This window comes from Schistocerca americana, chromosome 3, assembly GCF_021461395.2.
Source record: "Schistocerca americana isolate TAMUIC-IGC-003095 chromosome 3, iqSchAmer2.1, whole genome shotgun sequence".
Lineage (NCBI taxonomy): Eukaryota > Metazoa > Arthropoda > Insecta > Orthoptera > Acrididae > Schistocerca > Schistocerca americana.
Genome location: NC_060121.1, coordinates 66,099,842 through 66,244,020, shown reverse-complemented (window position 1 = coordinate 66,244,020; position 144,179 = coordinate 66,099,842).

Genomic DNA, 144,179 nt, shown 5'->3' with positions numbered 1-144,179 from the left:
ACTAATATCAAATACCGGCCTTAATTTGAGAAGGAAATTTCTGAGGATGTACGTCTGGAGTACAGCATTGTATGGTAGTGAAACATGGACTGTGGGAAAACCGGAACAGAAGACAATCGAAGCATTTGAGATGTGGTGCTATAGACGAATGTTGAAAATTATGTGGACTGATAAGGTAAGGAATGAGGAGGTTCTACGCAGAATCGGAGAGGAAAGGAATATGTGGAAAACACTGATAAGGAGAAGGGACAGGATGATAGGACATCTGCTAAGACATGAGGGAATGACTTCCATGGTACTAGAGGGAGCTGTAGAGGGCAAAAACTGTAGAGGAAGACAGGGATTGGAATACGTCAAACAAATAATTGAGGACGTAGGTTGCAAGTGCTACTCTGAGATGAAGAGGTTAGCACAGGAAAGGAATTCGTGGCGGGCCGCATCACATCAAACCAGTCAGTACACTGATGACAAAAAAAAAAAAAAAGTTCGGAAACTAAACGTCGGCAATGTCAAATGCTTTGCTGAAGTCCGAGCAGCACGTGATAGTTGCCTCTTATGCATCCATGACTAGCTTCAGGTCATACTGTATGTTAACTTTATTAAGGCAGATATTGTGCTTCGATGTTTACGGATGCACGATTGTTATTCCTCTAGTAGGTTGACCGTAGTTAGGTAATTTGTTAGCTGGCCTCATAATGTTTATTCTAAGACCTTCGCGCCGCAAGAAGATTGCAAATAGGTCCGTAATCAGAGGGTACTGTTGCAGCGCCAATTTTAGGTAGTTCCTAAACTAGTCCATGTTTTCAGGCCTCAGTGAAGACACTTATGGTTAAGGAGTGGTGTTAGATACCTGCCCCTTCATCTAACCCATACTTCGCAAACCAACGTACTCTGCATGGCGGAAGGTATCTTGTCCACTACTTGTCCTCCTATTCCTGTCGCAAATAGAGCGAGAGGAAAACGACTGCCTAAAAGCCCCTGTATGAACTCTAATTTCTCGCATGTTATCTTCATGGTCCTTACGCGAAATGTACGTTGGCGGTAGTGGAATCGTTCTGCAGTCAGCCTCAAATGCCGGTTCTCTAAACTTGTGCAGTAGTATCTTGAGGAAAGAGCATCGTATCCCCTCCAGGGATTAACATTTCAGTTCACGAAGCATCCGCGTAATACTCATGTACCTATTGAAACTGTCGTTAACAACGCTAGCAGTCCGCCTCTATATTGCTTCGATGCCTTACTTTAATTTGTCCTCTGCTGGGATCCCAAAAATTCGAACAGTACACGAGAATGCGTCGCACTGGCGTTCTAAACGACGTCTCCTTCATGGATGAGTTACTCTTTCCCATACTTCTCCCAATAAATCGAAGTCGAGCATCAACCTTACGTATTACCGAAATGATGTTTTCATTACATTTCATACCGCTTTGCAACGTTATGCCTGGATATTCAATCGAAGCTTTACCCTAATAATGCTGTATTTGAAGGTTACAAGACTGTCTTTCTTATTCATCCGCTTTTATCTAAATCATCTGGCATGTTCCCATAGTGATTCAGCTAGGATACCTACCCGAACACCTCAGTGGCATCAGCAAACATCCGTAAGTTGCTGCTCACCCTGTTCGTTGGACCATTTATGTACATGGAGAATGAAAACGTTCCTATCACAGTTCCCAGGCACACTCCCGAAGATGCCCTGAACACACGCCGTTGAAAATTCTGTGCTGGGTTCTACTACTTAAAAAGCTTTCAAGCCACTTGCATATCTCGAAACCTAACACATGTGCTCGGATCTTTAACAGTCTGCCATTGGGCACCAAGTGAAATGCTTTCCGTTTCGTTGCCGTTCAATTGTGGTTGTTGTCAATGTGAAGTATCGGTTGAGTTCTTCAGCTGCGACAATGAAATCAGCTGCCGCTTTAACTTTCCATATACCAAGAGAACGCAAGTTTTTCCATAGGGCAGCTAGTTTGTTTCTGTTATCGGTCAATGTATGGGCATTCCTGAGTTTTCTCTTTCTCACGGCTTGACTGATTATTACTGTTCTGCTTGTAGGCAAGACGATTATCCGGCTTAGGGCATAGATTGTATCATCGATGTCCCGAATCTCTCAGACTCATGAGCTGTTTTATTTCTTCAATTGGACAACGTGCAGATTTCCTCCTTATTTTTTTGGTCGTAGGGGAGCACATTTTTTTTTATAAACGCTAATGGACACTTGCGGCACTGAGTAAGCAATGAGCAGACTATAACAGAATACGCGAAGGCGGGGCAGTGCAGGCTCTAGGAAGTGAAAGCGCTGGGTATCTTTAGGAACGAAGGAGGTCTTATGGCCAACGCCACAGAGATTAGCAGTAGTCGTTAAACAGCCGAGAGGCGACAAGAAAATAAAATCCCCATACAGAGCTAGAATAATCTGTTAACAACAGTACTGAAATCAAGATAATGGAATAAAAGTAGAATGTACAATACTATTACTGGCTCTAACGATGAGAAACAACAATAATACGGTAAAGAACTGTTCAATAAAAATGGGGCAAGACTAACAAGTCAACGTTCCCAAGTGTAAATAAACGATGTTGATGAAATCTGGGAGTATAGCTTTGTTTCTACCTAGTTCCACTATTAAGAAGTAGAGCGCAGCCCATAATGTAATCTAGATTTAGAGGGAATATCTTGTAAATTATGATATATTGTTTTTCGTATAAAAGTTGACTTGTAATTAACGTTCTTGAAAATTATATACAGCTATTGTAATAATCTGAAATTTTGCAGACTACTGCACCACAATTAATAATTTTGAAAAATTATAACTTTTGTTACAATATAATTTCGAGAAATTTTCAAACCACGTAGATCCAGGCGTAATGAAGCTGTGCGGCTAGGCGGGTTAAAAGTCGCGTTTGGTTGCGTAATTGTATGACCACTGTCTTTCGTCGTGCTGTGCTCTACAAAAAGTTCCACCTACCTCAGTGCGGCATCTGGTCACCAGCCCGTTTCTCTGAATACGTTGACACTGTGCAGACGATTTTAACAGCAGCGTTGAAGAAAAACATCAATACTTACGTTTGCAAAGTCCGCCTAAACTCTGGTAGCAAGTTATCCTGTAATATCTTACAACGTTTTTCGGGTGGAGGGCGATTGCTTCGTTCTTTTAGAAAAAGTGTCAAAATTCGGCAACAAGTTCTTTATTTCTTTAGGTTCAAAATTACAGAATCAGCCATCAGCCCGTATTTATTTAAACGACTAATATAAATTTCCTCAGCTCACAGTTCATACAACCCAGTATAAGAAATGTACTTAAGTCCTACCCGAAATATTACGTGATCTACGGTCGATGCTTTGCTACAATATATGAGTTTCACATTCGGTCTTTTTTTCAGTGGATTAGTAAAAAAAACTGCTCGCCAACTTTTCCATAGATGAATATGAAACATGAAACTTCCTGGCAGATTAAAACTGTGTGCCCGACCGAGACTCGAACTCGGGACCTTTGCCTTTCGCGGGCAAGTGCTCTACCATCTGAGCTACCGAAGCACGACTCACGCCCGGTACTCACAGCTTTACTTCTGCCAGTATAAGCCAATTGAAGTTTCATATCAGCGCACACTCCGCTGCAGAGTGAAAATTTCATTCTGGAAATATGAAACATGCCACGTGGAATTCTACAGAGGCCGAAAGTTCGAACGCGTTTCTCGTCCCAACTAAACACTTCAGAAAACTCAAATTTCCACAGTCTGTCTGTAAATGAAACTGCTTTCACGGCAATACCATCCGGACGCGAAATACCCCTAACTTCTTCATTTTACTCATAACATAGACGGACACGTCCTACGTGGCCTGTACGTCCAATAACTAGCCAACGACTGAATCCCTGCCGTTCCTTCCACGTCTTATAACTGCTTAATAGAGCACGGGAAATGCTTAACGCTGATTGGTTGTTCAAAATGACCAGCCTATCAAAACAATCCTTCGAGTTCTTTCTCGCGTCAAAACTGTCCAACGCCAATCAGTATTCACATATGCATTTACGTCACTTCATCATCCAAATCTTAATAAAATGTTTAACAAAACCAAACGAAAAGAAAACTAATCTTGAAGTGACTTTAGAAAATCATTACTGTGAAAATGGCTATTCTGGCTGCCTTCTTACAAAAGCAGGTACTCTTGGACATACGTCATCAGCAAGGTAGGGAAATTACAAGTTTCATTGCAACTGCTTGCTTCACACTTTCCCATGACATAGTTACGTAAAGTTTAACATCAGATAATATTCAATCTTTACGTATGTCCCACATATACACTCTTACTCACTCTCATTTATTCATACAACAAAAGAAATAGTTATTAAATAAATATTAACCCTTTCTGAATTCTATGTTACTAATATGAAAAATAGTGGACGTTTTTAATTATAAAACATCTAAATAAATTGTTCTGCCATTTAGTGAACTTCAGTAATAATTCCAAATGATGCCAAGAGACAAACTGCTGTGAATCCTAACTAACTTTAATCATATAAGTGTCGGTTTTTGGTGTTTTAGGTAATTGTGTCTGAATCTGAAAGTATCTCAGCTAGATAGCTGAGATTTTAACACAACCTTTCTTTCAATAACAAAGTGCTGTATATTGACTTTTAACAAAACTGAATAATATTTAATACTTAGGGACTTGAATAATCTGTCGCTCGAACTAACACAGGTTCCGCTTCCCACGGCTAGGCTAGCGACCGGTGCGAGTGAGTCACGCTAAGACACCAGCGGCCGTATGTTGCCACCGCCAATGGCTCCAAAGCTACGAGCCCGTACTTCAAAGTAGGTTACTGCAATAAAATGCTATTGCGTATTGACTCGCGACGTTACAGGTGGTTTCTAAAATCCCATTTTTGGAAGATAAGCTGTCACTATGCGCTGCCAGAATATTTAAATATTAAGTTTTAAATTGTTATTTTACATTTCACATTTATGTCCTTCTTTCCTCTAATTTTACCATTTCACATAGATATATTTTGTTAACTGATAACAATCAGTAACTGATTATTATGATGTAAAATCATTACCTTAGTGATAATCTGTGAACAAATTCTTAAAGCATAGCATTTTTTTACATCTAACACATAAAATGAACGAAATTTCTTCGCAAAATGTACACGACAAACACAATATAAATAAAGTTCAGCAGGATTTTAAGCTGTGAAGGTCACCCTCTAAATTTCGCGATAAGCCTTAGGAGCCAAAGGGAAAAACGTGAACAATTATAGCAGCATGATGGCACCCAAAATTCTGCGTGCGTTACCTGCAGATATTGCTCAACACTGGTTTATGTATGCTACAAGACAATAGAACGCAGAAAGGCACGTGAGGAAGCTAATGGAATTTTACGATTGTTAAGTGGTAGTAAGATTAACGAATGTAGCAACAAAACCAAAGTAGCCCGTTCGAGACGAAAGGAGTCCTTTATTCGAATCGTTGCAACGCAGGTAAACGTAGCACATCGTTACAATGAAAATTTTCTAAAAACGTTCAGTTTTGTGAGATGTGTCATTCCCAAACCAGCAGGGCGAAACGATCAGTACGTTGGATACTATAAATTATGTATACTACCTTCCTCATCAGGCTGTGAGGAAAGAATGACTGAAATTTACAAAACGTAGAATTATTTGATGCTTCAACTCGGAAAAACAGTTCACCATCACTCAATGACATTTTGGACACAGGCTCGAATCCGTTGTGTGAAATATTGTCATCATGAATTTGCTTCAGGATGTTCCAGACGACAATCATTGGAGATGGCACTCAGGTATATTTACAACTGACGTAGAACGAAAAGGATAGAGATACGAGATTCCCCTGGTTTCATGTCGAGAAAAAAGATGCAGTTTGGCAAACTATGATGACCTCATCATTCACAGGTTTAATACACGTTTACAGTTTGGCCTCACATACACCAAGGTTCTCCTTTCCGCAACTTTGCGTGATTTGGCTACAGGACTTAGGGGCACATATCCTACTGCAGCAGAACTTCTGCTTGAAAGTACTTTCGTGGACGACTTTGCCGCCTGTTGCGAGGGCGACAATAATCTGATATCCTTACAAAAGCAGCTGACAAGTCTGCTGAAACAGAAAATACTTCCAATGACAAAATGGGATGGTACTTATAATATACTAGAGGTCATATGGAAAACGGATCAGCGAAGAGTTGAAGAACACACAGCAGAGTTAGGCATTGATTGGGACACACAAGTTTTCTATGATTACCGTCCCGTAACCGATAAACTGCAGTATGTACCTGCTAATTAAAGGAAAGTTACTACACGTGACTGCGAAATTCTATGATTTTCTTGGTATCTTGTCATCAACATCCGCTGTAGAAAAAATTATTTTTTAGGGTATGTGATGCCTTGGGGAGGGTTCATGGAGCAGTGCTGTACATCAGAATCTCCCAGACTAAAAACACATTTGTTATTTTCATTTTAAGTAAAAGCAGTGTACCTTTATTAAAATGGTGACACTTCCGCGCCTTGACTAAGTATACGCCTTCCTGAGTTCGCGACTTCTGAGATTTTTTCACCAGTTCTCAGTAATTGACATCGCAAACGCCAGAATGTGGAGCGATCCTATGGTGACTCTGGACTAGATACGGAGACACCGAAATTGCCAGAATACGATTGTCCGTAGAGTAATTGATACCTAAGAGAGTTTGACGCCATTGCAGTGGTGACATTGTCCCATCACATATGATCCTGCAGATCTGGTATTACGTGGAACATCAATGGCCATATACCGGTCTTCTGTACTATGATGGAATGGACCTCCGTGTTAAAGTCAGCCACTTCACATGTGGTCTCTGGAAAAAATCTCTGACGATTCCCTTCCAGAGATGCGAAAGATATCGAACATTCTTTCATTATTAATGCTTTGGTGTGTTCCATTGAGACGTCAAAATATAGAGGATACTGGAAACATTACACATAACGCCATGGATTATTGCCTTTGATCTATAATGTTCGACGCTCAGAAAATGTTAAGAGCAAATTCACTTTCCAAGAGTTAGAATCAGAAAAACGCAGTTGGGTGCGGATGGTCCAGCATCATAGCTTCCCTGACAAATACCCAGCTTCCAACGGAATATGAAATTTAATGTTATAACAAGCTCCTTCGTAACGAACTTGTACGACTTGGAAGGCGAGTTCACTTTGCAGAGTCTAAGATACAAGAAAAGCACCCACTACTCATAGAGTATACCCACCCATTCACAAAACTACTCATTCGACAGAGGGATGTACATTTACACCACCTATGAACTGCTATAGCGCAGTCTGAAATACGTAACGACTTTTGAATCTTGAAGGTAAGAGAAACGGTAAAAATGATCATACGTACGTGTCTCCTTGGAAACTAAACAGAAGTGTCCGCGTATCCGAGGTAGAAGGTCCTCTACCATCTGACTGTATTGAAATCACCAAGCTGTTTTCTGTAACAGGCGTAGATTTCGTAGGTCCACTTTTCGTCAAGCTCGATAACTTGTTTCGTTGCTACAACCTTCTTTTTAGATTTGCTATAACAACAACTCTTCAATTTGAACTAATGTTAAATATGAAAACAAGCAAATGTATGGTGCCTTTCCCATGTTTCCGGCGAGAAGGGGACTGCCAGGGACTATATTTTATGTCGCGCACAGAACTAAAATACCTCACTCACCTCTTCGAGAACACGAAGACCTATCAGAACTTGACTCACAAAGGTGTTTCTTTGAAGTTTATTGTACTACTTGCGCCTTGGTGGTGAGCGTACGGTACGAACTGAGAAACACTATCTGAGAAGGATTTTGGAAAACGATAGTAGAGGAAGAAACTTTTAGGACTTTATTGGTAGAAATACACTGAAGATCCAAAGAAACTGGTACACCTGTCTTTTAGTGTAGAGCCACCGCGAGCACGCAGAAGTGCCGCAACACGACGTGGTAGGAACTCGACTAGTGTCTGAACTATTGCTGGAGGGAACTGACACCATCAATCCTGTAGGGAAGTCCATAAATCCTCAAGAGTACGATGGGATGGAGATCTCTTCTACACAGTGCGTTACAAGGCATACCAGATATTCTCAATAATGTTCATGTCTGGGGAGTTTGGTGGCCAGCGGAAGTGTTTAAACTCAGAAGAGTGTTCCTGGTGCCACTCTGTAGCAGCTCTGGACGAGTGGGTTGTCGTATTGTCCTGTTGGAATTGCCCAAGTCCGTCGGAAAGCACAGTGGATATGAATGGATGCAGGTGATCAGACAGTGTGCTTACGTACGTGTCACCTGTCAGAGTCATATCTAGACGTATCAAGAGTCCGATACCACTCCAACTGCGATCACCCACCATATTGAACAGTCCCCTGCTGACATGCAGGGTCCAAGGATTCATGAGGTTTTCTCCACACCAATGAACGTCCATCCGCTCGATACAATTTGAAACGAGTGTCGTCCAACCAGGCAACATATATCCAGTCATCAACAATCGCCTATTATTGTTAGTTTTCATCGTTAGAGCCAATAATAGTATTGTACATTCTACTTTTATTCCATTTATCTTGATTTCAATACTGATGTCGATGTTGATGGGCCCAGGCGAGACGTAAAACTTTGTGCCGTGTAGTCATCAAGGGTACACGAGTATGCCTTTGGCTCCACAGGCCCGTATCGATGATGTTTTGTTGAATGGTTCGCACACTGACACTTGTTGATAGCCCAGCATTGAAATCTGCAGCAATTTGCGGAAGGATTGCACTCCTGTCAGTTTGAACGATTCTCTTCAGTCGTTATTAGTCCTGTTCTTGCAGGATCTTTCTCTGGCCGGACCGCTGCCAGAGATTTGATATTTTACTCGATTCCTGATATTCACGGTACACTCATGAAATGGTCGCACACGAAAATTCACATTTCATCGCTACCTCTGAGATGCTGTGTCCCACCACTTGTGCACCGACTGTAGCACCACGTTCAAACTGACTTAAGTCTTATAACGTGCCATTGCAGCAGCAATAACCGATGTAACAACTGTGCCAGACACGTTTTGCCCTATACAGGCGTTGGCGACCATATGGCCGTATTCTGCCTATTAACGTATCTCTGTATTTGAATACGCATGCCTACACCAGTTTCTTTGGCGCTTCAGTGTAGATGTCGCCATCAGCTCGCGATCGACCACACGGTGCGACTGGGAAATACTGACACGAAGCCATTTCTGCACTGGAGAACGGTTGACTTCATTAACCTCTGCTCTTGAATCTCGTATACTCAATAATCTTGGATAAGATGCGAACCTAATAGAAAAACTGCAAAATAACTTCATGAAGAGATGGAAGAAACATTATCTCCTCGAGTTGAGGAAAGTTTATGAATACCACCGTCCTCACAGCAAAACTGAGAAATACAGATCTGGCGATATTGTACTCTTTAGCTGACAGTTGAAGCATATGTGGAAGAGAACCCGCACTATTGAAAGAAGTCCAACGAAATGTGGAATAGGGCGGACCTTAATCCTTCAAACTTTGGTCGGCCGGTGCAGACGGTCACCCAACTTGAGAGTGACTAGGTTGGGGAGGCTGTTGATGACTGAATAAGTTCTCTGTTTGTTATTTATCTCTGTATTATAAATATCTCTGAATGGATACGAAAATAAATCAGTAAGCACTACACGTGGTCTCAAGGATTGTCTGTTTTATTTTCTGTAAAGTTGTCGCACTCAGATCATTCTTGGGGCCAAGAGTTGGCTGAAACCTGAAGTAGAAGCCTCTGAGATATTTAGCGAATAATGATACATATATCGAAAAGTGGATTAGACGCCATAGGAGGGGGAGTATTTAATGCAGTTCACGAAAATACTGTCTCTACTGAGGTCAAAATTGGGTGTGACAGTAACGTTATCTGGTCGCGTATTAGAGGTCGAGGTGAAACCATGTTATTTATTATATGTTTCACCGGCCATCGAATTCTTCTGAGACAGTTCTAGAGTCATTCAAAGACAGTCTACGGCCAGTTGCACGTAAATACCCAGATCACGCAATAACAGTAGGAGGCGACTTTGACCTATCGAGTGCAGATTGAAACGTCTATAGGTTCATTGCGTGGGGTACAGACAGACAGTCTTGCGAAGTACTTTTGATCACGTATGCTGAAATCATTCTTGAGCAGTTAATCTGATAGCCCACACGCAGTTGAAATTTATTAGACATCGTAGCTACAACTAGGCCGGACCTCAACGGAAGCGTCAATATAGAGGTAGAAATTAATAAGCAAGATGTCATTATAGCAGCTATGGTTACAAAAATTAATAAATTAGTCAAGAAAGTTAGGAGAATGTTTCTTCTAGAAAGAGCAGATAAGAAGTTGTCAGTATCTCACTTAGACAGTGAACTGGAATCACTTAGTTCTAGTGAGACAGACGTAGAAAAATTATCCCCGAAGCTTAAACAGTTTGTAAACCGTAGTCTGGAGAATTATGGTCCTAGTAAGTGGAATAAGGACAGAAAAGAGCAACCGTGGTTTAACAACGAAATTCAGAAAATGCTAAGACAACTAAGGCTGTTGCTTCTAATTGTGTCAACAAGAAGTTGCAGTTTTTAAGCAATTTTTTAATTCCATGATAAAATTAAAAAATTGCTTAAAAACTGCAACTTCTTATTGACACCATTAGAAGCAAAGCACTGTATAGTGATGAACCCATCAGCACTAAAACTGAGAGCACAGCCTAAGATCCACAAACCAGAATGTCCTATACGTCCCATTGTGAACTCCATCAATAGTCCAAGCTACAAAATCACCAAGAAACTTAATGATATTATCCGTAAGACGTATTTGAAAATAACTTCTCCATCAAAAACAGTTATGAGCTCATCAATAGTATAAAAGATATCCCCATCCCTGTCACAGCTAAATTTGCATCTCTTGACATAGTCAACCTATATACAAACATACCTGTGAAAGAAACAATTAGTTTAGTAAGAAATAACTTACTCAAACATGGGACAATGGGTAGAGATGAAATCTATGAACTCTTAGAGATCCTGGAGCTTATATTATATCACAACTACTTCCTGTTCAACTACAAGTTTTACATTCAGGAAGATGGATTGGCAATGGGCAGTAGTCTTGCAGGCTTGATAGCAAACATATATATCAATAACCTTGAAAACAACTTTTTTAGATCCCAAACCCAACTAAAAGATAAGGTGCTTTATTACAAACGCTATGTTGATGACACTATCATTCTGTTCAATGGAACAACAGAAGAAATAGATAATCTAGCCAAAGAACTTAACAAAATACACAATAAAATTCAATTCACAGTAGAACATGAAACACCAGAAGGCATTTACTATCTTGATCTAACAATCTCAAATAAAAATCAAAAGCATAAATTTCAAATTTTCAGAAAACCAACAACGACCAATGTTATCATACACAAATCCTCTTGCCATCCACACCAAAATAAAAAAGCGTTCTTCAGAACAATGGTTAATCGCATGCTTAAAATCTCAATGGACACTAATGAAAGACAAAAAGAAACAGAAATTATTAAATAAATTGCCTCAATTTTGCCAACAAAGGCACAATACTTGACCTTCAAACTGAACTGAGGAACAAATTTTTCCTTCAGAACTTTGAAGATCTACTAGTTCAAAACAAGTAACCACTCAACGAACCCTACACTGCCTCTCCAACCCCACCCCCTCCAACCACCTCCCCCTCCCCCTCCTCACATCCTAACTAGACCGGTGCCAATGTAATATCCTACCACAGAATAAAACCTGTACTATATTTCTAAATGTTAAAGCCCTCTACTGCTAACATAAACCAGTACTTTTATACATGTTACTTCTAGCTGGAACAAACAGAAGCTGCCTTTACCAAAATATTCCAGATCACTTTAATGTTAGAATAAAAATAAGTCAACAGTTAAAGAACTTTTGTTCATAGTTTTTAAATATAAAGTGTACAGCCATACAAACAATTTTAGTCCATTACAATCACTGTAACATTTATACATATACCTTTAGCTAAAATAAACAGAATCTACTCTTGCTAATACCACAGATCATGTTAACATAACAACAGAAATAAGTCAACAGTTCATCTGAAGGTTAGTCATCAATTTAAATTAAAATATAAAGGTCGTAGTCTAACAGACAGCTGCATCTCACTGCCGATACAATAACTCTGTAGCATTGATTCATGGACATTCATGTTAAGGCCAATCACATAATGAAATAAAAATAAAAAATAAACCAAGAAATATAAACGCTATAAACTGCCTGTATAGTACATAATATACAAATAGAAATAAAATATCAGATCACCTGAAGTTTGTTCTTGTTGTCTTCTTTCTTCTTCTTCGCAGATGGATCACTTAGGACCACGCGTAATCAACATTTGTTGGCCTTCCTTTTCTCCCAGCATTCCTTCATAAACAACGAATGGGCTAGCTTTCGTTGCGTAGACCATGTATGTCGGTTAGATTTTCTCTCTTCTTCCTCAAAACTCCGTATGTTTGTGATTTTTCTGATTTCATTTCTATCACGTAGATTTGGAGACTCTAATTCTCTCAGGTCTTTTTCCGTCTGTTTGTACCAGTTCGGTCTTGTAGTTTTGTTCTTTAAAAATGTATGGATTTTGTGCGTTAACCTGTTTGAGTCCATTCTTTCTAAGTGCCCCATGAATTGGATTCTTCTCATGCGCATTGTGTCTGTTATTTTGGAGATATTTTTATTTATTTCTGCATTGGGTTTTGGATAATGTACCCCATCTTTAGTTCTTGGTCCTAGGATTTTCCTCATTATCTTACGTTCATTCACTTCTAATTCCTCTTTTACTGTTCTGTGTTGAAGGTTTAGTGTCTCAGATGCGTAGAGAGCTTCGAGTCTAATTACTGTTGTAGTGTCGTATTTTGCAGTTCCACGAGAGACTCTTTTTGTTGTAAATGTTTTTTGTTAACTGAAACGCCGTCTCCATTTTCTGGACTCTTGATCTGACAGATTTCTTTTCATTACAATATTCTGCTATCCATTCACCTAAATATTTAAATTCTTTTACTCGAGAGATGTAGTTATTACCAATTTTGAGATCAGAAGGTGCATCTTTGATGTCAGTCATAAATTTTGTTTTTCAAATGAAATTTTGTAATCCTATTTTAGCTGCCTGTTCTTGTAATAATTCTAGCTGTTTCTGTGCATCGGCAATGTCTTGTGCGATCAGTGCCATGTCATCAGCAAATGCTAAACAGTCTAATTCTTATGTCTTGGTCCCAGTCTTGTTCTTGTAGTAGTTTATTTATTTATTTTATTTTCTGCTCTCATGTTATCGCCAGTCTGATTAAAATATTTGCCCTTAAATGGACCTTAATACATATAAAGAAGAACAAATTACATCTCTGTGCAAAGTAGGCCTATGCCATATCTTTCTTTCAAGATCTTTGTTACAAGCAACAGTTGTAAAGCGCATGCTGGGTGCTGGAAAAGTCTCGCTGTCAGAGTGTAATTAATATAGTTTGTGTGCAATTGTGTGTAGTGATACAACAACTGGACATCAAAATGGAGGCAGACAGATGGACACTAACCGAGAAAAGCTGCCTATACTGTCGCAGTAAGTAAAAAACTAAATTTAAATCCGTATCGACAGATAAGTTATAGTCATGGCGATACATTAAAGTGAATTCCATCTTTTTGTCATAGATCCAGCACCCAGCATTATGCTAGCAATAATGATGTAACTTCTTGAAACCATCTGGAGATGAACCTGAAAAGGTTCGAAAACCGGTTCAAGGAATAAAACATAATTATTCCAAAAAGTGACTGGTTGCAGTTTTGTATAACTTATTTATAAAAAGATTTTCATTCTGACGCAAACTGAAAGTGTAGTGTTTTAATTGTATTGAACTGCTAGTTGACGTGTCCTGGCATGGTAAGCCAGTTCTAAGATAGAACTAGGTTTTATATCTTGTGACATAACTAATGCTCGCAGGGTAACCTAACTGGATGGTTACTGTTGTGGCGTAACAAGTTTGCTACGCCACACTGGGAAGGGAGCCGAAAGAAAGGCACGCGTACACACATGCCGACTGGCGTCAAGTCTGGAACAGGATATCTATTGAATGGTAGCAAGAAAAGTACGTAGCTGCTTTATACTTAACTTTTATTCTTTGATGAATACAGCGTTCATCTTGAGACATTTATACGATAACTCTCAAACTAGGTAAGGCTAATTGCGCCTTGCTAGGTCGTAGCCATGGACTTAGCAGAAGGCTATTCTAACTGTCTCTCGGCAAATGAGAGGAAGGCTTCGTCCGTATTGTCGCTAGCAATGTCGTCGTACAATTGGGGCGAGTGCAATATCGAATCTCGAGACCTGCCTTGTGGTGGCGCTAGATCTGCGATCACACAGTGGCGACACGCGGGTCCGACATGTACTAAATGGACCGCGGCCGATTTAAGCTACCACCTAGCAAGTGTGGTGTCTGGCGGTGACACCACAGTTACTAATCTGTAACTGTTGCAACAGTGCAGCATTGGAGTTTATTAACATTTTTAATTTGTTCCTTATAGGAATCACCCGTGTAATGTGGATGTGTCTGGAGTGTATACAGTATGAAACCTACATTAATATATTGAAAAGCAATTAAAAAGGGATACCCAAATAATTGCAAATTATAAGCATGTTAACTGAGCATGTAAAGGGACTCTATTTCGTTCTGTGGTCACTCGATCCACTGCACGTCGTCTTACATCCCGAGGTTCAAAATTACACGTGATTAAAATACTTACGTACGCAGCTACCAGTGCATGACATCTGGAATGGAATGTCCAATAAATTAGTATGATATGGAAAAATTAGAAATTTGTGGTAAGATCTTATGAGACGAAACTGCTGAGGCCATCGGTCCCTAAGCCTACACACTACTTAATCTAACTTAATCTAACTCACGCTAAGGACGACACACATCGACCATGCCCCAGGGAGGACTCGAACCTCCGACGGGGGGAGCCGCGCGGACCGTGGCAAGACGCGCTCAGACCGCGCGGATACTCGGCGCGTCATTATCATATGTGTGGCACACTCACACACTATATATGGTAAAGGGAAAAAATCACAACACCGAAAAGTAATTAAAGCAGAGAACTGAAAGTTATAGGGAATACATTTGTCATATGTAGACTGGCAATGGCAAGGAAAGCGTTTCTGAAGAAGAGAAATTTGTTAACATCCAGTATTGATTTAAGTGTCAGGAAGTCATTTCTGAAAGTATTCATATGGAGTGTAGCCATGTATGGAAGTGAAACATGGACGATAAATAGTTTGGACAAGAAGAGAATAGAAGCTTTCGAAATGTGGTGCTACAGAAGAATGCTGAAGATTAGATGGGTAGATCACATAACTAATGAGGAAGTATTGAATAAGATTGGGGAGAAGAGAAGTTTGTGGCACAACTTGACCAGAAGAAGGGATCGGTTGGTAGGACATGTTCTGAGGCATCAAGGGATCACCAATTTAGTATTGGAGGGCAGCGTGGAGGGTAAAAATCGTAGAGGGAGACCAAGAGATGAATACACTAAGCAGATTCAGAAGGAGAGTAGCATTGAGAGCTGCATCAAACCAGTCTCAGGACTGAAGACCACAACAACAACAACAACAACATGGCATGTAAGTGATTAACAACGCAAAACAACAAATTAATGTACGCATGAGATAAGCCACTGCAAAAGTGAAACGCTGGTACATTAATAACCGGTGTACCTTCCATAATATTGAATATAAGCATGAAAACGTACCTGCAGTGCGTTTTACAGGTGCCGATTGTTGGTTTGCGATGTTGAGATCCACGTCTGCTGCACTTGATCCGTAAATATAGGTACGGTTAACGCTGGTTGTGAATGACGCTGCAGTTGTCGTCAATTGGTGGACCACATGTGCTCGGCTGGAGACAGATCTGTCGATCGAGCAGGCCAAGGCAACGCGTCCACATTCCTTAGCGCGTGTTCGGTTACAACAACGGTGTGTGAGCGAGCGTTATCCTGTTGGAAAGCGTCTTTGCAATGCGCTCATGAGTGGCAGCACAACAGGTCGAATCACCACACGGACTTACAAATTTGCAGTCTTGGTGCGTGGGATAACCACGCGAGTGCTCCTGCTGTCGTTAGAAATCGCACTCCAGATCATAGCTCCAGGTGTAGATCCAGTCTCTCTAGCACAGAGACAGGGTGGTTGCACCGAGCCAGAACCAGCTTTCATCAGGAAACACACCTGACCTCCACCCTGTCCTCCAATGAGCTCCCGTTTAACGCAACTGAAGTCGCTGATGGAGGACGTTAGGGGTCAGTAAAATGCACGATACAGGCTGAGTGGCGCAGAGGCGTCTTTGAAGGAACATCTACATCTACATCTACATTTATACTCCGCAAGCCACCCAACGGTATGTGGCGGAGGGCACTTTACGTGCCACTGTCATTACCTCCCTTTCCTGTTCCAGTCGCGTATGGTTCGCGGGAAGCACGACTGTCTGAAATCCTCCGTGCGCGCTCTAATCTCTCTAATTTTACATTCGTGATCTCCTCTGGAGGTATAAGTAGGGGGAAGCAATATGTTCGATACCTCATCCAGAAACACACCCTCTCGAAACCTGGACAGCAAGCTACACCGCGATGCAGAGTCTACCACCTGAGTTTGCTAAACATCTCCGTAACGCTATCACGGTTACCAAATAACCCTGTGACGAAACGCGCCGCTCTTCTTTGGATATTCTATATCTCCTCCGTCAACCCGATCTGGTACAGATCCCACACTGATGAGCAATACTCAAGTATAGGTCGAACGAGTGTTTTGTAAGCCACCTCCTTTGTTGACGGACTACATTTTCTAAGCACTCTCCGAATGAATCTCAACCTGGTACCCGCCTTACCAACAATTAATTTTATATGATCATTCCACTTCAAATCGTTGGGCACGCATACGCCAAGATATTTTACAGAAGTAACTGCTACCAGTGTTTGTTCCGCTATCATATAATCATACAATAAAGGATCCTTCTTTCTATGTATTCGCAATACATTACATTTGTCTATGTTAAGGGACAGTTACCACCCCCTGCACCAAGTGCCTATCCGCTGCAGATCTTCCTGCATTTTGCTACAATTTTATAATGCTGCAACTTCTCTGTATACTACAGCATCATCCGCGAAAAACAGCATGGAACTTCCGACACTATCTACTAGGTCATTTATATATATATTGTGAAAAGCAATGGTCCCATAACACTCCCCTGTGGCACGCCAGAGGTTACCTTAACGTCTGTAGACGTCTCTCCATTGATAACAACATGCTGTGTTCTGTTTGCTAAAAACTGTTCAATCCAGCCACACAGCTGGTCTGATATTCCGTAGGCTCTTACTTTGTTTATCAGGCGACAGTGTGGAACTGTATCGAACGCCTTCCGGAAGTCAAGAAAAATAGCATCTTCCTGGGAGCCTGTATCTAATATTTTCTGGGTCTCATGAACAAATAAAGCAAGTTGGGTCTCACACGATCGCTGTTTCCGGAATACATGTTGATTCCTACATAGTAGATTCTGGGTTTCCAAAAACGACATGATACGCGAGCAAAAAACATGTTCTAAAATTCTACAACAGATCGACGTCAGAGATATAGGTCTATAGTTTTGCGCATCTGCTCGACGACCCTTCTTGAAGACTGGGACTACCTGTGCTCTTATCCAATCATTTGGAACCCCCCGTTCCTCTAGAGACTTGCGGTACACGGCTGTTAGAAGGGGGGCAAGTTCTTTCGCGTACTCTGTGTAGAATCGAATTGGTATCCCGTCAGGTCCAGTGGACTTTCCTCTGTTGAGTGATTCCAGTTGCTTTTCTATTCCTTGGACACTTATTTCGATGTCAACCATTTTTCCGTTTGTGCGAGGATTTAGAGAAGGAACTGCAGTGCGGTCTTCCTCTGTGAAACAGCTTTGGAGAAAGGTGTTTAGTATTTCAGCTTTACGCGTGTCATCCTCTGTTTCAATGCCATCATCATCCCGGAGTGTCTGGATATGCTATTTCGAGCCACTTACTGATTTAACGTAAGACCAGAACATCGTAGGATTTTCTGTCAAGTGGGTACATAGAATTTTACTTTCGAATTCACTGAACGCTTCACTCATAGCCCTCCTTACGCTAATTTTGACATCGTTTAGCTTCTGTTTGTCTGAGAGGTTTTGGCTGCGTTTAAACTTGGAGTGAAGCTCTCTTTGCTTTCGCAGTAGTTTCCTAACTTTGTTGTTGTACCACGGTGGGTTTTTCCCGTCCCTCACAGTATTACTCGGCACGTACCTGTCTAAAACGCATTTTACGATTGCCTTGAACTTACCTATAACGATTTCAGCTTCGGTGCTTTCTATCAGCGCTTGAAGTTCCGGTACTTTACCAACGCAGCTTCGACAGTTGACAATTACAATACCGATTGCTGCTTGGTCCCCGCATGTCCTGACTTTGCCCCGCACCCGTTGAGGCTGTTGCCCTTTCTGTACTTGTCCAAGGCCATCTAACCTAAAAAACCGCCCAGCCCACGCCACACAACCCCTGCTACCCGTGTAGCCGCTTGTTGCGTGTAGTGGACTCCTGACCTATCCAGCGGAACCTGAAACCCCACCACCCTATGGCGCAAGTCGAGGAATCTGCAGCCCACACGGTCGCAGAACCTTCTCAGCCTCTGATTCAGACCCTCCACTCGGCTGTGTACCTAAGGTCCGCAGTCAGTCCTGTCGACGATGCTGCAGATGGTGAGCTCTGCTTTCATCCCGCTAGCGAGACTGGCAGTCTTCACCAAATCAGACAACCGCCGGAAGCCAGAGAGGATTTCCTTCGATCCATAGCGACATACATCATTGGTGCCGACATGAGCGACCACCTGCAGATGGGTGCACCCTGTACCCTTCATGGCATCCGGAATGACCCTTTCCACATCTGGCATGACTCCCCCCGGTATGCACACGGAGTGCACATTGGTTTTCTTCCCCTCTCTTGCTGCCATTTCCCTAAGGGGCCCCATTACGCGCCTGACGTTGGAGCTCCCAACTACCAGTAAGCCCACCCTCTGCGACCGCCCGGATCTTGCAGACTGAGGGGCAACCTCTGGAACAGGACAAGCAGCCATGTCAGGCCGAAGATCAGTACCAGCCTGAGACAGAGCCTGAAACCGGTTCGTCAGACAAACTGGAGAGGCCTTCCGTTCAGCCCTCCGGAATGTCTTTTGCCCCCTGCCACACCTTGAGACGACCTCCCACTCTACCACAGGTAAGGGATCAGCCTCAATGCGGGCAGTATCCTGGGCAACCACAGTCGTAGTCCGATCGGGGGATGCGTGGGACGAGCTGGCCGTCCCCGACAAACCCCCATCCGGACCCCCACAGTGATGCTCATTGGCAACAGCCTCAAGCTGTGTGACCGAAGCCAACACTGCCTGAACCCGGGAGCGAAGGGATGCCAACTCAGCCTGCATCCGAACACAGCAGTCGCAGTCCCTATCCATGCTAAAAACTGTTGTGCAAAGATCGTCTGAACTAATCAACAGAGAGCGCAAACAAATCGACACAAAATTTAAACGGTTATTAAAATACAAGATTGCCTAGTAAATGCAGTAATGCTGCTACTTGCGCACTGCTGACACACTGCTCGGCGGCGGAAGGAGACTACGCGATTTTACACTATTCACGTACTAAAACGCGATGCTGCAACTCTCAAATACTATAATACGCCCGAAATTTTTGAATTAAACAATGGAAGTACCAAAAACACGCAAAGAAATTAAGAATTAAACTATGTAACAAATGAGTGAGCTAGGAGTATACGACTTGCTGCTGCAGCTGCTTATCCAACGGCGGCAGGGAGCACCGATAAGTAACAGTTCCTTGTGTCACCTTCGTGCCAACTGCTGCTGAAGTTGCTGCTGCAGATGTAGCATGGTGCGCCAGAGCCATAAGCCGAACACGGTTGTCTTCCCTCTCGACAACGCCACGCGGCCATCCAGCACCCGGTCTTCCCGTGACCACCGCAGTCAGCCATCATGTGCAGTGGCCACATTCTTGCCAAGTCTTCCTGAGCATCAGCGATGAACATTCAGCTTCTCCTAGCCCTATTTCACACCCTCGTTCAAAAACAAAGAAGTGATGACAATGGAATGTTAGTCGCCTTAAAGGCATCAATGATAAACATCGAATCAGCACGTCCAATCTCAATGGCAACTAACGCCCATGACCGTTACAGCGTGTATTCAAAGCAAACCTGAGCAAACCAAACGCAGTCCTGGACGAAACTTTAGGAACACAAGAGTTTCTGGGGCCACGACCCCACGTCCCGAAAGGTTTACCAGCAGCTAAAACTGATTTGCATCCTTACAGTGGCGTTAGTAGCGCCACTCCTAAGCGACTGGCGCGAAATTTAGAATAAATATCATCTTTCAGATGTAGAAACACGCCTTCTAACTTTCGTTTATGTCGCAAATTCCTTCTTGGTATTGCCATTTTTTCCGTTTTAATTTAACTTGAGAAAACTAAGTATCTTGGAAACGACCCATCGCACGAAAAACGTGTTCTAGGTTAAAAGTTTCTATTTGTAATGTTGACGTCTATCTCTGGTGCAATTGGCTTTCTCCTAATCGCTCTTCCTACGTGTGAGGGGTCAACTTCATATTTTCAAATGAGAAATCCCATTTTTTAACACATTCGGATTCTACGCCAAAAAATATGTACGGCTTACTGAAAGGATTGTTTACCATTCGTGGTAGATGGCGCCGTAATCGAAAAATATCATGTGTGCCTGTTTTTGCAGTTAGGAACCGATGCATTTGATTCAACATTTCGTTTACGATGTAAATGTAAACCTGTATGTTCTATTGGTTGACGTTTGTGTTCAATGTTACTTGAGAGTTGCATTTGTGATTGTACAGCACAAATAGTAAGGTTAGGCCTTGAAATTTCTGGCAGGTAAGCTACTTGTATGGTGACGTAGTTTTATGTTCCTGTAGGGTTGGTTTTGGTGAGTACCGATACCATGGGAATGATTGATTTGGGAGACCGCCTGCGAACCCCATCACCAGAGTGACTGATACCGGTGTGTTTCCATCCAATCCCCGTAACTCTCGCACTGCCAGCTGTGTTGCTATCGGTGGAATACGAACCACATCCTCTGAAATAACGTAAAATGTCCATGAAGTGAACTTGACAGGCTCATGTGCCGTGGATACTCAACGAAATGAGGCAACGCAATGGTAAGAGGCATGGGGATTCACCGAAATCAAACATTCCGATGGGAACAGAGAACTATTACATTCACTTCTTTGTTCCGCGATCATGCTAAACTTAGCTTCTAGGCAGACTTTGGAACGGCTAACCGTATTGAACTGCACAAACAAACATGGAACACATGAGTAAATTTCGAACATAAATACGAACTGTTAGAACACAAAGGTTTTCATTTACACCGTAAATGAAATGTATGACCAAGTAATAGCAAAACAGCACACTTCATATTTGTCGATTACAGCGCCGTCTACCACGTATGGGAAACAATGGCTTAAAAAAAACCGCAAGTATTTTTTTGGTTTACAATCCGAATAGGAAATAAAAAGGGGGGAGGGGGGGGGTTAATTGGAAATGTAAACTAGATTCCTCACAAACAAGAGAGGTGGTTAGAAGTGGCTAGTTTTAGCACAGACAAATGTCCCCTTTACTAATATTAACTTTTCACCTAGAAATTCTCTAACCAGGTCTTGGTGCTAAATGAATTGTGCTATGCGCAAAATTCTATCAGGCGGCTTCATCTTCCGTTCCTTTAGCCCAGTCCATATTCACCTACAAGTTTTCGTTCTCTTCCTTTTCCTGCTGCCGAATTCCAATGACAAAATTTTCGTTTCCCTAATCTATCTGAATAATTTCTTTTATCTCATCGTATATTTCTGCGATTTCTTCACCATCTGCGGAGCTAGTTGGCATATAAATTTGTACTACTGGGGTGGGTGTGGGCTTCGTGTCTATCTTGGTATCTTGCTTACAATAATGCGTTCACTGCACGGTTCATAGTTGCCTACCAGCATTCTTATTTTCTTATTTATTATTAAGCTGACTCCTGCATTACCCCTGCTTGATTTTGTACCTATAACCATGTATTCAATTGTCCGAAAGTCCTGTTCCACTTGCCAATAATCTTCAATTATTCTCACAATATCTAACTGTAGCCGCTCCATTTCCCTTTTCAGGTTTTCTAACCTACCTCCCCCCACTAAGGGATCTAACGTACCTCTCTCGATCCGTAGAACGCCAGTTTTGTATTTCCTGATGTCGTCATCCACTTGAATAGTCCTCTCCTCAGTATCCGAATGGGGGACTATTTTATTTACTGAATTTTCTACCCAAGGGGATGCCATCATCATTAAACAATACAGTAAAACTCCGTACCCTCGGGAAAAATTACGTATCTAGTTTCCCCTTGCTTTCAGCCTTTAGCAGTACGAGCACTGCAATATCGTTTTGGTTGATATTATAAAGCGAGATCCCTCAGTCATCCAGATTGTAGACTTATGAATTAAAAATCTACAAAACCCATCAAGTGAATTACAAAATAGACTAGCAATGGGGATATTAAGATGTAACAGCATACATTATTCATGAAACAGTAGTTTACGGGTTAAGAAAATACGTCTACCTATTATTCTTACATGTTGACTTTAGTTGCTTGCATCCGAGAGGGGCGACGTAAACATTATACAAGGACGATTGATGGAAGACTGGAAGACTGAACGATATGTTACATAACAATGCCAGAATGAAAAATGCTATCATAGTACAAAAAAGGCAAGGAAGGCCTGTGGAGACTTAAAGATGTAAAAGAAGGGAACTAGCTTTTCTACTTGTCTGACACATTCAGAGACATTTAAATCAAAATATCTTGACATACCTGCAATTTTTGCTTGTTAGTATTAGTACACATGCCATGTGCCATGTTAAGTCCAGTAACATCATACATGATATCATATAACATGAAACATGTCATCATGTCTACCAGAATGGCATTTGCCTTGTCGTGCGGTATGATACAACTGGTCATTGAAGTTTAGGATGCATGCATCCCCACTAGGGGATATATCCTATATACTCGTACAAGCAAACACTTATCTTGGATACTTCCTATTGTAGATACATCCCACTCCCTAGAAGCACACAAGTTTGTTCTTACTTCTCTTACCGTACAAGTAACAGGTGGTGGGCTTGGGGTGAAATTGTCCCTTTGAGGAAAAAAAATCAACACCCCCACCCCAAAAATAAGAATAAAATGTTTTTTCATCCCAAACAGTAGCAAATCCAACCCCAGAAATTTTGTCCCTGTAGAAAAACTTTCTCAGAAATTACACGTATGCTCTTCAGGGGTATGGGATTATATACTGTTTAGTATGGCTGACGAATATTCTGGATTTTGGCACAGGATGAGGAACTTTTCCAAGATCAGGTGTACCAACACCTTGCAGCTCAGATAGCTCACTGCCCTGAGGATGTAGGGATAACTCAAAAAAGAGTGAAAATGTCAAGACGTTTCCATTTAAATTTCTTTGAAGCTGGCTGATAATTTTCCTTCTTCTGGTGTTTAGTCTCGCTACGACAACCCTGTGTAAACTAATCCCTGTATCCGCTTTGATGATCGTTATTAGCGGAGGATTATTTGTTACTAAGAGGTCAACAATGTTTTCGCATCCGTTTACTATTGGCATGGGCTCATGAATTAACTGCTCGAAATAATTGTCAGCGAATGCGTTTATCACAGCTTCGGATGATATTTTACGCATGCCTCCGGATTTAAACACGTATTTTTGACAACATATCCATTGTACATTAAAGTCATCATCAACTATAACTGTATGAGTCAGGTACGTGTTCAAAATTAGACTGAAGTTTTCTTTGAACCTTTCAGCAATTGTATTAATTCAGTTGGGAGATCTATAAAACGATCCAGTTATTACTTTATTCCAGTTACTACGAATGACACCCACCCATACTAACTCGCAGGAACTACCTACTTAAATTTCGCTACGAGATGAACTACTTCTAACAGCAACAAACTAAACAACGCTCACTGTGTTTACCTTATCCTTTCGTAATACCGTTAGATTCTTTGCAAATATTACGGCTGAACTTATCTCCGACTTCAGCTAGCTTTCAGTGCCTATGACGATTTGAGCGTCAGTGTTATCTATTACCACTTGAAGCTCTGGTACTTTCCCAACACAGTTACAAGCAATTTACAACTGTTGAACCGATGATTCCTAGAACTACGTTCATCTTGCACATTTTGAGACAGAACCCCTTTTTGTCTTTCCCCGAGACTCTGTAACCCTAAAAACCGCCCAGACCACGCCACACAGCACCTACTACCCGGTAATGCCGCTGACCTATTCAGCGAAGCACCCTATGGCGCAAATCGAGGTATCTGCAGCCTACACTGTCACAGTACCGTTTGAGCCTCTGGTTTAGACCCTCCACTCGGTTCTCTACCAGAGGTCCGCCATCGGTCCTGTCGACTATGCTGCAAACGCTGCGCTCTCCTTTCACCTCGCCACCAGGACTAGCAGCTTTTGCCACTCTGTTAGCCGCTCGAAACCAGAGAGAATTTCTTTCGATCCAAAGCGACACACATCAATGCTACCGACTTGAGCCACCACCTGCAGTTCGCTTTAACCTCTCTCTTCACGGCATCCGGAAGGACCCGATTCATTTCTGGAATGACTCCGCCCAGTATGCATACAGAGTGCATACTGGCTTTCTTCCCCTCCTTGCCAGTCACGTCTCTAATAAGCCCCATAACACGTCTAAGATTGGAGGTCCCAATTACCAATAATCCGACACTCTGTGATTGCCAGGATCTTGCAATAATAACGAAAATTGAACGTTAAAAATCCATCGCCAGAAAATTTCACATAATTAATTTTGCCACGAAATGTTGCAACAACCACACCGAATTAGCAGTGAGTATGATTGGCTGAAATAAATAGACGAACAGCGAAATATCCTATGCACGACAAAATACTATCAACTTTTCAATCCTGTACGAAAAATGACGAAATTAAGCGTGTTGTGTCCGAAAATAAATTTTCTGTAAGACAGCACGTTAGTGTTTAAGAAAACACAGAAAAACCTTATCTACTGGTTAGAAGTAAGGTGACCTCTTTTCTGACACTTATTTTTGTACCAATTCGTAGGTTAGTTTAACTGTCTGAGGGGTCGTCGACAAAGCTTTAAATGCTCTAGCAAACAATATATCATTTTATACAGGGCTGGGCATAATTATGGTTTGTTACATGCTTTATTTTGATGTCCAAAGATTTTTCGAGAGTTATAAGCCACTGGTGAATAAAATGTAAACGCATTAACAAGGAAATGATAATCAACTGTAATAAAAGTTATTTTAATTATGTCCAAATGCACAGCCAAAAATGAAACGCATTTCTACGAAACACAATTTCGCGTAAAAGCACATGATTTTACGTAAGTGAAAGACGAATGATAAAAGATTTTGGCAAACGTTTCGTACATTTACAGTAAGTCTGAATTTATTATTATCGCCTTCAACGGTCTCAGCTTGTGCTATTCACATAAAACCGAATTTCACTTGCATTTGTGTGCAAACGTAGACCGCTATATCGTGTCAAGGGATAAAGCTTTCACAAAACAATAGGATAGCCGTTAATTACACGATTTTGTCTAACTTCTTACAACATTTGAACCGATTCGCGCAATTTGGGAACATAGAAGTGGCGTGGCGTGCTTAGAAAGGCTCACAGAAACGTGTATTTTGCACATAAAATCCCACTCTATCTAAATTTTTGAAAGCAAGTTTTCAATTTTACCGTAGTAAGGCGTTTTGTATTTGTTTGATTTACTTGAAACCGTTTACGCGCATTCGATTCAAGTAAGTACGAATTTTATGTACTACAATAACCTCGAATCTAAATCATCTTATCTCGATAACGGATCAACATTATTGGATTAAAACAAAATTGTTTTGACTCTATTTATCTACATTTGTGCAGTGTTTGAGCCGTTTTGTATCAGTTTAAAGTATAGAAGTGCCGCGGTTCAGAAACCTCACAGGAAAAGGTGTTTCTTGTACGTAAAATCCAAACGAAGCAAGATTGTTTCGAAACTGTTGAATCTTATCTTGGACGAAGGTCCGACACATGAGTGGACCAAATTTGAACCATCAGTCTCACTCCAGTCAGCAGTTATTTAAGGGCGACTGTTTTTCCTCATCAAATCCGAATGGTTCACATACAAATGGTATCATTAACTGAGCTTTAATTTCAGCCCAATTACAATCTTTTGCAAATGGAATTAATCGAGTCATCCATTTTTCCTGAGCGCCAGCTCCGGGTCGTCGATCAAACGCTGCTTATTATACTGTAAATAAGCCACAGCAAAACCGATGTCAGAACGTATATAAAAATGGCCGCAGGTCCGGGCGAACGAAAAATATTTCTACTCTATGTTCTTAGGTCAAATAGGAACCTAACACCAAGAGCCCACAAAAAAACAATTTCGTGCGTGGCCTTTTCAACGCAGTAACAATTCATCTCTATTGCTTGTTACTTTAAATGTTTTTACTGTCTATCATACTCCTTCATACCATTTTCGTGATACATTTATTTTCCTTTATTAATCCTCAATTCAATGTCTCTGTTGCGTATGTGCGATCTGTCCCAATTAATATTTTGTAATGATGAAATTTCGAATTTTTACTTTCTACACAATGTTTTCTTTTACACATTTTCACGACTTTGTTGCAGTTACATAGCTTTTGGGACATCTGTTTGTTATTGTTGTCAGTTTCTAGGCTTTAGTTAGCGCCTTTCTCTGAAATATCCCATCTTACAGGAGTCACAGTGCCCCATCTTCCTGGAGTGACAGTGCTGGGCAACTGCTGCGACGTTTGGAATGTGGGAGGGAGGTGCTGGCGGAAGTAAACCTTGGGAACCGGTAATCGAAACCGGGACCCCGTGATCCAGAGGCAGCAACGCTAGCCACTGGAATAGTAACTGAGGACATCATCAGAAGATGAAAAATCTGTTTTTCATTGTTGTGAGGCCAGAAATTCCATGAAAAGCAACAAACAATTGGCTTCTACCTGTCGCGAGACTGTTCCAAGGTATGTTCAACATGCTGCCCAACGTTTTCTGCACAAGTTGAGATTGAGAAAAAACATGTTCCACAACAGATCAGAATATGTCAGGGGTCACGTTGAGAATGCGTTGGGCAATTTGTGCCTTCAGTTGAGCTACACTCGTAATGGGAGCCCTGAACACAACATCTTTCACAGGCAGAGATTGCAATGAGACTGTGGGGGATGGATTTGAAGATGGGTTTAGGACAGAATACGAGCTAGGTACTAGGAATAACAGAGGAGAAAGACTAACGGAGTTTTGCAATAAATTTTTAGGTGCTAATAGCGAATATTGTCTTCAAAACTCACAAGAGGAGGAGGCATACCTGTAATAGGCCAGAAATAGAGGGCGAATTCAGCTGAATTACATTTTTATAAGTCATAAGTTCCGAAATCAGAAATCAGATACTGAATTGTAGGGCTTACCCAGGAGCAGATATAGATTCAAACCGCAATTTGGTATTGATGGAGAGTTGGCTGAAGATCAAGAAACCATTTAGAAAGACTCAGTGCGTACGATAGTGGGTTACGGAAGTACTAAGGAATGAAAAGATAGGCTTTGAGTTCTCTGAAGCTATAGATACTGCGAAAAATATATTAGTCAGTAGGCAGTTCAGATGAAGGAAATGGCAGTCATAAACGTTCGAAAGAAAAACGTAAATACACGAAAGGTAACTGCGAAAAAACCATGTCTAACAGGAAATACTTCAGCTGGCCGACGAAAGAAGGAACTACAAAAATGTTCAGGCATGTTCAGGAATATAGACGTGCAAAACACGTAGGAACTAAATGGGATATCCAGGGAAGCAAAGGCGAAATGACTACATGAAAAATATGAAGCAATCGGACAATAAATTACTGTCGAAAGGACTGACTCAGCATGTAGAAAAGTAAAACGAAGGCATTAACATTAAGAGTGCAATGGAAATTCCTCTACTAAATGAATACGGGAGAACGGATGCGTGGAAAGAGTACATTGAAGGCCTCTGTGAGGGGGAGGACTTGCCTGATGACATCATGGAATAAGTAAGTAACGGAAGTCGACAGGGAAGGGCATGGAGAAGCAGCATTAGAGTAAGAATTTAAGAGAGTTTTCGATGAGTTGCGGTCACGTAATGGAGAGGGGATGGATAACATTCAGTCAGAATTTCTAAAATTATTCGGGGGTGTGGCAACAAAACGACTAGTCACGTTGGTGTGTAGAATAAATGAGACTAGTGATTTACAGTGTGACTTCGGGAAAAATATCAGTCGGCAGAAATGGATGGGTTTGAGTGACTTACAGCGATGGACTAATGGGTTTGTTTAGGGTAGCTGGTGGGACTCTGAGGTGAGTTGCATGCTAAGAAAAGCCCGAGTACGTTCGCATGACACAATTTTTGGGAAAGTTTTTAAAGGCACTGAAAAAGGTAAACTGAGGGAGCTGGTAACGTGCTTTTCAGTCAGAGTCCTTTAAATAAACAGGAACTTATTCGAATTTTTTGTACTCCCATAGGAGCATTGTTCCACCGGTTGACAGATCCTTGGAATACTCGTAAAACGGTGTTCGTCTACAGAATGTTCCATGGTCGCTCATTGTACACTGCCATGCGAGTAACGAATCCTAGAGCAAACGTTTATCTAACTCCACGCGAGCATGAAGCAAGTCCTGAAAATGAGTAATTTTGCACGGATATGGATACATGATGTTTCGCAGAATTTTATGCACTGGTCTCACAGGCATGTCCAAAGTTCGGGTAATTCCCCGTGCACTCCATGTTTACACACCTCTGCTCGAGACCCCTGGCAATGCAGAATATTTCATCAGGAATATCGTTATCATTTACTCCAGACCCTTGGCAGACATCGGACCAACAATCTTTTCCATACCACTGAGTGTCCAGAACTTCTGCAGAGCTGCTGGCGCACAGTCACCGTTCTTGTAAAAGAGCTTTACAAGCAACTTGCGATCCTGCATTGAGATAGTTACTCTGAGTATATCAGACGCAAACTGAAAAACAGTCGTTTACCATGTGTCTTGTATTTTGCACATTTTCCCCTTTACTGCGACATCTGTTGGCAAACCTTTCGTATTTCTTTTCCTGTAGCGTTTCCGCCTTTTTCGATAAAAATCCGTTCAAGTTATAAACAGTTCTGAGAAGTGGTTAGCTGTTTACAGCGTTTTGAACTGGAACTAAAATTTTTATAACCCTATGATTCGATAACGTTATTTTCCTTTCTAACACCATTATTATAATGAACACCCGCAATCGAGTTAAACAGATTACGAAAATCAATTTTGAGTTATCATTAGTAGGGTCCTGATTTAAAGGTCTTATCCTTATTCACCCCATTACGATCTGAGCAATTGTCGTGTTGTTATCAGGAGGTCGAGCGGAGAGCGAGATTGAGTGATCCTGCAGAACGCCAAGGCGCTAACGAAACGTCATTAAATTAAAATCATTTCTCGGCGGGAATTTTGCAGTCACTCAGTCTTCCTCCCTGTGCTGTCTAGCAGCGAACGTGCCGAGTCCACGCTGATTGAAAGCGCGAGAGGTAGCGCGCCAGTGCCAGGCAAGGAGGAACTTGCCAAACACAGGTCCCGTGTTCCCCGTTGTCAGCGCTGCGGCTACGTCGCAGGAGACTGCGTCCCGCAGCCCGGCGTGGCCGTGGACGTCCTTCAGAGCCTCAGCGTCCTCGACGAGTGGAGCCGCACCGAGGCTCGGTCCCAGGAATCTGCTCGTGCCTGTTGTCGGTTGTCGAGGTGGTGTTTAGGCAGGAGACTCAGCAGCAACACACAGCCGGTAAGGCTGTACTTGTACTGCCCCAGTAGCGGTGACACGGGCACCCAGCCTAAGCTGAACAGCTCGGAGAGAGGTAGATCGGCTCTTCATCGACGAAAGACAGGCTCCCCCCCACCATTTCCAGTCAGTTACTGTTGTGGTCGGCAGGAAAGCGGATCGTGTATCAGAAGTCCCCTGTGAGGCAAGACGGCTGTAGATTTGCAGCAGTGGACTCCAAGTTACCGGAAGCTTGTAGATGGTAGTTGAATTCACCATAGCATCCTGTAAATTGGGGATGAAGTGGAACTATCACCCTCCCCCTCCCCCTCGCGCATACTGGTGACTGAGATGACTGAATATCCTCTCTTTCCAAGCCTGTAAGCGCTCTCGTCTGCTCTAGTGTTTAACTTCAGGGTTTCAGAGAGTTCCTTTATGTGAACTTTGCATCCCTAAAGGTATTCTTATGACAGTCTGATGAAATGCGCTCGTAGATTGTTTGTACTTTTGGCCTCCAACGTTGACATTCAGTTACAACACTGTTACGAAGCCGGTAGCAGCTGCGGCCCAGTTAGCCGTCTCTGTCGGTTCTTAACAAAATATTATCCGTGCACTACTTACTATTCCACTGTGCAACATACCTAAAAACGCTTAAATCTTTCTTAAAGGTCACAAAGGGAGCTAAATTGGACTTACACAGAAAAAGTGGGGACTAAAAGGACTTGTTGCTACAAAACATGATTTTTAAATAGAATTTCTGATCCAATACTATGGAAAAAATTCGCAAAAGAGCTTCTGTAAAGTTTGGGAGGTAGGATACGAGGTACTGGCAGAAGTAAAGCTGTGAGGACGGGGCGAGAGTCGTGCTTGGGTAGCTCAGTTGGTAGAGCACTTGCCCGCGAAAGGCAAAGGTCCCGAGTTCGAGTCTCGGTCCGGCACACAGTTTTAATCTGCCAGGAAGTTTCATACGGAGCTGCTGATTCATGATAACGCACGTCCCCACATTGAAAATGTCGTAATGTACAAGTCACGCCAAGGTAAGTGGGAGCCACTTGAACACCCGGCCTGTAGTACTGATCTCATCCCGATGGATTATCACGCCAGCGCTCTCTTAAAATAAGACCTTGACAAATCAGCTGCACCTGTCGGAGGATGTGTATCGGGTAGTTACGGACTTCGTCAACCAGCAGACTTGTTGTTTTAGCTAACAGTTATCTCCAGTCTGATGCGTCGGTGGGATGATTTCCTGAATGGCCACGGCGATTTTTCCTGATCGGCATACCGATTCTAGACTGTACGGCATTTGTGGCAAATAAGCTACTAATTAGTAGCTCATTTGCCACAAAGAACTAGAATGGCCCTGTCAAAAATATAATAACCGTTTCTATGTTAATATGGGAGTCCATTACACTTTCAATTGAAGGAGTCCAAAAACGCTAAAATCAGTCTTACAAAACCCAATAATGCGGGCGCTTGTCATCATCACCAATATTATTTCCAGGGCAGGCTCACAACAATGAGAAAATCGCGCGACGTGACTCTGCCGTTGCTTAGCACCTGTCTGCTTTGTGAGCTCAAGTCATCCGGGCGTGTGTCGGAGTTCTTCGAGAGGAATACAGTGATTACAGAGTTTGCTGTCGTTCTTAGCACTTAGAAGTTAAATAAGGTTTTGAAAGAAGGTTAACTGTTGAAGAGAAGCAGACTTGTGACGAAAAACAATGGAGGTAAGTGACCAATCCATATTCAACCATCATAACAAGTCCACGCTGAAATCTGATACTGTAGGCAACAATTTCAAAAGCTGCTGCTACTACTGAATGCTGTGTGTGCTAATGAGAGTAAGATACAGCGTGAATCCGAGCATTGTCAAAACCACTTCCAAAGTTTATACGCGTATTTCCTTAGTATTTTAGCTTGGGAGTCTCCTGTGAATCGTGCATCACTCAGCTTCGACACATATGCTCCGAAAACGCTTTACGGTGTGTGGCACAGAGTGTTTCAGCACTTCTGCCTTCCCTTTTGTATTCGCACATGGTACAGGGAAGGTCTCCTGTAAACAAACCATCGTAACGAATCCAGTTGTTCTGATTTCCCAGTATTTAGCATTTCGTGAGAATATGTTGCCCATCGTTCTTCGACATGTATGCTCTTGAAATTTCTGCAGTACCTTCTTCGTGATGTACAACATCTTGCGGCGTCTGCGACTAGAGTACGTATTTTGAGCATACCGTAACGTTCTCGCGACAACTCGAGAATCCTTCGACGAAACGTACCGACCTTAGTTGAATCTTCTCACTCACTTATATTACTCAAACCAGACAAAGGCTCCAGAGTGATCAGCAATTCTTAAAAATCTGTCGAACAAAATTTTTGTAAGCCACCTCTCTCGTGAATGAATTACAGTAATACTGGCCTGCAATTATGTGCATGTAGCCGACGACCCCTCTTGAATACGGTGATGCCTTGCACTTCTTTTCCAATCGCTTGATACGAGTAATCTGTGTAGAATGCGCACTGTCTCATGCATCAACAACGTGCTTCCTCTGATGAACGATTTCTGTTGATTTCCTATTTCGTGGTCGCTTGTTTCAAAACTAGCTCTTCGGAATTTTTGCGATGATTCAAAGGAGCAATAATTGTTAAGCTTCGTGGCGTAATATTTTGGGACAGTCAAATACAGCAATTCGACCTTTATTGTATTCTATTTTTGGGCCAGTAGGGCTAACGCAGCAACTAATTAGAAAACTTCGATCCTTTAACCGGACTTGCGATGAACACACACACATTCAGTGGATCTACACTTACGATGCTCTCAGCTTGAGCCTCATGAGACTGACAAAACGAGCAGCGGATACCTCTCCTCTAAACCACGTGAAACTAGCGTAGATGCAGTAATCGAGAGTGCACGCTGCTAAATTTTAACTCCAGTGCAGGTGTGTGCATGTTCCTACGAGCAGTAAATATACGGTCGAAGGAAACAGGTCTGTTAAACGGTTCATCTGCAACCCTCCGACCCTTCGCCATCTTAGATTAATTCTTCGGGATATATGCTAAGCAAAACAGATCGCCTTATATCCGTTGTCAATCGAATTAAGTTTCTTAGAGAATCAAGAGAGATCGATTTCGATTTGTTTTGCGTTCGTAGCGTGAATGTAAAACTGCAGTAGTAAAACAAGCATCCCAATTAAATAACGTGTTTTGTCACTACGTACGAACCTATTTGTCTGATTACCATTAAGTCCTTTATGCTCAGTACACATGAAGGTGGAAGTGAATTAAAATATGTGGTTAGATACATCTGAAAAGAATTTTAGGAATAAATAGTTAAAAAATAATCCCAGATACGGAATTATTTTCGCTATTGCCTCTCATTATCGCAATTTACTGTTCCACTACTTAGAACCATTCATTATGTGGTACGGAATTGAAGTGTTTCGTAGGACAGCGTTCATACTGAATGTCATTATCATCTTAGCATTAACTTTACCATTGAGGTTTATCTTAACATTTTATTGAAGTTTACATGTTCATTAAAGTATGTATTACATAAGTTTTCTTAAGCATTTGAAGGTAAAGACACTGCACCGTGCATGTCACCATGGGATGCACCTATTAATCTTCCTCCATTCCGCAGGATTTTGCATCTAAGTACGAGACATAAGATGACAATTTATATTTCAACAACTTGTTTGCGTGTTTCTGAAACTACTATCTTCAGCATTCTTATTCGGATACAACGATATATCAATGTGGTGTCACCGCCAGACACCACACTTGCTACGTGGTAGCCTTTAAATCGGCCGCGGTCCGTTAGTATACGTCGGACCCGCGTGTCGCCACTATCAGTGATTGCAGACCGAGCGCCGTCACACGACAGGTCTAGAGAAACTTCCTAGCACTCGCCCCAGTTGTACAGCCGACTTTGCTAGCGATGGTTCACTGATAAAATACATTCTCATTTGCCAAGACGATAGTTAGCATAGCCTTCAGCTACGTCATTTGCTACGACCTAGCAAGGCGCCATTATCAATTGCTATTTATCTTGTGATGCATGTACCGTCAGAGCGATGTTCACCAATTATGGATTAAAGTTAAGTATTCCAGCAGCTACGTACTTTTCTTGATGGTATAATTACTTTACCTGTTCCAGACCTCACGCCAGCCTGCGTGAGCTAAACGCGTGCCTTTCGACTTCCTCCAAACCCCGTGGATTGGCTCCTGCCAACCCACAACAGACAATGTTCCTCAGTCAGATGCAGTCGCTTGCCCTATTTCAAAGGAAACCTCTCGGCCTGCAAGATCCGGGCACTCACAAAGGGTTGGATCATTGGTAGCTGGGAGGTTCAATGTCAGGCGCGTTATGGAGACCCTTAGGGATATGGCTGCCAAGGAAGGGAAGAAAGCCCGTGTGCATACCCGGTGGGGCCAATCCTGATGTGGAACGGGTCCTTCCGGCTGCCATGAAGAGCACAGGGTGGAGCCAACTGCAGGTGGCTAATAGAAAGTACTGATGTTCTAATCGTTATAGGTACTTAAAATTATGCTTGGGCGACATTTTTTGCGAAGAACCTAACGGTGTTCAGAAAGGATAGGCTAAATACAGCTGGCAGTCGCGTGTTTGTTGCTGTTAGAAGCAGTTTATCTTGTACCGAAATGGAAGTAGATAGTTCCTGTGAGTTAGTATGGGTACATGTCATTCTTGACAACCGGATAAAATAATAACTGGATCATTTTACTGACCTCCCAGCTGAAATAATACACTTGCTGAAAGGTTGAAACAAAACTTCAGTCTAATTTCAAACACGTACCCGACTCATACTGTTATAGTTGGTGGTGACTTTAACTTGCCCTCGATATGTTGGTGAAAATACGTGTTTAAATCCGAAGGTATCCATGAAACATCATGCGAAATTGTGCTAAACGCATTCTCTGAAAATTATTTCAAGTAATTAGTTGACCAACCTATTAGAATCCTAAATGATTGTAAAAACACTGTTGATCTCATAGGAGCAAATTATCCTGAGCGAGTAACGAGCATCAAAACGGATACAGCAACACAGGGTTGTTGTAGCGAGCGTAAGTACCGTAACTCCAAAATCCACTAAAAATACTTCTATTCAAAAAACCAGATAAAAATTCGCTTCACTGTTTCCTGAGAGACAATTTCCATTCCTCCTTAATTAACTATGTAACCTGATATAGCTTGAATTCAAACAACTAGTATCGACAGCAATTTAAAGATTTATACCAAACAAATTAAAAAACGACTACACAAACCAGATCGTAACACCGCTGCAGAAAAAACGAAAAAGCATGCCAAACTTAAACGGACGCAAAACACCCAAAATTGCCGATCTTTTACAAAAGCTCGAAATTTAGTGCGGATATCAACATGAAATGCTTCTATTACTTACCATAAAGGACCTTTGTCTCGAAACCTGGTAGAAAATCCAAAGAGATTTTGCTCGTATGTTATATATGTAGCGAGAAGGCACAATCAGCGCTTTCTTGCGTGATAACAAAGGAAATAATATCGATGACAGTACTAGCAATGCAGATTTGCTAAACAAAGCTCTCCGAAATTCCTTCAACAAAGAAGACGTATCAAATATTTCATAATTTGAATCAAGAACAGCTGCCAACAAGAATAATTTTGCATTAAATGCCCTCGGAGTAGTGAAGCAACTCGAATCATTTAATAAAAGCAAGTTTTACGGTCCGGAATGTATGTGAATTAAGTTCCTATGAGAGTACGCTGATGCAATAGCTTCACAATTAACAATATAAACAGCAGCTCGCTCGTCGAAAGATCCGTACACAAGGACAGGAAAATTTCACAGGTCACACTAATACTCTAGAAAGGCAATAGGAGTAATCCACTAAATTACAGAACCCTAGCATTAACGTCTATATGCAGTCGGATTTTGGAACATATATTGTGATCAAACTTTTACCTCGAAGACTTAAAAAACATCGTTCTTATGAAACAGAAGTAGCTGTATACTCAAAGATGTGTTGAGTGGAATCTACAAAGGATTTCGTATTGATTCCGTTTTTCTAGATTTCCAGAATGTAACTGGGTGATGTCTTTTGATGCTAGTCAATTGTCAGGATGAGCATTACTGCAAAGGGCATTTGATTCCAAAACATTATGTCAGGGTGAAAAACACTAAATAAATTACTTTTCCTCTCTTAACAATACGTGGGCATGGTGGGTTCTTCCTTGGCTCGGGTATGAGGTATAATGAAACAGCATTTTACATAAGATAACTTTTATTGAAGATTTGTACAATGGTTTCCTTACTGGATTGTTCTGGCTGGGAGAGCGGCAGCTGTGTCGTTTGCGAAGCCTCTGCTGTGTGAGCGGCGGCGTCTGATTATGTCTGGCGGTGTGTATCTCGTGTCGCTGTTTCGCCCAGTTGACTGGAGACACGCATCGTGAGGTGACCCGTTTAATTATTGAGAACGAAGTCGTGAATTGGATGGCGATACCTCGGATGTGGCGTCCCAGTGTTCCTCTACTCTATGCGGCGGCGTGTGTCAGTGTTGTGCGAGGGCCAGCGTCCCGGACTCGAACAACAGACTCCAGCTTGCCAGTCTTCGGCTGTCAGATCTTCATCACCAGCTCACAGGTGACTGCTGATGTGAGGCCGTCTCCTTCCCGTCCTCACGAGTAATCCGGGTACGTAAAAATCAGTCTTCAAATACCTTCTGACTTTTGTCTTCTGGCGGCGAGGTTGCTGCTTGCTATTCCATTACAGCGGCGGACTTGGTGCTTCTGTGTACGATGTAGTCTCTTCCTGCATGACGGTCTTCAGCACCGACTGAACTGTACTGGAACTGAACTCGAACCGAAACTGAACTGCAAACTACTACTGTCTGGCTCACTGCGTCTCGCGTATTTATTCACTTCAGTTCACTGGAGGTGAATGACTTCACGGTCATTGCCTCTTCTTGAAAAGCTTCTCGAAGAATCTTCTTAACGTCGGTCATTGGCTCTTGGAATGTAGGCGAGGGCCTTTGATCACATGTGACAATTGAGAAACACGTGAGCCGGTCGGGTGATGCCCTGACGGCTGAATCTACAGCTTCCGCTTATGTGGAGAGGGCGATGGCTTCTCCTGAACGTGTCGACTTCATGGTCATTGCCTCTGCTGCACTGCGCGCTATTTGCCAGTGTGTAACTCTTCTAAACTAAACTAAGTTTTTCATTTATTTTCAAATTTCTACTTCACTTCACATTGATTTCACTAATTTATTTACCTATCTTAAGTACCACTCAACAAGAAGGCTTTTGACACCGTACTTCACAAGTGGCTTGTAATCAAATAGCGTGCTTACTTGATATGGCCTCACTTATGCAAGTGGATACGTGTTTTTCTGTCAGAGAAGTCACAGTTCGTAGTAGACCGAGCGAGACTGTGCAGTGGTTAGCACACTGGACTCACATTCGGGAGGACGACAGTTCAAACTCGCGTTCGGCCATCCATATTTAGATTTTCTGTAATTTCCCTCAATCGTTTCAGGCAAATGCCGGGATGATTCCTTTGAAAGGGCATGGATGATTTCGTTCCCCATCCTTCCCTATATAGGGGGCAGAGTTTCACGGACATGATGCGGGATTTGGGATGGGCATCATTAAATCACAAGCGTTTCTCGTTGCGGCGGGACCTTATCACGACATTTCAGTCACCAGTTTGCTCCTCCGAGTGAAAAAAATATTTTGTTGACGCCGGCATACATCGGGAGAAAAGATCATGTTTATAAAATAAGGAAAATTAGATTTCGTACGGAAAGGTATATCTGTTTGATTTTTCTGCGCATTGCTCCACAGTGGAATAACAGGGGATTATTGTAAAGGTGGTTCGATGAAGCCTCTGCAAGGGATTTAAGTGTGATTTGCAGAGTATCCATGAAGATGTAGATGTAGATGTATACAACGAAAGTTTGAAAGTGAGGGTCCTAATTTAGACCCTCACCCTCAAACGTTCCACGACGTTATCCCTACAGCAGCAGGTCAGCTCAGAAATCATAAGACACTGGAGCACCTATCTTTAACGACTTCATTGGTCCTGGTTTTCTCACCTGGTAAGCGCTTTCAGCTGCTCCGACACTGTTCTAAGGAGTTCCGGCCTCGGTTTTTAGAGACTGTGGGTGGCACATCCTGCAGTATGAGCATACTGAATGAGTGTCCTTGCATTCTGAATATCTCTTCTTGCTCGACAAGATGTGGGTACTTCTCCCTCTATGTCATAATTAGAACGCTGGATAAGTTTTGACAAGGGAAGGTGAGAAAGCTCTGTTCTCTCTGTTTCCGGCCTAGACACCGAGAAGAGCACGTGGTTCCAGTGTTTGCTAAAATTAAACATAACGTCAATTCTAGACTGATCAACAGAATTGACCATCGAGCGAGCTCAGCATTGGTCAGGGAGAGAGTACGTGACATATGTGACCGACTAAATGTGACGTCCAGAGTGTTGCTGTCTCTACACTATTTTATACCAAACCTTCTAACCAGACAAGTCTTGGACCGATTTGATGGCATCTTTTGATCACTAGCGGAGTACACAAGGAGGAAATCAGCGTCCTGTCAACTAGCCAACTTTGAACGTCTTAATAACAAGGCGCAGCCGAACGAGGACGCTCACACGGTCGTCAACCTGAGTGAGAAGGGATTCGACGCAACAACATTGAAAGTGCTCAGCAAGGGTCTTAATTTCTCAGTTACCCCCATAAATGTTCCTGCGGCGTCCTTCGTTAGTGCAATGGAGCAGGTGGCCCTGAAATTTAGTGCCAATGATGCTGAAGAAGTGCGAGGGGAGATTCGCAGAGCACTCACGAAACATCTCTGGAGATGTGATGTTTTCTCTTAAACAATTCAGGGAAGTGTCAGTGTCGTCGTAACTGCCGTCTGCTTCACGTCTGCCGTGCAGCGAGCTACCTTGATTTAAGTATTAACTGTATTTTTCTTACTTGTCACTTCTTCTTCCGTGTGATTTTGCTTTTAGGAAGCTTTAATTTTCGAGTGCTAGTAACAGTGTTCCATAGATTTCGTGTTTGTTTTGAATACATTCAGAGCGAGTCCCTTTAGTCAGCTGTAGTCTCAGTAGTGCTAGTGTCTTCAATACAGTCCAGAGACAGGTAGTGCTATTTTCATTGTTTTCTACAAGAAGTGGCTAGCAACCACAGTTTAGTCAACAATCAGCCGCTTTTAGTGAATTAGCAGTCTAGTTAAAAGTAGATTAACTCTCTACAGTAAACTGATTTCTTAGCATGGATAGGATATGTGACTGCTGTGTACGGACGCAGGTGGAGCTGGCCACTGTTCGCGAACAGCTGAACGTGTTGATGGCCGCGGTCAGCCGTCTTCAGACTGCTGCCTCGGAGTGTAGCGGCAGTGGGGAGTCTGGTGCGTCGCATGGTACACCCCAGGTGTTACATGCTTCACCAACTGTCCCTGCTGTCGAGACATCTTCGCGGGTACCGGGCGCGGTTGGGCCACCCTCTCCCCAAGGGGACTGGCGGGTTCAGCGGCGTTCGCGGCGCACGAAGCGGAGGGTCAATGTGGAGGCTGGCCGTGTGGCATCGCCTGCTCTGCCTGTGAGTGGACATGCGGCCGCTCCTTCAGCAAGATCCGAGCAGGCACACGGGGGGAGGGGTTTATTAGTTATTGGGAGCTCCAACGTTAGGCGGGTGATGGAGCCCCTTAGGGAAATAACGGAAAGGTCGAGGAAGAAGGCCAGTGTTCACTCTCTCTGCTTGCCGGGGGTTCTCATCCGAGATGCGGAGGCCCTGCCGGCGGCGATAGAGAGCACTGGGTGCACCCGACTGCAAATTGTTGCTCATGTCGGCACCAATGACTCCTGCCGTCTGGGTTCAGAGGTCATCCTCAGTTCGTACAGGCGGTTGGCGGAACTGGTGAAGGCGGAAAGCCTCGCTCGCGGGGTGGAATCAGAGCTAACTATTTGTTGTATCGTTCCTAGAACCGATCGCGGTCCTCTGGTTTGGAATCGAGTGGAAGGCTTAAACCAGAGGCTCAGACGATTCGGCGGAGATCTGGGATGCTAATTTCTCGACCTCCGCTATCGGATGGAGAAATGTAGGGTCCCCCTGAATAGGTCAGGTGTGCACTACACGGCGGAAGCGGCTGCAAGGGTAGCGGAGTACGTGTGGAGTGCACATGTGGGTTTTTTAGGTTAGAGAATTCCCTCCCTAGACCCGAAAAGACGCCTCCTGAGACGCGGTAAGGTAGGAATAGGCAAAATGCAACAGGGAATAACAATATTAATGTTCTAATAGTAAACTGCAGGAGCGTCTATAGAAAGGTCCCAGAACTGCTCTCATTAATAAACGGTCACAACGCCCATATAGTACTAGGGACAGAAAGTTGGCTGAAACCAGACGTAAACAGTAACGAAATCCTAAACTCAGATTGGAATGTATACCGCAGAGACAGGCTGGACAGTAAAGGGGGAGGCGTGTTTATAGCGATAAGAAGTGCAATAGTATCGAAGGAAATTGACGGAGATCCGAAATGTGAAATAATTTCGGTGAAGGTCACGGTTAAAGCAGGCTCAGACATGGTAATTGGATGTCTCTATAGGCCCCCTGGCTCAGCAGGTGTTGTGGCCGAGCACCTGAAGGATAATTTGGAAAATATTTCGAGTAGATTTCCCCACCATGTTATAGTTCTGGGTGGAGATTTCAATTTGCCGGATATAGACTGGGAGACTCAAACGTTCATGACGGGTGGCAGGGACAAAGAATCCAGTAAATTTTTTTAAAGTGCTTTATCTGAAAACTACCTTGAGCAGTTAAACAGAGAACCGTCTCGTGGCGATAACGTATCAGACCTTCTGGTGACAAACAGACCGAACTATTTGAAACAGTTGACGCAGAACAGGGAATCAGCGATCATAAAGCGGTAACTGCATCGATGATTTCAGCCGTAAATAGAAATATTAAAAAAGGTAGGAAGATTTTTCTGTTTAGCAAAAGGGACAAAAAGCAGATTACAGTGTACCTGACGGCTCAACACATAAATTTTGTTTCAAGTACAGATAGTGTTGAGGATCAGTGGACAAAGTTCAAAACCATCGTACAATATGCGTTAGATGAGTATGTGCCAAGCAAGATCGTGAGAGATGGAAAAGAGCCACCGTGGCACAACAACCGAGTTAGGAAACTGCTGCGGAAGCAAAGGGAACTCCACAGCAAACATAAACATAGCCAAAGCCTTGCAGACAAACAAAAACTACGCGAAGCGAAATATAGTGTGAGGAGGGCTATGTGAGAGGCGTTCAATGAATTCGAAAGTAAAATTCTGTGTACTGACTTGGCAGAAAATCCTAAGAAATTTTGGTCTTATGTCAAAGCGGTAGGTGGATCAAAACAAAATGTCCAGACACTCTGTGACCAAAATGGTACTGAAACAGAACATGACAGACTAAAGGCCGAAATACTACATGTCTTTTTCCAAAGCTGTTTCACAGAGGAAGACTGCACTTTAGTTCTTTCTCTAGATTGTCGCACAGATGACAAAATGGTAGATATCTAAATAGACGACAGAGGGATAGAGAAACACTTAAAATCGCTCAAAAGAGGAAAGGCCGCTGGACCTGATGGGATACCAGTTCGATTTTACACAGAGTACGCGAAGGAACTGGCCCCCTTCTTGCAGCGGTGTACCATAGGTCTCTAGAAGAGCGTAGCGTTCCAAAGGATTGGAAGAGGGCACAGGTCATACCCGTTTTCAAGAAGGGACGTCGAACAGATGTGCAGAACTATAGACCTATATCTCTAACGTCGATCAGTTGTAGAATTTTGGAACACGTATTATGTTCGAGTATAATGACTTTTATGGAGACTAGAAATCTACTCTGTAGGAATCAGTATGGGTTTCGAAAAAGACGGTCGTGTGAAACCCAGCTCGCGCTATTCGTCCACGAGACTCACAGGGCCATAGACACGGGTTCACAGGTAGATGCCGTGTTTCTTGACTTCCGCAAGGCGTTCGATACCGTTCCCCACAGTCGTTTAATGAACAAAGTAAGAGCATATGGACTATCAGATCAATTTTGTGATTGGATTGAAGAGTTCCTAGATAACAGAACGCAGCATGTCATTCTCAATGGAGAGAAGTCTTCCGAAGTAAGAGTGATTTCAGGTGTGCCGCAGGGGAGTCTCATAGGACCGTTGCTGTGCACAATATAAATAAATGACCTTGTGGATGACATCGGAAGTTCACTGAGGCTTTTTGCAGATGATGCTGTGGTGTATCGAGAGGTTGTAACAATGGAAATTTGTACTGAAATGCAGGAGGATCTGAGGCGAATTGACGCATGGTGCAGGGAATGGCAATTGAATCTCAATGTAGACAAGTGTAATGTGCTGCGAATACATAGAAAGATAGTTCCCTAATCATTTAGCTAAAAAATAGCATGTCATTAACTGGAAACAGTTAATTCCATAAATTATCTGGGAGTACGCATTAGGAGCGATTTAAAATGGAATGATCATATGAAGTTGATCGTCGGTAAAGCGGATGCCAGACTGAGATTCATTGGAAGAATCCTAAGGAAATTCAATCCGAAAACAAAGGAAGTAGGGGTTACAGTACGCTTGTTCGCCGACTGCTTGAATATTGCTCAGCAGTGTGGGATCCGTACCAGATAGGGTTGATGGAAGAGATAGAGCGTTACGGAGGTGATAGACAAACTCCAGTGGAAGACTCTGCAGGAGAGACGCTCAGTAGCTCGGTACGGGATTTTGTTAAAGTTTAGAGAACATACCTTCACCGAAGAGTCAAGCAGTATATTGCTCCCTCCTACGTATAGCTCGTGAAGAGACCATGAGGATAAAATCAGAGAGATTAGAGCCCACACAGAAGCATGCCGACAATCCTTCTTTCCACGAACAATACGAGACTGGAATAGAAGGGAGAACCGATAGAGGTACTCAGGGTACCCTCCGCCACACACCGTCAGGTGGCTTGCGGAGTATGGATGTAGATGTAGATGTAGATTTCGATGTAGAAGATGATAGAGTTGCGGTGATACCAGCAGATGAAGGGAAATGCTACCGTCGTCCTACAGAAGGCAGATTATGACAGTGAAGTGCGACAACTTTTGGACGACCCGGTATAAAGACCAGTGGACAGCGACTTCACAAGACAAGGTGGATAAGAAGATCTGGGCTCTTCTAAAGGAAATCTGCCTTCCAGAAAAGATCGTTAAGCAACTAAGAGCAAAAGCACCAGTGACGCCAAGACCTTATGGTCTGCCTAAGGTTTAAAAAACAGGCGTTCCTCTACGTCCAGTAGTCAGCAACACGGGCGCAGCCACCTACCCCACTGCTCAACACCTCCAGAGGATGCTCTCCCCATATGTGGGAAAGTGTGCCCGTCACATTCGTAACTCAGAGGATTTCCTATAACGGCTGAGGCAGTTACAGGTCAAGGTATCTGACATCACGGTCAGTTTCGACATGGTGCCCCTGTTCACCCGCGTAGCACTGAATGATTCACTTGATCTGATAGGGAAACGTTCAACGGTTCTCTGCTACACTTATTGAGACACACATTTACCTCGACTTACCTCCTATATGGGGCTCAATTGTACGTGCAAATGAAAGGGGTGGTAATGGGTAGCCTTCTCTCACCGATGATGGCCAATCTCCCTATGGAGAGATTTGAAGATGAGGCCCTTACATCGGCCCCAGATCAACTGCAATGCTTTTTCAGGTACATGGAAGACGCCTTTGTTATATGGCATCACGGGAGGGAAAATCTCCACGTTTTCTTGGACCTCTTAGGAGGTCACGCCATCCTAACATTAAATTTATCATGGAAATGGGGATGGATGGGCTATCCCATTCCTAGGTGTACTAGTCAAGAGGAAGGCAGATGGTATCTTCAGTCACAGAGCGTAGGCCTACCCCAAACACACTCCGACTTGTAACTGCACGCCAGCGGTTACCACTATCCGACATAGAAAAATAGTTTACTCAGAACTGGTTGAACAGACACGAATAATTTGACGACGGAGACAGAACAGTTGTAATCTGTGTTCTAGATATGTTCAAAAGGCACCGCGGTCTCTTTATCCATCAGAGGTTCGTTAAGAGGTAAAAGATGAAATGAAGAAAGTTGGATATTTGCCATATGTCGGGCCGATATCTGCAAAAATCAGTAGAATTCTCCTCGAACATAACACCAAGAGCGTATTCTATCCACCCACCAAGCTTAAGGCTGTTCCTGGGAGTGTTAAGGTTTACGTGGATGTGCAGAAACCAGGCTTTTACCACATACATTTTGAATGTGGGATGGAATATATCGGCCAGACGACTAGTGCCGTTGCCATAGGTGCAAAGAATATCAATGGCACACCATACTGACACAGGCAACCAGGATAGTGATTGTCGTGCACTGTTTAAAATTCAATCATTCTGTGAACTATAACGATGCCAAGATTCTAACATATACATCGAGATATTGGGGCAGCAATCTATTGAGATTAAGGTCACGGAGAGTATTATTAACCGCAAAACCTGTTTCCAGTTGAGTTCTGCCTCGAATTCGGGACTCGGTCTCATGAAGCCTCAGCGGGAACAACATGAGGACCCCATGGGACAGAAATATGAAGACGGAATTAGAGAAAACTGTTCGGTGCATGTAGCATAGGACGCACACGGAATGGTACCTCAGACAACAGATCAATACCTGAGGACGCTCTACCGGGTCTCGAGCGACAGTTTGAGCAACAGCGGCCTGAAAACAACACTGCAGCCGCCCCTGGTGGGCACGGACCTCGCACGGAACGCCTGACACGGCACGCAACGGTCACAGAACGTCCTACCAAGATCACAGGTGACGACAACCGGAAGATAAAATGTCTAGCACGACTTGGACGTCGTTCAGAACTGCAACAGCGAGATTGGCAACGGGTATTGACCACAGCGTTCGGGACTGCCGCGGCCAGAGGAGAGCACTACAGTCGCTGCTATTGGTCGGTGCATGACGCGGGGCGGGCCGCAGACGGAGCGCATGGCACAACACAGTCATAAATACCGGACTCGTTCCACACTGGAATCAGTATCAGGCAACACCTGAAGAAGACTGCGAGCCTCGCAGTTGAAATATCGGTACAAGAGAGCGGCGAACAACCGTCAGAAACCCGATAGTCTTGATTTCTTTTCTCTGCACATTATTTCCTACTGGAAAATTTTCTTTAGTTTTCTATTCTGCCTGCTCATTGTACATACTGAATAACATCGGGGATAAGCTACAACTCTGTCTTACCGCCTTCTCAGCCACTGCTTCCCATTTCCGCCCCTCGACTCTTATAACCGCGGTCTTGGCTTTTGTACAAGTTGTCAATACCCTTTCACTCCCTTTATTTTACTCCTGTTACCTTGAAATTTTCAAAGAGAGTGTTCCAGTCAGCTTTTTCGTAAGTTTTTCATACCTCTACAAATATTATAGGTTTGTCTTTCCATAATCTATCTTCTCAGAGTGGTCGTGGGGTCAGTATTGGGTTGCCTGTTATACCTTTCTAAGGAATCCTAACTAATCTTCCCAGAGGATGACTTCTGCAAGCATTTCCATTCTTCTGTATAGAATTCGCGTTAGTATTTTGCAACCATGTGTAATTAAACTGATAGTTCGGTATTGTTTGCATCCGTCAGCACTTGCTTCAGCGCGGATGCACAAACACGTTCGACTCCCAGCTGGAATCTCGAAGTCGCCAGCATGAAGGACATGGGAGGGGACTGCAGTTAGGTGGCGCCAGACAGGAATGTGGTACTGCTGGGGGCTACGTGGGGTTTCCTAACGTGGGGTTTCCTACAAGGGTGCAGCAGGTAGCGAAGCTGTCCAGAGCAACCGGTTCCCTAACGAGGTGTTTGGTATTTGAGCCTCCCCCACTGCTTCTCTACCCCAGTCTCTCACCCTCGGTGTAGGTGTTGTCACCGTTTCTCAGACAGTGTCGTCGTTGATCAGCATCAATAATTTCGCAAAGTTAACTTGCTGATTCTGGAGTTTCGTCATATACGTCATACGAAACTAACTATTTGTATTTGGCGGATCGCATTCACAAAAGTACGCTTTTATCGGTATTTTTAAAGTTCTAATACACAATCTGCTATTTATTGAATTTTTATCTCAACATAACTGAAATTTTACTTGGTAAATTTCTTACATAAAATGGTCACTCGTACTGTGAAGCTTCCAGAATTTTTGGTGTGGAAGGCAGAATGAGGACGCAGACAGCTGGTTGCCCACTTTTCTGCCAGAGACTTTTAAACACGATGATATTTGCCTTTATTGTGCTCCAACAGGAGCATTTTTCAGCTGATTATTATGCAGTTCATTTTATAAAGATGAAATTCCAACTAGAGTGACATTGGTGGAGTCATATATATATTAGGCAACTAAATTTTATCATCTGTAGACATCAAGAACAACACTCTAGTTATCGAGACTTAATGCGCCGCATTTAACCATAGGGAAATATTCTGTAATTTCTTTCAGATTAACACGCCCATTGTTGCGTAAATCTTTACCTAATTACTAACTGTAAACCGGGCGTTGCCCAGATATTTATTCATCCCAGTTTTATGTCAGTTCATCCCCTCTTCCCTTATCTCTCTTGTCCATTTAGTCCTATCTCGTCTCTCTATCCACCTCCATCCGTCTTCCCGTCTCTGTCCACCTCCTCGTCCGCTTTTTCTAATAAGACGTCAAATTCACAATAACACCCCTAATTTATGTATTTATTACAGTGTTCCATTAGCCATTCATCACCTACCCCCTTTCTCTGTTTACCTGCTGCTCCCTCTCTCTTTTAATCTGTTTCTCTCATTTCTCTGGATGCACCTGCTGCCCCCTCCCCACCCCCAACACGTTCTCCTCTCTCCGTAGATCTCGTCCTCCGCCTCCGTCATGCCATCTTCTCTTTCCCCGTCTATGAAAAAATACGTATATCTGCCAACTTTCATGCTGACTGACGAGACGACGTTGAATTTATTTAAAGGTAGACCAACCATCCGCCATACGCTGGTTTGTGTAAATGCCTTCACCACGAAAACATACATACATGAGCCAATTCCCAAGCTGATCAGTCAAATGGTGCGTAATTCTGTTGTAAGGCACCCTCCGCCATACACCGCATGAACTTTCACGTAGACAGTGAGGTTCCTCTTGTTTTTAAGATCAAATGTACAAAATTTCATCAAGGTCGGAGCGACACTGTGGCTTTTGTTGAAATCCGTAAGCAAAGTACACTCCACCATGCACTGAACGAAGTTTTATGTAGACAGTGACCTTCCTCTTGGTTTGGGAAATAGGAATTCATTTTTATACACCCCGCTCGCTCTATGTTTTCAGTGTTACGTAAAATAACGTTATACCTTGTAAATTATCACGACACAAAATGAAGATGATAAGCAATGTGGGACTTCCTTCCGTTTGCGTTTGAAACTCTCGGAGAAATCCTGTGAGGATGGTGGGAGAGAGCAGCAAGGGGAGCCTCGATTTGTTTTGCCGGCCCGGGCCTCTGACAGGTTTAGTGTGCCACTGCTCGTAGGAAACCACCCGGTAGGAAAGCCCACGGTAGGAAAGCCCACGACACACTGCTGGGAGAAGCGCCAAGATTGTCAGCGCGGGTCGGGGCAGCACAGTTGTTAACGTAACTGCCTAGCAAGCAGGAGATCCCGGTCTCGAATACCTGTCCGACACACATCTTCACTCGTCGTCGCTGACTCTGTATAAATTCCCGGATGCAGCTGACATCAATATTTCCTTCCCTTTCAGTCAGTTTCTCCGCCTTTTTTTCCCTATAGGATGGTGCCCCTCCACGCCCACACCGACGTGATGACCAACCAAAAAGTTCTACTGACACCACCATGTAACATGTTAGTTTTCGAATCAGGAGTCACAGGATGCGGGCTGTGATGTTGTTCATGCTTCTGGGTAGGATTACTCACTGACATGGTCCATCACGAGACAGGAAGATAACGAAAGCGATCGAAGGGTATCGGTTTGTAAGGGCAGAGGAGAAGAAAGTGCCAAGGCAAGCACCAAGAGAAAAAAACCTCTGCGACAGTAGGACTGGTAGTAAGAGCAGTAGCGGCTTGCTAACTGCGACAGAGCATACAAGGTGATGTTACGTTAGTGCGAGGCATCGTGCATTGTTACCTTTATCGTTGCGGGTACTCGTTGTAGGGCCTGCTGCAGCGGTTGCGTCCCTGTAACAGTTCGAGGTCGTCACACATTAGTGGGCGATCGGCCATAGATCAGCTCACACTGTTGGGGATGTGTGTGTGGCTGGTTTGCGTGTTGTGTACAGTACGGCTTCCCTGCGATTGCCTGTTTTTCGGCGGGTCGAGCATCTGGGGTTGCCAGTGGTAGCTATGTTGCAGGGGATCGCCAGTACTATTGTGTTAGCGTACTATTGCCCATAGATGTTTAGTTCCTCGCCAATAGTGTCTTTGTTTCCATCTATTGTTGCGGTCGTAGTTCCCCAGAGAAAGAATAAACGGGTTACGCGAGTGTCTCATGTTTCTGTAAAGTCGTGTGGAGAGTATTTGGAATACCTGCAAGACGGTATCTAGTCGAAATTCCCGGTGAAGATCCGCGGCGCGTGTGTAACGCGGTGCATTGCTTATGATTCTGAGTACTTTGTTTTGTATGAGCTGCAGACGGCGCAGTCCTGTGGGCGGAGCGTATCCCCAGATGGCGGCAGCATACGTCATCAGAGGTCTAATAAGTGTGATGTACATGGACCTGGACACCCTCCTGTTCAGAGTGCTACGTCTGTTAAGCACAGGATAGTTTGAGCCTCGCGTTTGCTTTGTTGGTCCCCCCAGAGTAGTTTCCGGTCCAGCTAGCCACCAAGGTATTTGACCTTTTCACGGAAACATTTTGGGATTGCATTTAGTGTTATTGGGTTGCAGCGTTGATGTTTTCGCAGTAGTTTCGGTCTTGTAGTGAACAGAACGGCTTCGCACTTGTCGAAGTTTATTCTAACACCCCATTCTACAAACCAAGGCTCTGCCTCTCTGAGTGCAGTCTGTAGTCGTGAGTTAATGTTGGACGGTTTCCAGTCTTGCTCGAGGATGGCAGTGTCATCCGCGTAGATTGCCACCATCGTGTTGCGTGTAGCTGGATGGTCATTAATGTAGAGGTTAGACAGTATGGGCCCTAGGATGCTTCCTTGGGGTACTCCAGCCTGGATACCGTGTCGTGTTGATTGTTTGCCCTCCACGTCGGTGTTGAAATTCCTGTCCGCGAGATATGAGTGTATGAGAAGTAAGAGCCCGTCGGGGAACCGTCCGTCGCTGAGTTTGCGTATGAGGCCGTTGTGCCACAGACGGTCAAAGGTCTTTTCGATGTCCAGGAACACTGCCCCAGTTGCTTTGTTTGTGTTGTATCCGTGTGTTATGTATTCGACGCGCAGAACCTTAAAGCTTCATACCCTAGAAGGAAGAAATATTAGTCGGCTGGTGCAACGTGTCATCCCACTTGATACTGACCAGGTGGTGAGGCTGTTGAGGATTAAATAAATTCTGTATTTGCGATTCATCTCTGTAATACTTATATGTTTGAAAGGAGACGAAAATAAAGCAGTAGATACGACATGTGGTGTCCTCTCAGTTAATACATGATATGAGAGTGAGAGTGTCAGTTTGTTGCCTTGGCCAACGCGTTCTCTAGATTGAAAACGTCTGGTAGTGCCTTCTTGAACGGCTAGCACGCTAGCACTTGCCAGTCACTACAGTGGTTGGACTGTGGCAGTGAGCTGAAGCAACTCTGGGTGCTGTGTCCGTATCTCCCCTCTAGGCTCAGTTCAGCACGATGGACGACCGAATTAAAATTAATATCCCTGAGTGAGGAGGCAGTTGTGTGTATGTCACACTCTGTACACCCCCAGATCACATGCAAATTTAAACGTGTATTCATGCTGCTCTTGCATATACACGCAATGAGTACAGCTTCGTTACTGGTTAATCTTCCTAGTGTTACGATTTTAATGGCCAGAAGTACACCTTTTTGGGTGGTTGATTTACCATTAAAAGGATACACTAAAGCAGGAATTAGAAAGGTAGCTCTAAACTCTGTAACCTCTAGATGAAAAGTGTTGGTTTTATCATTCGTGTTATGTGTTCTTAAGACTGTATCTTCTTATGTCAGAGGAACGCTTACCAATGGGCATTTAATTTCCCTTTTCTCGTAATACACTTGTCTCGTAATATACGTATAAATGTATCAGTATTTCTGCAACATTTCCTCATAGAAAAATTAAAGACCATATCTTCGGAGAAATATCACAAGCACGAATTGAACAATGTTGGTTAACGGAGTGAACTGTGAACCTCTTCAGTGGGCCCCGCCAGGCATTGACCTCAGTCGTTGTAAGGTACCAAACAGAGGAGCATAACGAGGGTGGTCGGACGAGTGTGTGAACCCTTGTTATCCTTTTCTTGAATAATGCTGACTTACAAGATCAACAGAAACACTCCAATTAATTAATTAATCATTCCGCACAAGTAGTAAGGTCTCGATAATTGCTAATCATCTTGCTGTTGCAATTCTAATGGCCAGCGAAGTTACGTTACTAGTCGCGATTGCGTCAGATGAGCTAGGCACAATGAGTCCGTGTCTCAACTTACGTACAATGCGTTACTGCCGGTTTTTCTTCAGTTCAGAAACCATTAATGGATCGCACGGAGTAAAGCATTTAATTCCCTGCTTCAAAGAATGCCTGTGAAAGTACGACATTGAGACATTACACGTGTCGACTCATTTTTCTAGCTGGCTACACAAAAGGCACACGAGTTTTGTAAATTAATGAGCTGTGTGGTGAGTCAAACGATCAGCAGAAGCGATCTATTCCTGACGTGTGGTATTAGCTAGCAACAGGTGGCTGCCAGGAGCCACTGTGCTGTTTCAAGGGTCGGCAGTGGCGATTTCCTCTGCGGAACTTCTTAGACCGTTCTATCCACGTCTCACAACGCACTCAACCTGTAAACTACCTGAAAGTAACTTGTACTCGCTCTCCCTTCAATATTCCAATGTCCTTTACATGTTAACCATTACATGTTAACCACTTCTAGATACCAGATCCCCTTTGTCGTTACAGCTAAATCTATAAACTGTCAGGTCTTCTCATTTTACCCGCGACATTCTACCGGCCCATGTTCATTCAAGCAGTTCATCCAGCTTTGATAGCTCCTATGCAGTATGAGGCATACATGTAGTGAATGGAGCTTACTTATTTATAAATATCATTTTTCTTCTAGTACACACAGTGAGATTATTATTCACTTTTATTGAATTGCTAGTTAAAATATCCGGGCATAGTCAGCCAACTGTAAGGCAGCATTAGATATTATGTTACGTGATATGATTAATGTTAGCAGGATAGGTCAACTGAAAGGTTACTGACATGGAAAAGAACAACGTTGCATCTGTGAATATTGGTCCTTATAGGAATCACATGTGCAGTGCATATGTGTCTGTAGTCTGTTTAGCATGCAGTCCAATATTAACATACTGAAGATCAAACAAAACGAGATACGCCAATGACAGCGAATTTTAATCATACAAACTGAACACCTCGAAATGCCTGGCTATGTATTTATTCTAGTGTTCTGTTAGACCACTCCTCCTCCACTTCTGCGTCCACTTTCTCTGCACCTATCTCCGTACATCTCAGATTCCTCCTCTCCCCCCTTTTTCTACGCATCTCCTCCTTCCCCCTCTTACTCCTCACATTATTCACCCCCTCACTCTCTCCGTTTCCTCCCGCTTCCCTTTTCACCCATCTCCCACGCCCTCAATCTCATCCTCTCCGTTTGTCTGCCCTTCTCGTCCTCTAACTATGTCCTTTTACTCCTTACCCCTGACTGTTTCTCCATCTCCTCTTTCTCCATCCTTCTCTCTCCGTGAGCACTCCTCAAAATAGTAGGTGATTCCTAGGCCCACAATATTTTTTCGAGATAATACATAAGTAACATGTGTACCAAGTTTGGTTGACATTGGATTTAGGAGCAGTTTTTACTTGCAGCTTGTGTCACATACATTTCAAATATATTTAACATATTTCATACAAACTGGTACCCGTATTTGACTTGTACCCCTAGTGAATTTCACCCCGCAGTTTCCTTTCCACGAAATTCAATGTTTTGACGTCTTATCTTCTGAACAATGAGTCGTACTATTATATAATGTTACAGATTCATTCAACGGTATTTGTGCGCACTGTCCGCAAAGTGTGTTGGGAGTAGAGTTGGTTCTATAGTAGCAATAAACTAAAACGTCATGCTTTTCACGCACGTCAGTTTATATGACATCATATTTCCAAACTATGTGCCGTACATTGGTATACAGGGTGATTCAAAAAGAATACCACAACTTTGGGAATTTAAAACTCTGCAACGACAAAAGGCAGAGCTAAGCACTATCTGTCGGCAAATTAAGGGAGCTATAAAGTTTCATTTAGTTGTACATTTGTTCGCTTGAGGCGCTGTTGATTAGGCGTCAGCGTCAGTTGATGCTAAGATGGCGACCGCTCAACAGAAAGCTTTTTGTGTTATTGAGTACGGCAGAAGTGAATCGACGACAGTTGTTCAGCGTGCATTTCGAACGAAGTATGGTGTTAAACCTCCTGATAGGTGGTGTATTAAACGTTGGTATAAACAGTTTACAGAGAATGGGTGTTTGTGCAAAGGGAAAAGTTCTGGACGGCCGAGAACGAGTGATGAAAATGTAGCACGCATCCAGCAAGCATTTGTTCGCAGCCCAGGAAAATCGACTCGCAGAGCTAGCAGAGAGCTGCAAATTCCACAATCAACTGTATGGAGAGTCCTACGAAAAAGGTTAGTTATGAAACCTTATCGTCTGAAATTGGTTCAAGCACTGTCTGCAGCTGATAAGATTAAAAGAATCGATTTCTGTGATTTTATCGTTGCTCAAATGGAAACAGATGAATCTTTCGTTTCAAAGATTGTGTTTAGTGATGAAGCATCTTTCCACACTAACGGGAAAGTCAACCGTCACAATGTCTGTATCTGGGGCACTGAGAATCCGCGGGAAACAACTCAGTATGAACGTGACTCGCCTAAGGTGAACGTTTTCTCTGCCATTTCAGCCAATAAAGTTTTTGGTCCCTTTTTCTTCGAAGGTGCTACTGTAACTGGACTACAGTATCTGGAGATGTTAGAGAATTGGCTGTTCCCTCAGCTCGAACAAGAAGCACAACAATTCATATTTCAGCAGGATGGAGCGCCACCACATTGGCATTTATCTGTCCGTAACTACCTGAACGTCAACTACCCAAGGCGATGGATCGGCCGCCAGGCAGCCCGTGACAGAGCACTTCATCACTGGCCTCCAAGAAGCCCTGATCTTACCCCCTGCGATTTTTTCTTATGGGGGTATGTTAAGGATATGGTGTTTCGGCCACCTCTCCCAGTCACCATTGATGATTTGAAACGAGAAATAACAGCAGCTATCCGAACTATTACGCCTGATATGCTACAGAGAGTGTGGAACGAGTTGGAATATCGGGTTGATATTGCTCGAGTGTCTGGATGGGGTCATATTGAACATCTCTGAAATTGTTTTTGAGTGAAAAAAAACCTTTTTAAATACTCTCTGTAATGATGTATAACAGAAGGTAATATTACGTTTCTTTCATTAAAAACACATTTTTAAAGTTGTGGTATTCTTTTTGAATCACCCTGTATTTTGCAAGTGCAGTCGATGATATGTGAATACTGTACGCGATATATGTGACGAATAGAGTTTCTATCAAAAAAAGCCATAAATTGAAATGTAATTCTTGATGCAGCTGTTTTACTGCACTACATGAAAATGCAGTAAGGGATAAACATTGAAATTACGTATAGAGTTTGTTCCAAGTGACTCAGTGCTCCCACTCTTAAATGTTGAATGAATAAATTCCAGATATTTGTCAGTCGTGGGCTACGCTACTTTTTCAACTGCACCCCCACCTCTTTGATAGGTGGGTGGTTCTTACACACCACAGCGCTTCTTTCCAGACAGTGCGAAGTTTGGGTCAAATCGAGCCAGTGGTTTAATAGCGGATGTGGAATATAGGCAACGATACAATTATCCGTTTTTATAAAATATATGGATTAATTCGGCACACAAGGACAGGTTATTTCATTCTGTACCAAGGAAATGTACTGTATGTGGTCACTGGGTACGCTGCTCGTCTAATTACACTGAGAACTTAAAATTACATGTGATTAAATTACTTAGCTTCACAGCAACTAGTGAATGACCTCTGGACAGAAATTTTCATTAAATTACTGTCATACGGATAGCAAACACACACACACACACACACACACACACACACACATCTGCATGCCCATAAGTGTGTGTACGTGTTTCTGTGTGTGTCGGTTTCCTTGCACCGAATAGTGTCTACTCTAAAATGCAAATGTCTAAACTTGACAACCAGCTCAGAACACTCGGAGTCACCTGGTGCCGAGTCATCAGATCGCCATGGAATACCGCAAGTGCTGACTCATTAACTACGATTTCATAATTTCCTCCTTTGTTCCACATTCGGCACCAACAGTTTAGAGGAAACCCCACTTCGTCAAAGCGTAGCCACATCTTCATTAACCCGTCCTATTGCCATTGATCTTAGATCAAATTTGGCACGGTGGTTTAAATCATCAACTTTTTTCGTTGGGTCTTGAGATAGCTGACCGTTGTTGAGTGTACGTACGTTCGTTCCTGCGTTGGCGCCACCCGAATGTCACGTCGAAGGAACTGATACCTTCTGAACCAGCCTAGTGTGGTTCACGTCATTTCATAGGGATTGTTGGTGGATCTTGTAGCGCTTCGTACATGGGAGAGCAGGTTTACCTTAGCTGCCTTCCTCCTTAGATATTTCGGAGCAATGTAGGATAGGACAGCTAATACGGAATGGAAGCAATAGGGTTATGGAAACATGTGGTAACTGGTGAGCGAAGGAAACGGGAATAAACCGCTGGGAAAGCTATTCACACTGGGTAGAGGGCAGTTTTAGTTTCTCTTTATTTGACCCGTAAAAGTTTACAAACAATGGGAAGACCGCCATTTGTATTTAGAAGGGAATACAGTGACTGATTATTTTTAGAGTAATATAATTATCTGGCACAATCGCATTTATTCCTAACGAAGTAACCGGTTTCGGTCGACATCGGCCTCCAGTGATACTAAAATATAGGCTGTGCTTCCGTTCCACGACTGCGGAAACCATGTTGTCAGTGGTGGGACGTAACCACGCACTGTATTTTATGACCTGAGCGTTGCTAATGTCAGCCGAAACAGGATATTTTATTAGATATAAATGTGATTGTGCAGATGATTTTATTATTCTAATTCTAAAACAAGTTTAGTTTGTATGGTAGACTGCATCCTGGTTCATATGAGTCGCCAATAAAGTGACTGAATTCATCACGTCTGAAAGAAACGTCGGAAGCAGACTGAAGTTTACGCAGACAATTTTAATATTAATATCTTCCCAACTTGCAAGGGCACCATGCGACCCCATCGATTAAAGCAGCATGTGGACTTGCCTAGACGTTCGTCCGGTCAGCTCCTAAATTTCACCGCAAGAGTTAAAAATCAGAAACTGCATATTTCAATCACGTTTCGGCCAAGGCCTGGTTTGCACCACACCAAAAACCCTGAAAAAGTTTTATGTAGCCCAGCCACAGGTCAGCTCAGAGAGAACTGTGTGAGTTCTGCCATTGATCGACACGTGCACACATCTCTGGTCATTTTATTGCTTATACGAACTCACGGTAATAAAGGAGTCCCAATAAAAGCAACTTTTCAGCAGTATTCAGTTTCTACTAGGTGGGCTTCTACACACTTCCAGCTCAACGTTTCTTCCGTCGTTTACAGCATTACTTACCACCTGACGTCTTTCCGCTAACTTCCACACAGACATGTTTGACCGCCTGTTCGCCATTTGATGGCTGTCTAAACGGAAAGACACGAAGCACATCTCATAGTTACTTCCATATTCAGATGTCGTACATGAATGTTACTCGAACATATTAAATTTCACACGCTTCTTTCGTTAGAGACGATCTGAGGACCATTTTTAGCAAATTAAATTTGCGTTACGCTTTCTTTCTTCTCTCCTGCTCTGCATTTTCTTAAATGTCTTTTTCGAACAGTTTTGTCTTAGAAATCTTGCCAACTTTCAGTTTCGCGTGAGTATGGTTTGTATAGACGTTTGGGTGGATTACGTGGAAGAGGTGTATGGTGTATAAGCTGATAACAGCAGATTGAATTTGGAAGATGAAGGGGAAGAAAATGAAAAAAAAACGAAGTCCTAACATATTGAAATGTGTTTTGGAGAAAATGAAACAGGAGCTCCGGGAAAAGAAACCATTGGGCCCTAGCAAAATACCATCTGAGACACTGAAAATCTTAGGTGTAAATTCGATATCCACATTGACTGTGGTAGTAAACAGAATTTATGACATCGGAATCTAGTATCAAGATTTACTTAAGACTATTCTACTACATTTACCAAAAAAGTACTATACAAAAGAATACAAAGAATATAAGACAGTTACTTTCATCTGTCCAGTAACAAAGGCTATAACGAGAGTCATCCTACAGAGACTCGAAAGGAAAATTGAGGAAAATAATGGGGACAACCAGGTTTGGTTCAACAAAGGTAAAAGAACAAGAGGTGCCATAGGTCGTATGAGGATGATAAGATAAAGAGTGACAGAAATGAACAAGGTGGTGTATATTTGCATTGTCGACTGGAAGAAGACTTCTGGTATTGTCAGCTGGAGTATACGGCTGATATTTTTAAAAGAAGTGGAAGGTGGAATGATGGAAGGTTAACATAGGAGACGTGTACAGAGCAAAAGGTGATAGTATAGGCAATCTGGTGACGGAATATACGTGCACTGAAAGAGTTGTAAGGCAAAGATGCTCACTGTCACCGAAGCTATTCAACATATGTGGAGAAAAACTGTTAGGTAGGGCCATAGAGGATACAAGAGTTATTGTAATTAGAAGAGAAAGGAGAATGACTATAAAATAAGCGGATGGGCCAGCAGTGCTGGCGGAATAAAAAGAGAAGCTACAGAAAATGTTGAAGAGTATTGCAGGAAGGAGCAAAGAGTATAGGATGAAGATAAATACTGGAAAGAGGAAGTGCTGAGAACAGGCATAAAGGAAGCTCCAGTAAACGTATTCTCAGAGAGAAAAAAGAGAGAACAAGTAAGAGTCTTTCTACACGTGAAAGTTTTTTATCATGGAATTGAAGTTATACGGACGAAATGAGGAGTAAAATATCCATAGGAAAGAGAGCGTTTGTAAAAGTGAAGCAGTTAGTAACATCTAGAGGAATTCCAACGCAGTTGAGGAAGGGATTTGCTCAATTTTGTATCTGGATTGTAGTGTATACAGCAGTGAATCATGGATGGTTAAAAAGGAAGAAAAAATATTAGGAAGTTTCGAAATGTAGCTATGGAGAAGAATTCTGAAACCGACTTTAGAATGAGGAAGTTTTGAAGAAAATAGGTGATGAAAGAAAATTTATCGAAGGAATCTGAAAAGAATGCATAGCAGTTGCCTGCAACAAAGAATTACATAGGGAAAAGTGGAAGGAATTAGAGGAAGAGGTAGGAAGAAAACAGGAATGACAGATGACGTTTGAAGATGACGGACGTAGAAACAGATGATGCTCAGAACAGTACAGATTTGAAATCTGAAACATCACAGGTACTCTAAAGAAATTGAATAAGAAGCAGCACACTAGCTTCCTGCACAAGAAGCTGATCCAGACTCTAATCGAAATCGCGCGGCAGAGTAACGACGTTGGGCTGGTACACGGATCAGCCTGACGGTGTGTTTTAGGTGGTTTCCACGCTCGTTTAGACGAATGATATGCTGTACCCAAATTCCGTATCACATGACGTAACACATAAGCTGTTCAAATACGATAACATACAGAACAAAGTTTAAGCGATTCACAGACAAATGGCGCACATTGCTTTCCTCCTTTATGTTACTGTGACAACTGTGGCATCAGGAAGAGCAGTCGTTCACAGAGATAAATAATTAAAAAAAATTACTAAGTCGTCGAATAGGGGACTTCGTAGCAGATGGCAATAAATGCTGGGGAAATAAGAGAAAGAAAGAAGCTGTTCAGTTGTTCTTATAAGCTTACTCTCTGTACGCACCCACAGAACGTTAGTCTTCTTTTCCTAATTTAGTCCGTAAGACTTAGTCCGTAAGAAAGAGTGTAACAAAAAGTAAAAAATAAATAATTCTGCATAATTGTATACTTTTGTATTACATGTTACTTTAAATGTTTTTACTTTTTGTAACACTCTTTCTTTCCATTTCCCTCATTTCTTTATTTTCCTTTATTGATTTTTAGCTCAGTGTTTCTGTTGCATATGGCATTATGGCCAACTCAATCTTTGGTAGTGGGGAGTTTTTGAACATTTGCCTTCTAGACAATTTTTTGTTATGAACGAGTGTTGTTAAGTAGATTGCTAAGTCCATCTTCGTTAATCGTATTCTGGTAGCATTCTTTCTCTTCCACTGGTCCGAATACCTTCTCCTATATATCAAAATTTGCTTGTTCTTCATGTACCCATATTAGGTGCTTAATTTTGATGATGCAATAGTGAATTTTATCATTGTGTTTCTCAAAGACATTTGTAGACAATCATACTGCTGATTTAATTACTCTTACTTATTTTAATTTTACCTCTACGATCGTGGAGGTATGTATGGTCTATGCAACTAAATGAAGGCAGTTTGTTTATTTCCATACGCATTTCGCTCCTATTATTTGGGAAGCATCATCAGTGGCAGGAAATACATTTTTTGTATACATACAATAAACATCCCCCCCATGAACCATGGACCTTGCCGTTGGTGGGGAGGCTTGCGTGCCTCAGCGATACAGATGGCCGTACCGTAGGTGCAACCACAACGGAGGGGTATCAGTTGAGAGGCCAGACAAACATGTGGTTCCTGAAGAGAGGCAGCAGCCTTTTCAGTAGTTGCAGGGGCAACAGTCTGGATGATTGACTGATCTGGCCTTGTAACATTAACCAAAACAGCCTTGCTGTGCTGGTACTGCGAACGGCTGAAAGCAAGGGGAAACTACCGCCGTAATTTTTCCCGAGGGCATGCAGCTCTACTGTATGGTTAATGATGATGGCGTCCTCTTGGGTAAAAAAATTCCGGAGGTAAAATAGTCCCCCATTCGGATCTCCGGACGGGGACTACTCAGGAGGACATCGTTATCAGGAGAAAGAAAACTGGCGTTCTACGGATCGGAGCGTGGAATGTCAGATCCCTTAATCGGGCAGGTAGGTTAGAAAATTTAAAAAGGGAAATGGATAGGTTAAAGTTAGATATAGTGGGAATTAGTGAAGTTCGGTAGCAGGAGGAACAAGACTTTTGGTCAGGCGAATACAGGATTATAAATACAAAGTCAAATATGAGTAATGCAGGAGTAGGTTTAATAATTATATAGGTTTAATAATGTATGATGAGATAAAAGAAATTATTCAGGTAGTGAAGGGAGACGAAAATTTAATAGTCATGGGTGACTGGAATTCGTCGATAGGAAAAGGGAGAGAAGGAAACATAGCAGGTGAATGTGGATTGAGGCTAATAAATGAAAGAGGAAGCCGCCTTGTAGAATATTGCACAGAGCATAACTTAATCATAGCTAACACTTGGTTCAAGAATCATGAAAGAAGGTTGTATACCTGGAAGAATCCTGGAGATACTAAAAGGTATCAGACAGATTACATAATGGTAAGACAGAGATTTAGGAACCAGGTTTCAAATTGTAAGACATTTCCAGGGGCAGATGTGGATTCTGACCACAACTTATTGGTTATGAATTGCAGATTGAAACTGAAGAAACTGCAAAAAGGCGGGAATTTAAGGAGATGGGACCTGGATAAACTGAAAGAACCAGAGGTTGTACAGAGTTTCAGGGAGAGCATAAGGGAACAATTGACAGGAATGGGGGAAAGAAATACAGTAGAAGAAGAATGGGTAGCTCTGAGGGATGAAGTAGTGAAGGCAGCAGAGGATCAAGTACGTAAAAAGACGAGGGCTAATAGAAATCCTTGGGTAACAGAAGAAATATTGAATTTAATTGATGAAAGGAGAAAATATAAAAATGCAGTAAATGAAGCAGGCAAAAAGGAATACAAACGTCCCAAAAATGAGATCGACAGGAAGTGCAAAATGGCTAAGCAGGGATGGCTAGAGGACAAATGTAAGGATGTAGAGGCTTGTCTCACTAGGGGTAAGACAGATACTGCCTACAGGAAAATTAAAGAGACCTTTGGAGAGATGAGAACCACTTGTATGAATATCAAGAGCTCAGATGGCAACCCAGTTCTAAGCAAAGATTGGAAGGCAGAAACGTGGAAGGAGTATATAGAGGGTTTATACAAGGGCGATGTACTTGAGGACAATATTATGGAAATGGAAGAGGATGTAGATGAAGGTGAAATGGGGGATAAGATACTGCGTGAAGAGTTTGACAGAGCACTGAAAGACCTGAGTCGAAACAAGGCCCCAGGAGTAGACAACATTCCATTAGAACTACTGATGGCCTTGGGAGAGCCAGTCATGACAGAACTCTACCATCTGGTGAGCAAGATGTATGACACAGGCGAAATACCCTCAGACTTCCAGAAGAATATAATAATTCCAATCCTAAAGAAAGCAGGTGTTGACAGATGTGAAAATTACCGAACTATCAGTTTAATAAGTCATAGCTGCAAAATACTAACGCGAGTTCTTTACAGACGAATGGAAAAACTGATAGAAGCGGACCTCGGGGAAGATCAGTTTAGATTCCGTAGAAATGTTGGAACACGTGAGGCAATACTAATCTTAAGACTTATCTTACAAGAAAGATTAAGAAAAGGCAAACCTACGTTTCTAGCATTTGTAGACTTAGAGAAAGCTTTTGACAACGTTAACTGGAATACTCTCTTTCAAATTCTGAAGGTGGCAAGGGTAAAATACAGGGAGCGAAAGGCTATTTACAATTTGTACAGAAACCAGATGGCAGTTGTAAGAGTCGAGGGGCATGAAAGGGAAGCAGTGGTTGGGAAAGGAGTGAGACAGGGTTGTAGCCTCTCCCCGATGTTATTCAATCTGTATATTGAGCAAGCAGTAAAGGAAACAAAAGAAAAATTCGGAGTAGGTATTAAAATCCATGGAGAAGAAGTAAAAACTTTGAGGTTCGCCGATGACATTGTAATTCTGTCAGAGACAGCAAAGGACTTGGAAGAGCAGTTGAACGGAATGGACAGTGTCTTGAAAGGAGGATATAAGATGAACATCAACAAAAGCAAAACGAGGATAATGGAATGTAGTCGAGTTAAGTCGGATGATGCTGAGGGTATTAGATTAGGAAATGAGACACTTAAAGTAGTAAAGGAGTTTTGCTATTTTGGGAGTAAAATAACTGATGATGGTCGAAGTAGAGAGGATATAAAATGTAGACTGGCAATGGCAAGGAAATCGTTTCTGAAGAAGAGAAATTTGATAACATCGAGTATAGATTTAAGTGTCAGGAAGTCGTTTCTGAAAGTATTTGTATGGAGTGTAGCCATGTATGGAAGTGAAACATGGACGATAAATAGATTGGACAAGAAGAGAATAGAAGCTTTTGAAATGTGGTGCTACAGAAGAATGCTGAAGATTAGATGGGTAGATCACGTAACTAATGAGGAGGTATTAAATAGGATTGGGGAGAAGAGAAGTTTGTGGCACAAATTGACTAGAAGAAGGGATCGGTTGGTAGGACATGTTTTGAGGCATCAAGGGATCACAAATTTAGCATTGGAGGGCAGCGTGGAGGTTAAAAACCGTAGAGGGAGACCAAGAGATCAATACACTAAGCAGATTCAGAAGGATGTAGGTTGCAGTAGGTACTGGGAGATGAAGAAGCTTGCACAGGATAGAGTAGCATGGAGAGCTGCATGAAACCAGTCTCAAGACTGAAGACCACAACAACAACAACAATGAACATATTATATGATGGATATAATATGCTGCTATATTACATTTTGTCTTGTTTTTCTCTTGATTTTTAGGCTAGAAATAACTTCTGTAGCATAAGATGCGTATTGTGAAAGTATCGTTCGGTGTTATTTACGATTTCCAGCTGTGTTAACACATGTGTGTGGTCCTGGAGATGTATTTGTCAGTTTCCGTACTCCAGCTGGCCGATTTCTGGCGTTCCACATTTGTCACATCGGATGTTTCACTTTCAATTTGCATTTGCAGATAAACATATGTGCGGTTTATGGTACGAGTATGTAGCCTTGCCAACTGTTGTTGTGTGTTTGTCCGTCTTTTGTTTGTGTTGTGTTTCATGTTTTCATTTGTTCTCTCTCTCTCTCTCTCTCTCTCTCTCTCTCTCTCTCTCTCTCTCTCTCTGTGAGTGTGTGTGTGTGTGTGTGTGTGTGTGTGTGAGCGCGCGCCCGGGGGATGGGGGGCGTGTGTGTGTATTCTGCTGTGTGTAAATGTAATTTTTTTAAATAGATACGAGATTACGTGTGTGTATCTATTTTTCTGTGTGTACTGTAATTTTTTATAGTAAATATATGTGTGTGTGTGGTTTGCTGTGTGTAAACGTATTATTATTATTTTTAATAAGTATGAGTTCATGTTTCTGTATGTGTGTGTGTGTGTGGGGGGGGGGGGTGGAGGTGAGGGGAAGGATATTCATTAATTATTTATCCTGAATACATTTCGGTTTGTTATTGTTTTGGTGGCTAGTATGATCATAGAGTTATGGTTTATATGGATTTGGTCGTTGAATACCTTCTCTTCCATTGCAATGGCTCATTGTATGTGACAGTTTTCTTGCAATGTCAGGAGCTTTCTGTTGTGATTATTCACTCTGATAACTGTCATGTCACAGTCCATGTTGTGTAAATGTATTATTATTATTCTTAATAAATATGAGTACATGTTTCTGTATGTGTGTGTGTGTGTGTGTGTGTGTGTGTGTGTGCGCGTGGGGTGGGGTGTGGGAGAGAGAGAGAGGGAGAGAGAGAGAGAGAGGTGAGGGAAGGATATTCATTAATAATGTACCCTGGTTACATCTCTGTTTGTTATAGTTTTGGTGGCTACCATGATGAGAGAGTTATGGTTTATATGGATTTGGTCGCTAAGTACCGTCTCTTCTATTGGAATGGCTCATTTTATGTGATAGTTTTCTTGCAATGTCAGGAGCTTTGCGTTGTAGATATTCACTCTCATAACTGTCATGTCACATTCCATGTTGGATGGTTGTTGTCCATGTTTTATAAGGTGTTTAGCGAAGGTAGAATGGCTATCTTCATGTTTTAAATTTCTTGTGTGTTCTTTATATCTAGCTTTGAGGTTCCTGCTTGTCATCCCTAGATGTATTGATTTACATTCTTGGCACTATAGCTGGTATATACCTGATCCTTGGTATTTATCTGGTTTGTCTGTTGTTTGTAAATGTTACTGGAGTGTGTTTCTTGTTCTGTAAGCTCTTTGTAATCCCTGTTTCCGTAGTATTTTTGCTATCCTGTGTGTTGATTTTTGTTATTAATGTCATAGGTGTCATTGTTTTGTTTTTCCATGTGTAATGTATTGTACGTGGGTTTCTGTGCTCTCTGCATGTCTTGATTTCTCTTTAGCTGTGTTTTAATTTTTTGATTGCGTTATTGTATTATATGGGTGCTGTAATCATTTTTTGTGGCTATGAATTGTACTGTTTGTAATTCTTTGTCGTAGTTCTCTTTGCTGAGTGGGATGTTATTTAGTCTGTCTAACATGTGTCGTAGGGCAGCTAATTTTTGATTCGGCGGGTTGCTGGATGAAGCAGGTATAATAATGTCTGTGGCTGTTGACTTTCTGAAGAAGTCAAATGTGTGTTTATTATTCTCTCTCTTTATTGTTATACCCAAATACATCTATTGCTACTACGCCTTGGTTGGCGATTGTTGTTTCGGATGGTATTTTTTGGCTGGTTGAACTCTGAAACGGATTCTTCAAAACTGTTGTATAATCACATAATATTAATTTTAGTTTCTATTATTTTATATCATTTGTCTGCTGCTTGAGTTTATGCAGAACGCCACTTACCTCTCTCTTTGCGAAGCTCTTCATAGCAGACGGGTACTTCCATGAAACGTCTTCCATTATCTGTCGTACATATTCCTTGCTCTGTCTTCCCCTACAGTTTTGAACCTCTATAGATCCGCCTAGTGTCAAGAAAACTATTTCCTGGTGTCTCAACACACGTTCTATCAATGTGTCTCTTCTTATGGCCTCTGTTTTCCACATATTCCTGTCCGGACGCCTTCTGCAGAGAAACTCTTCATCCCAGAATGAAAATTTCACTTTTCAGCGGAGTGTGCGCTTATATGAAACTTCCTGTCAGATTAAAACAGTGTGCCGGACCGAGATTCGAACTCGGGACCTTTGCCTTTCGCGGGAAGTTCTTACGATCTTTTTTTTAATTTCAGATTGACTTGGTATTTTCAGGAAAATGAGACAACCATAGTCTAATCATGATTTAATATCAGCTGCAAAAAGCAAATCAACAAATTAGTTCAAGCACAAACAATTATTAAATTCTAAAGGGGAAGACTAGCCCATTATCACACCCTTCTTGTCAGATTTTTATATACACGTGGAAGAAAAAAAGTGACAAAACAAAGTTACAAGGGAGGGGACTCAAGCTCAGGGGAGAAACAGGGATCACAGGGGAGCTTAACCAACACCCGGACGGTTAAACGCGAGAAAAAGCATATTCGCAAAAAGCGTTCGGAATCGCGGCAACTGCTGTTCTCAGATAATGGTGAAAAACGCGGGGATCTGGGTCATTCCCACCTTCAACGACATTGTGAACATAGTAATCCAAGAGCCAGACAATCATGTTTGTTTTCGTCTGAAGGAAAGGAAAAAAGGAAATGTCCGGATGTAGGAGAATGTCGTCTGGGAAAGCAGTTTCAGGCCCTCGAGTAAGGGAAAGCTAATTGACGGCGGAAGCAGAGCCAATGATCCCGTCTGCAAACAACAAACCTGTGAAGTAAGGCGTCAGTCTGATGACATTCCTCGCACTGATCAGTCGGACGAAGCCCAATACCAAAAAGACGATCACCAGTAAGGTATGAGACTGTGAATGGCCTTATACCACGTTGAAGCCATCTCCATCCGAAATACAGGAAGACTAAGATGAGAGGAGATGGTTTTCCAACACGTTAATGGGGAAGCAAGTAGAACAAAAGAAAGGGAAAATGGTGCACCCCAACAAAGTGACAGCATGCTCGTATTAATGTGCGTCATAGAAAGTATGTCAGCACCGATAATTAGACAATATTCACGAATGTTCCGTAATTTAGTATTAATCCGTCCAACATCAACAGGAGGGGTCAGACAGACTGGCCGGAGGCGGAAAAGTAAACGAGAGGTAACTGAATGCAGAGCCCCCCGCGTACAGGTTAAAACGTTGCGGCAGGCAAATAAGAGGGATGTCTTCATTTTGATATCGGAAAGAGCGAATCCTCCAAGCTTTCGAGGCCTGGCCACTACTTCGTACTGGACACGAAAGATATGGCGGCGCCACAGGAATCGACCAGACACCTGTTTCAGTCTGCGGACCATCATCGCGGGAAGCGGGAAGATCTGCGCAACTTAATACAGTTTACTGAAGACATAGGTTTCTAAAACCCGTACCTTGTGAAGGAGGCTAAGCGAACGGCATTCACGTTCAACGATCGCCCCATGAACACGACTCGCAACCTCACGCCAATTTAGTGTCGTCATTTTGATCGGATTGCGATCCACTAAGATCCCTAAGGTCTTGGCGATTGACGACTTTCGCCTAAGGAATGACGACATTATTGAATCCTCTCAACAGTAGGAACGTTCATTTACGATCATTATTGCGAGCACCAGCAAGACGACAAAATGAATCCAAGGTATCTTTAAGCCTCGGTATGTCCTGGACATGTCGTACTGAAACCATGACGTCATCGGCGTATGCACGGACCGAAAAAGTTCCCCCAATATAGTCCTGCCACGTAATTGCATGTTGAGGCGGCGAAGTAAGGGCTGTAAGAACAAGACAAAAAGGGACATGGATAAGGGGCTTCCCTGGGGTAAAGCCCGTCTGATCGATATCCGGGGGGGGGGGGGGGGGGGTAGGGTGACCATTCACAATCACCGAGACCCTGATACCGGTAAAAAGGCGAGTTAAGACATGTCGAGGATCATTATTAAAGCCGACAGTGAGCACTCTCGTTAGAAAAGCATGGCTGACACGATCAAGCGCTTTTTAGAAATTAAGAAAAAGCAAAGCTCATGGGATATTAGCGAGAGCGGCCACCGAAATTACATCGCGACATTCGAGAGCAGAAGTCAGTATCGTGCGTCCAGGCACACAGCTTTGGTGGGTGGCAATAATAGTATCGAGCAGCTTAGAGAAACGGATATTAATCGCTCGAGCGACGATTTTATAATTGGAGTTCAGGAGAGTAATAGGACGGAGGGAATCAAAATCTGTGGTTTTCGGAGGAGCACCAGTTTACCTTCCTGAAAAGGAGCAGGAAGTGAGACTCACCGCATCACTTCATTTACCATTAACGTTAAGGTGTCACCAATGAGTGGCCAAAATTGAACATAAAACTCCTTGGGAATACCACCTAATCCACTCTACTTGTGCGACTGAGATCCTGTAACAACATCATATACATCGCCCTTGTGAAAGGGACGCAGAAGCGTCATTTAATTGAGGAGTGACGACGCGATGCATCAAGGATGTAAAGTCGTCGAGAGAGTTTTCAGCCGGGACATGGGTCTGGTACAGATCAGTAAAATAGGTGTAAATAAAGTCGGAAATGTCACGGTGAGAGGTGAACATGCGGACGTCAGCGGTCGTGAGATAGGCAAGGCACACACGTTTCCGGCGCGCCAGTAAACGCACTAGATGGTATAGTGGCGTCAATTCGTCTTGTAAAAGGGGACGTGGTCGAGACCTCATCTGCAGTCCCTCCATTTCAATGCGTTTGAGCTGCAGCAATCTGGCTTTGATGCACTGTGTATCAGTAACCCGTAGAGGAGCATGCGTAGCACTATCGTACAGTTGACGTAAGACTGAGTAGTATAATTCTGGCGTTCGTCGATCGTCTGCCACCTTCGCAGCTCCAAAACGCACGAGAGCCCTACGGATTTGTGGTTTGACATGCAGTGTCCACCATGCCACAATAGACGAGTATCGGTCCATAGCGCGAGAACAACGAACCCATACGTCCTCCAGGACTACACCAAGAGAGGTATCCTGCAAATAGGCTATACTGAGCAACCAGTGAGGACGAAACAATTTAACCGGTTGCCGCTCGTAATTAAACGTGACGGCTACGGCTCAGTGATCAGTAAAACAGGCTGGTATCACAGTAACATCCAGAAGCTGCCCACACAAGGAGTCGAACAGGTAAAAGCGATCGAGGCGACTGCTAGACGTGGGAGTAAACCCATCTGAGGTACCCAAGCATGACACACGACCCGTCATCACAGCTTTAATTCCGCCAGTATCTCGTCTCCTACCTTCCAAACTTCGGTCATACTTGGGTAGCTCAGACGGTAGAGCACTTACCCGCGAAATGCAAAGGTCCCGAGTTAGAGTCTCGGTCCGGCACACAGGTATGATCCGCCAGGACGTTTCAACTCTTTATTACTTATCTCAACAGTCCAGGTAATTCTCAGCTAGACATAATAAGTAGGGCGGCATGTGATATTATCGTATCATAGTCATCCTTCTCTGTTAAGCACTCTCTCTTTCAAATACACCTGCCTCTGTCCGGATTGCGTTACGTGCATTGGTCACACGCTCCTGTTACGTTCGCACTTTGTCGATGGACTGGGCATACAGCGATGACCTTAAATGCCTCCGCAGCCAGAAATCCGGCACATTCGTCTCCGGTGAATGATGGGGACATGATACCGTACCTACTCGGCGAGGATATCGCCTAAGAAACGGTGCGGTATGGTGCCCCGCTGTGCACAGTTCTGCAATAGGACCGGTAATCGGTAATACAAAGCACTTGTTCACCTGTTTGGATAAGTGTCTCGCTCAGTGAGTCTGTCGCCTGCAACTGCTGTGCATTAACTGATGCTGAAGCAATCATGACCCCACAAAGCCACGTTTGCAGCAACCCTCACGACCGTACCGCCGTAATTTACTGTGCCATCACGTGAGAATGCCGCGTTATTTGTAAATATACGGAGACAGTGAACTGGGGATATTTAACGACCTATATCTCAAAATGTTCTTGTTTCCGAACACGTCATTATTTTCTTCTTTCAGTTTTGAATAATACTACATCCTGCAAGAATATCTGAAACTTTTTAAATAGCATGCATCAGTTAACGCCTACGTAATGAGAAAAATCCCGATGGTATATAATTACAGGTTGAGTCAGCTTCCGAACTATTTGTTAAGTCGGTCAAGATCTCTGTCTGCAGAAGACTCTTTTACAGATTTTCTTTGTGCTGAAAAGTCCAAATGAGTGAGCATAAAACTTGTTCCACAGATCTACAACAGACGGACGTTGTCAGTAGCGCCGTATTATCATGTGAATCTGCCCGACGACTTCTTCTAAAATCTGGATTGACCTACGCTTCTTTTCCCATCGCTTGGTACCGTCAGTTGCTCCAGATACCTAGTTACCCAGCGACCTATAATAAACTGGTAATCGAAGGGGTGCAACTTCTTTGAGTGACTCTGTAGAATGTTCCAGCCTTCTCATCCGACCTTGATGCGTTTCCTCTGGCAAGGGATTTCAGTTGATTTCCTATATCCTGAATACTTGTCTCGAAACTAACACTTCCACGTTTGTGCAATGACTGAAAGTAGCATCCGAATTACGATCTTTTGTGATTTTCGGAAAATCGAATTCAGCAATATGGTCTTCTCTTATCGTCTTGCATTTCTGTGCCAGTATGGCCAACGAAGTGACTGATAGATAATTCCGATTATTTAAGCGAATTTGCAATCAACTTACGCATCTTCAATGGAGTACAACTTGCAGACTCATGTCCTATGTCTTTTTTTTCTTTCTTTTTTTTTAAGGATCAGAACTAACCGATTTATGTCCAGTAATTATGGAATCCTTTTCAACGTAAATGTAAAACTGCAATAGCTAAACGAGCATCCAAATTAAATAAACAGTTTTCTCTGCATGTACGAACCAACTTGCCTCATTACCGTAAGTGATTGGGTTCATTCCAAAAGAAAGTGGAAGGGAATGCAAATACGTTGTCAGATGCATGTGAGAAGAATGCTAAGAAGAGGTAAATAAAAAAAACACAGTTGTTGTATCATCATCACTGTTCCCTGACAGTATCAGTAGTTTGTTTTCCACTACTTACGACCATACGTAGTGAGAGACAAAACTGAAATAGTCCGTAGTAAGAACGTTCATACTGGCTGTGATTCTTGGCTTAGCATTATCATTAACGTGAAGTATTTCGGAACGTGTTATAGTGGTTTACAGGTTCAGGAAAATATGTCACATATGTTTTTTTAGGCGTTGGAAGTCAATACCTTGCAACATGTGTAGCCAAACTACATCGTCGTCGGCTCTATGTGATGATCCTCCCGCCTTTCATAGCATTTTAGCACTAACACCCAAACCTCCAGATGTGAAGCAGATCAATACCAAACGTTGTGTGTCGATAGAATATCAACCTGCTATTCTCGGTGGTATTAATGAGAGAAAAGGAAAATAAATAAACTATGTTCGTTGCACCCCCTACGCTTTCCTTCGTTCCTGGAGTCTAATAACGGGATATGGTGGCCAGCAAAAATAACATTGCTACAGACTCCGAAACGTCCTGTTACATGCAAGGCATATATTATCCCTTATAACAATTTCACGCGTAAACTGTTTTAAAAATGTCGCCATCAGTGTGCTTCGAACTCGGGACGTTTAAGACGAGGAGCTAACGCCTTACCCACTCACCTATCGTAGCTCTCTGTGGCGTTTTATCACAGATACGCTTCTCCTATACTCCACTGTGCTGGTGTTACTTTTAATTATCGTTTATGAATGTTCAATTGGACGACAGCACCCAGCACGAACTAAATCGGCGTTTTGGTTGGTATTGACACACAACGTTTGGTACCGATCTGAGTGTCTGATATCGGAGGTTTGGGAGTAAGTATGAGTAATAACGACACAATTTAGATTTTCTAACTTGTATTTGCGTGTTGCCAAGTTTACAATCTTCAGTGTGCTAATTTGGATGCAGTGATATATCAATAACATGAAAGGCGCAATTGAAATATAGTTATGTAAACGTGCTTAAGTGTGATGTGCATATAAATTACATGATCTATGCCTACACAAAAAGTGCTGAAAGACCACAGAGCCGGCCAGAGTGGCTGCTGCTGAGTCCTGTTGAAAACTGATGCCAAGGTTGCAGGTCTTCGTAGTATACAGGTCTCTGACAGACTTCCCATTCTGATTACTCCGGGAAAGCCTAAAATTTCAAACAGGAGCTTTATTTATTCTCCTCGGTTCTGAGCTTTGGTTTTGCGAACGAAAATTTTGTATTGGTTGTCAATTAAATGTTCTGGGACCGAATGAGACTGAAATAACAAATTTTAAAAAATTATTATGAATCATAAAAGTATTAGGGCAAGTATACTCATATATGCTACATCATCATCAAACTCGTTTTACATCCTCATAATAACATATTTTCACGGATTATCTTTAGATATTTTATTTGTAATCTGACAACTGAAATAGATACACATTTTTACGTAAGTACCGCAAAATGTTAGTTAATTATTATGTCATAAAATACTATCAGAAAATTGTTCACTCCAGCGCCTTCAGAAAGAACGTTGCACGTTGTTATGTCACGCCAAGTACATTATATTGATTGCTGCATTAAACTTCAAACAAACACAGATACGTGACAATGTTTTGCAACACAGTCATCAAAGCTCTGTAAGCAAGACTCGAAATGTTTTAACAGTCGCTCACTTTTTTGACTATAGAAACCCGCTCCTGCCACGCAGCCATTGTAGAACAGCTGTGTAAATGTCTTCATCGTCGGAAAATTTGTGACTGGTGTGAACCAGTTCCTCGATACCTTCACATTGCCGTCTATGGTAGACGTACAAGTCGATGGCCTCCATTGGCAATCAGCATGACCCTCATCTGTCCGGCTTTGGTCAAACTGTTGGCAGAATTTCACTGTTGCTGAACGCGATATTGAATGTAGTCCATACAGCGTCAGAATTCACGGCTAACCTGTGTGTCAGACGTTATGCCCACAATGATCGTACTGTCCCGCGTAATTCAAACTTGGAGTACGTGTCCAGCTGTCTCGTGATTTCACTCTCACTTATTATCTGTATTACTGGAGAACTGTGTCTGCAAGATACCCAGAGTATGTACTGTCTTCTGACAATGCGTCACACTTGTTGCACAAGCATGGGCCGACATGTGTCACTTACTTTTGCAAGTCCCTATGTATATGGTCCTTTATACTGTTTCTTCTATTTGCTATCTCTCTCTCTCTCTCCATCCGAACAGGCTATGAAGGCCCAACGGTACCGACCGGCCGCCGTGTCATCCTAAGACCACAGGCGTTACTGGATGCGGATATGGAGGGGCATGGGGTCAGCACACCGCTCCCCCGGCCGTGTGTCAGTTTATAAGACCAAAGCCGCAACTTCTCAAACAAGTAGCTCTTCAGTTTGCCTCACAAGGGCTGAGTACATCTCGCTTGCCAACAGCGAACGGGAAACTGCATGGTGGCCCATCCAAGTGCTAGCCCAGCCCGACAGCGTTTGACTTCGGTGAACCGGTGTCTTCACTGCGACAAGGTCGTTGACTCTATTTGTTATGGAACTGGAAGAATAGTTCCTTGTTTCTCTTTCTCTGAAACGAAAACGTATTTTGCATTTATTGCACTACACAAATTACACAAATGTGATATGAAGAACATCATTACACCAGAGGTTAACACTCTCCAGTATGCAGATGATTTATGCCTTTTTCTACACTTATAGGCCAAGTCTCTATGCCTGACTTCAGACAGGTATCGTTAAAACCAGGCAAAACAATCAGAATCAACTTTTACAAGTTTTATTCGACATCTCAGGTAGATGTACTATATGAAACATGCTTAATGTTCCGTTGGCATGGGCTTTAATGTTCTGGTGCGTTACCTCATTGGAAATGCGTAATCTTTGTCGTCATATTCTGCCTTTTCTTCTTCGCTCTCTTCTACGTCTCGTATTCTCTACTGTGAATGTGCCGAATGGAGACATAGCGCTACACCTATAAACAGCATCGCTGTGTTGATTTGAGGAAATAAATGATCTCTTTCGCTATAGCGCAGGGTATATTAATATTTTGAAGCATTTTCTATAATCAATCCAGTCCAAAAGTACAGAAATTACCTGTATTTCTTAAAACCATGCTAACGCTGCGATAAACATGTTTCTTCAGTCGACCTACTGGGAGCTTGCAGAAACGAAAGTACGTGATGAACAGAAAGCACGTGGTGTGAAGTACAAGCCACAATCGAGGACAGCGAATTTACTTACTTTTCTGAGCTAGAAGAAAATAAAATTACTATGTAGTTTAAACGCATCAGAAGGAGTGGGGAAGATATTTGAGGATCTCTATGATATAACAAAACATGAGCACTTGTTGGAATGGGAATCATCAATTTCACAAGGTTTTACACTAAAGAGTTTTGATGTATTTCCAAGTACTTGTAGGTAAACAGATGGTAACTTGCGTCTCCTTCTTTCTTGTGTGTTCTGACACTCGTAGAAACGGATATCCCTGACATCTACCAAATGTAAGTGGTTAGGATGAACTTAATGGTTTATACGAATAAGTGCCAAGATAGTTTTCAGCTTCCTGCTAGGCTGAAAGTCTCGAAGACAGAAGAACCTTCTAATTACTGGCTGGATCGCAGTGTCGCCCACAGCTGGAAATCTGAGGATGGTAGAACGACGTTCATCGCACATCCAGAATCATTGGAATTCTTCGCCAGCTTTGAGACTAAGTCTCCTAAGCCAGCCATACATGATCTGGGGCCCATTGGAATGAAATTCTCATGCCTTTTCGTTTATTTCTCAATGCTTATAGTAAAATTTCAAATACCTGAATATTCATCTTACTGTTTCACTCTAGTCTGAATAGAATGGAACACGCTTTTTGATTCCTAGACTACAGCAGGTTCTGGAGCCTCACATAAATACCTAATGTCAGAGCCTTTCGAATCGCTGCCGCTTCTGCAGTAAAATATTAACAAGGTGGCGGCAGACGCAGTTCTTAGGAATACTTCAGCTGCGGGAGAAGTAATACGCATCTTTCTGCTGAAGACCCATGAAATTAAAAGCAATCAATATAAAAGTGAACAAAGTGCGTCAGTCAAGTTTAAAGTAGGCAATGAAACTGGAACTCATTGTGCCAAAGCAATTTTTCATCGTGCTGTAAATAGTGACTACCGAGATTTTACGTCTGATACCGGAATGGATTTCTAAGTTGGTCTATGGATTTATCTGTTTGAACCTAACTGTAGATACTGTGCACTGAACCTAGTGCTTTCACTAGCAGAGGGCAAACACTCCTCATTTCCAATGCAGACCTTGTGTGTGGAATACACCCTCATTTGTCGCAGGAGCATGATTAATCTGTATTGGGCTGCTGCCCTACTTGGCTATTAAAATATCTCTCCAAGTACTGACGTCGTCATGCAGCAGGGCTTCGACAACTTCTCCTAGGAAGACATTCTTGTAAGTTGATCGCAGTTCTCCAAGGCCCACAAGCCTGCACCCGAATTCTACAAACAAACTGATGAAGTGCACCTTTCGCAACGGTATGGTACAACGAACATTCTAATCGATGATGCAGCGGACGAAGACAGACTTACAGTGGTCAGACCGTCAAGTTCCAGCTGCAGGTCTCATTGCGTTAATGTTGCTTCTTTTCGTGGTTACATAGTGGGCTGATGACAACTGTAGAAAATTTCTTAGTCAAACTGTTAGGTCGTTGGCAGTCATACAGTCATTGAAGGTGTAAATGGCTCTGCTTGGCATTAGGTATAGAGATTTGGTGTTTAAGTGTAGAAGAAAAGCGATAAATCATTTGCATACTGGAGAGATTTAACATCTGGTGTAATGATGTCCTTCATATCTCGTGTGTGTATTAAAAACAGAGTAGCGCGCTGATCTGAGCGTTTAGGGAGTCCTCTTGAGTTTGTAGAGTAATTTTTTTTATTCTTACACACTTGGTACTGCGCTTTGGAAAGATATGAACACAAAACAAAATAAGTTTTTCAAGAGCTCTTTTAGTAAACGCCGACAAGCTGACAACGGGATATGTATGAAGGAAGTTGGACTTCCAGATACGAATTAGATTAGGGAACTGGAACCATTATTTGAACTGTTCAGGGAGGTAGCAGACTCTAACTCAGATGTCGATAAGGTTCGTAGAAAAGTCGTGAAGGGACGATTTGTCACGAGAGAGAGCAGAGGACAGTGAGCATAACACATTACAAGGACTGAATTCATAGAGGACTTCCGTATTAATTTATCTCATTCATCTGAAAGAGATGACCATTGACCTTGCCGTTGGTGGGGAGGCTTGCGTGCCTCAGCGATACAGATAGCCGTACCGTAGGTGCAACCACAACGGTGGGGTATCTGTTGAGAGGCCAGACAAACGCTTGGTTCCTGAAGAGGGGCAGCAGCCTTTTCAGTAGTTGCAGGGGCAACAGTCTGGATGATTGACTGATCTGGCCTTGTAACACTAACCAAAACAGCCTCGCTGTGCTGGTACTGCGAACGGTTGAAAGCAAGGGGAAAGTACAGCCGTAATTTTTCCCGAGGGCATGCAGCTCTACTGTATGGTTAATGATGATGGCGTCCTCTTGGGTAAAAAATTCCGGAGGTAAAATAGTCCCCCATTCGGATCTCCGGACGGGGACTACTCAGGAGGACGTCGTTATCAGGAGAAAGAAAACTGGCGTTCTACGGATCGGAGCGTGGAATGTCAGATCCCTTAATCGGGCAGGTAGGTTAGAAAATTTAAAAAGGGAAATGGATAGGTTAAAGTTAGATATAGTGGGAATTAGTGAAGTTCGGTAGCAGGAGGAACAAGACTTTTGGTCAGGCGAATACAGGATTATAAATACAAAGTCAAATATGAGTAATGCAGGAGTAGGTTTAATAATAGGAATGCGGGTAAGCTACTACAAACAGCATAGTGAACGCATTATTGTGGCCAAGATAGACACGAAGCCCACGCCTGCTACAGTAGTACACGTTTATATGGCAACTAGCTCTGCAGATGACGAAGAAATTGAAGAAATGTATGACGAAATAAAAGAAATTATTCAGATAGTGAAGGGAGACGAAAATTTAATAGTCATGGGTGACTCGAATTCGGTAGTAGGAAAAGGGAGAGAAGGAAACGTAGTAGGTGAATATGGATTGGGGCTAAGAAATGAAAGAGGAAGCCGCCTGGTAGAATTTTACACAGAGCAAAGCTTAATTATAGCTAACACTTGGTTCAAGAATCATAAAAGAATTTGTATACATGGAAGAAGCCTGGAGATACTGACAGATTTCAGATAGATTATATAATGGTAAGACAGAGATTTCGGAACCAGGTTTTAAATTGTAAGACATTTCCAGGGGCACATGTGGACTCTGACCACAATCTAGATTAAAACTGAAGAAACTGCAAAAAGGTGGGAATTTAAGGAGATGGGACCTGGACAAACTGACTAAACCAGAGGTTGTACAGAGTTTCAGGGAGAGCGTAAGGGAACAAATGGCAGGAATGGGGGAAAGAAATACAGTAGAAGAAGAATGGGTAGCTTTGTGGGATGAAGTAGTGAAGGCAGCAGAGGATCAAGTAGGTAAAAAGACGAGGGCTAGTAGAAATCCTTGGGTAACAGAAGAGATATTGAATTTAATTGATGAAAGCAGAAAATATAAAAATGCAGTAAATGAAGCAGGCAAAAATGAATACAAACGTCTCAAAAATGAGATCGACAGGAAGTGCAAAATGGCTAAGCAGGGATGGCTAGAGGATAAATGTAAGGATGTGGAGGCTTATATCACTAGGAGTAAGATAGATACTGCCTACAGGAAAATTAAAGAGACCTTCGGAGAAAAGAGAACCACTTGTATGAATATTAAGAGCTCAGATGGAAACCCAGTTCTATGCAAAGAAGGGAAAGCAGATAGGTGGAAGGAGTATATAGAGGATCTATACAAGGGCGACGTACTTGAGGACAATATTATGGAAATGGAAGAGGATGTAAATGAAGATTAAATGGGAGGTATGATAGTGCGTGAAGTCCTGACAAAACTCTACCATCTGGTCAGCAAGATGTATGAGACAGGCGAAATACCCTCAGACTTCAAGAAGAATATAATAATTCCAATCCCAAAGAAAGCAGGTGTTGACAGATGTGAAAATTGCCGAACTATCAGTTTAATAAGTCACGGCTGCAAAATACTAACGCGAATTCTTTACAGACGAATGGAAAAAGTAGTAGAAGCCGACCTAGGGGAAGATCAGTTTGGATTCCGTAGAAATATTGGAACACGTGAGGCAATACTGACCCTACGACTTATCTTAGAAGCTAGATTAAGGAAAGGCAAACCTACGTTTCTAGCATTTGTAGACTTAGAGAAAGCTTTTGACAATGTTGACTGGAATACTCTCTTTCAAATTCTGAAGGTGGCAGGGGTAAAACACAGGGAGAGAAAGGCTATTTACAATTTGTATAGAAACCAAATGGCAGTTATAAGAGTCGAGGGGCATGAAAGGGAAGCAGTGGTTGAGAAGGGAGTGAGACAGTGTTGTACCCTCTCCCCGATGTTATTCAATCTCTATATTGAGAAAGCAGTGAACGAAACAAAAGAAAAATTCGGAGTAGGTATTAAAATCCATGGAGAAGAAATAAAAACGTTGAGGTTCGCCGATGAGATTGTAATCCTGTCAGAGACAGCAAAGGACTTGGAAGAGCAGTTGAACGGAATGGATAGTGTCTTGAAAGGAGGATATAAGATGAACATCAACAAAAGCAAAACGAGGATAAGGAATGTAGTCGAATTAAGTCGGGTGATGCTGAGGGTATTAGATTAGGAAATGAAACACTTAATTTAGCAAAGGGCTTTTGCTATTTTGGGAGCAAAATAACTGATGATGGTCGAAGTCGAGAGGATATAAAATGTAGACTGGCAATGGCAAGGAAAGCGTTTCTGAAGAAGAGAAATTTGTTAACGTCGTGTATAGATTTAAGTGGCAGGAAGTCGTTTCTGAAAGTATTTGTATGGAGTGTAGCCATGTATGGAAGTGAAACATGGACGATAAAAAGTTAAGACAAGAAGAGAATAGAAGCTTTCGGAATGTGGTGCTACAGAAGAATGCTGAAGATTAGATGGGTAGATCACATAACTAATGAGGAAGTATTAAACAGAATTGGGGAGAAGAGAAGTTTGTGGTACAACTTGACTAGAAGAATGGATCGGTTGGTAGGACATGTTCTGAGGCATCAAGGGATCACCAATTTAGTATTGGAGGGTAGCGTAGAGGCTAAAAATGGTAGAGGGGGACCAAGAGATGAATACACCAAGCAGATTCAGAAGGATGTAGGTTGCAGTAGGTACTGGGAAATGAAGAAGCTTGCACAGGATAGAGTAGCATGGAGAGCTGCATGAAACCAGTCTCAGGACTGAAGACCACAACAACCACAACAACATCTGGAACGGGGGTCTTAGGAAATGATCATATGCGATGACTGCTGGGGAGAATTTATCCAGTTAAGAAGTTTTCACAATTTTTAAAACATGTTAGTTCGAGCATTTACATCCCAGTTTCACGGGTGATCTCCCATAGATGAGAAGAATTTACCCTTCTTACGTTCTAGACGACGTTCGACAGTCACTGCTGAGTACTCCGTATTCCACCGTACCACGGAGTTCTTAACATGTAAGTAAGTTATGTTGTGTCTAGACAAGACATCCTAGACACAATGAGAGGAAGCCGAAAGGCACGCGCTTAAACTCACGCAGGCTGGCGTGAGGTCTGAAGCAGGATACGTGATGAATGCTATAAAGAAAAGTACGTAGCTTCTGGAATACTTAACTTTAATCCACAATTGTAGAACATCGCTCTTGATGATTCATGCTTCATATAATAAATATCAATTGAATACGGCGCCTTGCTAGGTCGTAGCAATTGACTTAGCTGAAGGCTATGCTAACTATCTTCTCGGCAATTAAGAGAGTCTTCGTCAGTGTAGCATCTCTAGCAAAGTCGGCTGTACAACTGGGGCGAGTGCTAGTACGTCTCTCTAGACCTGCCGTGTGGTGGCGCTCGGTCTGCAATTACTGACAGTGGCGACACGCGGGTCCGACGTATACTAATGGACCGCGGCCGATTTAAAGGCTACCACCTAGCAAGTGTGGTGTCTGGCGGTGACACCACAAGTTAAATGTAGCTTTTGATACTAGAAGTCTTTCGCATTTAATACTCTAAAGAATGTGTAGTAAGATACTTACACTGAGCCGGTCTCTGGTAAACTTACTTCAGCAACTGTATTATTACTTTTTGAAGAAGTGTCAGTTTTTGTTATTTATGTTCCAATGACTTACAGGAAAGAATTCAACGTCTCTTGTTGTCGCTTCCATCGTCCAAATAACAGGAAAAGTTACCTTATCCTGATTTTTGATGCAATATACAATATCTACCGAGTATAAATATTCACTTTTGGTGGCAAGATTTACGTGAGAGACTCCAGGACAGGAGAGCCGTAGTTGAGGACTGTGTGGTGACTGCCTTCCATTACATCAGGTGAGCTCTGTCCTGGGTCTCCCGTACACGAATTTCCCTAAATAGAGGTGTGAGCGCTGAAATTCACGCAGAGCACCAGCGGTTGCTCAATTTGGAGCAACAGTACTTTCCACTCGTACTTCACCTATGTCAGTTCTCGGGTATTAAAAACCGGCTAACGGGTTGGATAATACAGAACGTAATTTAATTCGTGCTACCGATATCTGCAGTCCTGCGGTAGGGGAACTGATGTGTATATCCGAGAAAGTAATTCCTGCCGCAGCAGGACAGCGGCACCCCCTTTAGAGTCGCGTCTGCCTGACCTAATAACAAAGTACCTTCTACAGGTGATATGCCTATCTAGTTTGGATCATGTTTCGGAAATCGAAGCACCACACACATTTTTTAGATGGATTTCTTGTAGCAGGCTATCTCTGTTGTCTACGGCTGACCGACTATGCCACTGAAGAACAATGAAAATTATGACTGGAAATAATGATTAGAGTTAAAATTCTTACGTCTCTCATGTCTAACTCTGCTCGGATAAGGAAATATACCTCATTTGTTAATATGATACTCCAGATATTATCTCGGAGTTAACTGCAGCTGCCAGTCGTCGTGGACGTCCTGAACACTGACACTGTGTTACGGCTTGGTAATATGGAATTCCAGTCCGCCTGGGATAAATGAAGCAGGAGGATACTGAGTGAGCCTCCATTGTATCTCACAACTGCTCACTTGATGTAACTTAAAACTAATTCGAAAACACATGCATTTGTCTTAATGTATGGGCACTGGTTTACGCGTATAGTAATTTTTTTTTTGGCTTCTTAGGTGCTACGCAGCATCTTGTGCTGTTCGTGTCTTCCCTGCAGGAAGAAAACGAAGGAAGCGACACCTTATGTGGAGCGCTACACAAGTAGAAGAGAGTGGAAGAAAGACCTTGATGCTGGAATAATGGATCTGAACATGGTGAGCAACTCCAAGATGTATCAAAAACGGCACAGCGATGTTAAAGCATTACTGAAATTAGTAACAATGCTTACTCTAGTAGCAAAATCTGTTCTTTTAACTTCCAGTTTTTTTCAATATTCCAACTATTTGTTTTAGTTTTCTGGTTTATATTAAATCTTAAATTAGACCTTACAAACATACACTCATTTTCGGTGTCTACGTCTAGTTCTGGAGAACTGTTGTTAGACTTTATTTGATATCTTTACGCTCTCAACGTTAATATAAAATCGATGAGATGGCTGTCATTATAACATTGACTTTCCAGGTGCAGTGTTTTATTTTATGCACTTGAAAGATTATGATTGTTGTATCATGTTATGTTCATCTGAACACTCAAGGAGACGCTGTCCTTTATCGTTGGTGGTTCACTGTCCAAATCTCATTGCCCTCATCCATGCACGATCATTTCCAATGAAGAGTTTCAGATCTCACCTTAAGATAATTTTACGCCTTTATGAAGCAACTATATTTTCATAGCTAATGAACATATATTTAAATGAGGGGCGTAGTATTATATAGTCGAAATATTTGTCTTATAACAGGACAAATACTAACAATTAAATAAATCCGTATAAATCAAGTAGTGGGTGTATTATTAATAATTGCAAATCATACAATGTATGTTCGCTTTCATTATTAATTTGTACAGCAGTATTATCATAAACATACGTTTTGAATATATTTGGCTTCAGTTGCCCATGAACTTTGCTTCATACGGGCTTTACACATACACTGATCAGACAGAACATATGACGACCTATCTAATAGCCGGTATGTCTACCTTTGGCACGGATAACAGCGCTGTCACGTCGTGGCAAGGAAGCAGTGACACCTTGATAGGTCACTGGAGTTCATCTGCACACACGAATCACCCAATTCCCGTAAATTCTGGGAAGGGGAGCGATAAGCTCTGAAGCCACGTTCGGTCACATCCCACGTGTGTTCGGTAGGGTACAGATCTGGCGGGTTGGGGTGTTTGTGAAACCACTCCACCACACTCCTGGTCTCGTGACATGGTGCATTACCTTGCTGAAAATCCCACAGCTGTCAGGAAACGTAATCATCATGATGGGATGTACTTGGTCTCCAAACAGTGTACTCCCTGCCGTTAAGGTGCCTTGCAGAAGCTAGACTGGACCCACGGATGCTCACGTGAATGTTCTCCAGAGCATAATGGAGCCGCCGCCATCTTATCTCCATCCCGCAGTACAGGTGTCAAGGCGCTGTTAACCTGGAAGACGATGGATTGGCGCCCTCCCATCGGCAATATGAAGAATCTGTTGGGATTCATCGGACCATGAAACGCTCTGCCACTGTGCCAGTCTTGTGACGATGCTCACGTGCCCATTTGAGTCGTAGCTGCGGAAGTCAAATGCTAACATTGGCCCACGGATGCGTCGACGGTTGTGGAGGCCATTCGTTAGGTGTGTTCGATGCTCTATGTACTCAGATACACTTGAACTGTGCGCAGCCTTAAAGTCAGATCTTAGTGTCGTCACAGTTCGCCACCTGTCCTGGTTTTGCAGTCTGACTTCTGTAATGAGTTGTTGCCGCCCAACCCCACGACGTGAGGACATGGTTTTACCTTGGTTTCGCTGCATCTTGAAGTCATTCATCACAGCACTTCTCGAAAAATCGGTAAGTCGTGCAGTTCCCGGCACGGTCATGCCGAGCCTCTGGACCATCACAATCTGACCTCAGCCCAACGTAGATAGACCGCGCGCCTTCCCCATTCTACAAACGAACAACATTGTCACTGATAGTACATGCACAGGCGTGTGTCAGACTAGCAGTCATTCCTTGCCGTGTGACGCCGCTATTGACTGGACGTGTTTATATGTATAGTAGGTCTGTGGTCATAATGTTCTGACTGATCAGTGCATGTGACTTCTGCTGTGGTAAGAACTAAATATAAAACCGTCACCTACGCAATACCATAACTCCATGATATTTTTAGGTCATCAGACTTTCTGCTTTTTCATATTGCTTCATTCGGTAATATTCTTATGACTGTCAACCTGTTATACCCATCACAGATTATTGTCCGCTTATTTTATTGTATTCTTTACATACACTCACACTTGTCCACTCCATAAGTCTTTTAAAGATTGAACTACACAATTTTCTTTTCGCAAGAATGGAGTCATACTAACTCATCAAAATTTCTGGTCACTCTGCGGTATTATAATCTTTTCGTTCTATGTCCACCCGTTTGTCTACTTTCGTTGCTCTCTTAAAGTTAACTTTTAAAGAACAACGTATTTGACCTGTGCGAATTATGATTTGCTTATTTTAGTACGATATTAGTTAAGTTTTGAGAGCCAGTTGCCGTTTCTTATATATTTATTGGCTGAGTACACGGGGGCGCCCGAGTATCTATTTCTCCCAGTTTACTACTAGAAAGGAAGAAATACACACGTTTTCTGTTTCCTCTCTTCCATCTGCTAACTCACACACTCTCCCTCTCCAATTGACCACTACGTCACCATCTTCCTCATGCACACTTCCCAAACGCCCCTTCCCTCTGTCTGTCTACTTCTACCACTTCTCTCTTCCCATCTCCTCTTTCCACCTCTCTCTGGCCATCTACTAACCCAGTCTTGCTCCGTTCACTTCCTCCTCCCACACTATGTTCATGTACTCCTCCCCCTTTCTCTCTATTCATCTTTTTCTCACAATATCTCCTGTCCAGTGCGCCTGTCTCTCTTCTATCACTTCCATCTCTTCTTCCCCTCACTCTCTCCGTCTCCTCTGCCATATCTCGATGTCCATGTCTTTCTTTCCCTCTCCGACTGTCTCTCCCCTCGTCGCTCCTCTCTCATATACCCCCTGGAACACATTCTGACACACACAGAAAAACAGCACTGTAACCCATAACACGCGAATAACCGTACACCATGCTTTCAGTATTTGACCTGAGAATGAGAGCACTCAGTGTCTCTCGTTGACAACTCCAGGAAATGAAGAAAGGAAATTAGTTTGCCGTTTCTACATTTTCGCTGCTCGCACAGCATCAAGTTTTAATTTATTACTTCTGTACTACTGTGTACGAGACACCTCTTTGCACGCTGTGTTCACAATACCACAGAGTCTACCATCGTTGTACCACATATAACTGAGGAGGCATGATATCAAAGAATAAGAAGCGTGTAATACTGACACATCATGCATGGCTTATTAATCTATTGGTTCTTTACTATCAACTGCATTCGCAACACTTGTCACAGACGTATCCACAAATCCTGTAGAGCGTACTTAGAAAATTATTTATTTGTACGTCATATATACACTCCTGGAAATGGAAAAAAGAACACATTGACACCGGTGTGTCAGACCCACCATACTTGCTCCGGACACTGCGAGAGGGCTGAACAAGCAATGATCACACGCACGGCACAGCGGACACACCAGGAACCGCGGTGTTCGCCGTCGAATGACGCTAGCTGCGCAGCATTTGTGCACCGCCGCCGTCAGTGTCAGCCAGTTTGCCGTGGCATACGGAGCTCCATCGCAGTCTTTAACACTGGTAGCATGCCGCGACAGCGTGGACGTGAACCGTATGTGCAGTTGACGGACTTTGAGCGAGGGCGTATAGTGGGCATGCGGGAGGCCGGGTGGACGTACCGCCGAATTGCTCAACACGTGGGGCGTGAGGTCTCCACAGTACATCGATGTTGTCGCCAGTGGTCGGCGGAAGGTGCACGTGCCCGTCGACATGGGACCGGACCGCAGCGACGCACGGATGCACGCCAAGACCGTAGGATCCTACGCAGTGCCGTAGGGGACCGCACCGCCACTTCCCAGCAAATTAGGGACACTGTTGCTCCTGGGGTATCGGCGAGGACCATTCGCAACCGTCTCCATGAAGCTGGGCTACGGTCCCGCACACCGTTAGGCCGTCTTCCGCTCACGCCCCAACATCGTGCAGCCCGCCTCCAGTGGTGTCACGACAGGCGTGAATGGAGGGACGAATGGAGACGTGTCGTCTTCAGCGATGAGAGTCGCTTCTGCCTTGGTGCCAATGATGGTCGTATGCGTGTTTGGCGCCGTGCAGGTGAGCGCCACAATCAGGACTGCATACGACCGAGGCACACAGGGCCAACACCCGGCATCATGGTGTGGGGAGCGATCTCCTACACTGGCCGTACACCACTGGTGATCGTCGAGGGGACACTGAATAGTGCACGGTACATCCAAACCGTCATCGAACCCATCGTTCTACCATTCCTAGAGCGGCAAGGGAACTTGCTGTTCCAACAGGACAATGCACGTCCGTATGTATCCCGTGCCACCCAACGTGCTCTAGAAGGTGTAAGTCAACTACCCTGGCCAGCAAGATCTCCGGATCTGTCCCCCCTTGAGCATGTTTGGGACTGGATGAAGCGTCGTCTCACGCGGTCTGCACGTCCAGCACGAACGCTGGTCCAACTGAGGCGCCAGGTGGAAATGGCATGGCAAGCCGTTCCACAGGACTACATCCAGCATCTCTACGATCGTCTCCATGGGAGAATAGCAGCCTGCATTGCTGCGAAAGGTGGATATACACTGTACTAGTGCCGACATTGGGCATGCTCTGTTGCCTGTGTCTATGTGCCTGTGGTTCTGTCAGTGTGATCATGTGATGTATCTGACCCCAGGAATGTGTCAATAAAGTTTCCCCTTCCTGGGACAATGAATTCACGGTGTTTTTATTTCATTTTCCAGGAGTGTAATTCAGGAGATTTGATGTCATAAATAGTGAGCTGTGAGGAAATGAATCTGCAAGACTAACTTCGTTAGAGATACAGGCAAAATATATCTACAAACACACGTTAAATACGGAGTCCGCAAGTAAAATTTATACACACTTTAAGGAACGAAAAGTATTACTTATGTGTTATTTTACATTTAATAATTATCACACATGTTTTACAACCTACAGTTTCTCACATTGTTACTGTAATTGTTCAAAATGTTACCGTTGGCGGCTATACACATAACAGAAAGACGAGCTGTCGCCGCAACAATCTCAGTCAATGTTACAGTGGAGATCGCTGCACATGTCGCTGTAATGTCCTGGCGAAGTTCAAAAAATGGTTCAAATGGCTCTGAGCACTATGGGACTTAACATCTGAGGTCATTAGTCCCCTATAACTTAGAACAAGTTAAACCTAACTGACCTAACATCACACACATCCATGCCCGAGGCAAGATTCGAAACTGTGACCGCAGCAGTCACGCGGTTCCAAACTGGCGCGCCTAGAACCGCTCGGCCACACCGGCCGGTAGGGAACTCAATGGGCCCTCTTCGTCTAGTCCAATGCCCCGGAAAATTATCATTCAGGAAAGCTCGTGTGCCTAGGTGGTAGTGTGCTGGCGCCCCGTCGTGTTGGTAGAAGAGCTCTTCATCAGCTCCATAAAGAGAACATATACCTGCAAAAATTTATCTGTGTAAAATTTCCAGGTGCATTTCTCCAGTGACAGTAACATCAAAGAAAGGGAGTTCTACTAAGCCCCTGGTTGATAGTCCACACCACAAATGGACCCCTGGTGGATTGAGCGCTTTATCCACATAAAACATGCGGATTTTCCGCTGTCCAGCACACACTGCCATGCAGATTCTCAGTTCCATTAAGTTTAAATTGCGTCTCCTCACTCCACACTACCTTCGTCACAAATTGTTCGTCATCCGTTGCCATTTTCTGATACAATTCGCAAAATTGCATTCGGCGATCAGGATCGTCATCATAAATCGCGTTCAATAATCGTGTAACGTAAACTTTCAACTTTGCAGCTTTCAGGATTCTTCGTACACTTGTACTGCTAACCCTCACTTCACGTACACGTTGCGTAGCAGACTTCCGAGTAGAATTTACAAAATAAATTCCAACACAAGTGCCGACGATGCAGGACTTGTAGCTGTACGCTGTCTTCCTGATCTTCCTTTATGAATATCACAAATAGTTCCGTGCAATTCAAACTTGTCAATGATGCATTTAATTGTTATGTGGGTTGGCGGTTCCCTTTTCCAACCCCCGCCTGCACTGACTTTGCACTTCAACGGCATCATGGACAGAGAGTTGTGAGTACACAACGTCCAACGACTAATGCGTCGAAGAAAGTGACAGCTAGACGAACGTTGATCGTAAAAGGAAGGAGAGTGCTTCTGCGATTCCATATGCTTGGTTACAAGACCCCTATATTCTTTCTCTCGAAACCGTTATGGAGGATAATTCCGATTACCTTAATAATAATAGCCCAAGTGACCCGTTGAGACAAGTGTGATCCTGTAAGCAGATTGTTTATTTGCACAGTTTGTATGAAAACGTATCTAACATGAACTGTATGGGATAAATCGTGAAAAATAATGCGCTTCATTAGAGAGGACCAGAGGTGGCGAATGTTTCACGGTACATTTTCCTGTCAAGATATTGTGTGGACCAAGCGGCATCCTACACCTATTACACGTAATCAGAAACTGAATCTAAGTAAAGGCACCATGATATGAACACGTTAGTGTCTGATGGCAAACTGTAACCAGAATTGTGGAATTTTGTTTTTCGGCTCACGACAGCAGTAAGCTCCTTCGAGGGTGAATTCTTTAATGAACGAATGGGACATTGGGTGAATTACTTTCTGTCTCAGGTTAAGCCAGACCTAATTGACGACCCTGAAATCTGCTGAAGGCGTTGCTTGCAGTAGTAGTTATTTTATCACTGTTTGAGCTGAGCTTAACGATAGAAATGTGATTCAAGAATGGAGACAGACAGGAAATGTTTTAGACCATATGCTCTTTCCTAGCCACACGTATCACATAGTGTGTTGGAAATCTCGACCCACGACGTCTGAAGATGGCGAACCAGTACAATAAAAAGTTTGTCGGCTTATTCCCCTGATGAAAGCCTTACCTATGTCTCAGACAAGCATTCTGAGTTACCAGTTTCAACATCAAAAGCGTAAACCGTGCAAAAGAGTCACTGTTTCGGAATTGTCATGCTCTACTCAAAGGCAATACACAGGATATTTCGTCACAAAAAGAACACTGACTTTGTCAGTCAATACGTATCCCCAAATAGTCTTGTACTATAACCATAATATCATCGTCAATGCGTCAGCATAAGTGCTGTTAAGGAGCCGTAGCACGAGTGACAGTTAAGATTACTCCCTTAAAGAATACCATTTGTGCATGGTAGAACAGTGATTATGGGACACCCTGTGGAAATCGAAAGTATTTCGGATTGATGGCCCCTGGGTCCGATCTAATGGCTAATTGTTCGTCTGGTTTGCATTAGAACGCTCCTTGAATTTATTAGTAGGGAAAATTTGATTTAAAGCATTGGCGCTTACGAGCACTTGCTTGTTTTTCCATTTGATAACACTGCTACATTATTCGTTGGAGAAATACTGCCTTTGTTGCATCAAAGCGGAGGTTTTGGAACTATAAACATACAAGAGCAATTACCAATGAAACATAGACGTTACCAAAAAACTGGAAACCATTTAAGCCATTGAAAGAGATTCTGTAACGGTAGATCAAGTATGTTTACTTAGGGAGGTACCTAAATGAAACAATTGCCCTATAATAAAACAATAATTAAAAAAATAACGATGTACATGGGGAGTAATATTGTGGGTGTGAATCATTAAAGAAAAAAAGATCATATAGTAACTTTAGAGCAACTATACAATTTCAGAAACTATTACACCGTGCGATGAATCTGAATTATTATATGTGGCTAAATTTATTCCATCTAATAATTTATCAGGACACCTAATTTGTATGATATTAACAAGGTATTACATTAATTAATTTAATTTGCAGACGATTTAGGGTAGTATTATTAGCATAACTTTATATTTTTATTTCCAAGTTTCATGTTTATACTTGCATTCAAAATTTACTATGTACTTAGTGTTCACATCTATGCATACACATGTACTGCTGTAATTATTAAACAAAACATAATCATAAACGTTATACAAACCCTGGGCCACAGTTAATCAATTATGGTTGGGGAACATGAGACTCTTGACTAGTTTCATTCTTCTTCATGGGCTAATCTTTTTATCTCAGTGTGTTTACCACACTGCATTGGCAAAATCTGCTTAATATCTTCTACAGCTAGCATCTACACAAAAGTTTTGGTTTCAAGTGGCCGTTAACTAGTCTAGCATTTCCTAGCAGCAGTCCCATTCACCTGCGTCCAATCCTGTTGAGCATGTTCCATTAAAGGCTTACCTCACCTTTTCACTCTTGTACCTCTCATTTCTCTACTTTATTTGATTTCTTAATTTATAACTACTCCCTGTAACACTATGTAACACATTCTTCAGACTTTACACTTACGAACTGCCTATGTGATATAAAATCCATTCAAGTGTGGTAAGTCGAATCTCTAGTGTATTCCTATGCGTTAGATATATGCAATATTACATGAGTCAGTAATACAAAAACAAAACACCCACAGTTTATGGAGTACGGACGCTTCAGAGAGAGAAGGGAGCCAGAATATCCGTCCATCTTCGAGATCTTTCCCTGTCAACCGACTCCAGGACCTGCCCCTCGCATCAAGAAAGAAGAGAATAGTAAGGACGATACTCGGAAGGACGGCCGTGCAGAGGTGAGCAAACATCAGTACTACCGGGTATACATCACAGAATCAGTCACTCTCCCAGACAGCTCTCTCATTTTTACACGTGGGACTAGGTAAGGAATTCACTTTGTTATAATCCATTAATACAAAATAGCAGCGGTTACAATGTCCTAAAATAAATGTAACATACAACGGAATGATATTTCTGTGGAAAGTAAACTTCCGTTGTAAAATTACAAGGATGCGGAATACACCACTTGTTTGAAACACAAGCTAAAAACGCATGTTAACGGTCGATTCAGACTTACATGGTTTCCCATGTGCATTCGACATGCTACCTCAAGTGTCCAGTACAGGATGTACGACCATACGGAGTGTTAGCTTCAATACCTGTTCATGAAACTAAGTGCTGCTATGAACTGCAGTGGGCATATGCTATCGATAATAAGGGGCACAAATCCGACTTCAGCTTCTATTCAGTAGCTGCAGGAGAAACAGACACGATACCAGTGCGACGTAATATGGTTTACGGTTCCAGTGCTTGTGGCCCACATCAATGGGACATGCAGAATAAGATTTTGAAACATGAAGAATAGTTAATAAGAATACAAATAACCCGACCAAACCACACGAAGATATAACACAGAGATGTATAGTGTCAGAGGCTCTTAAATACAAGGTAACGATGTTGTCGTAATCTCTTTGTGTAGTCTTCCAGAATGTGAATTCGGGGTAGACTAGGCGGCCTCATAGAGCTTTACACGTATATTCACCTGACGATCAGAGGATCAAGTGAGAGAAATTCAGGTGGTAACAGAGAGTATTATAAAAATAAATGTAGGTTCTCGCTAGCAAATTTTCTTGTTTGCAATTGCCTGCGTATTTTACTACCTCCTTGCTGTACGTATACTTCTGCACTACTGTCGCAATTAGTGAACAAAGATGCATTACAAACGTTGTACACAAAACGGATCACAGACAATGTCTATGTTTTTCGAGTCATATATCTATTGACTTGTTTCAGCTTTCTTCATATGTTGTGTACTACACAGCGCGCGGACTAAAATCTGGTGTTTATACACTTTGCACACCTTCACTTTCTTCCCCTTTCAGGTGCGGGGTTCATTATTCCTAGATGCCTTATCATTATTCGTGTCAACCAACCTTTATTTTGTTAAGTGTGGCCCATTAAAACATTCTGTACCCTTTTCATTCGCATGCCTCTCAGTTCCCTATATCTATTTGATATATTATTTTTTGACAAACGCCTATAGCATCACATTTCACATTCGTTATTACACACAATTATGGTCTGCTAACTTAATATACCATCTGTTTAACAAAGCTAAGTCAGTTGTCTAAAGTTTCCTTCTGCTAGACATATGGCATCCTAGCTGAATAAGCGATAGTAAAACCAAACCATCTACAGGGCCATGCTGTTGGGCGCGTCAAGAAGAGAAAGGTAACCGAAGAAATACCACCGTCTGATGACCGCGAGCGCAAACACACTGAACAGCGTCGCCGTCGCCGCAAGAGACGTGAGAATAAACTGGTCGCCGCGCCGCAGGAGGACCCTGCTGGGGTAAGTCAGCGTCATTACTGCGATGGAGAGCAGGCAGGAAGAGGCGGACAGACAAGTTGAGAGCTGAGAAACAACAGGTGCTTCTTAAACTGCACTCATTGCAGAATCAGCCACTCTGCCTGATCATGTCTATCGAGTATATCTGATGCTCCAGACATGCTTCCTCGACTGTAAATTCCGGAAGGATAGTTTAAGGGGTTCAGTTTATTACAGTCAAATGATCGATTGGTTACAAGATAATGATGTAAATCTTGGGTCGTACGGATAATTATTATTGTGGGACAGTAAGGCCCGGTGTAAAATATCCACGGGTTACGATTATAACACTTGTGTGAAACAAAGCAGCTTCAAACAGCTTCATGTGCATAAATTATAGATCTGCAGCTGTGCAAGTCACAACTGGCCAGTGACTACTGCCAGTCGGAGACACATCCGTCCATCAGTATCGCCGCAGATTTGAGGTAATGGTGTAAGACTAGTGAACGGCATCTAGTGTCGATGAATTCATTATAGATGTAGTTCGGAGTGTGGAATGACGGGGAATGAAACCGTTTGACTCATTTTAAACGCAAGTATGCCGATAACCGTTTTATGTGATTTATCTAAACACGGAGAACCGCAATTCGATTGGCTGACTTGAATTTAACTGAGCACAAATACTGGCGCCAGGACCTATCACATCAAAGAGAAAACTGCCATGTACGTATAGATATAGGTACAAATGATATTAGCCCAGACTGTTAACGGAACTGCACACTTAAGTAGGATACCCTCGTACGAAACCACAAGCTGAATACCAGTACAATCAGTGGCACTTATGAGACAGTAGGGAACCAATAAAGCACCCGGAATCAATTACAACATTTCGGCGATTTATGCCTGCAAGAAAGTGATGACTCATCTAACGTACGTGGTAGAAACGAAGTGACTACCTTAACATAGCAGAAAACTTGGTAAGAATTAGTCGAAGTTAATCAGATTTCGAATACATTCCAGCTGTATTAATGAAATCCTCTGCGACTGACACAAATGGCATACCGAGAGCAACTTAAATTTCTTAAAACAGCCCTGACACATGAAGAGCATCAGTGCAGTCTTTTCTGGTTTATTATAATTACATCAACAATTGTTCACGTGATGAGATAAGCGTGAGTTACAACTACTTAACTTAGCCAGACTATTTGTGTGAAATAGTAGTAATAACAGCACACGCGACGTGAATGGCACAAGTCGCAAAAATGTGTTACTGCCTATCACTGGAGCGAATCAGAGATGGCCCAGGAGCCTTGGTGCAGGTTTTGATAGGATTACTCCGAAGACGAAACCAGATGTCATCACATCTGTATGTCCACTTCGTCTGCGATTAGCTTAATAACTGAAGTTTTAGCACGCAAAGATACTAATTAAGGGCAAGGACAGTGTACACAGATATAAAGGGCTCTAATATGACAGGTGCTGATAAAATTGTGCTGCGTTAATAATCTTACAGCAGATATAGGGGCTCTGATACTATGCAGGAACAGCGCGAAAATCTGCTACGTGTCACTAAATCCTTTCAGTATTACGAGTAATGTTTTATCAGGGCAGCTGACATATAGGTAATTAACAACTCCACGTGATTCACTTTTAATTGAAAGGAACACTTTTCTTTGGCGACGATTCTGCATAATAATGTAAAAATAAATTACGTTTTCGTTAGGAAGCTCCCTTTGTGAGGTTACGACGAAGTCAGAAGTATCTGTACCGGGTGACCTTACCGATTAACAAATTGCTTCCTAGAGGATCACAGGCGTTTAGTTAAAGGTATTGGGCAAGGCCAAAATTAAGAAATTGAATTTATTTAACAAATTTTGGACCCAGCGGCGTTATAAGTATATAAATAGGGGGTTTATGATACTACTGAATGAAACAGTGGTTACTATAGGGCTGTATATATTAAACTTCGCTACAGACGTCATGTTAAACATAAACGCACACGAACAGAGAACTATTATGTTCATTAAGTACACTACTGGCTATTAAAATCGCTACACCACGAAGATGACGTACTACAGACGCTAAATTTAACCGACAGGAAGAATATGCTGTGATATGCAAATGATTAGCTTTTCAGAGCATCCACACAAGGCTGGCGCCGGTGGCGACACCTACAACGTGCTGACATGAGGAAAGTTTCCAACCGATTTCTCATACACAAACAGCAGTTGACCGGCGTTGCCTGGTGAAACGTTGTTGTGACGCCTCGTGTAAGGAGGAGAAATGCGTACCGTCACGCTTCCAACTTTGATAAAGATCGAATTGTAGTCTATCGCGATTGCGGTTTATCGTATCGCGCCATTGCTGCTCGCGTTGGTCGAGATCCAATGACAGTTAGCAGAATATGGAATCGGTGGGTTCAGGAGGGTAATACGGAACGCCGTGCTGGATACAACGGCCTCGTATCACTAGCAGTACAGATGACAGGCATCTTATCCGCATGGCTGTAACGGATCGTGCACCCACGTCTCGATCCCTGAGTCAACAGATGTGGACGTTTGCAAGACAACAACCATCTGTACGAACAGTCCGACGACGTTTGCAACAGCATGGACTATCAGCTCGGAGACCATGGCTGCGGTTACCCTTGACGGTGCATCACAGACAGGAGCGCCTGCGATGATGTACTCGACGACGAACCTGGATGTACGAATGGCAAAACGCCATTTTTTTCGGATGAATCCAGGTTCTGTTTACAGCATCATGATGGTCGCATCCATGTGTGGCGACACTGCGGTGAACGCACATTGGAAGCGTGTATTAGCCATCGCCATACTGGAGTATTACGCGGCGTGATGGTATGGTGTTCCATTGGTTACACGTCTCGGTCACCTCTTGTTCGCACTGGCGGCACTTTGAAGAGTGGACGTTACATTTCAGATGTGCTACGACCCGTTGCACTACCCTTCATTCGAATCCTGCAAAACCCTACATTTCAGCAGAATAATGCACGACCGCATGTTGCAGGTCCTGTACGGGTCTTTCTGGATACAGAAAATGTTCGATTGCTGCCCTGGCCAGCACATTCTCCAGGTGTCTCACCAATTGAAAACGTCTGGTCAATGGTGGCCGAGCAACTGGCTCGTCACGATACGCCAGTCTCTACTCTTGATGAACTGTGGTATCGTGTTGAAGCTGCATGGGCAGCTGTACCTGTTCACGCCATCCAAGCTCTGTTTGACTTACTGCACAGGCGTATCAAGTTAGTGAAGTTAACGGAGTTTGACTATGGCACCAGACAGGGTCTACGAAAACGTTTGCACAACACCCTGGTTAGAGATACATGCTTACTTTACTGTGTATTTGGCGTTCATAAGTTTGTGCTGTACTGTGGTAAGTAGTAAAGAAAAAACCTTCACGAACGTTACCTACAAAACAAGCCACGAAAAATGTCTCATGTGGTTAGATATATCACTTAAGAGGCTGGTTTCATTCTTCTGTGGGAGCTAAACTCATGTCAAATGGTTCAAATGGCTCTGAGCACTATGAGACTTATCATCTGAGGTCGTCAGTCCCCTAGAACTTACTACTACTTAAACGTAACTAACCTAAGGACACCACATCATCCATGCCCGAGGAAGGATTCGAACCTGCGACCGTAGCGGTCGCGGGGCTCCAGACTGAAACGCCTACAACCGCTCGACCACGGCGGTGGCCTCTTTATGTCTTCTCGCACATTATGCACTGCTTCGGTAGTAAATAGTTTCTTATATCCAAATCTAGGCACATCGTCTCAGCTTCTTCTATCAAGTGCCTGCGTAACTATTCATGGATGAGATAGAAATAGTCGTGTCAACCTACGACTAATCATCGACCTTTCATTCTTGTATCGCACAGTTCTCTAACTTATTTAATAACTTAGTTTTTAACTGACGTCTTCTTATAGCCTACATTTAAGGGCTGCTAATTTAACATATAATCTGTTTAAGAATGCTAAGTGAAGTATCCAAAGCTTTATCTATGATTGATATATGCCATCCTAGCTGAATAAATAACTATAAGATCAAACGACCCACAGGTCAACGTTATTGGGCGCTTCAAAGTGAATAAGGTCGTAGAAGACAATCCACCTTTTAAGGATCAAGATAACGACCTGACTACTCAAAGAGAGATTTGCCCCAAGGAACGAGATGTAATACTGGTCGACGCGCCGCAGGAGGGCCCCTTTGAGGTAAGTCGACATTGTTACTAACATTAAGAGTAAGCGTGTGAGAGCGACGAGGAAACAGCTGCGTCTTTGATTGTACACACTGCAGAATTAGCAAATTACACAGGTGATATCAGCCTAGATAATCTCATGGTTTGCACACATCTCCATGACTGTAAAATGCAGTTGTCCCTCAGTATTAACAGACTGAATCACGATATTAGAATCCAATAATATAGCAACTGTTGGTTCGAAGACCCAAATGTAAATATAAAGTACTACTCATGGAATGTAAGGTTCCGTTGTAAAACTGTCACGGGTTCGGCAAATATTACTCGTGTTACAGACGCTAGCCTTCAGCGATTGTGAGTCCGCCAACTGTAGAACTCCGTCAGTATGGGTCTCAACGGCCCGATGGCTGCTACCAGTCGGAGACACATCCGTTTAGCAGTACTGCACGTACCAGGCAATGCTGTAAGATCAGCAGCTGAACTTCAGTTTGCGAATATCATTTATGATTGACTTGTCTCTTGCAGAGATGTAAGACTTCGGAAAATATTCTACTGAATCATAGCTGAAAAATTATACTGTTGCTAGTGAGGGTACGAACGTCTGGCTACAGTGCGACTGCTGCCGTTGTCGTTTGCTATCAAGGATAATGCAAATCTCGACCACAGCAGCATACACTCGTCTGGTCAGTCACACCTTCAACAGTCACATTAGCGCCAAGAAATATCACAATAAAAAGCAAAACTTCCTATGTACTTATATACAAATAAGTACAAGTAGGCAATCCTCTTAGTGGAGCAGAGCACTTGTGCGTGCTACGCAAGAGTCAGTGGATGTGAAACCAGCAGCTGGGAATAATTGATGCCAGGAATACCACCAAAGAACACGTGAAACGGTAGAGGACGGATAATGCAGTCACAACAGTTACAACACTTCAACGATTGCTGCCTTCAAGAAGGTTATTATATCCCATCTAATCCACATGTTTGAAATGGTATAATTACTACATCTTGATAACGGTACTTTAGTATGATCTCTGGAAACAACTGAGTAGGATATATTCGGCCTCATAAACATTCCATCTGTGTAAATAAGTGATCGTCTCACCTAAAGAACATAGTCATCTCTCTTCCAACACTGCTCACAAAATGAGAGCACAGTTCGATGCAATTTCGTGGGGTTTGCTCTGTTACGACACTTCTTCGAACACTGAAACAAACGTGATCTTGTAAAAGGATTGTCAGTCCATACTACCAATTTAGCTTGATAAGAAGTGCAGTGGCCCAGATTATGAGAAAGTATGAAAGTGTTGTTAATAAAAATTCTCTATTTAAACTAGACTGAACTGCATGTGACTGTTTTAGTCTTTAATACAACTTGCATCTGACTGCGTATTTAACTGAACTTTATCTGACTGCATGAAAATATTGTTGGAAAATTAATACTCAAAATACACATCTGACTGCATGAATGTTTAGTGGTAAAAATAAATGAAAGTCACCAACCTGCATCTGACTGCGTCTGTGGACTTAGCTCGTGCACTCCTTCCCGTTTAGCCGATAATAAAACATATATTCAACTCAGCTGTAGTGCAATGGCATAAAATTGTCATTCTAGATAACTTTATTCATTTTGGCCCTGTTTGTTACTTAATAAAAATTCTGTCCTGATCTGAATAATTTGGCAACTGTGCAATGGCATATAGATTATTTTACTCTGATAAATGAAATTATTAGCTTTACTCATGGGAACTTTACTTTAATGCACCTTTTGGTTAAATGCAAGCACAGGATGCGGAGGACGACATAGGGTGTGAGATGAAACTCTAATTTTATCTAAAAAATATTTATTGTTCAAACTTTTAAGGCACATGTGAAAAACTAAAAAAAAACTTCTATAGCATGGATTTACGAGAAAGTTTCACAAAACGCTTATTGCATCAACAATGGGATTTCTATCTAGCTTTTAGACATTATTTAACCAAAGAAAACCTATTTTATTAATTATTCTTTCTAGTTTCCCCAGGTATGTGCCGAGTTTCGCTCAATATATAGCTTATTATGTGCGTAGCGCCAATTCTTACTTTGATTATGTCACGACTCGGCTGCCTCCTGCAGGCATCTAGCTGCGACTCGAAACACGTCTGCTATGTCTGCGCATCTCCTCACCACTACTCAAACTTTTACCGCGTGCACCTAGCTCTGTTAGCTGTCAAAGATCTTACTACTCGAAGATGTACTACTCGTCCAACCTTGCTGTTGGGAACTATCGACATTTTTCACTGGCTCTATCCTGATCGAATCTCAGCACATACCTTTCAAGTATTACTGTCTCTCATTGAGGAGAGTAATAGGTTTCCCACGTGTATCCATGCAGATTCTGCTAGAGATACTATGCCCACATTAGTTTTCAACACCATAATGCTTAGGTTTTGGAACCATAAAGATAATTAACAGGGTATTACCACATCCTTAATGGATGTTAGTCTATAAAGTGGAATTACTTTGTTTTCTATAGATGTAGGCTGCTTTAAAATTAAGCTGATTGACTTACAGCTAGAACAATAGTGAGGATTATACTCTGTTCCAGACTGAGCAACAAGTTTGAGGTAAAGTGTACAAATTACGATTTGATGTATTAAAAAAAATTACTTTGACACATCTGTCGCGGATTAACAAAAACTTTACTCATAGAATGAGGTTAACAGAGCAGCGTGTGCGAGATACATAATGTGATCAGAAGAATCCCAACATCTGGCTGAAAATGATGGCGCCCTCCATCGGTAATGCTGCAATTCAATATGGTGGCTTGATGACAGCTTCCACTCTCGCAGGCATATGTTCAATCAGGTGCTGGCAGGTTTCTTGGGGAATTGCAGCCCAATATTAACGGAGTGTTGCACTGAGGAGAGGTATCGATGTCGTTGGGTGAGGGCTGACACGAAGTCGGCGTTGCAAAACATCCCAAAGGTGTCCTATAGGATTCAGGTCGGGACTCTGTGCAGGCTAGTCCATTACAGGGATGTTGTTGTCGTGTAACCACACCGCAATAGACTGTGCATTATGAACAGGTGCTTGATCGTGTTGAAAGATGCAATCGCCATCTTCGAATTGCTCTTCAACAGTGGGAAGCAAGAATGTGCTTAAAACATCAATGTAGGCCTGTGCTGTGATAGTGCCACGCAAAACAACAAGGAGTGCAAGCCGTCTCCGTGAGAAAACCGACCACACCCTAACACCTCCGGTTCCGAATTTTACGCTGGCAGATGACGTTCACCAGGCATTCGCCATACCCACACCCTACCATCGAATGGCCACATTGTCTACCGAGACTCTTCTCTCCACACAAAATTTTTGCATTGTTAAATCGTCCATTGTTTACTATCCTTACACCAAGCGAGGCGTCGTATGGCATTTACCGGCGTGATGTGTGGCTTATGAGCAGCCGCTCGACCATGAAATCCATGCTTTCTCACCTCCCGCGTGTCATAGTAATGGCAGTGGATCCTGATGCAGTTTGGAATTCCTGTGTGAGGGTGTGGATAGTGTCAGCCTATTACACATTACGACCCTCTTCAAATGCCAGCGGTCTCTGTCAAACAGACGAGGCCAGTCTGTACCCTTTTGTGCTGTACGTGTCCCTACACGTTTTCACTTCCCTGTGGCACTGGAAACAGTGGACATAGGAATGTTTAGGAGTGTGGAAATGTCTCGTACAGACGTATGACACAAGAGACACCCAATCACCTGACCATGTTCGAAATCCCCGAGTTCTGCGGAGCGCCCCATTCTACTCTCTCACGATGTGTAATGACTACTGAGGTCGCTGACATGGAGTGGCTGGCAGTAGGTGGCAGCACAATGCACCTAATATGGAAAACGTATGTTTCTGGGGGTGTCCGGATGCTTCTGACCACACGGTCTAGGTGCATTTCTCTCCTCACATTTAGCACAGGCTAATTACTCAAACATGTACCCATTTCCGAACATTTAAAGCGTCTTGCCATTAATTGTTCCACTTTCATAACTTATCATGATCTCCTTCTTCTTCTTTGGTCTTTAACTATCAGGTTGGCTATCAGCAGCTTGCCAAGCATTTCCGTCTCCGGCCTTTGTCTTGAGTGCAGTATAGGTGGTGGAACTTGTGTCGTCCATGATACGGTTGATGTATACTAGACTAGCTTTGTCTCTTGTGTTCTTCCTTTCTGCTGTCCTTTCAGCAACACCTTTAATGACACCATTATATCTCAGTATGTGGCTGACACATGTGGCGTTCAATAAGTTTTAGGAGACATAGCTGCACGTTATCTACCCTGCAGAGCTTCAGTTCACTTAATACGTTCTTTTCACAGAAAATCTTGTTCTGCTACGATAGAACCACATCTCGAAGGCTATTAGTTTTTTTTTCGCCTCCTCGATTGTCCGTATTTCACATCTGTACAGCGGCACACTCCACACAAAATCTTCATGAGGTCTTTCCTCAGGTATTGGCCTGTGAAAGCAGATGTGTAAGGTTCCTGCTCTTGTTAAAAGCAGCTGTTGCCTGTTTTATTTGGCTTGCAATATCCTTCCTTGATCCGTCTGAGGGCGGTTTTACTCCATAGGAAGCAAAAGCATTCTACGGTCTCCAATCCCTCATTGTTAAATGAGCGCTGGGCAACGGTATTTTGTCTACTTATCAAGATTTTTGTCTTAACTTAATTAATTTGCATCTTAGGAAGAAATGGGGCTTTCATCTGCATCTCGCTTCTGTAGTTCCGCACATTCACTTAACACTGTAGTATCATCAGAAAATCTCAACATGTCTGTTATCTCACTTTCAATTTTAATTCCTACTACAACTCCTAGTATGTCCCTAAATTCATCTAGAGTCCTCTGGATGTATCCGCTGAATAAGATAGCAGAAAGTGAACAATCCGGTCGTACACCTTATTTAACAGCGCTTTGCTCTTGATGCTATCCGCTTCTTATCACAGTCACCTTTTCTCTGTAAAGTTACTGCAGTACTCCTCTGTTCTGATACATTACGGCATTCCCTCTCTCAGCATCTCAAAAATCTGTCGCTAGACTACACCGTCTAATACTTTTTATTTGTCGACGTAATATACAGTGTCCTGTGAGGTATGATCAATATGCAGAGATGCGACAGGAACGGTCATTCGAAGCAAAAGAGACTAGTAAACATAAACTCTATTCGTAGCTTAAGATCTGTAAGCACATGTTTTGTGGAAGAGATGTGTTCCACAACAATGAATCAGCACAAGAGCCCAAAGTTTGAAAGTGAGCACTTTACAGCCCATATTTACAGGAAATTTTTTTCGTGATTAGGGCCATACTTACGCCCCTCAAAATATAGAAGGCCAAGAGATTTTGTTACACTATCGAAGAAGAAGTGCTCATTGCTGCATTTTAGAACCCATGTTTAGTAGACGGTTAAGCTTCGAATGATCGTTCCTGTCATACACCTGAATACTGACAATTCCTCCTACGACACTCTGCTGCATTCTTGGCTCTTGCTTAGTCTTGTCTCAGGTATTAGCCGTAACCCGAGTACTGTTTCCCGTGTGCCTAAAGCTGCTCTAAAGCGAAATTGATGTTCCGTATCTTGTACACCTGTCCTTTCTTCAGTCCGAGTTACAATGATAGAGGTCAAGATCTGAGTGGTTTGTGTTATTAAATTGAGGGTGCAATATTGTTCACATTTGTTTGCAGATACATTCTTTTGTGTTGGCCCCTGTAACTATTCTTCGAAGTCTGTTCGGTGTTCCCTGGTTTCGTATGTAATTTGTATGAAATAGAACAGTTCCTCATGTAGCTGTTGTTAAGCAGCCTTGACGAGTTCTGCTGGTTTATCACCATCTTCAGCGGCTTTCCCATCTTTTAGCTGCTTGACTACGAGATAAAACTGATCACGTGGGGAACAAACTCCCACCTCTTCCGGATTGCTTGCCTCAGCGTTCTCCAGTTCCTTATCTTCTCTATTTCTTGCATACGGCTTTTCAAGGCATTAGTTCCACCATTCTAGTACATCTTTATGATCACAGAACAAGAACCAGATGAGGGCGTAGCAGGTAGCTTGAAATACATTAAAGGGTTACGAACATATAATCCACTTATTGAAACAGATATAACACGTTCACGTAGTGGCAGAGTGAAAGTATCCCCTTGTTACACCAAACATCGTGCGCGACATAAAACAAAAAATAAAATAGACTTATTATCAAATGCCATGACAATAACAGTCTAGAATAATCAGTTACAGAAGATTAGAAAAAGAAAGTGTGCTGATTGTTAGAAGGGTAATGAAGCTATTGAATGTGGAGTTATAGGAACTGCTGTTTTATTACTTCCAGTGAGTTAAGAACTGCTACCAGAATGCACCACGACAGAACTTTTTTCGCGTGAGTCTAGGCCCCTCTTCATCAATGAATAACATCAATATGGCCATTTCCCCTTGGTAAGTAAGGTCCAGGCAACTGTTAGAAAATCTTCACGTGGTGGTGTTATTGATGATGCGGTCTCCCGTTTGAAGTATGATGAGATGCAGGTTCCCACGGTAGTCTGTCCTGTGAGAGGCTCTTTGCTTCTCCATAAGTGCAGCAGCCGACATTCATTTCAATCTTCTTACTGTGTTCAAGTCATCCTCTACCTGTACAAATCTTACAACCCTTCCACCTCCTCTCTCCACTCACCCTCTCGCATCACCCTGTTAACAACATAAGATCCTATGTATCCGCACGATGTATACTAGAAACTGATCCCAGCTATCAGCGAATTGTGTGATAAAAGACTTTTTCCTCCATTTCGATTCATTTCCTCCTCGCAAGCTACTCGCTGTACCCAGTTTATCTTCTGTACTCTCCTGGAGAAATATATCAAAACTATATATTCCATTCTTTCTGAACTGTCTATCTTCATGCGTTCCACTCATGTACATGGCTACACTATAGACAAATACCTCGAGAAGACTACCTAGAACTGAAATTTATATTATAGGTTAACTAATTTCTGCTTTTCAGAAACGTCTTTCTTGCTATTGACGTCGTGATGTTTACATGTCCTCTACTTTGCTAATAATCTGTTACTTTTGCCCAAACAACAAAGCTCAGTTTACTTCTCTCAGTGTCATTTGTCAATATTTTTCCACCTTCAACTCCTAATTCAATCTACCGCATTTTACTATCCTACTTTTACTTTTGCTAGTATTCATTGATAATTTCATTTCAAGGCATTACTCATTTTGTTCAACTGATAGTCAAAGGAAATTGGTGTATCTTACAGAACTGTAATGTCATGAACTCAACTTAAAGTTTTATTTTTTTTCCCTGAGCTTCAATCCCCATACCTAATTTTTGTCTACTTTCCGTACTGCTTGCTGAATTGCTAGGTTACAAACGTATCTCACTCCCGTTCCAGCTGCCGTATGCCTGCGAGATCCTGAAACCTTTATAATTGCACTTTGTTTTATGCACAAGTTTTGGACCACATCACTCCCTGTATTTTATCCCTGTGATGCTCAGACATGGAATTCCTACCGATTTGCTTTTGCCTTGCAGCAGTCTGTCTTCAGAGTCCTAAGGTCGGAAATGACTTTCTCGTCCCCATACTTCCGCGAAACCTCCGCTACCAATGTCTTCATTGATTCGTATTAGATTATTCGTGACTATTCCGTTAACTTTGAAACTCGTGAGCATTTGGTCTGTCTGGGTATGGGATTATTCCTTTTTTTTGAAAGTCTGAGTGTATTTCGCCTGCTTAGGATGTTTTACATATCACGTGGAACACGTTTTTCAGGTTCCCTACCAGTGATCTGAACAATTTTGAAACACTGTAGTGTACGCCAAGAGTCTTTCTTTGAATTGGTTCTTTACTGCTGCGAGAAACTCTTTTTAGTGTACCATATTTCACTTCGAATCTTCATCCACTTCCCTTTTTAAGTTGGTTTACTTTGTAGGACCAATTCATACGTTAAATCCAGCTTCCAGACCTCCGTCCGCTTGCCAGATAAGCGTCTGATATTTATGCATCTGAATCTCTCTCCTCTAACGGTTTCCATAATTTTCCCATATATGGTATCTAGCTTTCCGATTGTTACACACGCTTCTATTGTTTCACATTTCTTCTGCATCCAGCCTTGTTTTCCCGTTTTCAGATTGCTGCAAAACTTATTTTTAAGCGTGTGTATTCACGTTTGAGGCTTCATTTCTTTTTTTTTTTAATTTTCTTCTTTAAACAGTTCAAAGCAGCAGCTGGTGAATTAGGCAAGAATTATATTGGAAATAATATTTTTGCCCATTTGTTTCTCTACTGCCCTCTCTATTTCATGTGTTCAAGTTTTCCATTCGTCTTGTAATGCAATGCTTCCCATTACTCAGTGGCTTTTGGACTTACCTCGGACCATTTTTCCAGATTTAAATCTTTCTGCAGCTTCTTCAATTTCAATTAGCCGTTTATATTCAAAAAAGTATGGAATATAGGCCATAACTGCTGCTGGAAAGAAAAACGAGTTTACAATCTGGTTTTCAAATCTCTATATTGTTAATGCACAATCTGAGAGGGAATGAGCAAATGGGGAATTCTACGACATTTGCGAATCCCCAAACCACATAACGCTTGTAACTGAGACAGTTCTTCGTCGGGTGGTACTATCATTTTATGAGTCTATACTAGCACTACTGAAGGCGAAAAGACCGACATACGTAAAATTTGTATCCCGTACTTCAACTGAAGTACAGAATACACATGTTATAATTGTCGTTATTTCCCATTCGCTAATACTAATTAGTATCATACTCTTCCGTTGACCTATATAGCTCAACTGAAGAATGGGATACAATTTTAACTGCTATTGGTTTTCTTGACGTCGATAGCAAAACTGTGATAAATTTCAGTCGATACTATTAGTATCGAAACCAAAAAAGATTGTATCCCATACTTCATTTGACCTACATCGGTCAACAGGTAGCCAATTTTCCGTACGTAGATTTCCCTGTTTTCATTAGCAGTAGTATCTTTTTCTTCAGTTGACCTATATAGGTCAACTGCAGAATGGAATGCAAGTATCATGTATGCTTCGACAGTAACACTATCTACGTAAGAACATTATGTTAGTAGTAGCGGAGACGAAAGAAACACCTTTAAAATTTGTATCCCGTACTTCACTTGACCTATACAGTTCAACTGAAGAATAGGATACCAATGCTAACGAAAACGAAGTAATCGACGTACGTTAAATTCGTATCCCATACTGCAATTAACCTATACATATCGACTGAATTTCGAGATACAACTCATACATATGTCAACTGAGGTATTCTATGCTACAACTACTTCTATCCTTTTTTTCCTTTATTTTTTACAGAAGTACCAGGACTCAAACAAGCGATATCCTTAACATTATGGTCGAAATATTACTGGACGTTATGTATGTCTACCACCTGTTTCTCTCTCCTGCGTTCCTTAGTTTATGAACACTTGTCTCACCTGTTAAATCTGTGTAGTATATCATCTCTGGAAATTTCTGACGTCATTGGTCAGAGCGGACGGGTTGCATCCCGTTCTCCAGTTGGCCTGAGACTTTTTAGTTACAGACATGCTGTCAGTATGAGAATCTTAGCGCTACACTATTGTGAAGTCGGTGATAATGGAAGACCCTCTTTCCCATACCATACATAAGTCATCAGCTGTGCAGTAATAATATTCCAATATCTTACTTACTACCTCTTAAACATTATCACTACTATTCAAATTCTGAATTTCTTTTGACTCTGAAGTAAAACACTGATGCTCCATATAAACCTCTTGTTCACCGTAATTTCTGAAAACTCTTACCAATTACTATTATTTCATAATGTAAGTGCTAGTGTATAATGTTGTTTCTAGTTTAACCAAGCACCTAACACTATCTTGGTTGCCTAGGTGGACGGTGCCAAGATGGATCAAGAGGAGGAGAGAGTAGCTCAGTGTCTCGTGGATGCTGTCAAGATGGAACAAACTTGTCAAGATTTAGAGGAGGAGGAACACGAGAGTCTCATGGGTGCTGCCAAGATGAGTGAAGCATGTGGAGAGATTGAGGAAGGGGTTGATGATGGTCTCGTGGATGCTGCTGAGACTGATCCAGGGTGTGGAGATGAGGAGGAAGGGGCAGCTGAAAGTCTCGTGAATGACGCCAAGATGGAACAAGCCCATCAAGATTTAGAGGAGGAGGCAGCTGAAAGTCTCATGGGTGCTGCCAACATGGGCAAAGCATGTAGTGACACTGAGGAAGGGGCAAATGAGGGTATCGTGGACGTCTCTGATATTGACCCAGCACGTGGACATGAGAAGGAAGGGGCAGCTGAGAGTGTAGTGAATGATGCCAGGATGGAAGAAGCCCATCAAGATTTACAGGAGGAGGCAGCTGAGAGTCTCATGGGTGCTGCCAAGATGGGTGAAGCTTGTGGAGAGATTGAGGAAGGGGAAGATGAGGGTCTCGTGTATGCTGCTGAGATTGGCGCAGCATGTGGAGATGAGGAGGAAAAGGCAGCTAAGGGCCTCGTAAATGCTACCATGATGGAACAAGCCTGTAAAGATTTAGAGGAGGAGGCAGGCAAGGGTCTCATGGGTGCTGCCAAGATGGGCGAAGCATGTAATGACACTGAGGAAGGAGCGAATGAGGGTGTCGTGGACGTTTCTGATACTGACCCAGCTTGTGGAGATGAGGAGGAAGGGGCAGCTGAGAGTGTAGTGAATGCTGCTAGGATGGAAGAAGCCCATCAAGATTTAGAGGAAGAGGCAGCTGAAAGTATCATGGGTGCTGCCAAGATGTGTGAAGCATGTAGTGACACTGAGGAAGGAGCGAATGAGGGTGTCGTGGACGTTTCTGATACTGACCCAGCTTGTGGTGATGAGGAGGAAGGGGCAGGTGAGAGTGTAGTAAATGCTACTAGGATGGAGGAAGCCCATCAAGATTTAGAGGAGGCGGCAGCTGAAAGTGTCATGGGTGCTGCCAAGGTGGTTCAAGCGTGTGGTGAAATTGAGGAAGGGGCAGATGAGGGTGTCATGGATACTGTTGAGATTGCCCCTGCGTGTGGAGATGTGGAGGGAAGGGCAGCTAAGGGTCTCGTGAATGCTGCCAGGATGGAACAAGCCCATCAAGACTTAGAGGAGGAGGCAGCTGCGAGTCTCATGGGTGCTGCCCAGATGGATGCAAACTGTGAAGATGAGGAAGAGTGGTCAGCTGAGACTCTCGTGAATGTTGCTAAGACGGAACAAGCCCCTAGAGATTTAGAGGAGAATGCAGCCGAGAGTGTCATGGGTGATGCCAAGATGGAGGAAGTCCATGTAGTGGTGGAGGGGGCAGCTGAGAGACCCTGTAACCAACCCTCGGTTGCCGCTTGCACCCACTGAAAAAATGTTCGTTTGTTCCTTTAAGTTCTTGTTTGTGTTCAGATTTTGTTCTGTTTGTCGTTCTTTCGTTTTTTGCTGTGTTCATTTAATGTTGTTTGTGTTTATTCATTTTTTAATTTTCATTAACAATCCTTGTTTTATTTAAAACAAAAAAATAAATTCTACGTATTTTACCAACTGTTCTCTTGTTTTTTACTGTACATCTGCAACAATAATAGTTGCCGAATTGAAACTACGTTTTATTTTCAGTTTATTCTGTAGGTCACTCTCTCTCTGTCGTTTCAATGAAATCAACAATAGACTAAACCCAGGGTTCAGGCTAAGGCATTTATGAAGCTCATTTCAGTGACACTGAAAGGTCTGTGATATATACACGATAATAGTCATCAGTAAGTGCTACATTCACTTCTGTATTGCAAACATCACATAATGCCGATTTAGGTAGTATGATTTTATAGTTGTTAGAGAGGGTTAGGTAATCAGCCGTAATATCGTTGGTCCGATGTCTCTAATGACTCTGGGTGGGATCATGGCCTGGACAATTGTCCGCACTTGTGACCAATTTCTGTGAGTGTATTTCATGGCTGCGACACGTGTGGGAGAATACTGCAGAGATTTCTGTAATCTGTTCTCCCCTATATAGCTAACTTCTTTTTCGTAGAAGCGTACATCCTTCAATCTGAGAGTTGACAGATTTGCAACATTTTGTTTGTGATCCTCCCTGCTTCTCCACTGAGTTTCTTTGTAGCTTGTCTAAAAATACTGTCATGACATGCTGGAATAGACAAACTGTAGTCGAGCTGCCATAGTCTCATTATTTTCTTATATGATTATGCGCTAATGATACATGCGCAATAAATTGGGTTGTTTCAGTTTTCCTCTCGTTTTAATTCGGGAAAATCCCTGAAGAGGAGAAATAGAGTAGGAGTGGTGCTGTGGGGACAAGTCCAAATTAGAGCACGTGTCCTTCTCTGACCAGCTTCTCATCTGCGTAGCACTGTAATATGATACGCTATAACGTGAAAGAAATGTATCGTATGCCACTCAGCTTAATTATGCCACTCATTCCTATCCTCAATGACTATTCTTGCACTATGTGCTAATCACTAGTATGCCAAAGGACCCAATTATTTACGGCTAATGGGCTACGAAACTACGTGTGTGAGCAACAGAATTTTTTTCCGTATGCTGCACCAACGTGAAAACAAAGCATACAACTTTGTAAGTACAGACAGTAGGTGCAGGCCGTGGTGTACAATCTCAGTATGCTAAACAGTCTCATTAATATTTAATTTAGCGCAATGGATATGGAAGGTAAGTGTCCTCAGTAATTAATTGGTCGGGTTTATAGCTGGGCCGTAATGCAATCACTTTAAAAGTCTTAAGAAATCAATTGGGGCACCATACGCCTACCAGAAATTGTGGGCAATCAGAACGGAGACTGAATATTTAAAAACGGTACACAGAGAGAGTACACCTACCCACTGATTGTAGAAGTTAAACAAGTAAGCGTAATAACAGAAAGAAGGTGAGCTCATCGATGTATCAGCGTAACAGAATGCACAACATCGCAGAGGCCAAGAAAGAAGAAACCTCGCCGTCTATGTAGTTGTGACCACGTGCGAGCGTAGTAGGGATATTTCATATACCTTACTCACAGCTGCATCGTCCACGCATCGACTATAACACACACAAAAGATTTATATCAAATTCACGTTAACACACGCACACTGCCTGATGTGAAAGCTATGCAAAAGGAGCGGTTGCCCATTGTCTGTACAGTCATGTGCACATGGCTTTTTGAGACGATGGTATACACATTACGCACCATTTAATAGATCTTGATTCCGATAAAATTCACACAGTAATATTCTTTCTCAATGTATGTTTTCACACGCATGCTGCCTTAAATGAGAGTCATTCATGAACGATGAGAGCTCATTTTATGTGTAGCCATGGCCACGTCGTACATGGAGAACAGTGGCATACAGTTTACTGACTGTGAGATCTTTCTTCATTGGAAGAACGTTCACACGATAATACTTATACACAGTACACACGAAAACACGCTACTTATTCGGTACGAAATGTCCGAGTTACAGTGAAAGCTAATTGTCTGTGCGGCCATCAACGACAGCCCATGGAAGGCAGTGACTGATACGTTTCACACAAAGAAAACATCAGTTGATCCTATACAAATTGCTGGAAAAATAAGAAAGGAGCACCTGTAATTAAATAATGATAACATCAGCAGTCCTAAAGCTAAAGGCTAAAGGCTAAAGGTTGATGATTCAATGATTGCACGATCGAAATTCCATCAGACTTTGCTCTCCGTATTGAATTTACCAGAAGTATAAAAATTAATGTGCATTATAACACTTCGCTACTATTAACAGACTTACAAAAAAAGTGATTAATCAGTTACTTCTGTAAATAACTCATTCTCGTACCTGAAGGTGACGCTCTGACGGAGCGACCGTTCACTTAAAAGACGAAGATACGATGCCGAACGTGGCATACAGATGAGGCAGCATCGACTTTCTGTTCCACGGTAGAATAAATTGAATTATTTCCGTGACCAAGCATGGCACAACACATTTCAGACTGCTGTATATCTCCGTCATACCTATTTTGTTCGCATTCTTTCCCAGAAACATAGGTAGTTAACAGCTTGACATTACACATCCATTTATGGATGCATCAGCAATCATTCATGCTCTTGACTCACTCCACGCTATCTACATGGTAATAAAATGCGGGCACATAATGGAAAAAGGGGGTATGTGCACTAATTAATAACTAAACCTGTTGTCCACTATCTTCCTCAAGAGTCTTCTGGTACACTGGATAGGTAAAGTTATTGAAAATATAGTTCTACTGATACAATTAAAAATGAAGTAGCACTTGTACGAGGGTCAGTCAAAAAGTAATGCCTCCTATTTTTTTTTCTACGTTTAATTGTCAGGAAATTTAAATGTAATTACATAGGTTGAAAACCACAACATTGAGGATCATTTTGTCATTTTTCAATGTAATCTCCGCCCATCTCTACAGTTTTGGTCCATCTTTGAACAAGGGCATGTATCCCAGCACGGTAAAAATCACAGCTCTGCTTCCTAAGCCATTGACGCACGGATGTTTTGACGGCCTCCTCATCTTCAAAATGAATCCCACGATGAGCTGCTTTTAGTGGCCCGAAAGTGTTGGGAGGCTATTGTTTTCCTTGCCTCTTTATTCTGATCGGTTAACATTCTTGGAACCCACCGTGCACAAACTTTTGAGTACCCCAATTGTTTAATAATCGTGATCACACTGCCTTTACTAAGAGAAATAATGCGACACACTTCATCTGCAGTCACCCGACGGTCACCACGAATGATGTCATCAACTTGCTGAATGTTGTGTGGAGTCACTGCACTCACCGGCCTGCCGCTCCGCTTTTCGTCAGTCAACGGTGTTTGCCCTTCAGCTTCCTTACAACGACAAACCCATCGTCTAACAGTGCTGACATCCACTGTCACAACACCATACACCTTCTTCAGTCTTTCATGAATGCGTATGGGCGTTTCACCTTCTGCATTCAAGAATTCAATCACACGACGCTGTCTCAAACGAACATCGATGTCGGCCATCTTACAAACTTCTGCTGTGCTGCCACCTGTTGACACAGAAAGTTACTACTGCAGTGGATTGCAGAAGAAGGTTTGAGGAATGGCGCCAAATTCAAATTTTTCACTTAACTTAATTTCTTTAAGTAGAAAAAAAATGGGAGGCATTACTTTTTGACCGACCCTCGTATAATGCAAGTAATACCAAAAGCCGCTGTAATGTAACGGTACATATGGTAGCCTGTCAGCATTAATGTAATATTGTAACTATCATCTTATACAGATCTCAAATGAGTGGGTAAATTAATGTTTTGATTAAATGAACCTCCTCCTTCCATGATCATGGCTAAATGGTGATTTTTATCCACTGTATACAAACTCACTATTACCGAGATACAGAATTGAGTCGTAGTTCGATACAGACTGATGTATCGAGATATTATGGTTCAGCTAGATCTTATTTATTCGTTGGGTATACCAACTGTGCTGATCTCACCTTGCCAATCGTTTAAAATTAAAGTGAGGTTGCCTGCGTACGCCTCACCTGCACTCTTCATCAGTAGGAATGTAAGGGGTTTAAGGGTCAAGTGTGTACGCCATTCCTTCCTCCGAAGATGGTAGGTAGAGACTCCGACTGTGGCAGGTGGAGGTCATGTCCCTGCCTAAGCCGTGCCTGTTTCTGTCATTTCATAATGTCTCAGCGCTCCAGTCTCACGCAAGTAATTTACCAGCCATGAAAACCGAAACAGCCAGTGAGAGTACAGTACTAAACTTGCCTTTAAAACGAAACTACCAGTCGCTCTCCATGTTCTCTGTACCTTCTAATAGACAACAATTTTCCAAATTAAGTATTACCTGTATTTTTTAATGCACTGTGTTAAGATATTGATAATATTAGTGTACCTTACAGTACTTCAGTGTCTAAAATATATTTATTATTTATGGAAATGCACATTTCACTATAGCTGATTAAATAGCAAAATTGGTTATTGTACACATCTCCTTAATTATCTGTGGTAATTAAGAAATTACGAAAGGATATTGGCATTGCTATTTTAGATCTACCTGAGGCAATGAACTCTCTGTACAAAGATCGAATGTTCATCACCTGACATATTGTTAAGCACTCTAATAGAGGGGGAGGGGATGGAAGTTTTACGCTTAAATGTAATCGATGTTACTGAACGCTAATATTGTTTGTATTACTTTAGAACTTTAACATGCATGCGGTAACGTGTCTAACCGTCACCATTATATTTTTGTGGTACTTAAGTACAGACGCTACCACAGGAATGATACTTTGTGACGTGATATCTATTGCCTTGTATCACTTTCTACAAAGGAAGTTTTATCATGTTCCCAATACAATATGCAAACACCCAACATGACCAAAGGATAGGATCGTGTAACTCCCACCTGAGGCCTAAAACCCTAAACGCGTATTCTCAAAGTAACTGAACAGTAATAATACATCTACATACATAACTGTGATATAACACGTGATGTACTAAAATAAATTGCTAAGCTCGCAGCTCATAGCTTTTGTTAGCTATACAAGAGACTGTGGGCAAAAATAAAGGTGATGAAGCATCATTTTAGGGGAGAAGATTACCGTCTCATGTCAAGACTTTTAATGCACTTTAACGGTAAAACTACGTATTTGCATAGTACCGAAGTGTAACTTTGCACTGCAGTATTATGACGTGTAAAGAAACGAAATTATGAAAGGAAATGCTGATATACTTGACGGATAAATAAAATTTATAACCTGAACATTTTGATCACTAAAGCACTTTTACCAGGCACAATGGATCCTAAAATTCGATATTTCCACGTGTATTTGTCTGTATTATTCTTCACAGTACTTTTGGCTGATATGTTGGCATCAGTGATATACCATGCATGTTTATCAACGATTTCATGCCGACTTTTGTACCACAGATTAAAGAAAGCAAGAGTTGTATATGTTGTTTATCAAAATACGTAGAACTGTTTCCTAGAAGAATACAAAGCACACATGGCACATGCTCTGACTCAGAGGTTAAAGTGCATTGTGAGTGGGAATATGTTGATGTTTCTATGCAAGTAAACATTATATTCCCACAGCTAAATCGTGTGCATTAGTTGCTAAAACTTATCAACTAAAACCAATATCAAAGTCACTTAAATGTGTTAGTAAGCCTCAAACAAAGGAATCAACTGTATCTCCCAATCGACAATTATAACAAATAGCCTCATGTATTACTACGTTTCAGCAAATTTGTAATAGATTACCCCATGTCACAGCAAAACTGTAAGAAATTGCCCCTTACATCGCCTTATTTACAGCAAAGTTGTCACAAAGTGCTCCAAAAATTATGTCATTACAGCAAAATTGTAGGATGTTACCTCAAAATCCGCTCTGCCACAGCAAAACTGTAAGAAAATTATGCAATATTACAACAAAATTGTAACATATTGCCCAATATATTGAAAGTTTACCGCCATACCTCCTTGCCTAGGGACGCCAGATGAAAGTTGTGTCGACAAGCCCTGAATCAAAATTGCGAAATGGATAACTGGGGGAAGAGCTTGAGAGCGCTACCTAGAGAGCGTGTCCTTTCTGTACGATATTAGGCAAGGGGCTAGAGGGCTCACACGCTGATGTGTGGGTCCCTGCATTCTATAGCTTTTATTTTAAATAAATTCCTCTAGCTTGACTTCTTTGTGATTTTTAAGGTATGTTAAAGATTGATGACAGTTGATTTCCTGTTTATTTTAAACATTATCACTCGACTTTACAGCTATAGCAGCAATTGTTTCAGTTTACAGATATTACAATTTTTCAACTTATAGCTCGGGTATATTATATACTAATCTGCACGCACATTTCTACGGGTAAGACGGAATTGCGTTGGCCAAATGTTTACCACCAAAGTCTCTCAATATTCTACATAGGACATTCACTATGTGAGGAGGATAACTGGCAAACTGGGGACCAGATACTTTTACACAGGAGGTCAATTTTGCTAAATTGACGAGATCATTCATTTCCTTACACAATTCGAAGCTGGAAATAAAAGAATTAGCACAAATATTCAAATACCTCTCTTCCGTGCGTGAACATTGAGACAGACGCACTGAGGGCACGTCTGCTCACTTACCCGTCTTCTGTAACACTCCAGAATATGGCGGGCACCCGGAGGTCTTCCTGGGCCCCGGTGGAGGGGGTGGTCGAACCACTTGGCCGTGGCCAACCTCTCCACCCCAAATCTTGTGACACTGGAAAGTCTTTGACTTTTACCTGCCTGTGCTGTCTCTCTGATCCCATAGCCAGGAGTAAGGTTGGCACTACTATACTACAGAACTACTTCCCAACAAAGATTTGGCCACGCTTTACGGAAAGGTGTGAGGGGGATTAGGAAAGTTCATGTGCAGATTCACATCCACGTACAAGAAATGCATAATACACGACACATAGGAATACGTATTATGAAGCCTGACACATTTCTTTCCACCCGTCCACATGGGTTCTGTTGCACCCGCGGCCGGCCGCGTCGTGTAATAAAATTGGCTGCGGAGCCGCCTCTGTTTCTATTTCCCGGTGCGAGCGAGCAGCGAAACTTGCTATTTATAGAGCGGAAACTACTGTACCGTTTCAATATAAGAAAATACCTTATACTTCAACGTGTTATAACAAATCGTAACAAGCTACGCCAAATTGTAACTAACTGCTCTACAAATACACATACTCCACCTAAATAATAATAACTTGTGGCATACTTCAATGTGCTACTCGAAAACCATTGTAAAATACCCTACACATCGCCATGTAGCATTTTACTACTTATTGTACCATGAAGTCAACACGACTTACGATAGGTTTATGTAAAATGACGAAGTATTATGTGAGAAATGTTTTGTAGTCTCCACTGTGCGATGACATGTCAGCATTATCAGCAAAGGATGGCAAATGTTTTATACTGCAAGATAATGTTGACTCCCCATCTTGGTGGTCACTATAACGCTTAGATGACCATCATATTGAGATGAGACAAAGACCAGTTTTGACAAATAAAGAGTTTTGAAGTGGGGATAACGTTGTTTAGTTTAGTGCAAAAATCAAGAAAAGTCTAATACATACAACGTCCCCAGTGCTATTCTAAGAAAAGACCTAAAAAACGGTATTTATAAAGAAGAGACATTTAAAAATTGAATTATATATATATATATATATATATATATATATATATATATATATAATAATGTACCCGTAAAATAATAATTTCTCTGTGTAAGTTTCGAGTGCATAGAAATGTAACAACATTATCTAAAGAGACGACAAAATACGCTCTTTTGTTAATTTTTTTAGTCGTCTTCACTTCTTCTCTTGTCTTGGTTGTGTGTAGACGGACATCTTTCGTGTGCTGGCAAATGTAAACATATTTGTAATAATTAAGCATATAATATATTCATTTAATATTATTGTGCACTTTTAATTTGTAAGAGGTGATCCCGATTTCAAGTCCCCCTTCCTTGAATTAACCTGCATTCAAGTAATTTACAGTTCAACAATCGCAGCGGCCGATGCAGCCAACGGCGCCATTACGTGGCGATATTAACTTATAAAAAATTAGCGGAAGCGAAAAACTCGCCCGCTATTAACATAATATTCATTTTTCTCCACAGCTGCACGAAGTTGCAGAAAATACGTAGCTTTAAGATTCTTATTTTCAGTACCATAGCCGAGAGCCAGAGCCAGGACTCCGACTACAATACAATGGTTAACGGAGATAAGAAAAAATACCCTCGCGCGTGTGTGGGCCGTAATTGTAATTAATAACTAAGGATCTTTTGTTTTAAAGTGAGCTGACTAGCCGAGGAAATTAATATTAAAAGTTTATTACATTGTTCAGCTTATATGCTCATGTTTTAAGATTCAGCGAGTCTAACGTTCATTAACGTAACAAATAATTTAAGATTAATATTGTTAAAAAGGAGAACTTTACAAAAACATTTAATCGTAAATCAAAATTGAATGAAATATAATTTTTATTAAGGCCCACCACGTAAGTCGGCAACAATAAAAAAAAAATAATAATATATTAAATTACGACGGCCGACGGACGCGAGATTGGCGCCCAACGTTGGGCCCGATCAAAGAATAGGCGGAATTTATTAAATCTGATTCTATTGTAATGAATGTAAATATGTATATGCCTAATTGTTGTAAAATATTAATGCCTATATGAATTCTTTTACATGTACAACAACAAAAACACTCCCTGAGGAGATCTGGAGAAGAAAAAGTGTAGAAAGGAAAAGGATTTCGATAAAGAAAAATAACAAAGGTAAGGCCTATTGTGCAAGCATCCTGTGTAGCTCTGTGAGGAATATCGAACCCATGTGCGCATGAGATACCTTCGGTGCAAAAATAGTAAGTAAAGTGCAATTTTAAATTGTATTTGTGTATTCATATGTTTATTTTTCGAGGGGATAATTATTCGTGTGTGTATCAGTGTTAAAGATTTGTCAGTCGCTTAAAGTGAATTTATTATAGGTAAGATAGGACAAGCTAAAGCATCCGTACCAGACGAACAAAATTTTGTTAATATGGAAAGTGAGGATCATTTGCAAAACTTAAACGAATCCCAAGCCACCGCCTCGAATAACATAATTTCCGAGCGGGGGGCGAGGATCTGTGGACGGTGAATGACGCTCCACAGCAGAGTAACAAGCTCCACTGCCTGGTCAGGGGGGCGCCAATCGAGTGCTACATTAAACGGGGCACCAGTATGCTCAACGATTTCAGACCCATTTGCAGAATTTCTGCGCAGGTTAGAAGAAAGAGATAGGGAGAGAGATCAGAAATTTGCTCAGCTGCTCTTTGAGCAAGAGCAACTAAGAGAACAGAAAGAAAGGGAAAAAGAAAGAATGTTAGAACAGAGGGAAAAAGAAAGAGACGAAAAACTGGCTCAGATGCTAAGTGAGCAAGAGCAGTGCAGTGAAGCGAAACTAGACACTATCCGAAGCGAACTTGCCGAGATGCGGGACGCTTGCAAAGAAATACCCGATCTTGTGCAAAGCTTAGCCGGCGAGATGCAAAAATTACAGATATTGCAGACTAGGCTTGAAGACAATATCCAAACTTTAACCACCCGCGTGGATAATGTGGAGATAGATGCACGGAAAGGTATTGATACATATTTGGATGTGCAAGCTCAAAAAGTCGAAAAAGAATTTAATGAATATCTAGAAGTAAAGGATCGCGAGATATCTGTGAAGATTGAAAGCGACGTAAAAACGACTGTAGAACAAGCGACCGCGGCCGCGAGTGTAAATACTGACGCTAACGCTGCCGCACTACACGCCGAATTAACACAGATCAAAGCCCGTGTGACAGCGGAGTTGCCGAATTGGCAACAGGAGGTCGCGTGGAGACTATCTGCGTTGGAAAGCAAGGTAAACAGTGGCGGACAGGTAATGAATCCGACTCCGCCTACTGATTATTATAATAACGCTGACGGTAGGCAGGGTGCGAGTGCCCAACCGCAACCTAATGGGAATTACGGGCACGAACAATATGCGATACCGTGCAGCGCACATCACGAAGTAATGAATGCCACAGAATGTAGCAATCAGATGTGCAAAAAGGAGGAGAATGTGATAAAACACAGGACATTCCAATCCTTCAATAGCGAAAAACGAAATGTCCACCCTGTGGTATTTATTAAGTGCTTCAGGAATGTATTTCCCAGGACATGGACGGAAAGACAAAGAATACAGTTCGTGGTCTCCTTTATTCAAGGTGACGCGGCACTGTCGGCCACCGACGTGTCCGAAAAATGTCTAACGATGCAACAGTTTGAAAGTTCTTTCTTGCAAAAATTCTGGTCCGATAGCGTCCAAGAAAGACTACGCAAGGAGTTGTACAGTCCAGAAATGTACAATCCTGAGATGGGAACGTTATGCAAATATTTTGAAAAGTATATAAACAAAACCAGGTACTCGGACGAGCCCATGTCCGATCGTGACATAATCAGATTAATAAAAATGAAGTTGTCCAGCGAAATTAAAAGATATTTTATCAATGTGCCGGAATATGATATAGAACAATTCATGGAAATAGTGGATTCTGTTGACTTATTGATCGATGACATGAAAACCGAAAACAAGTGGAACCATGCAGGCTGTAATCAACAAAAAGCCGATTACAATGGCAGCCACAGTAACGATAGTAACTTAGTACCAAATGGTAACGGGAATAGGCAAGAGCACCGGCAACAGAATCGAGGCACAAACAATGGCAATGGTTATAACGGCAACGGTTATAATCGTCAAAATCGGAAGAGACATCATGATGGACGCATGACTAATGGATATAATGGTAACGGCAATCCGCAATGGCGGAACAACCGAAACCAGCGGCGTGGTAGTAATGAACCGACACCACAGTGGCAACAAAACACAGCGCCACAATGGAACGCCAACCCAGGTCCATCACAGAACATGTCAGGAAGTTACAACCGACCACCGCCAAACCAGAGCCATACACAATATCAAAATACGCCATCGGGGAGGCAGGGCGGCCAACCCAACAGTAGCAACAACAACAACCAGAACCACAATGTGAGGTTAGTGGAAGTGACAGACAACTGTCAACCCACTAATGCTCATCCATTAAACTCAATAAAAAAAAAAGCCACAATACGCTCTTCGTTGTTGGCTCCAGCATGGTGTAGTGACGGCACATTCACGGATGACAGCCACAAACTTTGTATGCAGATACAATGAGGGAATAACAACAGAAGAGGAACTTGTAGGCATACCACAGAAGTGTAACCGAACCGACAAAAGTGTTGTACAGGCTATATTGCAAGCAGATATGTACGAAGCACCAATACAGATAATAGTCGATACCGGTGCGTCAACCAATGTCATGAGTGCAAATTTTTACAAGTACTTGAGTCAAAATAATAGAATACCAGTATTGCCAGTGGAGAATTGTCGTGTAACAGGTGCAATAGGTGCACAATCTCATGTCATAAAGCACCAGGTTCAAGTCGAGTTTACGGTAGGAATTGAAGCAATGAAAAGCTCGTTCCTAGTAGTTAAGGGATTAGGTGTTGCTTGCATCCTGGGGATGGAATTTTTACGCCAGAGGGACGCAAAAATCGACCTCTTGTGCGGAGAAGTAAGCCTTATGAATGAGGGTAGACGTGTTATTTTGCCATTGTTGAGGACACGGGAAGTGCACGGTAAATATTGCCGGAGCTTTCAGTCTAGATTCGAAGGAATACAGGTAATGAATTTATATTCTGACTTAAGTACAAGACACTACTACTACTACTACTACGTGATCAGGCCCAGTGGACCGCACGCATCTACAAGTTTCCTCCTCCACTGTATTCTGTCCGTTGCTGCTATCCGCCATTCGTCCACATCTATTGGCATTTGTTTTAAATCTTCGTGGAGTCCATCCCTCCAACGCTTCTTGGGTCTCTCTGGCGGTCTCTTTCCTGTAGGTGTGAAATCCATGAGCTTCCGAGGCCATATGTGATCCTCCATCCGGGCCACATGGCCGGCCCACTACATTCGTTTGGCTTTGACAGTTCCTGCTATGTTGGGCTGCTGGTGTAGTTCCTCAAGCTCTTGGTTATATCTGATCCTCCATTCCCCTGTATCTGCGTCCAGAACCGGACCGAAGATCTTCCGAAGCACTTTTCTCTCAAAAACAAGGAGCTTATGGAAGTCCTGTTTCAGGATACTCCATGTCTCACAGCCATATAGAACAACAGGCTGGATCAGGGTTTTGTACAGTCGGATCTTGAACTGTCTGGTGAGAGATTTGGACCGAAGCAGTTGTGCTAGGTTGTGGTAAGATCGGTTTCCTGCTTGTGTTCTGGCATGGATCTCTGCTTCACAAGACGAGTTCTCAGTGAAAAGTGCCCCTAGGTATTTGAATTCTTGCACTCTCTTGTAGGAATGATCCCAAACCTGCAGTTATTGTAGATGATCAGCAGTCTGACAATGACCACGCGTCATAACGAGGTACTCTGTCTTAGCTTCGTTTATGTTTAGCCCAAATTTGCTGGCAGCCTCCTTTAGTGCTTTGGTCATTTGCTCCAACTCCTCTTCCGACCTAGAGAGTGAACAGATGTCGTCTGCATAGGCTAAGTATGCCAGTCTCTTTCCTTCGATTTCAATCCGTTCTCTTGGAAGGTCTCGCGTACGATTTTCTCGAGGGCAAAGTTGAACAGGATAGGGGACAACCCATCTCCTTGCCTGAGTCCTGTCACAGTTTCAAATTCCTCAGTTACGCGATTTCCCATCTTCACCTTTGCATGTGTTTCGTTGAGACAGATCTTTATCAGATTGATGAGTTTCTCTGCTATGCCAAACTCCCTTAAACAGTTGAGCAGGCTCTTGCGATGTATGCAATCATAGGCCTTCTTAAAATCAACGAATAAAATATGCAAATCTTTACCATATTCACCCAGTTTCTCAGTGAGCTGCCGGAGACTGAAGATGTGATGTACTGTTGACCGTCCTGGCCGGAAACCTCCCTGGTACTCCCCAATCACCGATTCTGCCACTGGCTGAACTCTATGTATGAGGCAATTGGACAGGATCTTATAGCAGATGTTAAGCAGGGCGATTCCGCGATAGTTGTCACATTTCAGTTTGTCGCCCTTCTTATGTATCGGACAAATCAGAGCTATTTTCCATTCTCCTGGTAGTTCTTCTTTGGTCCATATTGCCTGTATCAGTCGGTTTTTTTCTGCAAGTTTCTCTCCTCCTGCCAGGATCATTTCAGCCTGTATTCCATCTTCACCTGGACTCTTATTCTGTTTAACGTGTTTGATTCTGGTTTTTATCTCATCCAGGGTAGGTGGGGGAAAGTCTGCATCGGCTGTAATTGGGTACTGGAAATCACACTGCAGTTCGGGTTCATCACAATTTAGCAGCTGTCGAAAGTACTCTTTCCATCTCTCAGCTATGTCCCTATCGTTCGTCAGGATCTTATCACGGGAATCTTTGACAAATTTCTGCTTGGACTGGTGACCTTTGCAGAGGTACTTCACCCTCAGAAACATTTCCCTCCTCTTTTGTCCTCTGAAGTTTGTTTCTGCTTCAGTGATGATATTCCTTATGTATTTCCTCTTTGATCTCCTCGGAATTGCGTGTGTAGTCTTTCGGACCTCTTCAAATTGTGCTTTGGCCTGTGCCAGATTTGTCCCCTTCAGCCATTTGTTCCTGGCTTCCTTTCTCCTTTCCAGGGCTTCTGCACATTCCTTTCCAAACCAGATCTTCTTGCCCACTGGGTTTCCCATGAGTGTTTCCTTTGCTGTATCCCTAACTGAGCTCTGGATGTTTCCCCACATTAGTTCGAGGTCCTGATTCGCGTCCACTAAGTACAAGACAAGCATATTATAAAGAGTTTATTACTGAAGACAGAGAGGAAAAAATGAAACTGATAGCCATGAAAGTCATGGAGTCAGAACATTTGACTGAAGCACAACAAAACGAATTGACTCAGCTACTTACAGATTATGAGAATGTGTTTTCCGAAAAACCCGGTGTTATCGAGGGCTACACCTATAACATCGAAGTGGTACCTCACGATACTTTCTGTCACGCAAACTACACCATCCCGTGGTCAAAGAAGGAGGCAGTTAGGAAGGAAATAAGAAAAATGCTTGATTGGGGGATAATTGAACCATCTCTCTCCCCGTACAGCAGTCCGCTCGTGGCAGTAGCGAAAGTATACGTCTTGTGCTTCATGCGCGCGATATTAACAAAATAACTGTACCTGTCACAACGCGACCAGAAAACCTGGATGAACAGATACAGAAGTTTTATGGAGTTAAATATCTGATCTCTGTCGATATGCGTTCGTCGTATTGGCAAATCCCACTAACTGAAACATCAAGAAAGTACACTGCCTTTGTGTTTGCTGGCAGAAGTTACCAATTTAAAGTTTTTACCATTTGGATTAAATGTTAGTGCAGGTGTCTTCATTGCAGCGCTCGATACAGTATTAGGACCAGATTTGTTGGACCGAGTAACGTTGTATGTCGATGACTTATTAATAGCTACTCCCGATTGGGAAAGCCACATGGACACGCTGAGATGCGTACTAAAAAGATTTTCTGAGGTGGGCGTAACCGCAAACCTCGCAAAATCCAAATTTGGCAGGGAGAGAATAAAATTTCTTGGTCATGTAATATCGCCTACAAGTATTGTGCCCGATCTGAAGAAACTGGCAGCAATTGAGAACTTCCCCCCTCTTAGAACCAAGAAACAGTTAAAGGCATTTCTGGGTCTAGTGTCATTTTTCAGACGATACATACCTGACCAGCTTTTAAATGATAATACCATGTTAAACTTGTTGAGAAAGAATACTCCCTGGATATGAAATGAACTGTGCCAGCAGTCATTTGAGCAAATACGACAAGCCCTTCTAAATGCTAATCTACTGTCACATCCTGACATGTCAAAGGAATTTTGCCTTGCTACAGACGCTTCCACTGTTGGACTAGGCGCTTCTTTATTCCAAATTGATGAGGAAGGTAGAAACAAGAACGTAAGAATAATCGGTTTCGCAAGTCGAGTGTTGTCAAGTTGTGAACGATCATATACAGTCACAGAACTCGAAACACTAACAGTAGTATGGGCCGTGAAGAAGTTCAGATATTATGTGCACGGAAAAAATGTAAAAATTTTCTATGATCATCAGGGCTTAAGTCTTTTGCTGACATGCAAGTTAATGCACGACAGGTTGACTAGGTGGGTGCTAGCTCTGCAGGAATATCAATTTCAAATAATGTATATAAAAGGTTGTGACAACGTAGTACCTGATGCTTTGTAATGGTTGCCGCAAGGTCTGCCTGAAAAAAATGGCTCTGAGCACTATGGGACTCAACTGCTGAGGTCATTAGTCCCCTAGAACTTAGAACTAGTTAAACTTAACTAACCTAAGAACATCACAAACATCCATGCCCGAGGCAGGATTCGAACCTGCGACCGTAGCGGTCTTGCGGTTCCAGACTGCAGCGCCTTTAACCGCACGGCCACTTCGGCCGGCAGGTCTGCCTGAGCTAACAACAATACTAGAACAGGCAACAGAGTAAAAAATTTTAGTCATGAGACACTACTTCTCGCACAAAGTTCCTGCAGGCGTGCAAGCAACTGCCTAGGTTACACGACGAAGATCCCGCCTTGGGAAAAATCAAACAAGAACTCCTAGCTTCGGGTGGAAATTAGATAGGTAGCCATTATTCTGTGCAAAATGGGGTATTATATTACCGGAAGGATGTTAACAAGGACTTGTGGTGTTACTGTGTACCGGAAGTATGTATCAGTGATTTAATGTGGCACGTGCACCTTTCGTGGGGACACGTGGGCATTGAAAAATGTAGAGCACTTCTCGCAAGACAATGTTATTTTAAGAATATGAAAAGAATAATTCAGAATGTTGTAAGGACTTGTGTATTTTGTCAAAGGACGAAACCTACAAATCTGCCCACTGTAAGTGAATTGCACCTTGTTGTTCCTAGGTATTAAACACATTTTTGTCGCTCGATTTCACCCTGAGAGCAGTCTTGTAGAGCGTACTTTTAAAGACTTGAACAGCTTCATGAGAACTTACATTCCGAATCGCCACACCAAGTTGGCAAAATACGTTTCGACTTTTGAGAAACTCCACAATAGATTGCCACATTCAGCCACCGGTTATACTCCCCTAGAAGTCATGTTGGGAAAGAACGAAACCGACAGCTGGCTGTCACTATTACCGACTGTACCACGACAAGATTTACCTCACGCACAGATTATAGCTGAGACTTTAAACAATTTAACGAGGTGCGCGGAGCGCCGAAAGAAGAAGCATGACAAGAAGATAAAGAAGTTAACAGTGTAACAACCAGGTGACTTGGCGCTAATAAGGACTCATCCCAAGCCATCTCTGTTAGCGAGAAAGAATAAGAAATGGCAACCGGTGTATGCCGGGCCCTACAAAATCATAGACATTGAAAGGTGGCTACACTGTGCCACTGCGCCAGAGAGTGCGCCAAAGAGTACTATTAAGCCGCCTCCACAGTGCGTGTTAAGAGATCGTAGAAGTCAGTGCTAGTAGAGAGCTCGTAGAGAGCAGTGTGTGTTAAGAGTTCGTGCCGAGATGTGCTAGTGGGCACTGCTTGTCGTGAAGTCGGAGTGAGATGTGGTAGTAAAGAGTGTTGTTCCATGTTTTATGCAGTTATTTGATGGGAGAGATAGCAGATGTTATTGTAATGAGTGCATTTCGTCAATATATATGAAGGTAAAAACTACAATGTTCTTTTATTAATTGTGTATCTGAAATAATGCATCACTACAGGTTCAGTCAACAAAGCATCTGGTTTGTGTTCTTGCATTAGAGTGTAATTCTGGTTTTCTTGCGTAATTATAGTTTTTCTAATTTTGTTTTGTCACCTCAGTATAGTTGGTATTTAAAAATTTTTGTCTTGTTGGAAAGAACCGTGCCAGATGTGGACGTAGAGTCACACTCCCACATACAGAACAGTTACATTTGTGCTTGGATTTCGTAGATTTTATAGTTGCTAGGGACTTAATTAATTAACTGTGTTTACGAAAATTTTCTTACATTGTTTGTTGCAGTCAGATTGCGTAATAATTCTAGTCAGGGCCAACCGATTATGAAACACAGCGTAATCGGACATACAGCTTAACTAAAAAAAAAAAAGAAAAATCATTTTCAATCTTTTATTTAATTAAGCCCCCATGCACGTGGCGACCGCTGCTTCGGATCGTCCCTTGGAATTGTTCTGATTGTAAAAATAGTAGACCGTAGTATTGTTGTAGTAATTTGTAGTTTATTAATTGTAGTCTATTTTGCATGTGTAGATTTGGTAATTGGCATTCTTCTAATGGTATTTTTCAAAATTTAATTCTTATTGCCTTATATACGCGTTTGACAATTTTGTGCAATTATTTCAATTGTTCGTTAATCGTGTTTGAAGGAAACATCTCGTGTGAATAGTATTGTTGGAGATAAAGAGTCATTGTGTGTAATTTTCGTACAGTGACGTATTTTTTTTAATGTTTTGTAAATGATTACGCGATCGATGAAAAAGGCGAAAATGATGAATAGTGAGAATGACGAAATTGTTAATATGGCGAACTCACCAACAGAGGAAAACAGTATGATGGATAATGAGGTGGAAAACAATGTAATAAGTTGGGAAAATAGTCCGGAACCATTTCAAAATTTTTCTCAATCAGAAAATTCACAGAATCCAAGATTAACGACAGAAGATTCTGGAATAGTATCGAACACAGATAGCTTTACAGCCATGCAGAAGGAAGCTGGTTTTGTGGGAAATGTGAGGGGTGAAAAGAATTTTAAAACAGTTACTATGGAGCAGTTGATGAGTGCTATATTAAATTTGGGAGCACGTATGGAAACACGGTTAGACTCACAGGGATCAGAACTAGGAACAATTATAACCGAGTTGAAAGCAGTGAGATCACAGTTACGATCTGAATTTAAAACAGAGATAGGAACAATTAAAACAGAGATGGGAACTTTGGAAACACGGTTAGATTCAAGAATAGGGACATGTTTCAAATACACGAATGATGAATCAAAGAAAGAAATTAGAGAAGAAGTACAACCGATTTTGAATTCTCACAATAATAGTTTAATTTCATCAGAAATTAGACAAGAGGAACAGGACAGAGAACAGGAAGAAAGAGATCGCGTGATAGTACAGAAATTTTCAGAGTTAAATTTACAACGTGCACTAGATAAGGAAGAAATAATTGAAGGAACCGAGGAATCCGTACCAAATGACAGAATAAATAACTTAACGCAACAGTGTGAACACTTAACTACTAAATGTGACAATACCGAAACCCGAGTCGCGACACTTACGGATGACGTAAATAAACAGAAAGGACAATTAAGTGACTCATCGGAAAGAGTCGAAGAGATCTCAGATAAATTGAGAAGTGTTAGTTTAGCGGAAGGCTTTGAAGAAAATAATTTATTTCATTTACGAGAAGCAACAAGAGAGCGCCAGGCGCGTGAATTTAACAATAGTCGTCATTGTGACTGGGACAGACGCGGTAGGTCTTTGTCGCCACGAGGCGAAAACTTTGATTATAAACACTTTTTGACTGTCCGGAAATTTAAGATCTTCCGCAATTCGAAGAATGACATACATCCATGTGCATGGTTAGATCAATTTACGTACGCACTTCCGCCAGATGTGCCACAAGGTCACAAACTAGAAATTATGTGCAGTTATTAATGTCCTCAGGGGATTCACTACTCTAAGTGAATATGTGCCGTAGCGAGCATAGGGCCCCGAGCTGTAGTGGTGCTATTTCTCTTTTAGTTTTCTGTACCGCTGCCTACTCTTTTACTATTCTTTGCATCTGTCAAAACAACTCTTCGACTATCAATCTATCTAGTGAGTAAGTGAACAATAACCGGATTTGACTAATGTACCCAAAAGTGACTTTGGAAATTACCGATTGGACTTACTGTATCTTTAGCAGCATTTATTCGTAGTTTAAACGAAATGTTACCTGTTTATCTTCGTGACAACATTACTTCTTATGTTGACGACATTCTTATCGCTAAACGTTCTTGGAGTGAGCACAACAAAATTTTGGATTCATTATTACGTATTTTTGCAAAAGTTGGCATTACAGTGAACTTAGAAAAATCTGAATTTGGTCGTTCACAGGTGAAATTTCTCGGTCACATTATTTCTACAGAAGGTATTCTCCCTGATCCAGAGAAACTAGACGCTATTCGTAATTATGCTGTTCTTACCACAAAACGTGAGGTTCGTAGTTTCCAAAATTTTTGTGGAATGATATACTTTGAAAAATTTTTGTGGAATGACATACTTGTGAGAAACTAACAGCTAGATGTAAACACGCAGAGAGTACAAGGATACCGCGCTGTGTTTTGGCGGCGGCACATACTCAAAGCAACAGTCAAGTCTGCGCGCCGCACAAGGCAGTCGTTGACCGCGAACAATAGCTTCCGACGTCACGCGCCCACAGCTGATCGAGCGCTCAGTGCGAATGCACTGACAGCCGTAAACAAATACACAGTCTAATTTCTCCGACTAAATTCAGTATAAAGCTATAGTGACTTGATGAATTATGTTATTAACACTCAGTATTTTTCAGGATACGGTTGTATAAAATATTTAAGAACTTCAGGTAAATTCTGTGTGTCTCCGACGTTAAGAGGACTTGCTATCGAGAGATTTTCAGGAAGAATGTAATTTCGAAGAAGAAACTAATAAACTAAAAAGGGTAACTATTAATTGAGTTCATTTTTCGGGTAACAAATTTCCACTTAGGTACGTACTTTAGAAGTAATTTGCTGCTCGCGATTACGTGATTCAGACTTTGTGCTAAATTTCATGTTCTATGAATTTACGTGTGAAGCGACGTGCTTGCGTACGTTAACTGAATTTGACAATGATTATTAATGAACTGGGTTGTAACTTGCGTATATTATGCATCGCTTGGCTGCACTGCTTTTTCACTGATGTCATATTTTTCTATTATGTGCCTGCTGTGCTTATTTATTTAAATTATAATTGTCACCTGATTTATTGTGTTGATGTGATTATGTATGGAAGTTATACTTTGTGATTTATCTGCTTGCGCCTTCATGTTTACTTATTAAGATGACATATGAACATTTATTTGCTTATGCTGATATGATGCTAATGACCTGTTTATTACGTAAGATATATGTTTGCTGCTTTTTGTATGGATTACATATTTACACATTTCTGTTTTGTTGCCATAACTGCTCTTTAATTTGGTATATAGAAATGCTGATATAAGGTGTACAAACATAGAGTTTAGGTCACACTATGGTATTAATTATAGATTGTTCGCTTGGCAGAGCCTCGTTGTAAGAATTGTGCTGCAGCCACTGGTTGACATTCTGTTCTCTACTGGTATATTTACTCGCTATTGCAAGTTTTGCTTACGCTCAGTGCCTTATATTTTAAGATAAGAAAATGAACTGCTATAATACGACGAACGACATTAGTACAAGAAAGTCATTGAAGTCACATGAGCTGAGGTTTTATGGAAGCTGTATAAATTTATGCTAATAGGAAGGAAGCTAACGACATGACAGACCAAAACTAGGTTTAGACCATTAACAATTATTACACTGCATTTTTCGTGAGCAATTGAAATAGGAAGTGACACTTGACACAAGAAATACTCCACATGTTTGCTTCTGTTTGCCATAATTCTTGAAGTGGTGTACACACTGTGAAACATTATGATTATTCACACTCCGTAATCGTACTTAATTACTGAGAGTTATTCGAACTAAGTCTGTTAGAGGTCATGTATGCATTTTTTTGTTTATAATTCATAATGAGTAGAAGATTGGGCTCAGATGGATTACACAGAGGTTGTGTGTTGACAGTGTGTCTTCGGATTGTATGGGATGCTGAATTGAAGTTGCATTAGGATTTTATCTGTACTTGTTCGAGGAGACTGACTAGAGAAAAGAGTTGTTATGGAAGTGAAATGATATTGGTGCTGAGGTTTATATGTAGCGACGTATTATTGAGGTATTGAGAGTATATGAAGTTGATGATTATTGGAGTTTTTGTGGACAAGAGGTAAGGTGAATGATATTGATGATAAGAGTTATATGTATCGACGTATTGAAGAAGTATTAGTGACGTATTGAGATTAAGTTGATGATTATTGGAGTTTTGGTATATAAGAGGTAAAGTAAGTGAGGAGCATATTTTTTTTGTTGGTCTTATGGAACAAGGAGGATGAAGATAGCAGACTAGAACACTAAAATAGAAGGAAGATAGTCTATACACACACTTTGTTAAATCACTAAGCAGTATGTACTTTTTTTTGAAGAGAGGAAGTAATTGCATATCGTGGCTCACTGACAGTTGTTCAACAACAGTACATTTTGATCTGGCTTGGCAAACATTGGTCTTGACATGATGACTATGACGTTGACCTAACTATTATTGACTGTTATACATTGCTGCCACTACTACTTGATACACATGATGAACATCAGATTTTGACAGAATTACATTTACACAATTAACACTATTCAGTTACACAGTAGTACTTAATGTGGATGAGAGATGAGTGAGTGTGTTCTGTGTGTTTTCTTTTACTAATCCTACCCACCTATCTCCTAAATATTATTTTATTTGTTTTTAGTGGCTTGCACTGACACCCATAAATATTATAGGTTTACTGGTATTTGTGTATTGTGATAGTTAATAGGACAATTATCTGATATCATTTGTGTGTTTGTTATGATTTATATGTTACTGTAAAAGCATTTGCATGTGCATTCAAACTATTGTTCATGCCTGAACTGTCTGATTAGTGAAGATAAATATTCTGAACTGTTACCTGCACTTTTCAACATGATTGGTGCCACTAGGACATGTTTAATTTGTGCTCATAAACTCTGATGAACAGTGTGATCAGTGCTAGTGAATTTTATGGAACTGCTTCTGCTGAGAGATGTGACTTGTTGCTGTCTGCACCTACTCAACATTGCTGGGTGCAACTGATGAACTGTTTTTACTGAAATGAAGTCACTTGTTGCTGTCTACACCTACTCAACATTGCTGGGTGCTTCTGATGGACTGCTTCTACTGAAATGGTGTCACTTGTTGGTGTCTGCACCTGCTCTCAACATTGCTGGGTGCAACTGATGAACTGTTTTTACTGAAATGAAGTCACTTGTTGCTGTCTGCACCTACTCAACATTGCTGGGTACCTCTGATGGATTGCTTCTACTGAACTAATGTGACTTGTTGCTGGGTGTACCTGCTAAACTTTAATGGGTGCAACTGATGAACTGCTTCTACTGAAGAGATGTCACCTGTTAGTGTCTTTTTTTTTTTTGTATAAACTAATCATTGAAAGCATTTTATGGGAACATTTGTATAAACTGATTTTTTGTATATTGTGTAAACTATTATGTAAAGCCACATGCATGAAAAGAAGTTGTATTGCTTACTGTACTTTATATATTAGGTTAGTAAAAGGTCAGTGCAAAGCCAAAATTTTTAACTAATTATGTGATACTTAGGTATTAATATTATCTTTTATTTTTGTCTCTATTTTTCTGGACGAATTTGGTGGTATTTTCACCACCAATGCTGGCAAAAATACCATCAAATTCTGGCCTGTGGAGGAGGGGCATATGAAAGGTGGCTACACTGTGCCACTGCGCCAGAGAGTGCGCCAAAGAGTACTATTAAGCCGCCTCCACAGTGCGTGTTAAGAGATCGTAGAAGTCAGTGCTAGTAGAGAGCTCGTAGAGAGCAGTGTGTGTTAAGAGTTCGTGCCGAGATGTGCTAGTGGGCACTGCTTGTCGTGAAGTCGGAGTGAGATGTGGTAGTAAAGAGTGTTGTTCCATGTTTTATGCAGTTATTTGATGGGAGAGATAGCAGATGTTATTGTAATGAGTGCATTTCGTCAATATATATGAAGGTAAAAACTACAATGTTCTTTTATTAATTGTGTATCTGAAATAATGCATCACTACAGGTTCAGTCAACAAAGCATCTGGTTTGTGTTCTTGCATTAGAGTGTAATTCTGGTTTTCTTGCGTAATTATAGTTTTTCTAATTTTGTTTTGTCACCTCAGTATAGTTGGTATTTAAAAATTTTTGTCTTGTTGGAAAGAACCGTGCCAGATGTGGTCGTTGAGTCACACTCCCACATACAGAACAGTTACATTTGTGCTTGGATTTCGTAGATTTTATAGTTGCTAGGGACTTAATTAATTAACTGTGTTTACGAAAATTTTCTTACATTGTTTGTTGCAGTCAGATTGCGTAATAATTCTAGTCAGGGCCAACCGATTATGAAACACAGCGTAATCGGACATACAGCTTAACTAAAAAAAAAAAGAAAAATCATTTTCAATCTTTTATTTAATTAAGCCCCCATGCAACATACCACATGGATGTAGTTATTTGTTGGGTGACGTAGAATCGGAAGAGATCAGTACTCTATCCATACAAAGACTTAAAGTAGTTCGGTCAGTAGAGCAACGTTTACATATGTGAGTAGCAGGTTAAGTTTAGAGTGTATTTTTTTCTGTGTGTAAATGTTCAGATTTTAGCGTAACATTTAAAGACAATGAGGCACAGAAGATTAGTGTAATTCAATTTTGTAGATGTTAAAGAATAACAGTGTTTTTAAGTAACTGCATTTCGAAAGAAAAATGAACATAGAATACTTTACAAATTTCATTTTTAAAAATGCTTTAAAAATATTAAAAAAAAGAAATTCAACAGCGTGTGATGATGAAACAATTTTTCATTAGTGTGTTATGAATATTTTTGAACTGTAGTAGTAATGAAACTTATGAAAATTCAATATTATAGTGTATATGTTGTTTCATGTATTTATGTCTATACCGATCCTGAAGCATTCTCAATCATAATTTACTTAACAGTATGAGTGCAGGGTGTACATCACCCAAGGTACCTCATGTGTTGTGGACAAGGTAAAAAGGAAATCAGTAAACGCGACTGTCGCTAAGCACTGTTAAAATATATTGCCATCTGCTGAGGCAGAGATTTGCACGAATTTATCGTGTAAACAAAAGTCTCAAATCTAATACTAATCTAGGAACTGGCACGCTAGGCCTGGATTACAAAATGTGTAAAATAATGCGAGAGGCAAAGTTTTGTAAAGTCGAGCCTGGCTCTGGAGGGCAAGTACGCAATGAGTAGGCAGACATGACATGGGGACTTACCTCAGATGAGACGGAAATACAAAAGTCTGAAGGCAAGTACAACTCCGTAAGTGGAAAATGCAAAGAGGTAGTTAGTGCCAGAGACTGGCAAAATCCAGCACGACCCAAAGCCCAGTTCGGACTGAATGAAATACATTAGTGTTTGTGAACTAATCGAAACTGTTACCTTCAGCAGTGCGAAAAACTGTGAAGGTGAAACTGTGATAAGAACAGTGAAGTGCTAGTACTGAACGTTCAACGGCGGTGAAGACGCCAAACGCCAACATTACGCACGAAAAACTGTGTATTTACTTATAAATGTGAACTGTTAACGTACAGTGAACCCACAGTGAATATTTTTGAGACAGACTGTAATTTCAGTGAGTACAATAATGGGAGATTGGAATGCGATGCGTGGACTGTTATAAACAGCGACCGCAGGAACGGCGAATGTTTGTGCTAAGCTCGTACTGGGACACTCACCAGTGCCCGCGAATGCGGCGAAAACATAAATAATTTTATCAAGACAAAAACTGACGTGTAATGGGAACAGTATCGCATCAAAACTGCATTCACGGGAGAAGGTCCATGTCATGTATTCTGCAGGACAATGCTGGCTTGACACTAGGAAACTGGCGAAAACTTAACAACTGCCGCACTAATAAATGCTTCTTTCCCACTAGCGTAACCATCTGCAGCGGGAGGGGAATATTACGTTTGTTGCGTGTATGTTTCATGTACTACGTTGGAGATGCGTAGCGGAGCTGACTCCTGCCAACAAGCGCGGGGGGCGGATATCATCTCACTCCGCCACGCCCGGCCGAGACAGAAGCGCATCGCCAACCGTGCAGCCGATCAGCTGATTCTGACGTTCAGCGACGGCGAGAGACACGCTGGCGTCGAGCGGGCGTTGACCTCTCCGCAGCCGCCGCGAACGCCGAGCACCGAACACACCAACCGGCGCCGTCGCGAGCTAAACGTCGCGGCGTAGATCATCAACGACACCGCAATCAATAACGGCGATATATAAATTGTTATAACGACCTCATTTCTTTGCGTAGTGCAACGAAAAATTGTTCGTAACGTATGCACATCCTGTACTCCAACGACATTCCAGAAACAATTAAGTGAAAGTAACCAAAGCAGTTAGTCTGTCGCTCCGCCGAAGTTTTCGCCAGGGTTTCCCTACGGCAGCGCCAAATGGGGAGCGAACAGTTGACACCCCTGGGACTGCTAAAATTACAGACTAACTCGTCATTGTATACCTTTGAACACTGCAGAAGCTGCACCCCAAAAAAAATCAGCCAAAATGAATGTACAACATAACTGTCAAACTAATTGTATTCTATGTCCTTTTCTTTTGTACATGACTGTATACGTAACCAATTGTGTATTATATTGTTACGTAAATAACTTCATCTGTATTACTTTGTGTGCAAGAAACATCATTAAGCCCAATGACTAAAATATACGATGTGACACATGTAGACTGTGAAAGAAAAATTTGCGTGTGGACGCTGTGGACATGAAATAGGAAATATTTATGTCATTTTGTATGACATAAACATTTCCGGGGGCAATATAGCGTCCCCAGTGCTATATTACGAAAAGGCTTAAAAAACGGTATTTATAAAGAAGAGACCTTTAAAAATTGAGTATATATATATATATATATATATATATATATATATATATATATATATATATATATATATACTCCTGGAAATTGAAATAAGAACACCGTGAATTCATTGTCCCAGGAAGGGGAAACTTTATTGACACATTCCTGGGGTCAGATACATCACATGATCACACTGACAGAACCACAGGCACATAGACACGGGCAACAGAGCATGCACAATGTCGGCATTAGTAGAGTGTATATCCACCTTTCGCAGCAATGCAGGCTGCTATTCTCCCATGGAGACGATCGTAGAGATGCTGGATGTAGTCCTGTGGAACGGCTTGCCATGCCATTTCCACCTGGCGCCTCAGTTGGACCAGCGTTCGTGCTGGACGTGCAGACCGCGTGAGACGACGCTTCATCCAGTCCCAAACATGCTCAATGGGGGACAGATCCGGAGATCTTGCTGGCCAGGGTAGTTGACTTACACCTTCTAGAGCACGTTGGGTGGCACGGGATACATGCGGACGTGCATTGTCCTGTTGGAACAGCAAGTTCCCTTGCCGGTCTAGGAATGGTAGAACGATGGGTTCGATGACGGGTTGGATGTACCGTGCACTATTCAGTGTCCCCTCGACGATCACCAGTGGTGTACGGCCAGTGTAGGAGATCGCTCCCCACACCATGATGCCGGGTGTTGGCCCTGTGTGCCTCGGTCGTATGCAGTCCTGATTGTGGCGCTCACCTGCACGGCGCCAAACACGCATACGACCATCATTGGCACCAAGGCAGAAGCGACTCTCATCGCTGAAGACGACACGTCTCCATTCGTCCCTCCATTCACGCCTGTCGCGACACCACTGGAGGCGGGCTGCACGATGTTGGGGCGTGAGCGGAAGACGGCCGAACGGTGTGCGGGACCGTAGCCCAGCTTCATGGAGACGGTTGCGAATGGTCCTCGCCGATACCCCAGGAGCAACAGTGTCCCTAATTTGCTGGGAAGTGGCGGTGCGGTCCCCTACGGCACTGCGTAGGATCCTACGGTCTTGGCGTGCATCCGTGCGTCGCTGCGGTCCGGTCCCAGGTCGACGGGCACGTGCACCTTCCGCCGACCACTGGCGACAACATCAATGTACTGTGGAGACCTCACGCCCCACGTGTTGAGCAATTCGGCGGTACGTCCACCCGGTCTCCCGCATGCCCACTATACGCCCTCGCTCAAAGTCCGTCAACTGCACATACGGTTCACGTCCACGCTGTCGCGGCATGCTACCAGTGTTAAAGACTGCGATGGAGCTCCGTATGCCACGGCAAACTGGCTGACACTAACGGCGGCGGTGCACAAATGCTGCGCAGCTAGCGCCATTCGACGGCCAACACCGCGGTTCCTGGTGTGTCCGCTGTGCCGTGCGTGTGATCATTGCTTGTTCAGCCCTCTCGCAGTGTCCGGAGCCATATATATATATATATATATATATATATATATATATATATATATATATATATATATTCTGTGGGGAACTATCAGAGCCCTTTGAAATTCGCACAGGTGTCCGACAAGGTGATGGCCTCTCACCTCTCCTTTTCAATCTGGTGTTAAATAAGGTCATAAAAGAATGGGAAACATTACAACAGGGGATAACCTTAGGAAACCTACAGATTAAATGCCTGGCTTTTGCAGACGATTTGGCGATTGTCATGAAAGGTATAAAGGAAACAAAAGACGCTATTGAAAAACTACATGAAATCGCTTCCAAAACTGGACTACAGATCTCTTACGAAAAGACACAGTTTATGAGCACAAAGAAACTCTCATCTCTGAACACACAGTATGGCACGATTTACAAAACGGCAAACTTCAAATACCTCGGTGAAACACTACAAGTGAGTGGACATAACAGAGACTCAAACGAAGAAAGAAAGACTAAACTGGACAAGGCATACAAAGTAGTGTGGAATCATTACAACAAGAAGTCTATCTCACAAAAAGCCAAATTACGCTATTACGACACGGTGGTGCTCCCCGAGGCACTATATGCAGCAGAGACCACACTAATCCTAGGGCATACACGTATCAGACAATTAGAAAAAGTAGAACGGAAAGTACTTAGGAAAATATTTAGCGCAACTAACAACAATGGAATATGGATCAAGAAACCTACAGAGGAACTGTACAAACATACGGAGACAATCTCAGAGAAGATTAGAAAACGCAGACTACAATTCTATGGACACCTATACAGAATGCCATCACACAGGCTGACCAAACAGATCTTTGACTGGGTAACCACTAGAAACAACAAATGGGTGGCAGAGGTAGAAAGCGACCTGAACCAGCTCAACATAACAGCAGACACAATAAACGACAGAATAAAGTTCAGAAACATCATTAAGAAAAGTAAACTACATGAGATACAATGCGACAAACGAACAGGCATAAAATGGACCGAAGAACGCAAGCAAGATCACAGCCAGAAGATGAAAGAAATGTGGGCAACCAAAAAGGCAATCAAGATGAAGCCGAAGACACAAAGCCGACAAGAAGCATGGACAGAGGACCGGAAACAGAAACACAGCGAGCGAATGAGGGAAGTTTGGGCAGCAAGGAAGGCAGCAAAAGGAACTGGCCATGTAATTTTGTTCAAATGCGCTCTTTAAGGGCAAAACACCAATAATAATAATAATAATAATAATAATGTATCGGTAAAATAATAATTTCTCTGTGTAATTTTCGAGTGCAAAGAAATGTAACAAAATTATCTAAAGAGACGACAAGATACGCTCTTTTGTTAATTTTGTTAGTCGTCTTCACTTCTTCTCTTGTCTTGGTTGTGTGTAGACGGACATCTTTCGTGTGCTGGCAAATGTAAGCATATTTGTAATAATTAAGCATATAATATATTTATTTAATATTATTGTGCACTTTTAATTTGTAAGAGGTGATCCCGATTTCATGTCCGCCTTCCTTGAATTAACCTGCATTCAAGTAATTTACAGTTCAACAATCGCAGCGGCCGATGCAGCCAACGGCGCCATTACGTGGCGATATTAACTTATAAAAAATTAGTGGAAGCGAAAAACTCGCCCGCTATTAACATAATATTCATTTTTCTCCACAGCCGCCCGACGTTGCAGAAAATGCGTAGCTTTAAGATTCTCATTTTCAGTACCATAGCCGCGAGCCAGAGCCAGGACTCCGACTACAATACAATGGTTAACGGAGGTAAGAAAAAATACTCTCGCGCGTGTGTGGGCCGTAATTGTAATTAATAACTAAAGATCTTTTGTTTTAATGTGAGCTGACTAGCCGAGGAAATTAATAGGAAAAGTTTATTACATTGTTCAGCTTATATTCTCATATTTTAAGATTCAGCGAGTCTAACGTTCATCAACGTAACAAATAATTTAAGATTAATATTGTTAAAAAGGAGAACTCCACAAAAGCATTTAATCGTAAATCAAAATTGAATGAAATATAATTTTTATTAAGGCCCACCACGTAAGTCGGCAACAATAAAAAATAATAATAATAATAATAATATATTAAATTACGACGGCCGACGGACGCGAGATACACTAGTGCACTCTAACAGTAACTTAGACCAGTAGTTGTGTCATGTGTGTTTATGATGCTATAAAACAATTTTCTACATACTTTGACAAATAATACAAACACTCCTTGACTTCTTCAATACATGGTACAAAGATCGAACTAAGATCATTCGTTAACATGTAACTCATATCAGCAGGGCCAAATGCAAGTCATGTATACGCCACAGCTGCCAGTAGCGACCCGACTTGGTTGCCTCCTTCTCAGTACGGCTTCAGACACTGCTGTCCCACCTACACACGCGCAGTACCCTGCCAGCCCAGCAGTCAGTGGGTTTACTTCTGGGGACTGTGACGGAGGATGCCGTGGTTACTCGTGAGGCCAGCCTGTCGCATCTGGTGCGCCGCATTCTGCCTCTGTCTTTGTATCGTGCACTTGTTCACGTTTATTATTTCTAAGAACTGCGAAGTGGCAGATTCATTGGTTTCAATCACGTCTGAAAGTATACCATTTATGAAATATCCAATATGATTAGTGTTGACTAAAGCTTGGGAGTTCGTTTTGCAGTGGAGGGCCGGCCAGAGTGGCCGAGTGGTTCTAGGCGCTACAGTCTGGAGCCGCGCGACCACTACCGTCGCAGGTTCGAATCCTGCCTCGGGCATGGATGTGTGTGATGTCCTTAGGTTACTTAGGTTTAAGTAGTTCTACGTTCTAGGGGACTGATGACCTCAGAAGTTAAGTACCATAGCGCTCAGAGCCATTGGAACCATTTTTGAACCAAAGACAAGTTTCGATCTTTCCTTACACTGAAACCCAAGACAAGAAACATAATTAATAATGGTCGGCATCTACCTCCTTAAAGTGTCAAAAACTGTTTGAACATAGCAAACGGTAAACGGACACGGGTCCCTGAAAGGTGTTAGAGGAACTTTAGATGAGGATGTCAGGTACTAGTTCGTTCAAATATTAAACTAATTTCAATTAAAGGAGATAAAACTGGAGCAATCCCCTTTTAATTAACAATTAATACAGAAAAATCAGAAAATAGATGCAGGGGTCTAGCCCCTTCAAATATTAATGTAATTTCAATATGCGGAATGTAAAGTGGCAACTAGACTTTTCAGTGACAAAAAGAGTCTAATCAAGCAAAACCGGGAGCTACACCTGTCAAATATTAAACAGATTACACTGTAGGAGAGATAAATTGGTCGCTAGCCGTTATTTGATCTGACGTGATTTTAAAACAATTAACGGGTCTAAAAGTATCTCTCGTAATAAAACAGCCAGAGAGCCATCAGAAACTTATATCAGCTCACCTTACCAACACAGTGCCACAAGTGCCGGAATTACTCAGCGAGTTAACAGCCGTCCAAAACACAAGCCTGGGGCCTGGCATTGAAACGTCGCTACTGCCCACAGCAAAATAGCACAGAGATGAACAGCCCAAAGGAAAACAGGCTAAGTCACATTAGGATAATTTTTTTAGGATAGCAATTTTAAACTTTCAAGATTAGTAAAAATACAGAATTAAAATGTCAAATTTAATAGTGGTAGGGGATGTACAGTTGTGCTCAAAAGTATCCGAACGACCTGAATTGCATATCACCTGATTAGCATGCAACCCGCATATCGCAGCTGTCTAGCAGATCCTCTAATCGCTCCTCGGTATAGTCGTTGGACTATTGAAAATGGTTCCGACAAGTCACCACTAGAAAACACTGCTCTGTGTCGCAATAACTCAAGATGTAAAGTAATACCACGATACTACAAATATCAGGGAACACCTTATCGCAGATAAGACTGTCCTTAAAGGCTTGTAAGCTCAGATGTATTACAATAAATGACATACCTGAAATGTTACCACTCTTATTATTACGTCAGATAGGTAATGCACGTAGTAACTTCGTCGTAGTCATGATTTCTTCTTCAAAGTAACATACCGTACTTATTATTTAACAGAAAATGATATTAAAAATTTAAGGTATTCACGAGCAGATAGTTGGGAATATGTATGAACTTCAAATGACACGACGAACCGTCTCGTTCTGCATATGGATTCAAACTCAGGTCATGCAGACTAAGCAAAGATTTCGTGACTGACGTAAACTAACAGTCATTCCTGACTGGGCACACAGAGAGTGATATACCTCGATTTTAGATAGTATCAGTTAGGAAATATCAACTTAAAATTACAAAACGAAATCATTTTTAACGTACTCGAATTCCATCCATCAACTGTTGTTCGTGTTAACGAATTTACGAGAGATGTTAAATATTGCTTCTTCACAAGTGACTTACTTAAAATGCCGTGAGGTAAAGCTTTGTGTTGGACAGGGATTCGAACCCAGAACCTATTCGTATTGTTATCAAAGCATAATCAACTGTGACATATCGTTGTTGATTACACATATAGAAACGTCAGCTACCGAATTTCTCTCCACCAGCAGCTCGGAATCACATCCTTGAACTTACAGTGAACTCGCAAATAGTTCTGTTAGTCAAAAACGTCAGATGTCGTTAGTGTTGACAACGAATGAAAATACGTTAAAAGTCAAAATTATTATCCATCAGCAGATAGGTGTTCTCATTTTAGAGCTTGATAATACATAATGAAAATTTTAGTGCTGGGCCATGATTCAAACCCATTCATGCGCAATATGTGGAGATGCTGAAGAATTTACAGTTTTGAACAAACAACAAATTGTAGTCGAGCTGTATTGTCACGAAGAAGTCAAATTCCGCGTTGAGGGCAGTCTGAATTGCAGTCCCAGTTCAGAACCGATTTTATCGACGTACAGAAGCTCAAATAAAAGATGGAATAAGCGTCCTGTGACCCTACATAGAGTTTCTTTCGTAACTAGAAACAAATAACTATTATAAGGAAGGTTACGGGTGATAATTCTTCATGTCGCCACTCCTGGCTCTACTATGGTTCAACCTAACGTCTACTTGGTAGAAAAGGAATATCATGTTTAATGTGTATTTCAGACCACAATGCCATTACACCTTCTTCACTTGGCGTTGGCAGAAGAGGCTAGAATCTCTCTCTCCCTGTCAAAAATAATTGGCAGTAGTTGGAATCAAACCCAGACCCAAGTATATGAACCTATCATCAATCCAACAGACCGCCAAATCCTCTTCTCAGTCACTCATTTTTCTATCGTAACGCCGTTGCGCCACACTGGATTAGAATTCTGACACACAGCTTCCCTGTAGTGGTTTCCAGCATGTTCAGTACATTCATTTACTCGGTTGACCAAATCACCATGAACCAGCTGCCTCGGCTACCCAGTGCATACATTCGACCCTATCTTGTAATCGCCGAAATAAAATCATGTAACTGCCACCTGCACAGATCTGCCATCACTGTAGAATGGCCGGCCGCGGTGGTCTAGCGGTTATGGCGCTCAGTTCGGAACCGCGGGACTGCTACGGTCGCAGGTTCGAATCCTGCCTCGGGTATGGATGTATGTGATGTTCTTAGGTTACTTCGGTTTAAGTAGTTATACGTTCTAGGGGACTGATGACCACAGATGTTAAGTCCCATAGTGCTCAGAGCCATTTGAACCATTTGAACTATAGAATGCAGAAATTTAAATGGGAAGTGTTCCTTTCCACTTGAGCTACTCTATTACGCCATCTGTTTGTCGAACACGTCGTGCAGTGCAACAGAAAAGGTGTAACTGTCTGTCTCCCAGGAGTCTAGATCCGTCCACATGCATTATCTCACAGCACTCAGGAATGCAGAGTTCTGGAGGAATTGTTGTTGAATTCTGTAACTGCTGTAGCTATGTGTCATCTAGTAGCGTCATGGTAAGTGTCGCGAGTTTGAATACATTCACTGCTGCATTTCTTAAAACGCAATTCTGATGTCTGCTGAGGTTATCAGTCTAATGGAACTTAGAACATAATTCCCTTCACTTCTAAACCCAAAATAGCAACATTTGGATATAGGGCTGACTTCTGCGACATTTTGTTCTTTTCAGGTTTAATAGACGGCCAGCCAGCAGATGCAACTCCAAACTTTTGTAATAAGTATGGGGAGAGCGCCTCGTGCCAAAATACGTCAGAAAAGTATTTCCTGCATTAGCTGTCGTGTGGTAGTAGAATTTTATTCTTCTTCAAACCTTGTTCGACAGCCTTAACTCAGAACAAGTTTTCTATATGCATGTAATCAATAAACTGCATGTGTATTGTCAGACAGTTATAGGTAACATCAGTGAATTCGCATATATCGTTGACGATTAATTTGTCTCTCAGGTGTACTATTGTTTTAACAACACTAAAAGAATCCTTACGAAAAAGATACGTAATGCATCTGATTCGCATTTCTGTAACTAGTTTTAGGGACTGGAGTAGAGTTACTAATAATACTCAGAACTGAGTGCAAACTAAGCATCATAAATCAGTAACTCTCATAGTTGTTTTTATATTCCTTTCATAAGAGTACTCAGAACTAAGAAATTCATTCATGGTCATTTTCTTGCCAGGCCGAGAGTCGAGCACAACAAACAAATAAAATTAAAAAAAAATGTGTGTATGCGTGTGCATGTGTGAGACAAGAGAGAGAGAGAGAGAGAGAGAGACATAAACAGAAAAAAGAATGAGAGAGAGAGTAAATAATAGTTGTAAAGAAATTGAAACCTGGTATGTAAAGAAACCTTTCATAAAAATGACACATTCCACATCATTACGAAATGTCGTATTCATGATCTGTGGAACAAGTATTAATCTAATCAGATCTAATCTAATTTAATCTCATCATATTGCTGACTAGCCATGAAGAGTGAGGAATTACCGAAATTTTCGCCGATATCAGTAACCAAACCTAAGCTTGAAAATAAAAGACAACTGTTTTTGTAATAAACCGGGACTCCAATCAAGACTCTTTCGTCCCTGTTAACTAACCACGAAAGATGTCTAATATACTTCCATTCAGAAGTAAAAAGTGTGCATGCTTTTTAAGATGAAGTGCATGATGAGAAGTTCTGTGATTGAGATACGAACCCAACTCATAATCGGATTGTTAATTAAGTAAAATGAAATGTTATGTATCGGTTTTTCTTACCAGCTGCTAGGTTTTTGAATCTAAAATAAGGATACAAATTTTTGTGCCTGAGCGACAATCGAACCGCACACCTACCGTCCTTCTTTATCATCCACGAATATAGCTTAAGTATCAATTGCTTAGTCATCAACAGTAAGAGGTTGTGCGTGTTTGACCAGAAATAACGACGCCTATAGCGATTGTTGACAACACATGAACAGACATTAAAAATCCACACTAATTTTCACTAGCAGGCTGGTCTGCACGTGAAAATGAAATTATGAATATTTTTGTACTGGATCAGGATTCGGAGCCACATATTTAACCTTTGGAGGAGACCTAGGGAAAAGTGCAGTCTTGGGAAAAGGAACGAAATTATTGAACTATACTGTTCCGAGAGATTCAGATCCTCAAAAGAGGAGATACGAATTCGAATCACAGTCCAGCACCAAATTTTTCAACGTCTCTAGTTCAATCAAGTACAAATAAAATAAGAGCCATGTTCCTTTAAATGGCTATCGGTTCATGAAACAAAATGAAATTTTCTGATGTATGTAAGTTTACTGGCGACAGTATTTCTGTTTATCATGACATCCGCCTATGTCATTTCCCAACGTAAACAGCCTCTGCCCAGTTGGTAATGAAGGAACGTGATGTTTAATGCGGATTCTGGATTATAACGTCTTGCTCTCGAAGTTACCAGAGGCAAAGTAAATCTGTCTGTGCGTCTCAAAAGTAAAAGTCTGCACCCACGCGTTGCACCTGTGATAGTTCGTTCCACGAGACCATTGTGGCCACATTTCCCAGCTCATGGAGTGTGCTGTAACGGAATATGTGCTTAGCTTACAAAATGCGAGTCTATTAAATGGTTAAGTAGAAGCAAGCTTCTGACGCGGAGATTCTGCTATTCTCATGTCAGCAGGATGTAAGGACTTCTCTAGGCATCATAGCCTCAATGTGAAGCCATTTTGAAATTTTCACTAATTTAGGAAATGTCTTAGGTCGAGAAAATCCAGTGTGAAGTGTGAAGTTACCGGAAAATTCGATTATTACCATCATTATTACTATCATTTTCTTCATACCGCTGATGGAACACACGCGCTTGAAGATCTTTTAATGCCTTTTGGTGATTATAGAAGCAGTTGCCCAAGAACAGGTTCTTTCCCTGTCTACGGAATCCTTTTCATGTTAATATCAAAAATCAGCCATTACTTGTAGATTACATTAAAACTAAAGTAACTGATGAAGACGTTACTTGATAACAAAACGCGCTGACTTTCTTCATTTACTTGTGCCTAGAAATGGCTGTCGAATACTGACAAACAAAAAGCGAAGGGATCTTACTGCCTTCCGATATACGTCGCTGTCAGTTCTTCCATATGATTTGGTCGATGTGACCTGTTTCAAGTTGTGTATGACAGAGAATGTTTCAGATAGTCAATTGTTTTCCTTTGCAATAAACAGAAAGACTTACATTCTAAGCTATGCAAGTTCAAACTTTTCGCAATATTAGTTCAAATTTAATATTCGCTTCTATAATGTATTCCACAGTTTCAAAACCCGCATCCGACTCATTGACCCCACACTTAGTCGCTGACCGTTAATTCTAACTCAAAGTGACGCCAGTTTAAGTAACGTAATGTAGCGAAGACTGTTTGCCATTGCTCTTTCTCACCGGAAAATGGGCAGTTCACTCCTTGGGCTCCATAAGTAGACTGTGACAGTATTCGTTTTACCTGATTTTGTAATCATTTAAATAAAACGACATGACCTTCCAGTGGGAGACGTTTCGTCCCCCTTCTCCTTCTGTGATATTTGTCAGTAAGCTTTTAGCCTTCCAAACAGCGAAATGCGGCAGAGTACGGCCGGTAAACGATTCTCAAACCACGATTTAGTGCCGTTAAGACGATTTCTTTAAACATAGTGGTAACTGAAGGAATTTAGTTTCTTCTTAAGGATGCTGCATAAGGATGCAGCAACGTTCACAGATATCTCAAACAACAAAAGCCCTTTATGCAGATACGAAGGTTGTAAAAAAAGACTTCCCACAGTTTGTGTCAGATAGATCTTTTCGTTTGATAGCACTGCGTAAGTATTTTGTCCAAGAGGTATCACAAGTAGTTTTCGTTTAGCTGTGGGAATCATTGGTTGAAAACGATTTTAACACCAATGGGTACAGTACTGCTAAATGTTCAAAATGATAATCAACCTAAGTCTGAGTTCATCCACAAACTGAGGCGTATTTATAATACTGAAGCTAGACTGTGTATCCTTGTCTTCCTTGAGTGGGCATTGGAAGGCGTTTACACACACGTATACAATACTATGAATACTTCGAACGCTATAATTAATATTGATCTCATAAACGGATTTTTTGTAAATTATTCTGGGTCTTGAGCGTGCAATATGTGTTGTAGATACAGTCTTAGACAAAAACATTGACCGCCGAGTCGTTCACTTAAGGTGGACAATACAGTCATGCTCCCCTCAGAATTTTATGTCTGGTTATATGCTCGATCTGGCAACATTGTAGACTGAGGCACTTCTCGAAGGAAATCTTGACAGCTGTCTGCGTACATCACCAGTGACTATGACCATAGTCTTGAGGTAAAACGTGGGACTAGCTAACACGACGTCTGGCAACCGAAGGCACACGGCGACAAAATTTTTATCGCCTTTTCATCTCGGTGCTGAAGCTATGAATGTAAATCAAGTGAATCAACAGTATATTTTGCTTTCTGTCGCATTGGTAATAACAGTTTAGTTTAACAATATTTTAGCGAGACATTTCTTGGCCGACCATCTGCCTCTGAACATCGCATGCATCTGAGTTCTCTGGGACTCATTTGCTGCCTACCGGCGGGGGCTGAGGCACCGCCCTGCCTCACCTTCTGCCGACAACGTCTGCTCCACTCCTCATTCTCGACGGTGTAAAGTGCTTTAACCGCTTAACATAAAATCCCCAGTATACTCGTTTTTTTTTAATTCTGACAAAATAATAAAGTGCAGAGTATACTCGGCTTATCATTTCTGACTGGCACACGTTTTAAAAGGCCGAATTTACTCGTTCTATCTCGTGTTTTGGCAGTTCCTTGATATTTTCGGTAGATGTCACTGTGGTGTGTAACTCTGAAGTGTATATTTCTGGCAAGAGATGTCTCTGCATCAGGCAGTTGTACTAGCGGTGACTCTACAATCTGTTCTTGCAGTTTGCCTGTTATTTCCACACGTTTTATGAAAATGGAGAGTGAAGGTGAGTTTGATATTGAATTTAGTGGGTCTGAGAGTTCTGAAGATAGCTATGAAGAGAGTTCAGAAGAAGGAAGTGATGAATCAATTTCTTCTGAGTGTTACATTGCGAGTGCCAGAGTGTGGTACGAGATAGATCCATCTAAGTCACTGTCACCTACTCCACCACATTTTCCTTTTACAGGTAAACCTCATATTAATTGTGAACCCTGTATTCAAGATGTCTTGCATTATTTTAGACAGTTCATTGATCACGGATACGTGCAAATTTTCGTTACCGAGCCCAACAAATATGCAGCACAAACAAATGTCCCGCCATGGAAGCCAACAACAATTGATGAGATGTACATATTTGTTGCTGTAATACTGTTACAATGCATTGTGAAAAAACCCACATATCATATGTACTGGACAAAAAGGGCTACATTAGCCACACCAATTTTTAGAGAGGTTCTACCATTCAAGAGGTTTGTCAATTTGAAGAAGAACTTTCATGTTTTGGACAATGCAACCTATAATGCAGAAAGCCATCCACAACCCAAACTGAATAAAGTATGACCTATTGTGAGATACCTGTCGGCTAAATTTAGAAACAGCTGTGTTCCAGAAAGAGATGTCACCGTAGATGAAAGCCTGCTGTTATATAAAGGGCGAGTGGGATGGATTCAGTACT